Genomic DNA, 144,179 nt, shown 5'->3' on the forward strand with positions numbered 1-144,179 from the left:
CAAGTCAATTGGATGAAAATTGAGGATTTTAGAAATTTGGCCTATGTTGACCATTTGGCCTATGTTGACCTCAAAAATACTTGGTCGTTGAATTCAGTGACCAGATATGCAAGTGGTCTTCAAATTTCAAGTCAATTGGATGAAAATTGAGGATTTTAGAAATTTGGCCTCTGTTGACCTTTTGGCCTAAGTTGACCAAGAATACTTGGTGGTTGAATTCAGTGACCAGATATGCAAGTCCTCTTCAAATTTCAAGTCAATTGGATGAAAATTGAGGATTTTAGAAATTTGGCCTGTGTTGACCTTTTGGCCTATGTTCACCTAAAATATAATTAGTGGTTGAATTCAGTGACGAGATATGCAAGTCCTTTTCAAATTTCAAGTCAATTGGATGAAATTTGAGGATTTTAGAAATTTGGCCTATGTTGACCATTTGGCCGATGTTGACCTCAAGAATACTTGGTGGTTGAATGCAGTGACCAGATGTGCAAGTCCTCTCCAAATTTCAAGTCAATTGGATGAAAATTGAGGATTTTAGAAATTTGGCCTATGTTGACCATTTGGCCTATGTTGACCTCAAAAATTCTTGGTGGTTGAATTCAATGACCAGATATGCAAGTGGTCTTCAAATTTCAAGTCAATCGGATGAAAATTGAGGATTTTAGAAATTTAGCAAAGTTGGTGACCTTTGGCCTATGTTGACCTTTTGACCTATTGACCCCAAAAACAATAGGCTTCTGGCATTTGACCAACTCTACCACTTGGTGAAGTTTGGTGAAGATCGGTTGAAAATTGTGACCTGTAGGCCGGTGACAAACAAACAAACAAACAAGAAAACGTCATGCGTAGCACGATACTTGCAAAATCCACCCTCCCCCAAAAGTTTTCCAATGATACATGATGGCCTATGTTGACCTTTTGGGCTATGGTGACCTCAAAAATACTTGGTGGTTGAATTCAGTAACCAGATATGCAAGTCCTCTTCAAATTTCACATGAATTAGATGAAAATTTAGGATTTTAGAAATGTGGCCTATGTTGACCTTCCGATGTTGACCTCAAATATACTACGTGGTTGAATTCAGTGACGAGATATGCAAGTCCTCTTCAAATTTCAAGTCAATCGGATGAAAATTGAGGATTTTAGAAATTTGGCCTATGTTGACCATTTGGCCTATGTTGACCTTTTGAGTTATGTTGACATCAAATATAGTTTGTGGTTGAATTCAGTGACCAGATATGCAAGTCCTCTTCAAATTTCAAGTCAATTGGATGAAAATTGAGGATTTAAAAAATTTGGCCTATGTTGACCTTTTGGCCTATGTTGACCTCAAAGGTACTTGGTGGTTGAATTCAGTGACCATTTATGCAAGTCCTCTTCAAATTTCAAGTCAATTGGATGAAAAATTGAGGATTTTAGAAATTTGGCCTATGTTGACCTTTTGGCCTATGTTCACCTAAAATATAATTTGTGGTTGAATTCAGTGACGAGATATGCAAGTCCTCTTCAAATTTCAAGTCAATTGGATGAAAATTGAGGATTTTAGAAATTTGGCCTATGTTGACCTTTTGACCGATGTTCACCTAAAATATAATTTGTGGTTGAATTCAGTGACGAGATATGCAAGTCCTTTTCAAATTTCAAGTCAATTGGATGGAAATTGAGGATTTTAGAAATTTGGCCTATGTTGACCATTTGGCCTATGTTGACCTCAATAATACTTGGTGGTTGAATTCAATGCAAGTCCTCTCCAAATTTCAAGTCAATTGGATGAAAATTGAGGATTTTAGAAATTTGGCCTATGTTGACCATTTGGCCTATGTTGACCTCAAACATTCTTGGTGGTTGAATTCAATGACCAGATATGCAAGTGATCTTCAAATTTCAAGTCAATCGGATGAAAATTGAGGATTTTAGAAATTTAGCAAAGTTGGTGACCTTTGGCCTATGTTGACCTTTTGACCTATTGACCCCAAAAACAATAGGCTTCTGGCATTTGACTAACTCTACCACTTGGTGAAGTTTGGTGAAGATCGGTTGAAAATTGTGACCTGTAGGCCGGTGACAAACAAACAAACAAACAAGAAAACGTCATGCGTAGCACGATACTTGCAAAATACGCCCTCCCCCAAAAGTTTTCAATGTGACATGATGGCCTATGGTGACCTCAAAAATACTTGGTGGTTGAATTCAGTGACCAGATATGCAAGTCCTCTTCAAATTTCATGTCAATTGGATGAAAATTGAGGATTTTAGAAATTTGGCCTATGTTGACCTTTTGGCCGATGTTGACCTCAAAGATACTTGGTGGTTGAATTCACTGACCAGATATGCAAGTCCTCTTCAAATTTCAAGTCAATTGGATGAAAATTGAGGATTTTAGAAATTTGGCCTATGTTGACCTTTTGATCTATGTTCACCTAAAATATAATTTGTGGTTAAATTCAGTGACGAGATATGCAAGTCCTTTTCAAATTTCAAGTCAATTGGATGGAAATTGAGGATTTTAGAAATTTGGCCTATGTTGACCATTTGGCCTATGTTGACCTCAATAATACTTGGTGGTTGAATTCAATGCAAGTCCTCTCCAAATTTCAAGTCAATTGGATGAAAATTGAGGATTTTAGAAATTTGGCCTATGTTGACCATTTGGCCTATGTTGACCTCAAACATTATTGGTGGTTGAATTCAATGACCAGATATGCAAGTGGTCTTCAAATTTCAAGTCAATCGGATGAAAATTGAGGATTTTAGAAATTTAGCAAAGTTGGTGACCTTTGGCCTATGTTGACCTTTTGACCTATTGACCCCAAAAACAATAGGCTTCTGGCATTTGACCAACTCTACCACTTGGTGAAGTTTGGTGAAGATCGGTTGAAAATTCTGACCTGTAGGCCGGTGACAAACAAACAAACAAACAAGAAAACGTCATGCGTAGCACGATACTTGCAAAATACGCCCTCCCCCAAAAGTTTACCATTGATACAGCAAATTGTCCATTTCATGAAGTTTAAAATTTACAATCTTGATCAAAGCTCGGGTCAACAGGATGAAAAGTGACGATTTTTCAGATGAAAAATGATGATTTTGGAAGGTTGACCTTCAGTTGACCTTTGACCTTTTGACCTCAAAAATAGTTAGTTTCCCTATTTAGTGACTCAATGTGCAAATGCTGTTCAATTTTCAAGTCAATTCGATGAAAATAGAGGATTTTAGAAATTTGGCCTATGTTGACCTTTTGGCCTATGTTGACCTCAAGAATACTTGGTGGTTGAATTCAGTGACAAGATATGCAAGTACTTTTCAAATTTCAAGTCAATTGGATGAAAATTGAGGATTTTAGAAATTTGGCCTATGTTGACCATTTGGCCTATGTTGACCTCAAGAGTACTTGGTGGTTGAATTCAATGCAAGTCCTCTCCAAATTTCAAGTCAATTGGATGAAAATTTAGGATTTTAGAAATTTGGCCTATGTTGACCATTTGGCCTATGTTGACCTCAAAAATGCTTGGTGGTTGAATTCAGTGACCAGATATGCAGGTGGTCTTCAAATTTCAAGTCAATTGGATGAAAATTTAGGATTTTAGAAATTTGGCCTATGTTGACCATTTGGCCTATGTTGACCTCAAAAATTCTTGGTGGTTGAATTCAATGACCAGATATGCAAGTGGTCTTCAAATTTCAAGTCAATCGGATGAAAATTTAGGATTTTAGAAATTTAGCAAAGTTGGTGACCTTTGGCCTATGTTGACCTTTTGACCTATTGACCCCAAAACCAATAGGCTTCTGGCATTTGACCAACTCTACCACTTGGTGAAGTTTGGTGAAGATCGGTTGAAAATTGTGACCTGTAGGCCGGTGACAAACAAACAAACAAGAAAACGTCATGCGTAGCACGATACTTGCAAAATACGCCCTCCTCCAAAAGTTTACCATTGATACAGCAAATTGTCCATTTCATGAAGATTTAAATTTACAATCTTGATCAAAGCTCGGGTCAACAGGATGAAAAGTGACGATTTTAGAAATTTGGCCCATGTTGACCTTTTGGCCTATGTTGACCTCAAGAACACTTGGTGGTTGAAGTCAGTGACCAGATATGCAAGTCCTCTTCACATTTCAAGTCAATTGGATGAAAATTGAGGATTTTAGAAATTTGGCCTATGTTGACCATTTGGCCTATGTTGACCTCAAAAATACTTGGTCGTTGAATTCAGTGACCAGATATGCAAGTGGTCTTCAAATTTCAAGTCAATTGGATGAAAATTGAGGATTTTAGAAATTTGGCCTCTGTTGACCTTTTGGCCTAAGTTGACGAAGAATACTTGGTGGTTGAATTCATTGACCAGATATGCAAGTCCTCTTCAAATTTCAAGTCAATTGGATGAAAATTGAGGATTTTAGAAATTTGGCCTGTGTTGACCTTTTGGCCTATGTTCACCTAAAATATAATTAGTGGTTGAATTCAGTGACGAGATATGCAAGTCCTTTTCAAATTTCAAGTCAATTGGATGAAATTTGAGGATTTTAGAAATTTGGCCTATGTTGACCATTTGGCCTATGTTGACCTCAAGAATACTTGGTGGTTGAATGCAGTGACCAGATGTGCAAGTCCTCTCCAAATTTCAAGTCAATTGGATGAAAATTGAGGATTTTAGAAATTTGGCTTATGTTGACCATTTGGCCTATGTTGACCTCAAAAATTCTTGGTGGTTGAATTCAATGACCAGATATGCAAGTGGTCTTCAAATTTCAAGTCAATTGGATGAAAATTGAGGATTTTAGAAATTTAGCAAAGTTGGTGACCTTTGGCCTATGTTGACCTTTTGACCTATTGACCCCAACAACAATAGACTTCTGGCATTTGACCAACTCTACCACTTGGTGAAGTTTGGTGAAGATCGGTTGAAAATTGTGACCTGTAGGCCGGTGACAAACAAACAAACAAGCAAACAAACAAACAGACAGACAGTCACAAACACAACCGACCAATATACTTGAAAAATCTTCGATTTTGCAAGTAACAAGAAAACGTCATGCGTAGCACGATACTTGCAAAATACGCCCTCCCCCAAAAGTTTTCAATGTGACATGATGGCCTATGGTGACCTCAAAAATACTTGGTGGTTGAATTCAGTGACCAGATATGCAAGTCCTCTTCAAATTTCATGTCAATTGGATGAAAATTGAGGATTTTAGAAATTTGGCCTATGTTGACCTTTTGGCCTATGTTGACCTCAAAGATACTTGGTGGTTGAATTCACTGACCAGATATGCAAGTCCTCTTCAAATTTCAAGTCAATTGGATGAAAATTGAGGATTTTAGAAATTTGGCCTATGTTGACCTTTTGACCGATGTTCACCTAAAATATAATTTGTGGTTGAATTCAGTGACGAGATATGCAAGTCCTTTTCAAATTTCAAGTCAATTGGATGAAAATTGAGGATTTTAGAAATTTGGCCTATGTTGACCATTTGGCCTATGTTGACCTCAAGAATACTTGGTGGTTGAATTCAATGCAAGTCCTCTCCAAATTTCAAGTCAATTGGATGAAAATTGAGGATTTTAGAAATTTGGCCTATGTTGACCATTTGGCCTATGTTGACCTCAAAAATTCTTGGTGGTTGAATTCAATGACCAGATATGCAAGTGGTCTTAAAATTTCAAGTCAATCGGATGAAAATTGAGGATTTTAGAAATTTAGCAAAGTTGGTGACCTTTGGCCTATGTTGACCTTTTGACCTATTGACCCCAAAAACAATAGGCTTCTGGCATTTGACCAACTCTACCACTTGGTGAAGTTTGGTGAAGATCGGTTGAAAATTGTGACCTGTAGGCCAGTGACAAACAAACAAACAAACAAGAAAACGTCATGCGTAGCACGATACTTGCAAAATCCACCCTCCCCCAAAAGTTTTCCAATGATACATGATGGCCTATGTTGACCTTTTGGGCTATGGTGACCTCAAAAATACTTGGTGGTTGAATTCAGTAACCAGATATGCAAGTCCTCTTCAAATTTCACATGAATTAGATGAAAATTTAGGATTTTAGAAATGTGGCCTATGTTGACCTTCCGATGTTGACCTCAAATATACTAGGTGGTTGAATTCAGTGACGAGATATGCAAGTCCTCTTCAAATTTCAAGTCAATCGGATGAAAATTGAGGATTTTAGGAATTTGGCCTATGTTGACCATTTGGCCTATGTTGACCTTTTGACCTATGTTGACATCAAATATAGTTTGTGGTTGAATTCAGTGACCAGATATGCAAGTCCTCTTCAAATTTCAAGTCAATTGGATGAAAATTGAGGATTTAAAAAATTTGGCCTATGTTGACCTTTTGGCCTATGTTGACCTCAAAGGCACTTGGTGGTTGAATTCAGTGACCATTTATGCAAGTCCTCTTCAAATTTCAAGTCAATTGGATGAAAAATTGAGGATTTTAGAAATTTGGCCTATGTTGACCTTTTGGCCTATGTTCACCTAAAATATAATTTGTGGTTGAATTCAGTGACGAGATATGCAAGTCCTTTTCAAATTTCAAGTCAATTGGATGAAATTTGAGGATTTTAGAAATTTGGCCTATGTTGACCATTTGGCCTATGTTGACCTCAAGAATACTTGGTGGTTGAATTCAGTGACCAGATGTGCAAGTCCTCTCCAAATTTCAAGTCAATTGGATGAAAATTGAGGATTTTAGAAATTTGGCCTATGTTGACCATTTGGCCTATGTTGACCTCAAAAATTCTTGGTGGTTGAATTCAATGACCAGATATGCAAGTCCTCTTCAAATTTCAAGTCAATTGGATGAAAATTGAGGATTTTAGAAATTTGGCCTATGTTGACCTTTTGACCTATGTTCACCTAAAATATAATTTGTGGTTGAATTCAGTGACGAGATATGCAAGTCCTTTTCAAATTTCAAGTCAATTGGATGAAAATTGAGGATTTTAGAAATTTGGCCTATGTTGACCATTTGGCCTATGTTGACCTCAAAAATTCTTGGTGGTTGAATTCAATGCAAGTCCTCTCCAAATTTCAAGTCAATTGGATGAAAATTGAGGATTTTAGAAATTTGGCCTATGTTGACCATTTGGCCTATGTTGACCTCAAAAATTCTTGGTGGTTGAATTCAATGACCAGATATGCAAGTGGTCTTCAAATTTCAAGTCAATCGGATGAAAATTGAGGATTTTAGAAATTTAGCAAAGTTGGTGACCTTTGGCCTATGTTGACCTTTTGACCTATTGACCCCAAAAACAATAGGCTTCTGGCATTTGACCAACTCTACCACTTGGTGAAGTTTGGTGAAGATCGGTTGAAAATTGTGACCTGTAGGCCGGTGACAAACAAACAAACAAACAAGAAAACGTCATGCGTAGCACGATACTTGCAAAATCCACCCTCCCCCAAAAGTTTTCCAATGATACATGATGGCCTATGTTGACCTTTTGGGCTATGGTGACCTCAAAAATACTTGGTGGTTGAATTCAGTAACCAGATATGCAAGTCCTCTTCAAATTTCACATGAATTAGATGAAAATTTAGGATTTTAGAAATGTGGCCTATGTTGACCTTCCGATGTTGACCTCAAATATACTAGGTGGTTGAATTCAGTGACGAGATATGCAAATCCTCTTCAAATTTCAAGTCAATCGGATGAAAATTGAGGATTTTAGAAATTTGGCCTATGTTGACCATTTGGCCTATGTTGACCTTTTGACCTATGTTGACATCAAATATAGTTTGTGGTTGAATTCAGTGACGAGATATGCAAGTCCTTTTCAAATTTCAAGTCAATTGGATGAAATTTGAGGATTTTAGAAATTTGGCCTATGTTGACCATTTGGCCTATGTTGACCTCAAGAATACTTGGTGGTTGAATTCAGTTACCAGATGTGCAAGTCCTCTCCAAATTTCAAGTCAATTGGATGAAAATTGAGGATTTTAGAAATTTGGCCTATGTTGACCATTTGGCCTATGTTGACCTCAAAAATTCTTGGTGGTTGAATTCAATGACCAGATATGCAAGTGGTCTTCAAATTTCAAGTCAATCGGATGAAAATTGAGGATTTTAGAAATTTGGCCTATGTTGACCTTTTGGCCTATGTTGACCTCAAAGGTACTTGGTGGTTGAATTCAGTGACCATTTATGCAAGTCCTCTTCAAATTTCAAGTCAATTGGATGAAACATTGAGGATTTTAGAAATTTGGCCTATGTTGACCTTTGGGCCTATGTTCACCTAAAATATAATTTGTGGTTGAATTCAGTGACGAGATATGCAAGTGCTTTTCAAATTTCAAGTCAATTGGATGAAATTTGAGGATTTTAGAAATTTGGCCTATGTTGACCATTTGGCCTATGTTGACCTCAAGAATACTTGGTGGTTGAATTCAGTGACCAGATGTGCAAGTCCTCTCCAAATTTCAAGTCAATTGGATGAAAATTGAGGATTTTAGAAATTTGGCCTATGTTGACCTTTTGACCTATTTACCCCAGAAACAATAGGCTTCTGGCATTTGACCAACTCTACCACTTGGTGAAGTTTGGTGAAGATCGGTTGAAAATTGTGACCTGTAGGCCGGTGACAAACAAACAAACAAACAAGAAAACGTCATGCGTAGCACGATACTTGCAAAATACGCCCTCCCCCAAAAGTTTTCAATGTGACATGATGGCCTATGGTGACCTCAAAAATACTTGGTGGTTGAATTCAGTGACCAGATATGCAAGTCCTCTTCAAATTTCATGTCAATTGGATGAAAATTGAGGATTTTAGAAATTTGGCCTATGTTGACCTTTTGGCCTATGTTGACCTCAAAGATACTTGGTGGTTGAATTCACTGACCAGATATGCAAGTCCTCTTCAAATTTCAAGTCAATTGGATGAAAATTGAGGATTTTAGAAATTTGGCCTATGTTGACCTTTTGACCTATGTTCACCTAAAATATAATTTGTGGTTGAATTCAGTGACGAGATATGCAAGTCCTTTTCAAATTTCAAGTCAATTGGATGAAAATTGAGGATTTTAGAAATTTGGCCTATGTTGACCATTTGGCCTATGTTGACCTCAAGAATACTTGGTGGTTGAATTCAATGCAAGTCCTCTCCAAATTTCAAGTCAATTGGATGAAAATTGAGGATTTTAGAAATTTGGCCTATGTTGACCTCAAAAATTCTTGGTGGTTGAATTCAATGACCAGATATGCAAGGGGTCTTCAAATTTCAAGTCAATCGGATGAAAATTGAGGATTTTAGAAATTTAGCAAAGTTGGTGACCTTTGGCCTATGTTGACCTTTTGACCTATTGACCCCAAAAACAATAGGCTTCTGGCATTTGACCAACTCTACCACTTGGTGAAGTTTGGTGAAGATCGGTTGAAAATTGTGACCTGTAGGCCGGTGACAAACAAACAAACAAGCAAACAAACAAACAGACAGACAGAGTCACAAACACAACCGACCAATATACTTGTAAAATCTTCGATTTTGCAAGTAACAAACAACCAGAGTGAAAACTGAGTACTCCCTTTCAGCGTGTGTCATTGCCGAGCCCCCTTCAGTGCCCGGCAATGACGTTTTGCTGTTCCTGGAGATGGCATAGGAAAGGAGCGGTGTACAACAAGTACAGATGCATTCAAAGTACACCCCCCCCCCCCCCCATGCCAAATAATTAAATATCCTCCAGCGCGGCATTGCCGGGGCGCCTCTGGCATCCGGCAATACCGCCGTGCAGCTCATAGAGGCTGTATTTGGAGGGAGAGGTGTGCAATAATTGTTTGATGAATTGCTTAATTAAAATCAAGAAAAGATTATCATAAAATATTTTCTTTATCAATTGGCTAATAGCATAACTAAACCACTAGTGCTTCACCTGAAGATGTATCTTTTAGAGAATTAATTAAATAATGCATTAATAAAAATTTTAAAAAAAACCAATTGATTAATCAATAAATAATGAATTGATTAAGTCATTAATCAATAAATCAAAAATATCCTTTGTAGCTACATCACTTGGTCACTGTCCTGTACAAATATTAGCTTCCTAGCTCAAACAGTGCCTGTGATATTGCCCAGATGAGAAAGAAAATAAATAAATGATTAATAATTAAAATAAATAAATAATAATGATAAAAAATGAAATAATTAATCAATTCGCTAATATAACACATAAACCACCACCATTTCATCAGAATCTGTAACTAAAAAAAAAAAAGAATTGTCATTAATCGAATAATTAAATAATTAATCGATTAATTGATTAATTAATAAATCAAAAATAGCCTTTGCAGCCAAATCACCGTGTCATTGGCATGTCCAAATATCAGCTTCCTAACTCAAAAGGTGCCTGAGTTGATGGTCAGAAGAGAAAGGAAATTTGATTAATTAAATAAGTACTTAATTAATCGCTAATAATTAAATAACTCCTCAATTAATTGATGAATCAAAAAACAAAAAACAAAGTTTTTGACAAAGGACTTGCTCACTATTGTGCCGAAATTTCAGCTTCCTAGCTCAAAGGATGGCTGAGATATCGTCCGGACAAACAAACAAACAAGAAAGAAAACAAGAAGGAAAACAAGAAAGAAAACAACCAGAGTGAAAACTGAGTACTCCCTTCCAGCGTGCGTCACTGCCGAGCCCGCTTCGGTGCCCGGCAATGACGGTATGCAGCGCCTGGAGATGGCAAAGCAAAGGAGCAGTGTACAACATATCCTCCAGCGCACAGCATTGTCGGAGCGTCTTAGGTGCCCGGCGTTGCCACCCTCTAGCACAGAGACGGTATTGGTAGGGAGAGATGTACAACAATTGATTGATTAATTGAGTAATTAAAATAAAGAAATAATAATCGTAAAATAATTTATTTCTTAATCAATTTGGTAATAGCATACCTAAACCACCAGTGTTTTATCCGAAGCTTTCGCTTTGTGGAAATGAATTAAATAAATAATTAATCGAAATAAATAAATAATCGATTAATTGAATGATCAATAAATAATACATTAATTTATTAATCAAATTATCGAATAATTGATTAATCAATAAATCAAAAATACCCTTTACAGCCAAATCACTTGGTCATTGTCATGTCCAAATATCAGCTTCCGAACTGAAAAGGTGCTTGAAATATTGCCCAGATGATAAAGAAAAACATAGGGGCAATACCCCTCGCGCTCACCTGGTGGAATAAACAATATACTGCACTGACTAAAGGTATTGTTGCAGATCGCGGTTAGGATGTTATAGACCGAGCGGTGGTTTAAAACCGCGACCTAACAAAACTCACCCGATTCCACCCGAACGTTGGTTGTATCGCACCCTAGCTGCTCAATGAGGGAAAAGACAAAAGCGACGCAACGCAAGAGGAAAACGGAGACAAAAAAAAGGTTTGAAATACTACTACATTTATTCCTACTATTTACACACAAGCAAAAAGACAGATGTCACGTTTATTTACAAGCACAAGACGCAGGTGACACAGTGCAAATTTAGCTTACCTACAGACTTAACTTATATCCCAGGACAGAACAAACAGAACGCTGACTCACGCGGGGAATGCCAGGGATGGCAGAAGGTGGATGGCTGGCGGGAGAGGAAAGGTCCAAGGGGGGGTCTTGCAGCTCAATCGTGCGTTTGGCAGCCGCCGTTCCTTTTTGTTGGCCCTGCTCCAAACCGCCGTTCAGGCCCCCTTTGGCGGTTGCCGGGTGTCGCTGCTGCGGCGGCCTCCGTCCGCTGCGTTCCCAGGACTTGTCTCACTGGTCTGGTCCCTCAACCCTCAACCCTCAACTCTTTCTTGCTTCTCTCACTTCTCACCACCGACTCCTCTCTCTGGCAACCGACTGTGACCAACTCCTTGCAACCAACTCCTCCTCTCTTCACAACCCTTCTTTTTCCAACCCAGAGTGCATCTCTCTTTCTTCTTCTTTTCCTCCACTTCCGGTTGCGCCCTTTTATAGCGCCCCCAGCGATCACGCCCCCGGCGCTTTGGACACGCCCATCGGGGCGCTCACCTCGGCCCTGGCTGGTCGCACGACCCTCGGGCTCCGCCCCGGACGACGACGGGTGGGCGCGCCCCTCCCCTCCTCTGACGAGGTGGAGACACGCCTTTCTTCCCTGACTCGAGCCTCGTGGTCAATGGCGGTTATTGGAGGGGAGGTGATTGGGAATCGAGGGCTCAGCAATGACGAGAGGGGATGTAATATGGCAATCGAGGGCCGGCAATCACGAAAGGGGGATGTGAAGGAAATGGGGATTTTTGGGGATGGGAATGAAAGGGGATCTATTCTCTTTCACTGGTGCAATGGAGTACTTCAATTAATGGGAGACACAGCCTTATCCTAAAACACAGAATAAGATATAACTGTCAAAAGAAAAGATATATCGTGTCCTGCATGTATGTTTTTATGGACTAACTACGGGAACGCCCTTTGACCTTTATACAACCACAACGGAGGGAGGAGGGGTGATATTTACAACAACCTTTTACAACAACCTTTTACAACATTTTACCACCACCACAAAATAAAAAAACATTCTCATATTCACAACACTGCACCCTCCTCCCCTTAGGCACGTCCCGGGCCTATTACTTTTACCTTAGTGTGGCATGTAGGTGTAGTTCCCTCTACTTTTAACCTGACCCTGAGTGCGACAGTTTTAAAACATAAATAAATGTGTCCCGCTGCTCCATTGCACCCTGCCTAACAGACTTACGCCCACAGTTAACCGAATTGCGGAATGGTCTTCAAACTAAACACTGACGGTGGGGAGCATTATTTACACTGACGCTATTTTTATTCAGAAAACTAACCCAGGACCTGTAATTGTTCTTTCTGGGGGGGAGACAGTCTGCTCTGCATCAATGCACCATGAGAGCACCTATAACGCACCAACACACCCTCAAGCACCAATCAGTGCAGTCACCACTGTTCATCAATAAAGTAAATCCAACAAACCCAAACCCTGCAGGTGATCTCTTGCTCTTCGGCTCCCCCTGCTGGTTATTATTATTTGTCTTCCAGATGTTGTCATTTTCATTTTGCTTTGCTTACTGGCGGCCTATTTGCAATAAAGTGTGCCCCATGTGTCCCTTTTTTATTTGATTTTATTTATGGCCCACAGGGCCGACTAGTGTGGTTCACCTGTGGGGCATCGGTGCCCTGTGGCCAAGGTCCGCCAGCAAGATTTCGGGCCCTCATGGCCGGTTCCAGCAGAGGGGCCATGCCCCAACCCATGGGGTCCATAAGTGGTGCTCGGCCACAGACATGTGGTCCATAATGTGGTGCATCGATGCAGACAGCTGGTTCTGGGAATTTCGGGCGCACAATGGCCGACCCACGCACGCTCCCCTCGGCGCCCAACGGCGCACAGGTCATGTGGGAGACAAAAGAAAGACAATTGAGCGAGGGGTAAGGTCACAAGGGTACACGTCAAAAAGGCAATGCAAGGCGAAATGCGTACGGAGGGCGAAGTGAGAAAGCTCGTCCCTACCGTACGTCACCCCCCTGTTACCTAGCCCACCCTTGCCCTTACCCCATATGTACAAAACCTACACATTACCAATTCGTCACTACTGTCACGTCTTCCCCATATTTCCCCTATACCAAATTCGTCTCCACAATCCCTCTACTTCAAAATTTACCATCACCAAATTCATCATCAATCCTCATAAGGAGGCAGAGATGGAACATCAAAGCACAATGTCACACCCACGTCATGATGCGTCTCACAATCCAAACATTTGCATCATAAAAATAATTAAACCATGGCATGGTGTGGAGTACCTGTCACCTCAGGTGAGTGGGTGCAGATGGTGCAAGGAGATCCTTCATCCTAACTATCCTCTAAATGACTTTAACACACTTTACACTACCCGGGGTCTTTCTCCGGCCAAACCATTGGCCCTCTTACACTATGGGTTCTAAAAACCAATTCCCATTGGCCAAACTGTGGTGCTTTTCAATTTGGGGTCTCACTCCCCCGATTCATCTCCCGGTGCCCTCGCACAATTTCTGGGCCGCGACGTGTAGCTCTCCCAACAGGTCTACCCACCTGCACACCTCCACCACTGTAGTTGCCACCCGAGCTTACCTAGCTCCTCACCCTAACCTATCTAACTGGGGGCAGCCCCTCTCCTGGCTCTGTCACCCCATGGTGCCCTCTGGCACTGGGCTACCCGGGTCCGTCCTCCGGATCCTCGGGCCCCATCCACAACAACTACTACCGGCTCCCAGAGCCCACCTGCGGCCTCACCTGGCCGACATCCTTACAGTGGTGGAGTGCCCAAACCAACTACACACACTAACAGGCTACACGCCCAGCCATTTCCACAACACTAATGCACCCATCCAAACATCATTCTTCCAACCGCACCACAGATGCCAATATCCAACCACAATTTACCTGTACCCTCTACCTAACTCTTACACTACCCGCCCCGGGTATCCGTGATGGGGGGTCCACTCTTCCCCCATTCACACCTTCGCACCATCCACTCCACTCCACAATTTCCACCATACCCACTCCACGACCATCCATTCCACTACTCCATACCATTTATTCCATACAACCATTTATTCCACACACCTGTCCTCCATTCACTTGTCGTTGCACACCTGTGCAATCATACCTGGTGCCACCTGCACCCTCCTTTCTTCCTGGACCATTTGGTCAACACAACACGCAATCACCGCTACTCCCTCATACACTGCTCCACACACCTGTTCAGTTGCACACCTGTGCAATCACACCTGTTCCATTCTCACCTGTTCAATCCTCACACACACGGCATCATCTCAGCTAACTACTCCCCTATGAAACTTGCGCTTCCCAGTCGTCCCTTTAAACTATTGCGCTCCCACGTCATTATAATCCACACTAATCTACCTGCGTCCCCACTACAGGTATCAGTCACTAACTAAACTTAACGTTACCTAATGTCATCTTCTAGGGCCCTATCCATATAACCTAACCCACCCGGGCTAGTTTTCACTGCCATACACCCCATAAACTATAGCTCCTTTGCCCCCACGTCTGTGAGGGATGGTGGATTTGCCATCCCACCACATCGGGGGTCTCTCACTATCAATTTTGTACACCTAAATTCCAACCAATCAAAAATTTGCCAATCACTACTCATCATCTGCCAATCATTACTGCCAATCCTTTGCCAATCATCAAATTTTGTTTTTCTCTAATTTTGGGTCCAAAACACTATCACTATCACGATCACCATCATCACAGTCCGCTATATCCTAGCCTCGGTGCGTCATGACATCATTAAACTCGGCTTCGTAAAGCCGAGCAATGAATTCGGGTGGTTTGGTTGCCTGCAGGTTGAATCCGTCCGGCTTTCGGTTCAAGGGAGGTGGTTTGGTTGGACCGAGATTCCACGCACCATCTCGGCGCGGCACCTTGCGGTCCCGGGCCCGATGGCTCCATCTCCCCCGGTCGGAACCCCGTCCCCACGAGGGGGCACCGTTCCGCCTCCTCCCACTCGCCCTTGAACCGGACCGGTCGCCTCGCCCGACAAAGCCCGGACTCGACCGTGCGGGGCGGGGCCAAGCCCGAATCGGCAACGACGCTTCGAAGAGAAGCGACGCAGCATCGACCCGCGCCGGGCCTCGCACCCAACAAAGCACCCCCCCCTCGCACCGAGTGCTCGCATCGGCTATCCGTCGCTCTAACCACTAAACCGGTTACCATCGATGCTTCACTTGCATGCTTACAAGCATACGCTACCCCTTTCACCCTCACAAAACCTGGCGTTCCAACGCCGTCCGTACATTCCACCAACGCTCTCTCTGTTACACACCACACCTCTTGCGCACACTTCGGTCCACACCTCTCCTCCGTTACGTCCTCCGTAACACTCACCATGGGCGTGCACTCCGCATTGCTCTCACTCCCTGTGTCACACCCCGTACACACCGACGTGCATTCTCGCTCGCACTCGGTTTCACTCCCACACTTTATAACACACCCACTCGCCGACGCACACTTTTTCCTCCCACGCGTGCCATTTCCACTCACTCGGGACCCTTCACCAACGCCCGGGTGCTTCCTCGATCCCAAGCGCGCGAAAATTCTTTTGTCGCTAAACATCCTCTTACAAAATCTCCCAGCACAATACACAGCACGTCTCACCTTCGGGGTTCTTCTTCCTCCCTGCACCAAAACCTGCAAACTTCCATTTGGATTAGCGAGTACAGCATCAGGATGTGCATTTAGACTTTGAGCAATTTCCATTCCTTCCTCCGATTGTTGCTCTTTTAACTTTAAGTCCCCGGTCTCTCCAATTTCAACTATACCCATAATTTCTTTGTTCACCTCGACGACCGTTGGCTTTAATAAAACACCCTCCTCTACCTCATCGGTCGCCGGCTTTTCCAAACCCCGGGTCGCGATTTCTACCCCCGTCATTGTACCCGTGCTTTCCTCCGCTTCGCTCAACCAGCGCTTTTCGACTCGCGTTACCTCCTCGTGCACCCCTGGGACCCTTTCGCCCACCATGCGATCCATGGTCTCCCCACATTTTTGCATGCGGTCATCCATTCTGTTGGTTATTGCTTCAATTTGGTTTCCCAATCCGTTCGTTATTGCTTCCATTTGGTTTAACCATCGCTCCCTGTTCCGGTTCAAAAGGGCCTCCATTTCAGCCATAAATAATTGCATGTCTTCCACCGTTGGTACAAAGGGCGCGGCAAAATTTGGTGCCGCTGTAACCACGTGCGCGATAGCGCCATTTAGTGCACCTGATACCTCCTCAACCACACCTTCTTTACTCTCCTCCACCATTTTCTCCACATACATTTCCCCGAGGTCCTGGGTTACCCCTAACCCGTCTATCTCTCCCACCGGCATCCCGTCGCCTTGAACAGCCATGGCGCGATTTCAAAATTCGGGTTTTATAAAACAAAACAAATTTCGGCCGCTCCAAATTTTGACCAAATTATTATTATTTTTTTCCTCTATTCGTTTTTTTTTTTTTTTATTTGGTCGGGCCTCGAATCCCACTCCTGACACCAATTGTTGCAGATCGCGGTTAGGATGTTATAGACCGAGCGGTGGTTTAAAACCGCGACCTAACAAAACTCACCCGATTCCACCCGAACGTTGGTTGTATCGCACCCTAGCTGCTCAATGAGGGAAAAGACAAAAGCGACGCAACGCAAGAGGAAAACGGAGACAAAAAAAAGGTTTGAAATACTACTACATTTATTCCTACTATTTACACACAAGCAAAAAGACAGATGTCACGTTTATTTACAAGCACAAGACGCAGGTGACACAGTGCAAATTTAGCTTACCTACAGACTTAACTTATATCCCAGGACAGAACAAACAGAACGCTGACTCACGCGGGGAATGCCAGGGATGGCAGAAGGTGGATGGCTGGCGGGAGAGGAAAGGTCCAAGGGGGGGTCTTGCAGCTCAATCGTGCGTTTGGCAGCCGCCGTTCCTTTTTGTTGGCCCTGCTCCAAACCGCCGTTCAGGCCCCCTTTGGCGGTTGCCGGGTGTCGCTGCTGCGGCGGCCTCCGTCCGCTGCGTTCCCAGGACTTGTCTCACTGGTCTGGTCCCTCAACCCTCAACCCTCAACTCTTTCTTGCTTCACTTCTCACCACCGACTCCTCTCTCTGGCAACCGACTGTGACCAACTCCTTGCAACCAACTCCTCCTCTCTTCACAACCCTTCTTTTTCCAACCCAGAGTGCATCTCTCTTTCTTCTTCTTTTCCTCCACTTCCGGTTGCGCCCTTTTATAGCGCCCCCAGCGATCACGCCCCCGGCGCTTTGGACACGCCCATCGGGGCGCTCACCTCGGCCCTGGCTGGTCGCACGACCCTCGGGCTCCGCCCCGGACGACGACGGGCGGGCGCGCCCCTCCCCTCCTCTGACGAGGTGGAGACACGCCTTTCTTCCCTGACTCGAGCCTCGTGGTCAATGGCGGTTATTGGAGGGGAGGTGATTGGGAATCGAGGGCTCAGCAATGACGAGAGGGGATGTAATATGGCAATCGAGGGTCGGCAATCACGAAAGGGGGATGTGAAGGAAATGGGGATTTTTGGGGATGGGAATGAAAGGGGATCTATTCTCTTTCACTGGTGCAATGGAGTACTTCAATTAATGGGAGACACAGCCTTATCCTAAAACACAGAATAAGATATAACTGTCAAAAGAAAAGATATATCGTGTCCTGCATGTATGTTTTTATGGACTAACTACGGGAACGCCCTTTGACCTTTATACAACCACAACGGAGGGAGGAGGGGTGATATTTACAACAACCTTTTACAACAACCTTTTACAACATTTTACCACCACCACAAAATAAAAAAACATTCTCATATTCACAACAGTATTTTAAACAAATGGCAATGCTTGCTAGAAGACAGGGCAGCATGTAGAATCATACTACCATAATAATAAAACTTCAAACAAACAAACAAACGAAAAGAATACCTATTTTGGGGGTAAGCCCTCCCCCCACCCCCCCCCCCCCCAATATACCACCTTAGACCTCGATTTTTTAAATGCTAGGAACAAACTTTCGTACAACATGGGTGATTAAGGTTGTGGTGAATTTTCATCAGAATTGCATGTGTAGTTTCTGAGAAGAAAACAAACACCTATTTTTGGGGTCAAACCTGGACTCAATTTGACTCCTCATAGATCTCCTCAGACTTCGATTTTCTTGGTGTCGTGAACAATCTTTAGTACATCACGGGTGATGAAGGTTGTGATGAAGTTTCATCGAAGTATTGTGTGTAGCTTCAGGGGAAATAGCAAATTCCAATTTTGTGGAGTCAAACCTGGATCCACTTTGACCCCCGTAACCGCCTTCGCCCCCAATTTTTTTTAATGCCGTGAACAAACTTTAGTCACAACACAGCAAATATCATTTGTGACTAATTTGGTCGCAATCCCATCAGCGGTTTCGGAGAAGAAATTTCAAGTGTTTACAGACGGATTGACGGACTGACGGACGACGCTCCATCGCATAAGCTTCCCTGAACTTCGTTCCCGCTAAGCTAATTATTATTATTTTTTTGGTATACAATATCAAGGCTCGTGAAAGAGCTAACATTAATCACACAAAAAGTCAAACCGACACATAAAACACAAAAATAAGGGGAGCGGCAGACAAGATGGGGAGAGAGGGGGAAGGACACAAACACAACATTTGAGAGCAGGTACATCGAGAGAACTGTGGGAGGGAGAGGGCTTGGGGGAAGGTGGGAGAGGTATAAAACATATTGTTACGGTTCTCTGCCGCCCTTCTTACCCTTACCAATGGGGGATTAATCCCCTTGTTCTTTTTGGGCTTGGCGGAACCGAGAGACTTGAAACGCCTCTTCCGGACAAACGCAAGGTAGGGTTTCGGGACCAAGTCTCACTCGTACCTAAATCCCTGCGCCGCCACGGCTGCGGGGAAGCAAGCCTCGCACGAGCCACGTGTGATTTGGGTACACCGAGCGGATTGAGTACCACGTGGTCCGTGCAGTTACCGTTAAATATTGGACCCCGATTAGAGCGGTTCTTTTCGTACCACGCTAGGCAATGAGGAAACCACAGGAACGATCGAATGGAAAGGAAGAACACAGGTTCAATTATTATTCCCACACGTATGTACAATGTTCGGTGGACGCAGAGACACAGAGCAGCACTTAAACAGTCTTATCCTTAACCCCCAAATGCGGGCCAGTCACACTCACACAGGGAATTATTGCAAGTAGGTTGATGTCCAGGCCAAACGCGTCGACGTGGTCGTCCAGGAACGGACCCCTTCCGTCTCTCCACGGTCCAAGCACGTCCCGCGAAGAAGGCAAGCAGGCGGTGGAAGGATCCTCGTAGTGCGTCTCCCGAACAAAAGGCAGCCGATGAGGTAGGACAGAAAATACGTGTCTCTCAGCGCGGCTGGCGGTTACACAGCATGTTATCACTCGCGTAACTTAATGCACTGTACGCGGCTCGGCTTCAAGCTCAACCGAACGTTGCTTTATATTAGCGCGTATCCTGGTTCATGCGCGTCTTTCTCCACTCAATGCCACCCAGTCATCGTACCTCTCTTCAATCCAGCTGCTCGCGAGTCCTGCTTACTCACGCGCTCTTCACTTGCGAGTCCTCTCGAGTCCAACTGCTCACGCGCTCTTTCAACTCTCGAGTCCTTCTCGTCAGTCCTCTTGGGGGCTTTGCACAACGGCTTATATTGATACACCCCGAACCTTCTCAAACTCTCTCGAACCTTTCAACAATGCCCTGTGTAACTTTCATAAATTAATCGTAACTTAAAAAAAAAAATGTAGCCATTAATCGAATAATTAAATAATTAATCGATTAATCGATTAATTGATTAATCAATAAATAAAAAATAGCCTTTGCAGCCAAATCACTTCGTCATTGGCATGTCCAAATATCAGCTTCCTAACTCAAAAGGTGCCTGAGATAATGGCCAGAAGAGAAAGGAAATGTATTAGTACTTAATTAATCGCTTATAATTAAATAAGTCATCAATTAATTGATTAATCAAAAAACAAAAAATAACGTTTTAGACAAAGTACTTGCTCACTATTGTGCCGAAATTTCAGCTTCCTAGCTCAAAGGATGGCTGAGATATCGCCCTGACAACCAAGACAACAACCAAGAAAACAACCAAGAAATAAACGAACAAACAACCAGAATGAAAACTGAGTACTCCCTTTCAGCGTGCGTCACTGCTGAGCCCCCTTCAGTGCCCGGCAATGACGTTTTGCAATGCCTGGAGATGGCATAGGAAAGGAGCGGTGTACAACATGAAAACAACCAAGAAAACAAACAAACAAATAACCAGAGTGAAAACTGAGTACTCCCTTTCATCGTGCGTCACTGCCGAGCCCCCTTCGGTGTCCAGCAATGACGTTATGCAGCACCTGGGGATGGCATAGGAAAGGTGCTGTGTACAACAACCAGAGTGAAAACTGAGTACTCCCTTTTATCGTGCGTCACTGCCGAGCCCCCTTCGGTGTCCAGCAATGACGTTATGCAGCGCCTGGAAATGGCATAGGAAAGGTGCGGTGCACAAAAAAGAAAAAAAAATCCGGAGTGAAAACTGAGTACTCCCTTTGAGCGTGCGTCATTGCCGAGCCCCCTTTGGTGCCCCGCAATGACGTTTTGCAGTGCCTGGAGATGGTGTAGGAAAGGAGCGGTGTACAATATTATCGATTTATTAAATACTTATTTATTAAATCGAGAGCTCGCGAGATCTTGGAGATGACGTCACGGATTTTCGAAGCTGTACACGGTCTCCACGTTTTCAAAGTTAAGTCATTGTTCACAATTGTATTTTGTCGAAACTGTATTTATCTTTCGTTGTGTGAACCTATAGTGTGCCCCTTGGAAGTTTCCCAGTGTTTATCTTTCATAAATTAATCGTTTCTGTTTGCCACGTGTGTGCGGCCTTGCCTCAGGCTTCCCCCGTCGAAGCTTGTTCCTTCCTTCGCTGTTTTTGCTACAGTTTTTAGATTTTCCCTTCTCCCCCAAACTTCCCCGAACATCTACGCTTTGTCTAACGTTGTAACCCCCACCCCCTTCACCCCCAAAACAACAAAAAAAATTATTTCCCTTTCTCCTCGTGTGCTTTTGTCCCATCGTGCGCCTCTGTCCATGTGTGCTGTCCCACCCCGCCCGCCCCCATTATCGCCTTGCCTTCCACCTTTTGCAAGGTTCAGGTGACTCGTCGTTGTCCCTCAAGGCCCTCTCCCCGTTGGTATCTTTGTGAATGTAAGACTGTTCTTCAGGGTTCTGTTTAAATATGTTTAAATTTTCCCCTGCAGTGTTTTATTCAGTGGTTTATTACAACACGCTGTTTTTCTTCCTATTTAAAAGGCTCCTTTCAATTTCCTCTTCAACACATTCCATTTCAAAAAAATATTCAATCTCTTATAATTCTTTTTCACAACATGCTCCAAATTCTCATTCATTCCACCCCTCCTCCATCGTTCTTAAACGGTCGCGAACTTGAAAATCACAATAAACCCAATTTGTTATAAATGCTCATCTTTCATCAATCATCCACTTTCTAAACTCCCCCCTTGCCCCTCCCCTCCAAATCTCCCCCCTTGCCCCTCCCCTCCAAATCTCCCCCCTTGCCCCTCCTCTCCTAAACTCCCCCCTTGCCCCTCCCCTCCCAAACTCCCCCCTTGCCCTTCCCCTCCAAAACTCCCCCCTTGCCCTTCCCATTCAAAACTCCCCCCCAACCCCTCCCTTTCAAATCTCCCCCCCAACCATCCCTCCCAAATTCTCCCTCCTCTCACCTCCTTCTCAAAGCTGCCTCCTCCCCACTTCGTCTCCCTTCTCTCTCGTACCTCCACCTCCCCCAACCTTCTACTTTCCTCTGCCCCCCTCCTCCCCCCTCAAACAAACCCTCACTGTGCCTCATCCCATCACCATCAAACCTTTCGTCCTCCTCATCTTTCCCTTTCTTGCAACTCTTCTGTAATCTTTGACACACTATCAACTGCTCTCCCTACCTCCCTCTCTCATCCTTCATCTGACCCTACCCCTCCCCTCCCCTGTCCTGCACCCGATGTTCCCTCTCTTTCCTCATTAACGGTATGGACCTCAAACATCCGGGGCCTTCGCTCCAACCTGATTGATCTCTCCATTCAGGTTGCTTCTGACAATCCAGACTTGATCTGCTTAACAGAAACTTTCCTCCTTCAAGATGTCTCTGATGTCTCTTCCTAGTTACTCCCTCATCCGGTATGATAGACCTGAGCCTTGTCCTGGTGGTGGGGTGGCTATCTTTATCAAAAACTCTCTTCCTAACTCTCCTTGCACTGCCCTCTCTCCACCCCACCCCCAGGAGTACCTTTGGCTACGGCTTCCTTTCCGCTCCCACCTTTTGTTCATATGTGTTCTGCACCGTCCTACAAACAGTGATGACTCCATTTACATTTCGCTGTCGGACAACATGGACCAACTTCTATCAACTCATCCAAACTCTCTCTTCCTCATATGTGGCGACTTCAACTGTCATCATGCCAGCTGGCTGGGTGTGGGTTCCTCTCTCACCAGCCATGGCACCTCAGCAAAGGACTTCTGTGACTCATTGGGACTGACACAATCTGGCAATTTCCCAACCGGATCGCAGTCAATGGAGTGTCTTCTCTCCTGGACTTGGTTATGACAAACTTCCCTGCAAATGTCTGCTGCTCTTCTTCTGCTCCAATCGGTTCTTCTGATCATGTGCTTCTTAAAGTGGACATCTCTCTGGCCATTCTCAGAGAGCCTCCTCAGCGCCGACGAGTCTGGCATTTCACTCAGGCTGACTGGCATGGTCTGCAAGCAGCCATCAATCATCTGGAATGGTCTCCCATCTCTACTGCCTCTGACATCAATTCTTCCTGGGAATTCGTCCAAAGCAAACTACTCTCTCTCTCATGCACAGATTTATCCCATCTCGTCTTAAGTTGTCTTACCCTTCCTCCCGTCCATGGTACAATGAATCTTGTGGTGAGGCAGTTGCCCTGAATCAAATTGCCTTTGCCTCTTCGAAGGCAAATCCAACTGAAGGCAATCTCAGTTCCTTCCACTAAGCTCGGAACAAGTGTGTGTCTACCCTCAGGAGTGCCAGGAAGCACTTTCTCTCCACACTCAAGATTGAACTCTCAAACCTGTCTCCTTCCTCCAAATCCTGGTGGCGTCTGGTCAAATCCGTTTCTGGTGTTTGTTTCCCCCTCCATCCCCTCCCTTACCTCAAATGGCTACACAGTTGACACCGCACGTGACAAAGCCGAATGCCTCAACTCTGTGTTTGCCTCAAAATATTGTGCCGCAAACCCATCTCTCTCTGTTCCCACCTTACCCAGTCGAACCCAACTGCTCCTGGACTCTGTGTCCTTCTCTCCTGACAAGGTGGAGAAGTTTTTGTCAAACCTCGACTCTGATTCTGCAACTGGACCAGACGGCATCAGCCCACAGGTCCTAAAATCCTGCTCTGCCGCTCTATCTCACCCTCTCTTTGTTCTTTTCACCCTCTCTTTTGCTCAAGGTCATCTGCCAGCATCTTGGAAATCAACAAACATTACTGCTTTACACAAAATATGTGCAAAAACAGATCCTTGCAACTACAGACCAATCAGCCTGCCTCCAATTATCAGCAAAGTCATGGAATCCATCATTGCTTCGGATATCAAATCCTTCCTCTTCTCCAATGGCTTGGTCTCTGATCATCAATTTGGATTCAGACCAGGTCATTCTATTCTGGACATGTTGCTTCTGCTGTCTCAACAATGGATGGAGGTCCTCAATGCCAAACAGGAAATCAGAGCTGTCTCACTTGACATATCACGTGCCTTCGATACGGTCTGGCACCCAGCTCTGCTCACCAAACTCTCCTCATATGGTATCCATAGAAATCTCCACTCATAGCTTGCGGACTTCCTCTCTGGTCATAGGCAACGTGTGGCCCTGAATGGATTTCTCTCATCTCCCCCTCCCTGTTCTGGCTGGAGTTCCCCAAGGTAGTGTTCTGGGCCCTGTGCTATTTCTGGTCTTCATCAATGATCTCTCCGACTCTCTGTAAAATCCTCTCTATCTCTTTGCTGATGACTCCACTATCTGCCGCTCCATTCCTCATCCCTCGGATCGGCAGTCTGCAGCCTCCTCGCTCTCTGCAGACCTGGACAAAATCACAGACTGGTCAAACAAGTGGAATATGTCTTTCAATCCTGACAAATCTCACACTCTTACGATGTCTCTCCGAAAAGACCGACTGGAAAACCCTCCCATCTACTTTCTCAACAATCCTCTCCAAGAAGTTCTGTCGCTCAAGCTTTTGGGTCTCACTATCTGCCATGATCTTTCTTAGGAAAACCACATTTCCAAGCTGGCCTCCAAAGCCAGTCGCCGACTGGGCATCCTCCATCATGCGAAGTCCTTCCTTGGCACAGCTGAGCTCCTCACCACATACAAGGCTTTCAGCCGCAACTCAATGGAACACTGTTCCCCCCTCTGGGCCGGTGCTCCTGCCTCACATCTAGCTCGGCTTCACGCTGTTGAAGCCAAAGCTTTCAGAATCATTGGAATCTCCTGCGATGAAGCTAACTCCGAGGGCCTTTCACTCACTCACCGCAGGCAGGTTGGTGGTCTTTCTGTCTTCTACCGACTCCTCTCCGGCCTTGCTCCCCCAGCTCTCTCTGTGCTCTGTCCCCCCAATATTCCTTCAGGTCGCACAAGATCTGCCTGCAACCCTCTTATGGATAAATTGCCAAAATCTAGGCTCTCTGCTCACCTTCACTCTTTCATTCCCCTTTGTTCCCGCCTCTGGAACAAACTCCCCCACTCCCTTCAATCCCACTCCTTCCTCCAGGTCTTTAAAACAGCTTTTCACCACCATCTCTTATCTTCCCCCATCCAAAACCTTGATCTTTTCTACCCCCGCGAATTCACCCCAGATACACTTTTTTTGAAATTCCAACTTCTCTCCTGGAAGTCCTTGCAGTGTTTATATTGTTGCAGTTTTGAGTTTTCGTAACAGTTTGTATAATAAAGGTTAAATTTCCCCCTCATAGTTGGTCACACAAGCAACATGTAGCCTCGCGATAGTGTAGTTATCTCTTTGTATTTGTGAGCTTAGTCCTTTTCCTATGTTCGTTCTGCGTTGAGTTGAGTAAGGATAGGTTCTACTCCTACTTCAATTGACTGATCCCGCCGCCCGAGCCTCATGCCTCTTTGTGCTGCCTTTGGTTCTTCTGGCACGAAATAACACGAGGCAGGCCTAGGAGGGTCTGGGTGGGACCGAATGAGGGCAGCAGAGGAGCTGACGGTAAGCGTGAGCCGCCAATCAGGGCTCAGAGGGTGTGGCGGCAGGACTGCGTCACAGGGCGTTGTTGAAAGGTTCGAGAGGGTTTGAGAAGGTTCGGGGTGTATCAATATAAGCCGTTGCGCAAAGCCCCCAAGAGGACTGACGAGAAGGACTCGAGAGTTGAAAGAGCGCGTGAGCAGTTGGACTCGAGAGGACTCGCAAGTGAAGAGCGCGTGAGTAAGCAGGACTCACGAGCAGCTGGATTGAAGAGAGGTACGATGACTGGGTGGCATTGAGTGGAGAAAGACGCGCATGAACCAGGATACGCGCTAATATAAAGCAACGTTCGGTTGAGCTTGAAGCCGAGCCGCGTACAGTGCATTAAGTTACGCGAGTGATAACATGCTGCGTAACCGCCAGCCGCGCTGAGAGACACGTATTTTCTGTCCTACCTCATCGGCTGCCTTTTGTTCGGGAGACGCACTACGAGGATCCTTCCACCGCCTGCTTGCCTTCTTCGCGGGACGTGCTGTGACCGTGGAGAGCCGGACGGGGCCGTTCCTGGACGACCACGTCGACGCGTTTGGCCTGGACATCAACCTACTTGCAATTCCCTGTGTGAGTGTGATGGGCCCACATCTGGGGGTTAAGGATAAGACTGTTTAAGTGCTGCTCTGTGTCTCTGTGTCCACCGAACATTGTACATACGTGTGGGAATAATAATTGAACCTGTGTTCTTCCTTTCCATTCGATCGTTCCTGTGGTTTCCTCATTGACTAAGCGTGGTACGAATAGAACCGCTCTAATTGGGGTCCAATATTTAACGGTAACTGCACGGACCACGTGGTACTCAATCCGCTCGGTGTACCCAAATCACACGTGGCTCGTGCGAGGCTTGCTTCCCCGCATCCGTGGCGGTGCAGGGATTTAGGTACGAGCTAGACTTGGTCCCGAAACCCTACCTTGCGTTTGTCCGGAAGAGGCGTTTCAAGTCTCTTGGTTCCGCCAAGCCCAGAAAGAACAGGGGGATTAATCCCCCATTGGTAAGGGTAAGAAGGGCGGCCGAGAACCGTAACAATATGTTTTATACCTCTCCCACCTACCCCCAAGCCCTCTCCCTCCCACAGTTCTCTCGATGTCCCTGCTCTCAAATGTTGTGTTTGTGTCCTTCCCCCTCTCTCCCCATCTTGTCTGCCGCTCCCCTTATTTTTGTGTTTTATGTGTCGGTTTGACTTTTTGTGTGATTAATGTTTGCTCTTTCACGAGCCTTGATATTGTATACCAAAAAAAAAAAAAAAATTAGCTTAGCGGGAACGAAGTTCAGGGAAGCTGAACGATAAATATATATAATACCATACCAAAAAATATATATAATACCATCTCTTACAGTTCCTCCTTTCTACATTCCCTAAACTATCCAGAACTCCACCCCTCCTTCAGTGTCCTCAAACGTATTTTTGACTCGAAGGTCTCAAACTCATTTTGCAAAAAATGTTCGTTTCCCATGAATCGTATACTTTTCAAAATCCAATCTCACCCCTCCCCTCCAAATCCTCCCCATCACCCATCCCTTTCAAATCTCCCCCCTTGCCCCTTCCCTCCCCTCCCTCCTAAACTCCCCCCACACCCCTCCCCTCCGAGGCTCTCCCTCGCTCCTCCCCTCCTAGACTCCCCTCTCACCCCTCCTCCTCAAAGCATCCTCCCTGCTTCTTCCCCCTTCCAACTTTCACCTTCATCTCCCCCAACCTTCTGCCTCGCTCTTCCCCCTCCTCAAATAACACCTCACTGTGCCTCACCCAATCTCCATCAAACCTTTTGTCCACCCCATTCTTCCCTTTCTCCAAGCTATTCTGAAATCTCTGAAATCTCTGACACACCTTCAACAGCTCTCCATACCTCTTCCTCCTCTTCCACATCTTACCCTACCCCTCCCCCCTCTGTTCTGGACCCGATGCTCCCCCTTCCTCTTCATTAACGGTATGGACCTCAAACATCCGGGGCCTTCGCTCAAACTTGACTGATCTCTCCATACAGGTTGCTTCTGACAAACCAGATGTGATCTGCTTAACAGAAACTTTCCTCCTTCATGATGTCTCTGATGCCTTGGTATCTCTCCCAGGTTACTCCCTCCTCCGGTATGATAGACCTGAGCCTCGTCCTGGAGGTGGGGTTGCTATCTTTATAAAAAACTCTCTTCCTCACTCGCCCTCCACTGCCCTCTCTCCACCTCACCCCCAGGAATACCTTTGGCTACGGCTTCCCCTTCGCTCCCACCTTTTGTTCATATGTGTGTTGTACCGTCCACCAAACAGCGATGACTCCATCTACATCTCGCTGTCTGATAATATGGACCAACTTCTATCTACCCATCCCAACTCTCTCTTCCTCATATGTGGTGATTTCAATTGTCACCATGCCAGTTGGCTGGGTGTGGGTAACTCTCTCACCAGCCATGGCTCTTCAGCAAAGGACTTCTGCGACTCTCTGGGACTGACACAATCTGTCAATTTCCCGACCCGGATCTCAGTCAATGGAGCATCTTCTCTTCTGGATTTGGTTATGACAAACTTCCCTGAAAATGTCTGCTGCTCTTCTTCTGCTCCAATCGGCTCATCTGATCATGTGCTTGTCAAAGTGGACATCTCTCTGACCATTCTCAGAGAGCCTCCTCAGCGTCGACGAGTCTGGCATTTCACTCAGGCCAACTGGCACGGTCTTCAAGCAGCCATCAATCATCTGGACTGGTCTCCCATCTCTACCGCCTCTGACATCAACTCATCCTGGGAATTCTTTCAAAGTAAATTGCTCTCTCTCATGCACAGATTTATCCCATCTCGTCTTCAGTTGTCATACCCTTCCTCCCGTCCATGGTACACGGAATCTTGTGGTGAGGCTGTTGCCCTGAAACAACTTGCTTTCGTCTCCTGGAAAGCAAATCCAACGGAAGGAAATCTATTTTCCTTTCACAAAGCCCGAAACAAGTGTGTGTCCACCCTCAGGAGAGCCAGGAAACAATATCTCACCGTTCTCAAGACCGAACTCTCTTATCTGTCTCCATAGGGCTTACCCCCAATATAGGTATTCTTTTCGTTTGTTTGTTTGTTTGAAGTTTTATGATTATGTTAGTATGATTCTACATGCTGCCCTGTCTTCTAGCAAGCATTGCCATTAGTTTAAAATACCTTTAGTCAGTGCAGTATATTGTTTATTCCACCAGGTGAGCGCGAGGGGTATTGCCCCTATGTTTTTCTTTATCATCTGGGCAATATTTCAAGCACCTTTTCAGTTCGGAAGCTGATATTTGGACATGACAATGACCAAGTGATTTGGCTGTAAAGGGTATTTTTGATTTATTGATTAATCAATTATTCGATAATTTGATTAATAAATTAATCTATTATTTATTGATCATTCAATTAATCGATTATTTATTTATTTCGATTAATTATTTATTTAATTCATTTCCACAAAGCGAAAGCTTCGGATAAAACACTGGTGGTTTCGGTATGCTATTACCAAATTGATTAAGAAATAAATTATTTTACGATTATTATTTCTTTATTTTAATTACGCAATTAATCAATCAATTGTTGTACATCTCTCCATACCAATACCGTCTCTGTGCTAGAGGGTGGCAACGCCGGGCACCTAAGACGCTCCGACAATGCTGTGCGCTGGAGGATATGTTGTACACTGCTCCTTTGCTTTGCCATCTCCAGGCGCTGCATAACGTCATTGCCGGGCACGGAAGGGGGCTCGGCAAAGACGCACGCTGAAAGGGAGTACTCAGTTTTCACTCCGGTTTTTTTTTCTTTTTTGTACACCGCACCTTTCCTATGCCATCTCCAGGCGCTGCATACCGTCATTGCCGGGCACCGAAGGGGGCTCAGCAAAGACGCACGCTGAAAGGGAGTACTCAGTTTTCACTCTGGTTGTTTTCTTTCTTGTTTTCTTTCTTGTTTTCTTTCTTGTTTGTTTGTTTGTCCGGGCGATATCTCAGCCATCCTTTGACCTAGGAAGCTGAAATTTCGGCACAATAGTGAGCAAGTCCTTTGTCAAAAACTTTATTTTTTGTTTTTTGATTCATCAATTAATTGAGGAGTTATTTAATTATTAGCGATTAATTAAGTACTTATTTAATTAATCAAATTTCCTTTCTCTTCTGACCATCAACTCAGGCACCTTTTGAGTTAGGAAGCTGATATTTGGACATGCCAATGACCAGGTGATTTGGCTGCAAAGGCTATTTTTGATTTATTAATTAATCAATTAATCGATTAATTATTTAATTATTCGATTAATGCCAATTTTTTTTTTTTTTTAAGTTACAGATTCTGATGAAATGGTGGTGGTTTATGTGTTCTCTGACTGAATTGATTAATAATTTAATTTTTTATGATTATTATTTGTTTCTTTTCATTTATTAATCATTTATTTATTTTCTTTCTCATTTGGCCAATATCTCAGGCACCTTTTGAGCTCGGAAGCTAATATTTGGACATGAGTGACCAAGTGATGTGGCTATCAAGGATATTTTTGATTTATTGATTAATCAATTAATCAATTAATCGATTAATTATTTAATTATTCGATTATTTACTAAAAATGTTTTGTTTTTTTTCAGTTACAGATTCTGATGAAATGGTGGTGGTTTATGTGTTCTCTGACCGAATTGATTAATAATTTAATTATTTAATGACTATTATTTATTTATTTTCATTATTAATCATTTATTTATTTTCTTTCTCATTTGGCCAATATCTCAGGCACCTTTTGAGCTGGGAAGCTAATATTTGGACATGACAGTGACCAAGTGATGTGGCTATCAACGATATTTTTGAATTATTGATTAATCATTTAATCGATTAATTATTTATTGATTAATCAATTAATTATTTAATTTTTTCTTAATGACTTATTTAATTACATTTCTAAAAGATATATCTTCGGATGAAGCACAAGTGGTTTAGTTATGCTATTAGCCAATTGATTAAGAAAATATTTTATGATAACCTTTTATTGATTTTAATTATACAATTAATCACTCAATTATTGTACACCTCTCCCTCCCAATGCAGTCTCTACGAGCTGCACTGCGGCATTGCCGGGCGCCGGAGGCGCCCCGCCAATGCCGCACTGTAGGATTTTTAATTAATTATTTGGCATGGGGGCGGTGTACTTTGAATGTATCTGTACTTGTTTGTTGTATACCACACCTTTCCTATGCCATCTCCAGGCACTGCATATCGTCATTGCCGGGCGCCGAATGGGGCTCGGCAATGACGCACGCTGAAAGGGAGTACTCAGTTTTCACTTTAGTTGTTTGTTTGTTTCTTTGTTTGTTTTTCTTGCTTTCTTGTTTGTCTGGGCTATATCTCAGCCAGACGGAAGCGTCTCCTCAGTGAAAGACACATGAAAGCCCACAGAATCTTGTTTCTCACAGTCAGAGAATCCTTTAGGTGCTTTTTTGCAAACTCCAAGCGGGCTTTAATGTGTCTTTCACTGAGGAGAGGCTTCTGTCTGGCCACTCTGCCATAAAGCCCAGATCGGTGGAGTGTTGCAGTGATGGTTGTCCTTCTGGAAGTTTCTCCCATCTCCACACAGGATCTCTGGAGCTCAGCCAGAGTGACCATCGGGTTCTTGGTCACCTCTATTACCAAGGCACTTCTCCTCCGATTGCTCAGTTTGGCTGGGCGGCCAGCTCGAGGAAGAGTCCTGGTTGTTCCAAACTTCTTTCATTTAAGAATTAGGGAGGCCACTGTGCTCTTGGGAACCTTCAATGCAGCAGACATTTTTTGTAAGGCTTCCCCAGATCTGTGCCTCGACACAATCCTGTCTCTGAGCTCTGCAGGCAGTTCCTTTGACCTCATGGCTTGGTTTTTGCTCTGATGTGCATTGTCAGCTGTGAGACCTTATATAGACAGGTGTGTGCCTTTGCAAATCATGTCCAATTAATTGAATTTACCACAGGTGGACTCCAATCAAGGTGTAGAAACATCGCAAAGATGATCAAGAAAAATGGGAGGCACATGAGCTAAATTTCAATTGACATAGCAAAGGGCCTGAATACTTACATAAATGTGATATTTCAGTTTTTTATTTTTAATAAATTTGCAAAATTTTCTAAAATCCTATTTTCTCTTTGTCATTATGGGGCATTGAGTGTCGATTGATGAGGGAAAAAAATGAATTTAGACGATTTTAGCAGAAGGCTGCAACATAACAAAATGTGAAAAAAGTGAAGGGGTCTGAATACTTTCTGAATGCACTGTGTATATATATATATACATATATATATATATATATACATATATATATATATATATATATATATATATATATATATATATATATATATATATATACATATATATATATATATATATATATATATATATATATATATATATATATACATATATATATATATATATATATATATCGTTACGGACCACGGATAAGGATGTTGGTTTGCCGAGCGGATGGCACCGCGGCCGAACAGTTACCCCGACTAACCCGATTCCCGAACGTTGGCCGGATCGCGCCACAGATATTCAATATGGAAAAGACAAAAGTGACACGGATGTGAAGGAGAAGAAGACAGAAGTAGGGAATACGAATATCATTTATTTACTATTTACAACCAAAAGTAACCAAGGAAGAAGGAAAGATAAGAAAATAATTTACAGACGATATTAGAGACACAGTGCAACGCTAGCTTACCTACAGTCTTAATTAACCCAGGGACAGAACAAACAAGGACAGACTCACGCGGGGAATGATGATAGGACTGGCAGGAGGTGAATGGCTGGAGGGAGAGGAAGGTCCACGGGTACTGCAGCATGATCGGCGCGTTTAGCAGCCGCCGCTCCTTCGCGGCCCTGCTCAAGAACTGCCGTCAAGGCCCCAAGCTGCTGTTGTTGCTGCTGTGGCTGCTGCTGTTGTTGCTGCTGTGGCTGCTGCTGCTGCTGCTGTGTGGACATCGCGTGCTTTTTCCAGGACTCATCTGAGGTGGGGGCGTCTTCTGCGGGTTATATATGCCATGCCCCTGAACCTTCGCGAACCTCCTTGATGTTTCTCTCCACACCCTCTCCAAGTCCAACCCCTTGTTCGTGGTTGGTTGAGTGGGGCTGACTCACTCCTCCCCTCTATGACGAGGTGGGGACACGCCTTTCTTCCCCGACCCGAGCACATGTTCAATGGTGGTTTTGGGGCGAAATCAACAACCCACAGCTGTAGCAAACCTGGCAAACTGCCCAGTGCAGTTGGCAATGGAGGCTTGGAGGGGATGTAATTGGCAATTGAGGCTTGGCAATGGAAGTTTTGGGAGTGGGAATGGGGAATGAAAGGGGATCTACTCTATTTGAATTCGGTGCAATGGAGTATTAATTAATGGAAGACAAAGCCTTAACCTAATACACAGAATAAGGAAATAACTACCAACAAGCAGGAAATCTATGATTGGCTAACGCAATTGTATATGACCTAACTAAGGGACGCCCTTTGACCTTTATACACAACTGGAGGAAGGAGGGTGATATTTTTCCAACAATAAAAAAACACAATTCTCATTTCCACAACACTGCACCCTCCTCCTCTTAGGTACGTCCCGGGCCTATTACTTTTACTTTTAGTGTGGCACGTAGGTGTAGTTCCCTCTACATTTAACCTGACCGTGAGTGTGACAGTTTTAAAACACAAATAAATATGTCCCGCTGCTCTATTGCACCCTGCCTAACAGATTCACGCCCACAGCTAACCGAATTGCGGAATGGTCTTCAAACTATACATTAACGGTGGGGGCGCATTATTTACAATGACTCTACTTTTATTTACAAAACGCAACCCAGGACCTGTGATTGTTCTTTCTGGGGGGGGGGGGGGGGGGGGAGACAGTCTGCTCTGCATTGACGCACCATGAAAGCACCCAAAACGCACGAATACACCCTCAAGCACCAATCGGTGCACAGTCATCACTGTTCATCAATAAAAATAAAAACAACAACCCCTAACCCTGCTGGTGGTCTCTTGCTCTTCGGCTCCCTCTGCTGGCTATTACTATCTTGTTGTTGTCATCTTCTTTGCTGGTGGCCTATTTGCAATAAAAAATGCACCCAATGTGTCCATTTTTATTTATTTATGGCCCACAGGGCCGACTAGTGTGGTTCACCTGTGGGGCATCAGTGCCTGTGACCAAGGTCTGCCAGCAAGATTTCGGGCCTTCACAGCCGGTTCCAGCAGAGGGGCCATGCCCCAACCCATGGGGTCCATAAGTGGTGCTCAGCCACTGACATGTGGTCCATAAGGTGGTGCATCGATGCAGACAGCTGTGGTTGCGAGAGGTTCGGGCGCACAATGGCCGACTCACGCACGCTCCCCTCGGCGCCCAGTGGCGCACAGGTCCCCATGTGGGAGACAAAAGGGGGAAAAGACAGATGAGTGAGTGGCAAGGTCACAAGGGTACACATCAATAAGGCAATGCAAGGCGAAGTGCGTACGGAGAGCGAAGTGAGAAAGCTCGTCCCTACCGTACGTCACCCCCCCTGTCACCTACTCTACCCTTGCCCTTACCCCATATTTACAAAATCTACACATTTACAAATCCGTCGCTACTGTCACGTCTTCCCCATATTTCCCCTATACCAAATTCGTTCCCACAATCCCTCTATCCAAAATTTGCCATCTCCCAATTCATCATCAATCCTCATAAGGAGGAAGAGATGGAACACAAAGCACAATGTCACACCCACGTCATGATGCGTCTCACAATCCAAACATCTGCACAATAAAAATAATAAAACATGGCATGGTGTGGAGGTACGTCATCCCAGGTGAGTGGATGTAGATGGTGCGAGGAGATTCCTAATCCTAACTATCCTCTAAATGACATTAACACACTTTACACTACCCGGGGTCTTTCCCTGCCAATCCATTGGCCAACTTACACTATGGGTTCTAAAAACCAATTCCCATTGACCAAACTGTGGTGCTTCTCAATTTGGGGTCTCACTCCCCCGATTCAACTCCCTGTGCCCTTGCACAATTTCAGGACTGGGGCGTGTAGCTCTCCCAGCAGGTCTACCCACCTGCACCCATCCACCACTGCAGTTGCCACCCGAGCTTACCTAGCTCTTCACCCTAACCTATCTAATTGGGGAAGGCCCCTCCTGGCTCTGTCACCCCTCAGTGCCCTCTGGCAATGGGCTACCCGGGTCCGTCCTCCGGATCCTCGGGCCCCATCCACAACAACTCTACCGGCTCCCAGAGCCCACCTGCGGCCTCACCTGGCCGACATCCTCACAGTGGTGGAGTGCCCAAACCAACTACACACACTAACAGGCTACACGCCCAGCCATTTCCACATCACTAATGCACCCGTCCAAATACCATTCTTTCACCACGCACCACAGATGCCAATATCCAACCACAATTTACCTGTACCCTCTACCTAACACTTACACTACCCTCCCCGGGTATTCGTGATGGGGTTCCATTCTTCCCCCCATTCACACCTTCACACCATCCACTCCACTCCATAGTTTCCACCATACTCACTCCACGACCATCCATTCCAATACTCCATATCTTCCACACTCCATGTATTCCACACTCCATGTATTTCACACTCCATGTATTTCACACGACCATTCTCCATACACCTGTTGTTGCACACCTGTGCAATCACACCTGATGCCACCTGCACCCTCCTTCCTTCCTGGACCATTTGGTCAGCACAACTCACATCACTATCACTCACTCATACACTGCTCCATACACCTGTTCAGTTGCACACCTGTGCAATCACACTTGTTCCTCACAATCACAATCATTTACTCATACCCTGCTCAATACACTTTCGATCCTCACACACACGGCATCATCTGAACTACCTGTTGCCCTGCTAACTTAGTGCTCCCCGTCTTCCCTTTAAACTAAGCACATACCACGTCATTATCATCCACTCTAATCTACCTGCCTCCCCACTACAGGTATCATTGTCACTACCTAACCTTAATGTTACCTAAGGTCATCTTCTCTAGATCCCTATCATTATATCCTAACCCTCCAGGGCTAGTTTTCACTGCCATAAACCCCATAAGACTAGTGCTCCTTTGCCCCCGCTGTGAGAGATGGCAGAGTTGCCATCCCGTCACATCGGGCATCTCTCACTACCAATTTTGCACATCCAAATTCAACAAATCAAAAATTTGCCAATCACTACCAATCCTCTGCCAATCCTTTGCCAATCATCAAATTTTGCTTTTTCTAATTTCGGGGCCAAAACACTATCCTCATCATCACAGTCTACTCACTAGTACCTCTCGGTGCGCCAATTCACTTCTACAGCCCGGCTTCGCACGGCCGAGCAATGAATGCGGGTTGCTTGGTGCTGGCGGCTGGATGCGTCCGGCATTCGGTGCAGGGACGGGGGCTTACCCGGGCCGAGATCCCACGCACCATCCCGGCACAGAGCCGTCCAATGGCCCGATCTCGACCTGCCGGAACGCCTCAACAAAAAGGGGTCGCCATGACGACCCTTCCTATCGGGCTGCCCGCTCCGCCTAGTGGAGCACGGACGCGGCCGTTCCGAGCGAGGCCCAGCGTGGATCGCATACGGCGGTTCTTTCGAAACCGCCGTGGTTCGGATCCCCGCTGGTCCTCGCGGCACGCGAAGCCGGGCATGCACCGAAGGCCCGATTCGGCTATACATCGCTCTAACCGCTAACCCGGTTACCGTCGATGCTTCACCTGCATGCTCACACGCATACCCGACCCCTTTCACCCTCACCGAGCTCGGTGCTCCAACGCCGCCCGTACACCCTGCATACTTCGTTATTGCACTCGTTCTTTCGCTCACAGACTTGGTCACACACCTGACCACCGCACACCTTTGCACACACTCGTCGTTCGCACACCTCACCAACACACCTCTTCACGCCCCTCCTCGGTCACCTCCTCTGTGACAACCACAGGTGTGCTCTCACTTGCACAGCCAACCACGTGCCTCACTACTAACTCAAGTGTGCATTCCCACACACGCTCTACCATTCCAGGTGTGCATCCTTCCATTCCAGGTGTACATCCTCTCTCACCTGCCACAACCAACTCACGCTCCGTATCACTCTCACTACTTTTATGACCACACTCGGTCGCGCACTCACCCTTACTCTTGCCAGCGCACTCTTTACTCATGCACCCATCTGTTACACACCTTTCTCGCGCACACTCTCCCTTTACACCCTCCGTAACACTCACCACAGGCGTGCATGCTTCCGTTACATCCTCTGTAACACTCCCCACTCCGCGCTTCCATGTGCCCCCTCGCACACGCGCTACGACCAACTCACTCTCGACAGCACACTCACTCCTCGGTGCGCACTTTTTCCTCACACACCTCAGAGTCGGACATTCTCGCACACCTCCTCTTTCGCACACCGTACCCGTCACACACTTCACCAGTGGCCTCTCACGAACACCCGGATCCAAATCAACCCCCAAGCCGACTGAAGCTCCCCTCACATCATATACATTTCCGAATATATCGCCACTCACCTTGGCACCTCGTCTCCGCACCTCCTTCACCACCTGCAAACTCTTTATCTGGTTAGCAAGCACAACATCACGATTTGAGCACCGACCTTGCACATATTCCATTACTTCCTCCTGTATTTCTCTCTTAGTTTCCCTCCGTCTCTTCTTAATTTCACTCACCCCCTCTTCCACTTCCTCTAACTTTTGCTTCACCTCTTTTATTTCCCGGTGCATCTCCTCAATTTCGTCCTCTAAGGCCACCTTGACCGTTTCTATGTGCGTCCTCACCTCCCGGTCCTTTGTCTCCATTGCCTCCATCACCTCGTCCAACCTTGTTGTCAGTCCCTCACGTACCATCTGACATTGCCTCTTCGTCGCTATCAAGTCGTCCTTGATGTCTCTTTGTGTCGCTTTTAACCCTCCTAGTACCGCAGTGTTCTTTTGTACCTGCTCCACTAACTCCGTCTGTCCCACCGTCAGCTGTTCCACCTCCTGCGTCAGGTCCTCTATGCCCCCTTGTAACCTTGCCGTATTATTCCTCACCTCTTTCTCCATACGCTTCTCACCTCGCTTTACCTCCTCGCGTACCCCCGAGACCTCCTCGCTTACACCTCGTCGTATCTCCTCCTTCATCTCCTCCATCTCTTTTGTAGATGCCACCCTCATCTGTCCCAATTCATCCCTCTGAGCATCCAATTTGGTTTCTACCCCGATTTTCACCTCCTCTATCTGCTCTCCCATTTGTTTAATTTCTCGGGCGGATTGCTCCCCTATTTCCCGCAATTTGTTTTCCATCTTGTTTTCTAACCCCTCTAACCCATTTTTCACCCCCTCTATCTGATTCTCCTGGGCCGCCATTCTATTTTCCACCCCCGTTAACCCATTTTAACCCCTTCTATCCCATTGTCTAACCCCTCAAATTTCTTGTCTAACCCCTCAAATTTACTCTCAAATTTAGCTTCTAGCCCCCCGATTTGATTTTCTAGTCGCTCCCCCATTCTGTTTTCCAAACCTTCAATTTGGTTTCCCACACTCATCTGCACAGCTGCTTGCAGCTGCGCAATGAGGGCCTGCATGTCAATCCCTCCCACTTGTGCAGCGGGCGTGGCCGCCGTAGCCATGTGCGAGGCGCCATTTTGCGCGCCCGCAACCTCGTACGCGAGGGCGCCATCTTGCACGCCTGAAACCTCCTCAACCACCTCATTGCTCTCCTCTATTTCTTCCCTCTGATCCTGGGTTACTCCTAACCCCTCTTCTAGTTCCCCCACCGGCATCCGATCGCCTTGACGAGCCATGGCGCAATTTCAACATTCGGGGTTTTTTTTTTTTAAACAAAACAAATTTCGGCCACTCCAAATTTTGACCAAATTTTTTCTTGATGTTTTAAAAATTTGGTTCGGGCCTCGTATCCCATTCCTGACACCAATTGTTACGGACCGCGGATAAGGATGTTGGTTTGCCGAGCGGATGGCACCGCGGCCGAACAGTTACCCTGACTAACCCGATTCCCGAACGTTGGCCGGATCGCGCCACAGATATTCAATATGGAAAAGACAAAAGCAACACGGATGTGAAGGAGAAGAAGACAGAAGTAGGGAATACGAATATAATGTATTTACTATTTACAACCAAAAGTAACCAAGGAAGAAGGAAAGATAAGAAAATAATTTACAGAAGATATTAGAGACACAGTGCAACGCTAGCTTACCTACAGTCTTAATTAACCCAGGGACAGAACAAACAAGGACAGACTCACGTGGGGAATGATGATAGGACTGGCAGGAGGTGAATGGCTGGAGGGAGAGGAAGGTCCACGGGTACTGCAGCACGATCGGCGTGTTTAGCAGCCGCCGTTCCTTCGCGGCCCTGCTCAAGAACTGCCGTCAAGGCCCCAAGCTGCTGTTGTTGCTGCTGTGGCTGCTGCTGTTGTTGCTGATGTGGCTGCTGCTGCTGCTGCTGTGTGGACGTCGCATGCTTTTTCCAGGACTCATCTGAGGTTGGGGCGTCTTCTGCGGGTTATATATGCCACGCCCCTGAACCTTCGCGAACCTCCTTGATGTTTCTCTCCACACCCTCTCCAAGTCCAACCCCTTGTTCGTGGTTGGTTGAGTGGGGCTGACTCACTCTTCCCCTCTATGACGAGGTGGGGACACGCCTTTCTTCCCCGACCCGAGCACATGTTCAATGGTGGTTTTGGGGCGAAATCAACAACCCACAGCTGTAGCAAACCTGGCAAACTGCCCAGTGCAGTTGGCAATGGAGGCTTGGAGGGGATGTAATTGGCAATTGAGGCTTGGCAATGGAAGTTTTGGGAGTGGGAATGGGGAATGAAAGGGAATCTATCTTATTTCACTTGGTGCAATGGAGTGTCATCTTAATGGAAGACAAGGCCTTACCCTAATACACATAATAAAGATATAACTATTGAACAAGGGGGGAAATCTATGATTGGCTAACGTGTGGTGTTTATGAACTAGTTACGGGACGCACTTTGACCTTTATACATAACTGGAGAGAGGAGGGCGATATTTTACAACAATTTACTATACAATAAAAAAAACAACACAATAAAAAAACACAATCCTCATATTCACAACAATATATATATATATATATATATATATATATATATATATATATATATATACATATATATATATATATATATATATATATATATATTGTAACGGTTTTGAGAAGTGTAACGAATTTGAGAAGTGTAACGGTTTTTTAGAAGTGTAACAATTTTGGAGGAAGTGTAACGAATGTAGAAAAGTATGGTTTTGTTATGTGTAACACCCTCGTAATGTAAATAATGGTCGCAGCCGTCCTCCTAGTTAATTCCATGAAACTTACATGCAGGCCACGATATATCTTTTTAAATAGTGTATTTCCTTATTCTATGTAGGCTAAATATGTGTTTCCCACTAGATTGACTTTGCATTGTATCAAACAAAATAAGCGTAGGCCCTTTCAATTTCCACAAACATCTCCGCTCTCCAAAGTTCCTTTCAAAAGGGGTGCGAGTGGTGTTCAATCCCGCAAGCCGCCATTGCCCATGTGCTAATCTCGGAGAAGAAAGGCGTGTCTCCACCTCGTCATAGAGGGGAGGAGTGAGCCAACCCCACTTGGCCAACCAGCACCGCGGTTAGCGACCCGGTAGGCGTGCCCTCGCAGCCGGTGGCTTGATTCCGCTGCGAGTAATAAAAGCGACTGTAAGGGACTGCTTCACCAGATGACCTGGGAGATGAGCGAAGAGGTGACATACGAAAGGGGCGGTGAGCGGTGAGATGCGAGACGCTCCAAGCCAAAGAGGAGAGGTACTCGGAGAGGAAACCAGCTAAGGAGAGACGCGCTGAAAGGAGGGAGACGGCTCCACCAGAAGGAGAGGAGCAGGTGTGCCCGAGCCAGCGTGTGACGTCTAGAGCATCGGCAGCGGATACGCGACGGAGGGTTTTCCCACCAAAAACGCGAGGAATTGAGAGCTGCTGCCTCCGACCTGCCTCCCTCTCCAGCAATCCACCTCAAGCCCTACCTGCCTGCAATATCCCCCGTGTAAGTGTGAACGTCGTCTGTCCTAATCGTTGTCTTGGGGTTAAGTAAATTGAATAGAATAAGCTAACGATGCACTGTGTGACTGCTTCTTCCATCCATTGCTGTAAATAATTTTGGTCGCGCTTTCTTTTTGCTTGTGTGTGTATAATAAATCTGTTCTTCCTCCGTACTCTGTCTTCTTCTCTTTTCCTTCTCTTTCGGTCGCTTTAGAGGTTTCCCGATTGAATATCTGTGGGGCGATCTGGTCAACGTCGGGTGGAATCGGGTTCTAATCGGGGAGTAACTGTTCGGACGCGGTAATACCAACCGCTCGGTAAAATAACATCAAAACCGCGTCTGTAACAATTGGTTGTCAGGAGTTGGATTCGGACCTGGGACTAAATTTGTTAGGCCCAAATTTTGGAACACCAATTGTACTATTAGAGTAACAATTGGTGTCGAGGAGTGAGATCGGACCCGAAGCGCGCTTAACGCGCTCAAAATTACAAGCTGCCGAAATTTATTTTGTTTTATAAAACCCGAATTTTGAGATCGCGCCATGGACAATCAAGGCGATCGGATGTCGGTGGGGGAGATAGACGGGTTAGGGGTAACCCAGGACTTAGGGGAAGAAAGGGAGGAGGAGAGCAATGAGGAGGCGGTTGAGGGGGTATCAGGCGCACAAAATGGCGCTCTTGCGCACGAGGTTGGGGCAGCTGCGGCCGCACCCTTGGTACTACCAACGGTGGCCCAAATGCAAGCCTTCATGGCCCAATTCATGGTGGAAATGCAGAAAGAAAACGACATTATGGTACAAATGCAGGCGTCCCTCAACCTGCAGAGTGAGCAAATGAGGGCTCAGAGTGAGCAAATGGGGGTAATGGGAAACCAAATGGGGGTAATGGGGAACCGGATGGATGCTCAGGGTGAGCGATTGGAGGGCCAAATGGGGGTAATGGGAAACCAAATGGGGGTAATGAGGGACGAAGCGAGGGGTACCGGTGAGAAGTTAGACAATAATTTTGAGGGGTTAGACAACGGGATAAAAGAGGTGAAAAATGGGTTAATGGGGTTAGAAAATAGGATGGAGGACAAATTGCGGGAAATAGGGGAACAATCTGCCAGGGAAATCAAACGAATGGGAGAGCAGATAGAGGAGGTAAAAATCGGGGTAGAAACCATATTGGATGCTCAGAGGGATGAATTGGGACAGATGAGGGTGGCATCTACAAAGGGGATGGAGGAGATACGACGAGGTGTAAGTGAGGAGGTTTCGGGGCTACGCGAGGAGGTAAAGCGAGGTGAGAAGCGTATGGAGAAAGAGGTGAGAAATAATACGGCAAAGTTACAAGGGGGAATAGAAGATCTGACGGAGGAGGTGGAACAGCTGACGGAGGGACAAAAAGAACTAGTGGAGCAGGTTCAAAAGAACACTGCGGTACTAGGAGGGTTAAAGGCGACACAAAAAGAAATTAAAAACGAATTAATAGCGACACAGAGGCAATGTCAGATGGTACGTGAGGAACTGACAATGAGGGTGGACGAGGTGACGGAGATAATGGAGACGAAGGACCGAGAGGTGAGGATGCACATAGAGACGGTCATGGTAGCCTTAGAGGACGAACTTGAGGAGACGCACCGGGGAATAAAAGAGGTGAAGCGAAAATTAGAGGAAGTGGAAGAAGAGGTGAGTGAAATTAAGAAGGGACGGACAGAAACTAAAAGAGAAATAAAGGAGGTGATGGAATATGTGCAAGGTCAGTGCTCAACTCATAATGTGATGCTCACTAACCAAATAAAGAGTTTGCAGGTGGCAGAGGAGGTGCGACGACGAGGTACGGAGGTGAGTGGCAATGTACATGATGTGAGGAAAGCTTCAGTTGGCTTGGGGATTGGTTTGGATCCGGGTGTTCGTGAAAGGCCGTTGGTGAAGTGTGCGACAGGTCTGGTGTGCGAAAAAAGAGGTGTGCGAGAATGTCCGACCATGGGGTGTGTGAGGAAAAAGTGCACGCCAAGGAGTGAGTGTGCCGTCAAGAGTGAGTTGGTCGAAGCGCGTGTGCGAGGGGGTACATGGAAGCGCGGTGTGGTGAGTGTTACGGAGGAAGTAACGAGAGAGTGTACACCTGTGGTGAGTGTTACAGAGGATGTATCGAGAAAGTGTACGCCTGTGGTGAGTGTTACAGAGGGTGTAACGGGAGAGTGTGCGCAAGAGTGTGCGCGAGAAAGGTGTGTAACGGACAGGTGCATGAGGAAAGAGTGCGCTGTCGAGAGGAAGGGTGAGTGCGTTGTCAAGAGTGGTGGTGAGAGTAGTGAGAGTGACACGGAGCGTGAGTTGGTTATGACAGTTGAGCGAGGATGCACACCTGGAAAGGTAGAGCGTGTGTGGGAATGCACACTTGAGTTGGTCGTGAGGCACGTGGTTGGGTGTGCGGGTGAGAGCACACCTGTGGTTGTCACAGAGGAGGTGACCGAGGAGGGGGCGCGAAGAGGTGTGTTGGTGAGGTGTGCGAGCGACGAATGTGTGCCAAGGTGTTCGGTGGTCAGGTGTGTGACCAAGTCGGTGAGCGGAATGAGTGTACCGAGGTGTGTAAGGAAAGGTATGAGGAGCATGGGAACAGCTGGAGGTATGAGCAAGAAAGGGGTAGCGTATGCATGTAAGCATGCAGGTGAAGCATCGACGGTAACCGGGTTAAAGGTTAGAATGACTTATAGCCGAATCGGGCCCTCGGTGCGCGTCGGGCAGCTTCGCGTGCCGCGAGGACCAGCGGGGATCCGAACCACGGCGGTTTCGAAAGAACCGCCGTACGCGATCCACGCTGTGCCTCGCTTGGAACGGCCGCGTCCGGGCTCCACTAGGCGGAGCGGGCAGCCCGATAGGAAGGGTCGTCATGGCGAACACTTTCTATTGAGACGTGCCGGCAGGTCGAGATCGGGACATTGGATGGCTCCACGCCGAGGTGGTGCATGGGATCTCGGCCCGGGTAAGCCCCCGTCCCTGCCCCGAATGCGGGACGTATCCAGCCGCTGGCACAAAACGACCCGCGTTCATTGCTCGGCTGTACGAAGCCGGGCTGTAGACGTGAATTGGCGCACCGAGAGGATGTAATAAGTAGACGGGTGATGAGGATAGTGTTTTGGCCCCGAAATTAGAAAAAAAAAAAAAAAGGAAAATTTGATGATGGTACGGTGATTAGCAGTAAATGACAAATTTTTGATTTGTTGGAATTTGGGAAGCAAAATTTATAGTAAGAGATGCCCCATGTGATGGGATGGCCAATCCACCATCCCTCACAAGTGGGGCAAATGCGCACTAGATTATGGGGTGTGTGGCAGTGAAAACTAGCCCGGGTGGGTTAGGATATATCGTGTGTAGGGATCTAGCGAAGATGACATTAGGTAATGTTAAGATTAGTTAGTGACTGATACCTGTAGTGGGGACGCAGGTAGTTTAGTGTGGATGATAATGACGTGGGAGCGCAATAGTTTAAAGGGACGACTGGGAAGCGCAAGTTTCAGAGGGGAGTAGTTAGATGAGATGATGCCGTGTGTTTGAGGATTGAACAGGTGTGATTGCACAGGTGTGCAACTAAACAGGTGAATGGAGCAGTGTATGAGGGAGTAGTGGTGATTGCGTGTTGTGTTGACCAAATGGTCCAGGAAGAAAGGAGGGTGCAGGTGGCACCAGGTTTGGGGGCACAGGTGTGCAACAGCAGGTATGGAGAATGGTAGTGTGGAATAAATGGAGTATTGGAATGGATGGTCGTGGAGTGAGTATGGTGGAAATTGTGGAGTGGAGTGGATGGTGCGAAGGTGTGAATGGGGGAAGAGTGGACCCCCATCACGGATACCCGGGGCGGGTAGTGTAAGTGTTAGGTAGAGGGTACAGGTAAATTGTGGTTGGATATTGGCATCTGTGGTGCGGGTGAAAGAATGGTCTTTGGATGGGTGCATTAGTGTTGTGGAAATGGCTGGGCGTGTAGCCTGTTAGTGTGAGTAGTTGGTTGGGCACTCCACCACTGTGAGGATGTCGGCCAGGTGAGGCCGCAGGTGGGCTCTGGGAGCCGGTAGTAGTTGTTGTGGATGGGGCCCGAGGATCCGGAGGACGGACCCGGGTAGCCCAGTGCCAGAGGGCACCAAGGGGTGACAGAGCCAGGAGAGGGCCTTCCCCAGTTAGTTAGGTTAGGGTGAGGAGCTAGGTAGGCTCAGGTGGCAACTGCAGTGGTGGAGGTGTGCAGGTGGGTAGACCTGCTGGGAGAGCTACACGTCGCAGCCCAGAAATTGTGCGAGGGCACCGGGAGATGAATCGGGGGAGTGAGACCCCAAATTGAGAAGCACCACAGTTTGGTCAATGGGAATTGGTTTTTAGAACCCATAGTGTAAGTTGGCCAATGGATTGGCAGGGAGAGACCCTGGGTAGTGTAAAGTGTGTTAAAGTCATTTAGAGGATAGTTAGGAAGAAGGATCTCCTCGCACCATCTGCATCCACTCACCTGAGGTGACAGGAACTCCACACCATGCCATGTTTTATTATTTTTCATTGATGCAAATGTTTGGATTGTGAGACGCATCATGACGTGGGTGTGACATTGTGCGTAATTCCATCTCTTCCTCCTTATGAGGAGTGATGATGAAATGGTGATGGCAAATTTTGAAGTCGAGGGATTGTGGAGACGAATTTGGTATAGGGGAAATATGGGGAGGACGTGACAGTAGTGACGAATTTGTAAATGGGTAGATTTTGTAAATATGGCGTAAGGGCAAGGGTAGTGTAGGTGACAGGGGGGTGACATACGGTAGGGACGAGCTTTCTCACTTCACCCTCCGTACGCATTTCGCCTTGCATTGCCTTATTGATGTGTACCCTTGTGACCTTACCCCTCGCTCAATTGTCTCTTTTGTCTCCCACATGACCTGTGCGCCATTGGGTGCCGAGGGGAGCGTGCGTGAGGTGGCCATTGTGCGCACGAGATTCCCAGAACCAGCATGCATTGCGTTGATGTACCACTTTATGGACCGCTGTTCTGCGGCCAAGCACCACTTGATGGACCCCAGGTTCTGGGGCAGGGCACCTCTGTTGGAGACCGGCCATAGTGGCCAGGGAATCTTGCTTGCGGACCTCGGTAAGGTGGCACCTATGCCAAACAGGTGGACCACCCTTAGTTGGCCCCTGTTGCCCTAAATAAAAATGGACACGGTTGTGCTTTTTATATTTCCAAGTAGGCCGCATGAAGCCAGAAGACGTCGGGAAGAACATCGGCCCAGCAGAGAAAGAGAAGACCACCACCAGTTGTTTTGTTGTGTTTATTAAGAACCATGGTGACTGTGCACCGAGTGGTGCACCGAGTGGTGCTTTGTGGTGCTTTGTGGTGCTTTTGGTGCTTTTGGGTGCTTTGGTGGTATTGGTACTGGTGCATCGATGCAATGCGTGCTGTCTCCTCCCTCCCAACAGGAATTTCTTTTTCTTGTTCCCTAAAAAGAAAAAGAAAAAACACAGGTCCTGGGTTGCGTTGTAAATAAGAAATAACGTCATTGTAAATAATGCTCCCCACCGTGAATGTATAGTTTGAGAATAATTCCGTAATTCGGTTAGCTGTGGGCTTGAGTCTGTTAGACAGGGTGCAATGCAATAGGGGGACATACTTATTTGTGTTTTAAGATTGTCACACTCAGGGTCAGGTTAAAAGTAGAGGGAATTACACCTACGTGTCACACTAAGTTAAAGTTTTGTAGGCCCGAGTCTGGGCCTGAAGAAAGGAGGGTGCAGTGTAACGGTTTTGAGAAGTGTAACGAATTTGAGAAGTGTAACGGTTTTTTAGAAGTGTAACAATTTTGGAGGAAGTGTAACGAATGTAGAAAAGTATGGTTTTGTTATGTGTAACACCCTCGTAATGTAAATAATGGTCGCAGCCGTCCTCCTAGTTATTTCCATGAAACTTACACGCAGGCCACGATATATCTTTTTAAATAGTGTATTTCCTTATTCTATGTAGGCTAAATATGTGTTTCCCACTAGATTGACTTTGCATTGTATCAAACAAAATAAGCGTAGGCCCTTTCAATTTCCACAAACATCTCCGCTCTCCAAAGTTCCTTTCAAAAGGGGTGCGAGTGGTGTTCAATCCCGCAAGCCGCCATTGCCCATGTGCTAATCTCGGAGAAGAAAGGCGTGTCTCCACCTCGTCATAGAGGGGAGGAGTGAGCCAACCCCACTTGGCCAACCAGCACCGCGGTTAGCGACCCGGTAGGCGTGCCCTCGCAGCCGGTGGCTTGATTCCGCTGCGAGTAATAAAAGCGACTGTAAGGGACTGCTTCACCAGATGACCTGGGAGATTAGCGAAGAGGTGACATACGAAAGGAGCGGTGAGCGGTGAGATGCGAGACGCTCCAAGCCAAAGAGGAGAGGTACTCGGAGAGGAAACCAGCTAAGGAGAGACGCGCTGAAAGGAGGGAGACGGCTCCACCAGAAGGAGAGGAGCAGGTGTGCCCGAGCCAGCGTGTGACGTCTAGAGCATCGGCAGCGGATACGCGACGGAGGGTTTTCCCGCCAAAAACGCGAGGAATTGAGAGCTGCTGCCTCCGACCCTGCCTCCCTCTCCAGCAATCCACCTCAAGCCCTACCTGCCTGCAATATCCCCCGTGTAAGTGTGAACGTCGTCTGTCCTAATCGTTGTCTTGGGGTTAAGTAAATTGAATAGAATAAGCTAACGATGCACTGTGTGACTGCTTCTTCCATCCATTGCTGTAAATAATTTTGGTCGCTCTTCCTTTTTGCTTGTGTGTGTATAATAAATCTTTTCTTCCTCCGTACTCTGTCTTCTTCTCTTTTCCTTCTCTTTCGGTCGCTTTAGAGGTTTCCCGATTGAATATCTGTGGGGCGATCTGGTCAACGTCGGGTGGAATCGGGCCAATTGGGGATCCTGTAACGGTCACGGTTGGACCATCCGCTCGGCCCATCGTAACATCTAAACCGCGATCTGTAACAATATATATATATATATATATATATATATATATATATATATATATATATATATATATATATATATATATTGTTACAGACGCGGTTGTGGATGTTAGTTTACCGAGCGGTTTGGTATGACCGCGTCTGCACAGTTTACCCGATTATACTCGAACGTTGACTAAGTCGCGCTATGCTAAATCAATGATGGAAAGGACACAACGGCTGGATTAAATGAAACGACACAAGGGGTACAGTTCTCAAGACCTCCGGAGGAGGTTATAATATGTCGGAACGTTAGATTACACTGACAAGAGGTACAGCATAGAAAGGTGGGCACTTAAACACGGTCTTATCTTAGCCCCGACAGACGACAGATAAACGGGACAAGACTGACTCACACGGGGATTGATGGCAAGGAAAGGCGGGTAGTCGATGGCTCAAGGTGCCCTCTTGGCTCAGGGACAGAATCGACCCGGTCCGGTCCAGAGATGCGGGAGGTCTCACAGCGCTCGGAGGTGGCGTCTGGTTCTCTTTCGTGGCTGAGGCGCATCTGACGTCACGTCCGGTCAGTCACTGCGTATATCCGGCGGGGAGTGACACGCCCTCGCCTCGTTAGCGCCGACCCAGATGGAATCGGCCCGTTGCTTCTTATTGGGTGCGGGGGGGTTACCGGGCTCCGCCCTTGACGAGGAGCTGACAGTGAGCCCCTTCGTGGTAACCCCGTCGGAGCGCATGGTCATTGGCGGCTAACCAAGCCGGAGTGAGGACGTGCACTCCCCGCGCGCTGTTGTTGTAGTTGTTGTTGTTTCATGGGGAAGATGGGAGGAGGTATGGGGAGGTCCTAAACTCACTACTGGTGCCATACAATCACATTCTGGTGCAACGAAGAGTCAGAATTAATGGAAACGAGTCCTTAACTGACATAGACTAAGAATAACTCGCAAGAGGTCCGAAAGTTGTCTACGTGAGATGCGGTGGACCTGGGCACGACATTTAATGGGGGAAGAAGGGGAAGGTCGGTTCTACAGAGTGTTGTTTACAGACAATGGGACTAGGGAATGGGGGATTGGGGATAGTTGGGGAGTATTGGGGAAATAGGGGAATATTTACAAGCGGATATGGAGGCCAAGTCCCATATCCGCAACATTGCACCCTTCTCTACCCTCGGGGCGTCCCGACCCGATAAATTTTTACCTATTTTAGTGTGGCACTCAGATGTAGTTCCCTCTACTATTAACTCTACCCTGAGTGCGACAGTTTTACAGATATTCACAAATGAGTAAATATGTCCCCCTGCGACGTTGCACCCTTCTCCTCTCAGAAACACACCCACAGGATAACCGAATCGCGGAAAGAATTCGCAAACTAAACATACAGCCGGTAGGGAGCATTATTTACAAGACTACGCTGCTATTTACACTACGATCCAGGTCCTGTTTTTGGAGGAACACATGCAGATGTTATGCATAGAGAGAGCACGCATGCCAGCATCGATACACCAACCCACGAGTGCTCTGTGGCCTTACGGCCTTCAATAATGTGCAGAGCACCCCATCCAAGCACCAAAAGCACCACCCCATCATGTACAGTCAGCACCATCCGGTGCACCAATAAAGTGTCTATAAATCACGGTGTGGTGTCGCAGCCGGCCGATGGTCTGCCGCTGGTCTTGCCTTCGTGTGGTGCACTTGGCCTTCTTACTGCTTTCAAAAATAAAGAAAGGCGCCAACCGCGTCCATTTCTTTATTGTGGCCGTCAGGGGGCCAACTATTAGTGGTTCACCTGTATGGCATAGGTGCCACGTTGACCCAGAGGTCCATCCACGGGTGGTGCTTGGCCGCAAAAGAACTGCGGTCCATGGTGGGCGGCCACAAACATTGCGGTCCATATGGTGTATCGATCCAGGCAGCAAGCAGCGAAAGTGCAGGCCCACAACTGCGGAGCCAGCACCTCTCTCTCCTCTCTCTCTGCCCCAAAGCCAGATCCTCGGAGGTGGGAGACAAAAGAAAAGACAAGTGAGTAAGGTGGTAAGGGCGCAAAAGTGCACGCAATGTAAGGTAATGCACACTGGGGGCACATGGGAACCAGGTGAGACAGGTACGTTCCTACCGTATGCCCCCCCCCCCCAACCAGGTAACCTACATTGCCCCTCCCTTACCCCTTACTGTATCCACAAAACACCACACTACCCATAAACATCTACTTTACTAATCAACAAACGTCCCTACTGTCTTCCCCGTTCCTCCCATATACCAAATTCGTCTTCTCTCCCTCCTAACCAATCAAATTTGCCATTTTCAACTCTCATCAAAATTTGCCATCTCCAACTGAACATCAAAATTTGCCATTACCAATTCATCATCAGTCCCTCCTAAGGAGGGAGAGATGGAATCACCCCAATGTCTCATCCACGTCGTGCTGCGTCTCACCAATCCACACAGCAATTCTCATTTCCTGCACACAGAACAAAGAAAACACAGGTGTGGAGTCATCATCACCACAGGTAAGTGGCTGCGTATGGTGCGACAGGTTCATCAATCCTAACTATTTCCTAAATGACTTTAACAACTTTACATTACCCGGGGTCTTTCTCCTGCCAAACCCTTGGCCCTCTTACACTATGGGTTCTAAAAACCAATTCCCATTGCCCAAACTGTGGTGCTTTTCAATTTGGGGTCTCACTCCCCCGATTCATCTCCCGGTGCCCTCGCACAATTTCTGGGCCACGACGTGTAGCTCTCCCAGCGGGTCTACCCACCTGCACACCCCCACCACTGCAGTTGCCTCCGAGCTTACCTGCTCCTTACCCTAACCTAACTACCTGGGGAAAGCCCTCTGGCGCTCTCCCCACTCGGTGCCCTCTCTGGCACTGGGCTGCCCGATCCACACCCGGGATCCTCAGGCACCCACTCACAACTACCGGCTCCCAGAGCCCACCTGCGGCCTCACCTGGCCGACATCCTCACAGTGGTGGAGTGCCCAACCAACTACACACACTAACAGGCTACACGCCCAGCCATTTCCACAACACTAATGCGCCCATCCACAATACCATTCTGCAACCGCACCACAAATGCCAATATCCAACCACAATTTACCTATACCCTCTACCTAACACTTACACTACCCGCCCCGGGTATCCGTGATGGGGGTCCACTCTTCCCCCATTCACACCTTCGCACCATGCACACCACTCCGTACCACTTACTCCAACTCTCTCCACACACCTGTACTTGCACACCTGTGCTCTCACACCTGGTGCCACCTGCACCCTTCTCTCCCCAAGCGCATTCGCACTGATCCACAACACTCACTACTCATACACTGCTCCACACACCTGTCCAGTTCTCACACCTGTGCAATCACACCTGTTCAATTCTCACACACACGGCATCATCTCAGCTAACTACTCCCTTCTGAAACTTGCGCTTCCCAGTCGTCCCTTTAAACTATTGCGCTCCCTCGTCATTATCATCCACACTAATCTACCTGCGTCCCCACTACAGGTATCAGTCACTAACTAACCTTAACGTTACCAAATGTCATCTTCGCTAGATCCCTATCAATATAACCTAACCCACCCGGGCTAGTTTTCACTGCCATACACCCCATAAACTATAGCTCCTTTGCCCCACTATGGGAAGGGTGGCAGGGATGCCATCCCACCACATCGGGCATCTCCCACTACCAATTTTGCACATCAAATTTCAACAAATCAAAAATTTGCCAATCACTACCCATCATCTGCCAATCATTACTGCCACTCCTTTGCCAATCATCAAATTTTGTTTTTCTCTAATTTTGTGTCCAAAACACTAACCTCATCACACAGTCTACTCACTAATGCCTCTCGGTGCGCCAATTCCTGTCCAAAGCCCGGCTTCGTAAAGCCGAGCAATGAATGCGGGTTGTTTGGTGCCAGCGGCTGGATGCGTCCGGCACTCGGTGCAGGGACGGGGGCTTACCCGGGCCGAGATCCCACGCACCATCTCGGCGTGGAGCCATCCAATGTCCCGATCTCGACCTGCCGGAATGCCTCAACAAAAAGTGGTCGCCATGACGACCCTTCCTATCCAGCCGCCCGCTCCGCCTAGTGGAGCATGGACGCGGCCGTTCAAAGCGAGGCCCAGCACGCACCGAGGGCCCGATTCGGCTAAAAGTCGCTCTAACCTCTAACCCGGTTACCTTCGATGCCTCACCTGCACGCTTACACCCCGCAGCCCGTTCCTTGCTCACACATCCAGCCGTTTCCATGCTCCTCGTACCTTTCCTTACACACCCAGGTACCCTCATTCCACTCACAGCCTTGGTCACACACCTGACCACCGAACACTTTGGCACACATTCGTTGGTCGCACACCTCACCAACACACCTCTTCGCGCCCCCTCCTCTGTCACTTCCTCTGTGACAATCACAGGTGTGCTCTCATTCGCACACCCAACCACGTGCCTCACTACCAACTCAAATGTGCCTTCCCACACACGCTCTACCATTCCAGGTGTGCATCCTTCCATTCCAGGTGTACATCCTCGCTCACCTGTCACAACCAACTCATGCTCCTTGTCACTCTCACTACTCTCACCCTTCCTCTTGACAGCGCACTCTTTCCTCATGCACCTGTCCGTCACACACCTTTCTCGCGCACACTCTTGCGCACACTCTTCCGTCACACCCTCTGTAACACTCACCACAGGCGTGCATTCTTCCTTGCCTTTGACAGCGCACTCCTTCCCCATGCACCTGTCCGTCACACACCTTTCTCACGCACACTCTTGCGCACACTCTCCCGTCACACCCTCTGTAACACTTACCACACCGCGCTTCCATGTGCTCCCTCGCACACGCGCTACGACCGACTCACTCTTGACGGCACCCTCACTCCTTGGCACGCACTTTTTCCTCACACACCCCAGAGTCGGACTTTCTCGCACACCTCCTCTTTCGCACACCAGACCTGTCGCACACTTCACCAACGGCCTCTCACGAACATCCGGGTCTATCTCGACCCCCAAGCTTATTAAATCACCTGGCGCATCATACGCACGACCATACTGGTCACCACTTACACCGGGTCCTCTTTCTCTTCGCTTCTCCTCCATCACCTGCGAACCCCTCATCCGGTTAATGAGCACATCATCACGATCCGAACACAGACTTTGGACCAATTCTTTTACCTCCTCTTTTATCTCTTTCTTATCCTCTCTCCGTCGCTTCTTAATTTCGCTCACCCCTTCTTCCACTTCTTCTAATTTCTGTTTCACCTCCTTCATCTCCTCGTGCGCCCCTTTAAGTTCTTCCTCTAACTCCACTTTATTTTTTTCTATGTGCTCCCGCACCTCCCGCTCTTTAACCTCCATCACCTCTACCACCTTGTTCATTTTTCTCGTCAAGTCCTCATGTACCGTCTGGCACTCTTTTTTAATTACCCCTACGTCCTTTTTCATCTCCTTCTGTGTCGATTTTAAACCCTCTATTACCGCTGTGTTCTTCTTTACCAGGTCCCCCAACTCCTTTTGTCCCACTGTCAGTTGTTCTACTCCCAGCGTCAACTCCTCTATACCCCCTTGCAATTTTACAGTCCCCTTTCTCACCTCCTTCTCCATGCGCTCCTTACAGTGCCTCACCTCCTCGCGCACTCCTCCGACCTCCTCACTCACTCCTCTCCTGATCTCCTCTCCCATCACTTGCATCTCCTGCCCAGATGCCACCCTCATCTGCTCCATTTCCTCCCTGTGAGCATCCAGTTTGGTTTCTACCCCCATTCTGACCCCCTCTATCCGCTGCTCCATTTGTTTAACTTCCCTTTCCGCTTGGTCCCTCATGTCCCTTAATTTGCCTTCCATACTGTTTTCTAACCCCTCTAACCCCTTTTGCATCCCTTCCATTTGATTCTCTTGAGCGGCCATTCTGTTTTCTACCCCCATTAACCCATTTCTCACCTCTTTTATCCCGTTGTCTAACCCCTCAAAATTATTGTCTAACTTCCCAAATTTCTTGTCTAACTCCTCAAAATTATTGTCTAACTTCCCAAATTTCTTGTCTAACTCCTCAAAATTATTGTCTAACTTCCCAAATTTCTTGTCTAACCCCTCACCAGTACCCCTCGCTTCGTCCCTCATTACCCCCATTTGGCCCTCTAATCGCTCACCCTGAGCATCCATCCGGTTCCCCATTACCCCCATTTGGCCCTCCAATCGCTCACCCTGAGCATCCATCCGGTTCCCCATTACCCCCATTTGGCCCTCCAATCGCTCACCCATTTGTTCCATAAGGGCCCTCATTTGCAACATAAAAAGGTTCGAATCCACCAGGGGCGCTGCCACGGTCGCGGGCGCGGTCGCCGTGACCAGCGAGGCGCCATTTTGTGCGTCTGCTACCCTCGCTGCTTCGCTCTCCTCACGTCCCTCAATTTGGTCCTGGACCGACCCTGCCTCACTCTCCTCTACCGGAACCCAGCCGACTTGGTCTGCCATAGCGCGACTTTCAAAATTCGGGTTTTTATTTTCGTAAAACAAAATCAAATTTCGCCGTTATAATTTCGAGCGCGGGAAACGCGCTCCGGATCGAATTCCCCTTCCCAACACCAAAATGTTACCCTAATGGTACAATTGGTGTTCCAAAATTTGGGCCTAATAAATTTAGTCCCAGGTCCGAATTCCACTCCTCGACACCAAATGTTACAGACGCGGCTTTGGATGTTAGTTTACCGAGCGGTTTGGTATGACCGCGTCTGCACAGTTTACCCGATTATACTCGAACCTTGGCCGAGTCGCGCTACGCTAAATCAATTGAGGAAAGGACACAGCGGCTGGGTTAAAATGACACGACACCAGGGGTACAGTTCTCAAGACCTCCGGAGGAGGTTATAATATGTCGGAACGTTAGATTACACTGACAAGAGGTACAGCATAGAAAGGTGGGCACTTAAACACGGTCTTATCTTAGCCCCGACAGACGACAGATAAACGGGACAAGACTGACTCACACGGGGATTGATGGCAAGGAAAGGCGGGTAGTCGATGGCTCAAGGTGCACTCTTGGCTCAGGGACAGAATCGACCCGGTCCGGTCCAGAGATGCGGGAGGTCTCACAGCGCTCGGAGGTGGCGTCTGGTTCTCTTTCGTGGCTGAGGCGCATCTGACGTCACGTCCGGTCAGTCGCTGCGTATATCCGGCGGGGAGTGACACGCCCTCGGCTCGTTAGCGCCGCCCCAGATGGAATCGGCCCGTTGCTTCTTATTGGGTGCGGGGGGGTTACCGGGCTCCGCCCTTGACGAGGAGCTGACAGTGAGCCCCTTCGTGGTAACCCCGTCGGAGCGCATGGTCAATGGCGGCTAACCAAGCCGGAGTGAGGACGTGCACTCCCCGCGCGCTGTTGTTGTAGTTGTTGTTGTTTCATGGGGAAGATGGGAGGAGGTATGGGGAGGTCCTAAACTCACTACTGGTGCCATACAATCACATTCTGGTGCAACGAAGAGTCAGAATTAATGGAAACGAGTCCTTAACTGACATAGACTAAGAATAACTAGCAAGAGGTCCGAAAGTTGTCTACGTGAGATGCGGTGGACCTGGGCACGACATTTAATGGGGGAAGAAGGGGAAGGTCGGTTCTACAGAGTGTTGTTTACAGACAATGGGACTAGGGAATGGGGGATTGGGGATAGTTGGGGAGTATTGGGGAAATAGGGGAATATTTACAAGCGGATATGGAGGCCAAGTCCCATATCCGCAACAATATATATATATATATATTTTACAGACTTGGCATTTAATATGGCATATTTTTTTTTTCTTGACTTGGGTTTACTTTCTTAACTCAGTATGTCAATCTGGTGAGTTTCTATTACACTTTGGTGATTTATTTGTTAAAAGAACCATGTCACTGATTGTCTGTCACAGCAAGAAGTCAACAACAGGATTATATCACAGGTGGCGTGGCAAAATGTACGGACAGGTGAATTTGACGATTGGCTTCACAGTCGGGTATACAAGGGTTGTTGCGTTCTGTATTCGTGGAAAACAACTGCTGCACGTCTCCAAAAGTTATTGCCGCTTCCTCTGGAGATGGTCCGTCAACTCGACAATGCTGTTTGTCATGGAGTGGTGGCTTTACGAAATTACGGCATGAAAGAGCGTGCTATTGCTCGACAGTATGGCATCACTCAAGGTCAGGTGTCAAAGATCCTGAAACGAAATATTCAGAGGGGTGTCCCTACTCCAATACCGAGGCCAGGACATCCCCGCAGAACCACAAGGAGGGATGATCGCCAGCTGCACAGGTTAGTCCGCAATGGCCGTACCAAGGCAGCTAATCGGCTTAGGGCTGAGTGGCAGCAACTGACAAATGTGCCTGTATCCAGAAGGCTAGTCAACAAACGACTGGTTCAAGCAGGCTATCGTGCCAGGCATCCCCTGAGAAAGCCACGACTGACCAGACGACACCGCCAGCGCCGATTGCAGTGGGCCAGAGAGCACAGTCAATGGCAGCCAGGACACTGGAATCACGTGATCTTCAGTGACGAGTCTAGATTTCTGGTCTATCGTCAAGATGGCCGCGTCCGAGTGCACAGACAAGTGCATGAAGCCTACAACAAAGATTGTATAGTGCCAAGAGTCCAAGCTGGAGGTGGTGGGGTGCCCGTTTGGGCTGCTTTTCATGCAGGGGGCAAAACTGACCTGGTTGTTCTGAATGGAAACCTGAACCAGTTCAAGTACAGGGCCATTCTGGAAGAAACATTGCTTCCATTTGCTCGTGCAGCCTTTCGAGGAAACTTTGTCTTCCAAGATGACAATGCACGGCCTCATCGTGCTCGCATGATCCAACACTTTCTTGCTGACCGTGGTGTAGAGCATATGGAGTGGCCTGCCATGTCCCCGGATATGAATCTGATAGAGAACTTGTGGGCAGAATTAACGCATCACATCGACCACTTGGACCAGGAGCCGACCTCTGTGCGTGAATTGCAGCAGGCTATTGTCACTGCATGGCAAGCTATTCCTGTCCAAACCTTGGCAAATCTCGTGAACAGCATGCCTCAACGTTTACGTGCTCTCCTGAATGCTCGTGGGGGTTACACGAAGTACTGAACTGTAATTTTACTGTCCGTAATCCCAGTCGTAATTTAACTTTTGTTTTTGTTTAAAAAAATATTTGGCTAATGTGCAAAATAAAGAGATACTTCTGGAAAACGTACAGAGGTTTAACACAGTACTGTCCATGAATTGAGTTCGATATCAGTTTACATCACTTTCAAGGATCAATTTAATTGTTTCGAAATGTCAAATGTGGTTTTTGTTTCTTTTAAAGGTCACATTAACAAAATCTAGAATAATTTCAACATAATTCCAATGAACTTTTGGTTCTAAGACATCTTGAAAAGTAAGTTCACCCCCACAAAAAAGATATTCCATATTAAATGCCAAGTCTGTATATATACAACACAGTTTGTTTGTGTGTGTGTGTGTGTGTGTGTGTGTGTGTGTGTGTGTGTGTGTGTGTGTGTGTGTGTGTGTGTGTGTAATGTTACCGATAGACTCCGAAACGGAGAGGCTCACGTGCTTGATATTTGGCATAGACATGGCCATTGAGCCTGGGACGAACATGGCCGAGACCATATTTGACGAGATCCATATTTTTTATTCATATTTACCTCAGCGCATTTCAGCGAAGTACCCGCTAATCTCAGCCAGTGCGAGCAGCTCGCTGATTCGCTCAGAGCGATCACGTGATGTTCCATCCCATCACACGTCACACGTTTGCACGTAATTCAGGGCGAAAAGCCATTGCGTTTTTTCACCTTCATGCGATCGTGTTTTGTGTCGATTTTGTGCGATATGAATTAAATTTTAATTCATATTTCGTGTTTACGAATTCGAATACGAAGGATTTCCCCTTTCCCCTTTCGATTTCGAATACGAATCGAATACAAGCTTGAGTCGCGAGTGCGAATGTACGGGTTGGGAATGTACGGGTCTCCCTTCCCCCGCCTGGCAACGCCGGTACTGGAGGGCGTGGGTCACAGGATCGGTGAGTCTCCAAAATCCGCTTCGTGCTCTTCCGAAGATGCAGGACGATGTCGCGATTGTTGTGCTGCTCTCCGACCATGAGAACTGCAACGTCATTGTTGACTGGCCCTCCCCTTCCCTCCCCCTTCCCCCTCCCCCATCCGTCCTCCCCCTCCCCCATCCGTCCTCCCCCTCCCTTCCCCCTCCCCCTCCCCCTCCCTCCTCCCCCTCCCTCCCTCCCCCTCCCCCTCCCACCCCCTCACCCTCCCATCCCTCACCCTCCCCCCCTCCCACCCCTCCCCTCCCATCCCTTACCCTCCCCATCCCCCCTCTTCTCCCCTCTCCCTCTCCCCCTCCCCCTCTTCTCCACCTCTCCCCCTCCCCCTCCCCCTCTTCTCCCCTCCCCCCCCCTTCTCCCCTCCCCCCCCTTCTCCCCTCCCCCCCGTTCCCCTCCCCTCCCCTCCCCACTCCCCTCCACTCCCCCGCCCGGCAATGCCGGGTACTTCTGCTAGTATATATATATATATATATATATATATATATATATATATATATATATATATATATATATATATAATTACAGTATATATATATATAATTATATATATGTATATCAATTTCAGAAAATTCTCGCAATTTCAGTAAATTTATGAAAAATACAAAACTAGAAAATCTTGCTTGGATTAGTGTCCTGCCCCGCACAACTTTATCCCGAAGGTATTTTGAAAGCTCCTTGGTGGTCATGGCTGAGTCTTTGCTGTGAAATGCACCACGCATCAGAGGAAACTGATTTTATTCTGAAATAATCAGTATCATCACAATTTAATACGGGTGGCGGCCAATTAACTTGGTCTGTGATTTTGAAGGTGATTGGTTACACCTGAGCTAATTTACAATTGCTAATATAAGGGGGGTGAACACCAATCCAACCAAGATATGCTAGTTTTGTATTTTTAATTAATTTCCTGAAATTTGTAGAATTTGTTTATTCACTAGGAAGTTGTGGGCTACGATGTGTAAATAAAGGTGGAAAAAGTCTGATTTAATGTATTTTAATTCCAGACTATAAGGCAACAAAAGGTGAGAATTTTGAAAGGGGGTGTAGACTTTCTGTAGGCACTGTATATACACATATATTCTTTTGTAAGAAACTTCAACGCCTGAAAGGAGCCATTATGCCCATCAAAGTCTGCAGCATTATCAAGTGTACATCATGTAGAGTCTCCAACATTATCGATTTCCAACTTACGGTTGTTTGTCAGTGCTGCATCCTTTTTAAATGCTGAGCGTCAAGCAAGGAAGCAGCTCGTACCATTTTAAGTGGTTCGTACATGAGTTTTCCAGGGTTCGAACTGCCAATCTCTCAGACTCAGAGCAGACACTCTAACCATTGGACGACCAAGTCTGGTCACATGAATGAATAATGATATAAAACTGCAAGTTAATCCTTTTTCAAACTCGGTATGTCTTTCAGGGTATAAGTTATGTGCCTTTTACAGTAAAGGCAAACAATATAAGGTGATTTCCCCCTTCTTCAGCACCCTAAAGATGCTCCACTCGGCTCAGTTCAAAACGAACGGAATTCCATTGCAGATTCGGTTCGAACAAAAGACAAAGTGGAGTTTTTTATTCACCGCACAATTTTTTCCCCAAATACATTAATAATTCAAAATGCCACTCAATGATTACTGACACTGCACGAATAGCATAAGCAAACCTAATTGTTATACAAAACAAGAACCCGTCAACATTTATCAGGATGCTGCAGATGCAGTGAGTACGTCTACCTCTGAGTTGTCCAGTCTGGGTTTGATTCCCATCCGAGCTGTTTGCAAGGCGTTGCATCACAAAGAGCACATCCTTCGGATGGACGTCATGCTGGGTATACCATCTGAGAGAATTCGGTGGTAGACATTAAAGATCCAACATTGTCTTTGAAAGAAAACGTTCGGATCTCGGCTCAACTATAAACTATCGTCCTGGTGGGTCGCAGGTAGGGCGATTCATCAACGTGTGATGTGTCCCTCGAATGGACGTTATTCGTTAACCTGGACATCCTGTTAAGCAGCATTCGTTGATGGACACTAAAGATCCCGTACGGTGTCCTTCGTAAAGAGAAGGTGAAATATCGCCGGCACTCCGGCCATATTCCAAATTCTATCCTTCAAGGGGCACTGCATTACCTGTACAGATTCGCTCCCTTCCGGCAGTGTGTGAGTATGAGTTTACCCATTGGTTGGACAGTTCGCTTGACTCCACCCACAATTTCGATACTACCGCCGCCGTATTTGTAAACTAATAAAACTATGTATAGGTCTGAGGTTTCATAGGCCTCTTCTTGTAATACTCGCATTTTCTGACTCTCTCACAGGTTTATCTAAACTCTAATTCGACATCTGATTTCATTTTTCGTACTCGCTAAAATGGTTTAAGACTGTTCTGCAAAAACGGGAGAAAATTAAACGGAAATTGGCGTTTTTAAACAAAAATGCATTTTAAGTGAAATTCGGCCTATTTTAAATTTCAGGGTTGGAAATGAGTCCATTCGGACTCCCTCACGGCTTCATCTTAACTCTAATTTGATCTCGATTTTCATAGTTGAAAAGATGGTTTAAGACTCAGTTGCAAAAAATCGGCAATAATATCGGACGAATATTGACGTTTTAAAAGGCCAAACGTATTTTATTAATTGTTTCTGGTCGGGAAGAGGGGGGGGGGGAGAGAGGAGTGGGGGGGGGGGAGGGGAGACGGAGAAGAGGAGAGAGCAGGGAGAGGAGGTGTGTGTGTGTGTGTGTGTGTGTGTGTGTGTGTGTGTGTGTGTGTGTGTGTGTGTGTGTGTGTGTGTGTGTGTGTGTGTTATAAATGACAATTTGAACATTCTAAGTGTATAATATAATATAATATTACAGTACAATATAATACAAGTACAGTACAATATAATATTATTCATGAGATCTTTATGTAAATACAGTACAATATAATAATTAAATATACTACAAATTAATGTTGCTAGGGATCAGTGGTTGCTAGGATACGGCAGCATGCCAAAAATCGTTATAAATGACAGTTTGAACATTCGAAATAGAGTTTGATCGAGAGGTAGGTGGTGTGGTCATGCTGTTTGGTCGATTGATGTGTTTAAGGGTAAGATGTGAATGATTTAATGATATTATCATATTATCGAGTGTGTAAGGAAAGTTATAAATATATGATAACACATTAAATCCTATTGCAAGTAAAGTTGAAATAAGTGATGTTGCATTGATGGGTTGACTGACTGCCTGGACGCAACTGAGGTGGTGGATCCACTGATTTACCATCAATTGATGTGGATCCATGACCGGGGTTGTTGATCCACCGTTTGGAGAGGTCCTGGGCTGAAAGGATTGAAACCTCGAGGAAGAACGGTGCCCAGCTGATGATCCATGCAGTCGGGAAACTAGTCAGTTGCTTACGGGTTCAGGTTCTTGCTTTAGGTGGAGAAACTATGTTTGAGGTTTACAATTTAAATAAAGTTGAATATGAGATGTTGTAAAATTAACATCATTTACAACAATCCTTTAAATTATTTAAGTTTAGGAACAACCGATACTGTACAATTAATTAAGTGTGTGTGTGTGTGTGTGTGTGTGTGTGTGTGTGTGTGTGTGTGTGTGTGTGTGTGTGTGTGTGTGTGTGTGTGTGTGTGTGTGTGTGTGTGAAAGAGAGGGATAGAATTGTAAGGAACAGAAATGAAAAAACGAGATGTGTTTGTGTGTGTGTGTGTGTGTGTGTGTCAGTCACTGTAGAGGGTGGAGGGGGAGGTGAAGCGATCACTGCATGGGTGATGTGCAAGTGAGTCAAAATGTGGTGAATAGCCTTATGGTTCAGCGCATCATCACCGAAGGATTCCCTCCCTGAAATTGTCCATTTTGTCCTGTTCATGAGGCCATTCTGCATTGGACTTGTAACAATCCCTGCGACCATTTGCAATATTGTTTTGACCAGAAACACCTGCAAGTCATCTGTTTGTGATTGATTTAATTGATATATTAATTACTTAAGACTTTCTTCACCATTGAGAGATGGGGCCAAAAACGATATATAGCACGATATTTAAAAAACTTGTGCACGAGTTATGACAAAACGAGGGAGATGAGTTGGGTAAGTGACAAGAAAAAGCAGGTTAGATATGGTTCATTTCAGGATGCGAATCCGACCAATCAGTGGGAGACAAAATGTGACCTGTTCAGCCTGGCGGAGGTATGTGCGCCACGAAGTCCCGTACGAGTTTTCAATAATAAATTTTCACATCTACATACATACAGTCGTGGTTAAAAATATTGGCACCCGTGCACATTTTTTCAAATAACCCACAATTTTCTCGAAAAATAAGTTCAAATTGACGAAAGTATATGGTCTCCACGGTTCTTTATTTCACTGTTAATATTACAGAACCTTTGCTTTTGATTCAGAACTTAATATTCATCCTTTTAAATCAGAGAATAAAAAGAAATGGCATTGACAAAATTATTGTCACCCGAGACTCAATATTTGGTAGCACAGACTTTGGACAAAATAACTGCAGTCAAGCGCTTCCTATAGCCATGAATGAGCTTCCCACACCTCTCTACTGGTAGTTTGGCCCACTCTTCTTGTGCAAACTGCTCCAGTTCTCCCAGATTTGAAAGGTGCCTTCTCCCAACTGCTGTTTTCAGATCTCCCCACAGGTGTTCAATTGGGATTTAGATCTGGACTCATTGCTGGCCACTTCAGAACAGTCCAGCGTTTTGTCTTCAACCATTCCTGGGTGCTTTTTGAAGTGTGTTTGGGGTCGTTGTTCTGGAACAAGACCCATGACCTTCGACGGAGACCCAGCTTTCTGACACTGGGTTGAACATTGCGCTCCAAAATGCCTTGGTAATCTCCTGATTTCATGATGCCATGCACACATTCAAGGCACCCATTGCCAGAGGCAGCACAGCAACCCCAAAACATCACTGAACCTCCTCCATGTTTGATTGTAGGGAAGGTGTTATTTTCTTTGAAGGCTTCATTTTGTTTTCTGTAAACATAGAGATGATGTGCTTTACCAAAAAGCTCTAATTTGGTCTCATCTGTCCACAGGACATTCTCCCAGAAGGAATTTGGCTTGTTCAGGCGTGATTTCGAAAAAACTCTATTCGGGCATTCTTATGTCTCCCTCTCAGCAGTGGGGTCCTCCTGGGTCTCCTACCATAGAACCCCCTTTCATTGAGTTGGTGAAGGATGGTGCGAGTTGAAACTGTCGTACCTTGTGTCTGAAGTTCAGCTTGAATCTGTTTAGCTGTTGATCGAGGTGCTTTCTAAACAATCCTTCGCTGCAAATTCTTGCAATCAATCCTTCAATCCTTCAAATTCAATCCTTCACTGCAAATTCAATCCTTGTTTCAAACAATCCTTCGCTGCAATCTTCGATCAAGTTTTCTCTTGCGGCCACATTCAGGGAGGTTTGCTACAGTGCGATGGGCCTGAAATTTCCTGATAACATTGCGTACAGTGAATACAGGAACATCAATGTCTCTGGAGAGAGCCTTGAGATTGTCCATGCTTGGCTACAATCTTGTGTCTGACCTCCTCAGACAATTCTCTGGTTTTCTTTCTTTTCTCCATGCTCATTGCGGTACACACAGTGACACAAAACAGCAGAATGAATCCTTTTCTCCATTCAAACTGGTTGAATGAGTGATTTTTATATTGCAGGCACCTGCAACCCACCACAGGTGAGTTCAATTCCAAAGTAAAGGAGAATCACCTGCTTGAGATCGAATTATTTCTAACATCTTCTGAAAGGTGCCAATAATATTGTCCGGGCCATTTTCGGATTTCTGTGTGGAATAAGCTAAGATTTAGTAATTTTTTCACCTTTTTTGTTTTGTTCCACGACAAACCAAAGAAATACATTTGTGGATACCAAAATATTTTTTTATTTCACAAATTTTCTGGTACAAATGGTGCATTATATGAAAAAGTGCAAGGGTGCCAATATTTTTGGCCACGACTGTACATACATACACATACATACATTCATACATACATACATACATACATACATACATACATACATACATACATACATACATACATACACACGTACAGAGAATTGTCCTATTTAATATAGAAGGACGACACCCTTCCTGGCATTTGCGCAATCCTCAAAGGTTTGATCATATATCCCTTCAGCGCCTGGAAGCAATTTTGTGATCGCATCTCAAAGATCATCTCAGCCTTGCTCTGTGCTCTGTCTGTAGGTATGCTTACAGGATAATTGTTCGACTGTAATGTGTTGTTTTGGTCCAGAGATGTTATTAATGTTTTAATCCATTTCGACATGTATCAAGTCTGTTGCACTCGAGTGAGTCTGCTGTGGATTATTTCTGACTCTAAACCAGATTCAAATAATCATTTAATGAACCAGAGACTCAAACCTTAAACATGCTAATCAAACCGACAACAGTTGAGTGGTTAAAATAATATTTGCACAGATGAGCATTTTGCCCTTCTACTCGATGGTCCGCAAGTTCGCTCGGTCTTAGATTTTTAGATTTTGCATCATGGGGGGCTCCCAGAGTATTAAGGGGGGCTCTCGTGGGATTAGGGAGCTCCCAAGGGATTAGGGGGCTCCCAAAGGATTAGGGGGGCTCTCAAGGGATTAGGAACGCTCCCAGGGGATTAGGGGGCTCTCAAAGGATTAGTGGGGTCCCATGGGATTAGGGGGCCCCCAAGGGAATATAGGGGCTCCCCGGGGATTAGGGGTATCCCAGGGGATTAGGGGGGTTTCAAGTGATGAGGGGGCTCCCAAGGGATAAGGGGGGCTCCCAAGGAATTGGGGGCTTCCAGAGGATTAGGGGGCTCCAAGGGGATTAGGGTGGCTTCAAGGGGATCAGGGGGGCGAGTGTCGAATGTACATCATGTAGTGTCTGCAACATTATCGAGGGTATATCGTGTCGTGTCTGCAACATTATCAAGGGTATATCGTGTAGTTTCTGCAACATTATCGAGGGTACATCGTGTAGTGTCTGCAACATTATCAAGGGTACATCGTGTAGTTTCTGCAACATTATCAAGGGTACATCGTGTAGTGTCTGCAACATTATCGAGGGTACATCGTGTAGTGTCTGCAACATTATCGAGGGTACATCGTGTTTCAGTAAAGCTTGGGTTTAGGGTTATTTTTTAATTTTGAAAGTTTTGCAATGTTGCATTGTGGGGTAGATCTTGTCTTTAGTCTGCTCATGCCAGTGTTTTGTTGTCGATTCATCCTTTGAGTAAGTTGAGGCCAACTTACTTGTACACATACCAGGCTGGCGTTATTACATCTGCATGTACAAATGATGCAATCTAGAAGATGTATTCCATCCATCTTCGAGAGGAGGCAATACTGAGATAGTATAAAGTAAAGCATTAGTCTGTCTGAGATTGATCTAAGGGGAAGATTCACCAGTTTGCATCGAGGATCACATCCTCATGGCTAAAAGGAGAGATTTGGTTGTCCAAAAGAGTACGTTTTGTTGTTCGTAGTATGTATGTATGTACGTATGTGTATGTGTGTGTGTGTTTATGCAGAATGGTGACAGCAGGCTAGGGTAGTAGGTCCAGCAGATCCGCCCGGGCAGCACATGTGATTGATGACCAGAACATCCCAAACTGATCAAGATGGTGCTAACTCTGCCAGGCTGGCAGCAGTTGAGAAGCGAGGTCCCGCTAGGTAGTTTGACTGTAGGATGAATGGAAGGGAGGTGAGTCGAGGTGGTGGAGATGGTGCAGAGGAGGTTGGAAGTGTTGTGCATTCAGGAGACCAAATGGAAGGAGACATGGCGAGTAGGTTGATAGGAGGATAAAAGCTGTTGCCTGTGGAAGGGGGTGGAAGGAGTAATGGCATGGGAATAATAGTATCCGGAGAGATCAGCAAGCAGGTAGTCAAGAGTGGAAAGATGGGAGGGACAGATCGTTATTGCATGTTGCAAAGGTGTGTTATGTCGATATATGGGCCACAAACGGGAAGGACTGGGGGCAGAGAAGTAGGAATTTAGTGGCACTCTGTGGAGGATAATGCAAATGGTTGAGCTGGAGGTGATGCTGTGCAATGCGGGGGACTTCATTGCGCATGTGGGAGTAGCGGAGCCAGGTAAAGAGGAATGTGTTGGTAAATTTGGTTGGGAAATTAGGAATATTGAGGGTCAAGAGATGGTGGAGCTGGTGGCAAGGAATGCGATAGCCATAGCTGGTTCATTCTTTCAAGCCTGGTGTTGGCTTAGCGGTTAGGGTGCCGGCTTGGGATCCTAGGATCCTGGGTTCGAATCCCGGTCGATCGCTGAAATAACGCCAGGGGGGTTGACTCAGCCTGTCATCCTTCCGAGGTCGGCAAATTGAGTACCAGTTCACTGGTAATTCCCTGTGTGTCGCAAAAGGCGACTAACCGGGTTGGCGGCAGGATGGGCATCCGGCTGTAAAACATTGCTGCAAAAAGGGGACCACAGTGCCTGAAAAAGGCCAACCTCTGCTCTGCAGGGAAAAATGGCCTCGAAAGGTGGTTAGTCAGTCAGTCATAGCTGGTTCATTCTTTCAGAAGCACAATGGCCACCAAGGAGTGGACAGCATAAAACGGAACTGGATTTGTTGGTATTGAGGAAGCAACAGTTGCGTAGGATCAAGGATTGTAAAGCAGTGGCGGGAGACCAGGTCAGCACCCAGCATAAGCCGGTGGTGTTTGTTATACGCATGAAGAAAAGGAGGGAAGTTTGGAGAAGAGGTCGAAAGATGATTAGGTGGGGGAAGTGCAGGGACAACGTTCTCATAGAGGGCAAGGAAAGAGCGAGGGCCAGGTATGAGGAACTTAGTGAAGAAGCCTAAGGTTTGGAGGTTTGGAGGAGTGGAGGTACAGAGGAGGCGTTTAGGGAAATTGCAGAAGTTTTGTGTGGAAGGACATCAGGAAAGAGTGCATCGTCAATTTGGGGCAGAATCCAGGTATGGTGGATGGAGGAAGTAGTGAAGGCAGTTCGTGAAAAGGAGGTTTGGAAGAGGGTAGGGAAGATCAAAGATAGAGGGGGACAACAAGATGTAGGATTGCTGCACCTGTATTGGCAAAATAAGAAAACAGCAAGGAGAGCTGTGGATAAGGCAGGGAATGATATGGAAGAGGAGATGTACAAGTTGGAAGAAGATGATTTATAAATTGGCTCGTGACAAGAATACGGTCTCAAAATGGTGGCACTGACAGAGAGACATCAACAAAGGCTGCAGGTCTGCGAGAACAACTGAGTCAGGAGGATTGCGGCAGTGAAGAGGGTGGATAAGAGGAGAATGGATGAACTGAGGAAGGAGATTGGTGTTCAGATGAGTTTGATGGGGGAGATTGGTGAAATGCCGGCTGAGATGGGCTAGACACTTGGTGTGGATGGCGGAAGAGAGAATGGCAAAGAGAGCGGATAGGTTTAGGGAGCAAGGTAGGAGGAAAAGAGGGAGACCACGGTTGAGATGGGAGGAATGTGTGAAGAGGGATATCATTAAGGTGGGGTGGAGGGTGGAGAGAGTTGGCTGAGGACAGGGGGAAGTGGAGAAGTTTAATGGGCAAAGCAGGCTGGAAGCTTGGTGCCATTGGAACTCACCCCTTGTAAAGGGAAAATAAGGAATAATAATAATAAGTTTGCTGTCATATCCATATACAGTGCATTCAGAAAGTATTCAGACCCCTTCACTTTTTTCACATTTTGTTACGTTGCAGCCTTATGCTGAAATCGTTTAAATTCATTTTTTCCCTTATCAATCTACACTCAATGCCCCATAATGACAAAGAGAAAACAGTATTTTAGAAAGTTAGCAAATTTATTAAAAAGAAAAAACTGAAATATCACATTGACATAAGTATTCAGACCCTTTGCTATGAGCCTATGACACTTGAAATTTAGCTCAGGTGCCTCCCATTTCTCTTGATCATCTTTGAGATGCTTCTACACCTTGATTGGAGTCCACCTGTGGTAAATTCAATTGATTGGACATGATTTGGAAAGGGACACACCTGTCTACATAAGGTCTCACAGCTGACAATGCATATCAGAGCAAAAACCAAGCCATGAGGTCGAAGGAACTGCCTGCAGAGCTCAGAGACAGATTGTGTCGAGGCACAGATCTGGGGAAGCCTACAAAAAAATTTCTGCTGCATTGAAGATTCCCAAGAGCACAGTGGCCTCCATAATTCTTAAATGGAAGAAGTTTGGAACAACCAGGACTCTTCCTAGAGCTGGCCGCATGGCCAAACTGAGCAATCGGGGGAGAAGGGCCTTGGTAAGAGAGGTGACCAAGAACCCGATGGTCACTCTGGCTGAGCTCCAGAGATCCTGTGTGGAGATGGGAGAAACTTCCAGAAGGACAACCATCACTGCAACACTCCACCGATCTGGGATTTATGGCAGAGTGGCCAGACGGAAGCCAAAGAGTTCAATCTTGGTTTCATCAGACCACAGAATCTTCTTTCTCACAGTCTGAGAGTCCTTTTGGTGTTTTTTTTGCAAACTCCAAGCGTGCTTTCATGTGTCTTTCACCGAGGAGAGGCTTCAAGTGTCAAGTCTGAGGAGTCAAGTGTCATAGTAAAGGGTATGAATACTTATGTCGATGTGATATTTCAGTTTTTTCTTTTTAATAAATTTGCAAAAGTTTCTAAATTCATGTTTTCTCTTTGTCATTATGGGGTATTGAGTGTAGATTGATAAGGGAAAAAATGAATTTAAACGATTTCAGCATAAGGCTGCAACATAACAAAATGTGAAAAAAGTGAAGGGGTCTGAATACTTTCTGAATGCACTGTATATATATATATATATATATATATATATATATATATATATATATATATATATATATATATATATATATATATATATATATATATATATATGTGTGTGTGCGTGTGCGTGTGTGTGTGTGTGTGATGCACATACAATGACAAGTGCTCTGACATTGCATGCTTAAAATGATATTGAATAGTAATGAAATCAAAATTTTAGTAGGCTTAAAAATAACGATGTATAAGAAATAGATTCATTGTGTTGATTGCAGAGAGCCCTAAAACAACATTTCGTGTTGAAAACAGTGGCATGGTTTAAAATATCCATATATATTCTTCCAATGCACAAACAAAAAGTTTTAGACATAGATTCATTCATCTATTTGCATGATGCTTCATTGTATCGCTCTTGGATAGTTGTATCTCGGTCGATTTTTATGATGTCTGTTTTTGTTGGTTTCCCTTATTCGAATGTGCACTTGGCACACTTATCTATTCCAAATTCAATTTGAATGTCCTCGGAAAACCGTTTCACCAATTTCAGTTGTCTACCAATTTTTGTCGTTTGGCAAGAAGACTTTAAAGTCATTCATGTACGGTCGATGTGTCACCTTTCCTGGTTCAATGGATGTTCTCTTATTGGATGTTAGGGTGTATCCGTGTCCTTGCTCATTAATGAGGTTGCCTAGGCCCTAGTGGGTCCAGAGCCAGACAAAACAGGAGGGGTGAAAGGTTGCCTCCCTGGAAGATCCCACGATGTATCTTCACATCTGGTATTTCAATATTTCCTTCTGAGTGCTGTAATATAATATCAATGTGGTATTGCAAAGTTCCATTGCTTTCTCTAGCAGTTTGATTATTTGGGAGATTGATCTTGTACACTTGCATGCATTTTATCATCCATGAATGTGGGACACGATCAAAATATTTTTTATAGTACGAGTATATCCATGCTGTGGACAATTTGTTACTCCCGCCAGGGAGTAATGCATTCGATCGTGTTTGTCTGTGTGTGTGTGTGTGTGTGTGTGTGTGTGTGTGTGTGTGTGTGTGTGTGTGTGTGTGTGTGTGTGTGTTCGTGTGTTTGTGAACATGATATCTGGGAAAGTTCTGACCGGATTTGGATGAAAGTTGGGGGGATGATTGCCCTTGGGATAAGGAAGAATTGATTAGTTTTTGGTGAAGCTCAGGATATTATTCCGGATCCAAGAATTTTTTGAAGGATTGTTTACCATTGGAAGATAGGGCTCATTTTTTTTAACATTATCTTCTATATATTCTATATTTAACATTGTGATATGAAAATAGTTTTCATATTTGTTGTAAATGTAGTTTAAACTCGTGGTTATGCGTTAGAGCGGTGTATTGTGTTAACAGCGTCGTCTTCAATGTTAATTGTTTTTTTTCCTAATAAAGACATATTCTGTCATTTTAAAACCACCAGTGTGTAATAGGTTTCCCCGTTTCATAAAATGTATCGTTTGATACGTATAATGCTTTAAAACTGTTTTGTTTTTTTTAACCTCAGAAGAGATATCAACATTTACCTCAGCGAATGTCAATCGCGGTGTCAGTATTTGATGAACTTATAAAGACTTAGGTGACTTTTAAGTGTGACCAGCATGTGCACGGGATTCTTCCCAGAAGAATGAGTGGTCGCATTTAGCTTGTATGACTTAAAATGAGTCAGACAAGCTTACATACATTAGCATACATACATTACATACATTAGGTTGCAGCGTGGTGCTACGCACGCAACTTGTTTACCAAAGAAGGTAAGCCACAACGCGTAGGGTCAAAAGAGTCTTTATTGTAAAGCTCAAACTGTAGCACTGACTTGCTCGGGGATCCGAGCCCCGTGTATATCCCGAGGCCACGCCTACCCCTCGGGCGTGGCCGACACCCTCTTGGTGTGCGGAATGATGTCACCGCACCAGCGAGCCATCGTGTCTGCAACACGCCCCCCCCCCCCCCCCCCAGAATTCCCGCGCACCTGAAGGGTCAGTTTGCGAGGCAAACGGATGACCCGGCCGAAGCGCCCTCTGGCGGCTGGCGGCATCTGGGATGCCGGGATGCCGACTGGGATGGCGCTGGCGGCATCTGGGATGCCGGGATGCCGACTGGGATGCCGCTGGCGGCATCTGGGATGGGTGCAGGAAGGGTGGTGGCGTGCCGGCGGGGCTGGGCGGTGCCGGGGGTCCGCCCGCCGGGGGGCGGCCCCGACGCGGGGGCCGAGCCACTGGCGGGGGGGGGGGGTGGTCCACGTCGAGGTGGGCTGGCTTGAGGCGGTCCACGGAAACGTGGTCAGGAGTACTGCCGATGTCCAGGGTGAAGTGTTTCGCCCTGGTCTCCAGCACGCGGAAGGGCCCGTCGTATGGGGGCCGCAGCGGTATCCGGTGGGCGTCGTGGCGGACGAACATGTACTCCGCCGTGCGAAGCTCCGGGGCGACGTACGTTGGCAGGCACCCGTGGTGCGCCGTCGGCACCGGGGCGAACATCTGGGCGGTCTCCTGCAGTGCGGAGCGCTGCTGCGCCGCAGACCATGGTGCCGTGGAGTCGGGGAGGAACTCGCCCGGCACCCGCAGCGGTTGTCCGAAGACCAACTCCGCCACGGATGCGCGCAGGTCGTCCTTGGGCGCCGTCCTGAGGCCCAGCAGGACCCAGGGGAGCCTGTCGACCCAGCCGCCATCGTGGAGGGTGGCCCGGAGCACGACCTTTAAGGAGCGATGGAAGTGCTCGCACAGGCCGTTGGCCTTGGGGTGGTAGGCCGTGGTGTGGTGCAGCTGGACGCCAAGCCCCCGCGCGACCGCCCCCAGAGCTCCGAGGTGAACTGGGGGCCGCGGTCGGACGAGATGTCCGAGGGGGCGCCGAACCGGGCAACCCAGGTGGCGATGAACGCCTGCGCGATGTCCGCCGCCGTCGTCGCCACCAAAGGCACGGCCTCCAGCCACCGGGTGGTGCGGTCCACCATGGTGAGGACGTGGGTGAAACCCCGCGAGGGGGGCAGAGGTCCCACCAAGTCCACGTGAACTTGGTCGAACCGACGTTCGGGCACAGTAAACGGGGCCAACGGGGCCTGGGTGTGGTGGTGCACCTTCGCACGCTGGCACGCGAGGCACGTCCTGGTCCAATCGCAGACGGTCTTCCGGAGGCCATGCCAGACGAACTTGTCGGCGACCAGCCTCTGGGAGGCCTTCGTGCCCGGGTGGGACAGGCCGTGGATGGCGTCAAAAACCTGGCGCTGCCAGCCCGCGGGCACGATGGGGCGAGGCCGCCCGAGGGAGACGTCGCACAAGAGGGCCATGCCCGCGCCGTCGAATGGCACCTCAGTGACGCGGAGGCCCGTGACGGTGGTCCGCAAGGCCTAGACGTCGGGGTCGGCGGTCTGGTCCGCCGCCATCCGGGCATAGTCGCTCCCGAGGTGGACCGCGTGGGCGATGGACCGGGAAAGGCAATCCGCCACCGGGTTGTCCTTCCACGCGACATGCCGGATGTCCGTCGTGTACTCGGACACGGCTGAGAGGTGACACTGCTGCCGGGCCGACCACGGCTCGGCGACCTTGGCCATCGTGAAGACCAGGGGCTTGTGGTCGACGAAGGCAGTGAACGAACGGCCCTCGAGCAAATGGCGGAAATGCCGGACCGCCAGGTGAAGCCCGAGGAGCTTGCGGTCGAAGGTACTGTACCGCCGTTCGTGCGGGCGGAGCTGCCGGCTGAAAAACGCCAGCGGCTGCCAAGCTCCCTTCACCCATTGCTCGTGCACCGCACCCACTGCGTAGTCTGACGCGTCGGTGGTGAGGGCGATCGGTGCATCGGGCGCCGGGTGCGCGAGCATGGTGGCGTTAGTCAAGGCGAGCTTTGCACCCGCGAATGCCGCGTCCATCGGCTCGGTCCAAGCAACGTCACCTTTGCCCGGCTTCCCCCGGAGGGCCTCGTGCAGGGGGCGCAGGAGCTGGGCGATGCGGGGCAGGAACCGGTGATAAAAGTTCACCATGCCCAGGAACTCCTGGAGCCCCTTGATCATGCGGGGGCGCGGAAACCCCCTGGCCGCCTCCACCTTGGTCGGTAAGGGGATGGCCCCGTGCCTGGTGACGCGGTGCCCCAAAAAGTCAATTTCGGCGACGCCGAACCGGCACTTGGCGGGGTTGATGATCAGGCCATGCTGGCCCAAGCGTTCGAAGAGCGTGCGAAGATGGCGGAGGTGCTCCTCATGGGACGCGCTTGCGATGAGGATGTCGTCCAGGTTGACGTAAACGAAATGCAAGTTGCGCAAGATGCTGTCCATCAGCCGCTGGAACGCCTGAGCCGCATTCTTCAACCCGAAGGGCATCCGCAGAAACTTGAAGAGGCCAAATGGTGTAATGACGGCCGTCTTCGGTATGTCCTCTGGCCTGACGGGGACCTGGTGGTAGCCGCGGATGAGGTCCACCTTGGAAAAGAGGGGCATTTTTGCCAACCGGGCGGAAAAGTCCTGGATGTGAGGGACCGGGTAGCGGTCGGGGGCGGTAGCATCGTTGAGGCGGCGGTAGTCCCCGCAAGGCCGCCATCCCCCGCCTTCGGCACAATGTGCAGCGGCGATGCCCAAGCGCTCTTGGAGCGCCGCACGATGCCCAGCCGCTCCAGCATAGCGAACCCCGCTTTCGCCACCGTGAGCTTCGTCGGCTCTAGGCGGCGTGCCTCGGCATAGACCAGTGGCCCGATGGTGGGGATGTGATGCTCCACCCCGTGCTTGACGGCCACCGCCGAGAAGGTGGGCTGCGTGAGGGCCGGGAAACTGGCGAGGAGGCGGGTAAAGTCATCCGCTGCCGGAAGCGTACAAACCAAACTCGCTGGGACGGAACCGTTTAGCAAGCCGCTTGGTGAGCCGCTCTGTGAGCCGCTCAGTGAGCCGCTCAACGAGCTGCTCAGCGAACAAGCGAGCGAGCTAAAAGTTTCGGCCTGGACGAGCCTTCTGTGCTTCACGTCCACCAACAACCCATTTGCACATAGGAAGTCCGCACCGAGCAATGCCATGGGCATGCTGGCGGTTATGAACGACCATTGAAAGCGCTGCCTTCCGAACCGCAGGAGGAGGCAGCGCTTCCCGAATGTGCATATGGGTGTACCGTTGGCTGCAAGCAACGCGAGGCCCCGGCCCGCGGTTCACTTGTCGGACGCGTGGGCTGGGATGACGCTTACCTGCGCTCCTGTGTCGGAGAGGAAGCGGCGCCCGGACAAGGTGTCCGTAATGAATAAGAGGCTGCCGGAATTGCCGACGCTCAGGGCCACTACCGAGCGTCGGCTCGGTCGTTTCCCGACTTGCCAAACGAGCACGGCGGGCAACACTTCATAGCCTTGTGGCCGAACCTGGCGTGGAAATGGCACCAGGCTTGCGGCGGGAGCGGCGGAGGCCGCGGCTTTCGCCGCTGCAGTAGTGGTGGGCGGGGCGTGGCGGCGGCTACGAGGTGTGCATGCGCATCAGCCTCGGGATCCACGAGGTGTGCATGCGCATCAGCCTCGGGATCCACGAGGTGTGCATGCGCATCAGCCTCGGTATCCGCGACGGCCGCACCGAAGCTCGCCCGCGTGTCACAAGCCGCGAAAAACTTGTCGGCCTCGACGGCCAGACCGCGGGGTACCCCTATTTTGGAACCGGCCAATGCGAGGCATACCTGTGGTGGTAGCTGGCGTCGAAAAAGCGCCCGGAATAAAAAATCCGGGGCTTTGTCACCCAGCAACGACAGCATGTAGTCCATCCGTACCGATGGTCGTGTGTCGCCGAGTTCGGGAAGGTCCAGGAGGCGGTCCGCCCGTTCGAGCTCCGTGAGGCCGAACGTGGCGATGAGGAGACGTTTGAGCGCCGCATACTTGTGCTCCGCCGGTGGGTGCCGCAGGATGGACATGACTCGGGCGGCCATGCAGGGCCCGAGGGCGGCGATCACGTGATAGTAACACGTCTCGTCCACCGTTATTCCTCGAAGCTGGAACTGTGCTTCGGCCTGCACGAACCATACCTCGGCCTGTGCTTCCCAAAACACAGGGAGCTTTACCGCGACCGCGTTGCTGGCCATGGCACGTTCTGTGGTCAGCAACGGCTGAACCAAAAGCGGTCACCAGTGTAGCGTGGTGCTACGCACGCAACTTGTTTGCCAAAGAAGGTAAGCCACAACGCGTAGGGTCAAAAGAGTCTTTATTGTAAAGCTCAAACTGTCGCACTGACTTGCTCGGGGCTGCGAGCCCCGTGTATATCCCGAGGCCACGCCTACCCCTCGGGCGTGGCCGACACCCTCTTGGTGCGCGGAATGATGTCACCGCACCAGCGAGCCATCGTGTCCGCCACAAGGTCATACATACAAGTCATACATACAAGAATGAATCATACATACATTAGCTTGTATGACTTAAAATGAGCGAGTTTTGTTTTCACGTTTGGGCAAGTTTTACGTGTTGTATCCCTAAGGTATGAAACGAACGTTTTTCCTGGCTTACAATTTCATTTGAAGTCACACATGCCTCAAAATACACTCACCGATATGGAATTGAACGCTGAATCCGAAAATGTTAGTGAAATTGCCTTCTTTTTTAACATTACCGTTTTTTCTTTATATTCTAAATATACTTATATCTGTGCAGTGTCTGTCTTGTGTTGTCACTGAACTACTCCCTCAAACTTTTGTGAAATCGTACTATTCCAACTTGACCCACGGCGGGAGTATGCGCTCTACTGAGTGGCGTTCTAGTTTCTTCTGTTTTACCCTTTTCGAGTATGGCTTTGTTTATTAGGTGGTCTATTCTTTGATAGCATCCTTTCTTACATCCCTTCTGTTACGTTTGTAGGCCTCCTTGTTGTGTTAGATGATGGCACATAATTTCTGTGGCGATTCCCGTTGGCCATTAGAAGTTTGGATGATGATGCTAGTCATATTGATTGTGAGGTCGTTGAGTTTATTAAGATTTTGGGATGAGGAAGGTGTTACCCTCTGTGAGTCATTCATCCATTACCTCCTCCTCTTGGATAATTTTGTTGAATGCTCTGGGGTAGTGATTGTGGAGATTGCGGAAAGCATCCAGTTGTTTTAACCAGAAGGTTGGAATTACATGTGGGCCAGGGCTTTCAAAGCATGTTTGTTCGTGTGTGCCCCCCTCTCTTTTTCCCCTTTTGTTCATGCTTCATCTAAGGTTTGTGTTTTAAAACAAAATTATTGCCTTAGAAACGTGGTTAAAAACGAAGCTTAGCTGTTTTGCCTCGGCGAAAATAATAACAACAAGCGTTACGCCTAGGTCCCCCGTCGGGGAAGTGATGTGAGTTGACAAAGTGGAACACGCAGAAAACATGCTATGATATGATATTTCGCTCACAAGGGTCAGACATACATGGAGGCGGCCATCTTGGATTTTGACGTGGCGACCCAATTTTCAATAGCGTTCTTCCTTATGCCTAGATACACCTACACACCAGAAGGTACTTCGCTTATTTTTCAAGATATTTCGCTCACAAGGTTCAGACATATATATGGTGGCGGCCGTCCTGGATTTTGACGTGGCGACCCACTTTACAATTGCGGTCTTCCTTATGCCGAGATACACCCACACACCAAATTAGAAGTTGGTACTTTGCTTATCTTTCAAGATATTCTTCTCACAAGATTCAGACATACATGGCGGCGGCCATCTTGGATTTTGACGTGGCGACCCAATTTTAAACAGCGTTCTTCCGTGTGCCGAGATACACCCACACACCAAATTAGAAGTTGGTACTTCGCTTATTTTTCAAGATATTCATCTCACAAGGTTCGGACATACATGGCGGCGGCCATCTTGGATTTTGACATAGCGACCCAATTTTCAATAGCGTTCTTCCTTATGCCTAGATACACCCACACACCAGATTAGAAGTTGGTACTTCGCTTATTTTTCAAGATATTTCGCTCACAAGGTTCAGACATATATATGGTGGCGGCCATCTTGGATTTTGACGTGGCGACCCAATTTTCAATAGCCTTCTTCCTTATGGCGAGATATACCCACACACCAAATTAGAAGTTGGTACTTCGCTTATTTTTCAAGATATTCATCTCACAAGGTTCGGACATACATCGCGGTGGCCATCTTGGATTTTGACGTGGCGACCCAATACATACACCCACACACCAGATTAGACGTTGGTACTTCGCTTATTGTTCGAGATATTTCGCTCACAAGTTTCAGGAATATATATGGTGGCGGCCATCTTGGATTTTGACGTGGCGCCCCAATTTTCATTAGCGGTCTTCCTTATGCCGAGATACACCCACACACCAGATTAGACGTTAGTACTTCGCTTATTTTTCAAGATATTCATCTCACAAGGTTCAGACATACATGGCGGCGGCCATCTTTGATTTTGACGTGGCGACCCAATTTTCAATAGCGTTCTTCCTTATGCCTAGATACACCCACACACCAGATTAGAAGTTGGTACTTCGCTTATTTTTCAAGATATGCAGGTTACAAGGTTCAGACATACATGGCATCAGACATACATGGCGGCGGCCATCTTGGATTTTGACGTGGGTTGCACCCACACACCAAATTCGAATGCGGTCCTTCGCTTACGCACGCACGCATGCACGCACACACGCACGCCCGCACGCACACACGGACGGACGGACGGACGGACGGACGGACACACGGATGGAGGGGAAAGCCATAGTCCCCCTTTCGCTCCGCTGAGCGACGGGGGACAATTAACCGAGGTGTTTAAAACTTGTTTTATGATATACCATGATTTTGAATGTAGTTTATATATCTGATTGTCACGATGCCTCAAATGTCAATTTGGTTTCACTGGTAGACCCGTTTACTACGGGGAGCGGCAGGCGTTGTCATGTTATTATCCTTATTATTATTGACAATTATCATTATTATTACTATTACTTCTTATGTGAGATCAGGTCATTGAAAAGATCAAACCATGCCTCACCATTTTAAATTCCCGATAATACAATTTTCTTCCATGAGGGTGTCGGGACTTTGTTATAATGTCATGTCGTCATTAATGATGGGTTGGAACAGTTTATTCAACGGCGCAGCCTCATGAGCATGCCAAAGTCTGAAGCCTCGGCCTAGTGTCAGGTGTGCTTATATCTTCTTTATTTATTAGACATCCTATGGATGTAAATGAACACTCGTTTTGCTCTGCACACGTTGCACATCACGTGCAGCTAATTTCAACCTCCATGCGCCCTGTATTTATTGTTATTAAAAAACGCTTTTGTACACCGCCAATGAGGCTCGGTTTGCAAGCCACCGTCTACAATTCCAATAGAGGAGACACAATTACTCTTTAATGGAAAATGGTTTTCAGTTTGTTTTATCCTCAAAAAAATAGACCGTATTGAACACACATTCATGTTAAAAGGTTGGTCCATAGAACCTACCTTCATGAAGGGGGGCAGACATCTATAAAAACTCACAAACACACAAACGGACATTGTGTTTTATATGGTAAATGTTAGATCAGGTCATTGAAATGTTCAGAACATGCATGACATTATGACATGTTAGATCAGGTCATTGAAAGCATCAAAACATGCATGACATTATGACATGTTAGGTCAGGTAATTGAAAGCATCAAAATATGCATGATAAAAAACATGTTAGATCAGGTCATTGGAAGGACCAGAACATGTATGATATTATAATGTTGGATCAGGTCATTGAAAGGATCAGAACATGCATGATATCATAACATGTTAGATCAGGTCATTGAAAGCATCGAAACATGCATGATATTATAATGTCTTAGATCAGGTAATTGAAAGTATCAAAATATGCATGATATAAAACATGTTAGATCAGGTCATCGAAAGCATCAAAACATGCATGATATTATAATATCTTAGATCAGGTCATTGAAAGCATCAAAATATGCATGATATAAAACATTTTAGATGGGGTCATTGAAAGGACCAGAACATGTATGATATTATAACATGTTAGATCAGGTCATTGAAAGCATCAAAACATGCATGATATTATAATATCTTAGATCAGGTCAGTGAAAGCATCAAAACATGCATGATATTATAACATGTTAGATCAGGTCAATGAAAGCATCAAAACATGCATGATATAATACATGCCCGCTTGGAGTTTGCAAAAAAGCACCTAAAGGACTCTCAGACTGTGAGAAACAAGATTCTGTGGTCTGATGAAATCAAGATTGAACTGTTTGGCTTCCGTATGGCCACTCTGCCATTAAGCCCAGATCGGTGGAGTGTTGCAGTGATGGTTGTCCTTCTGGAAGTTTCTCCCATCTCCACACAGGATATCTGGAGCTCAGCCAGAGTGACCATCGTGTTCTTGGTCACCTCTATTACCAATGCCCTTCTCCCCCGATTGGTCAGTTTGTCTGGGCGGCCAGCTCCAGGAGGAGTCCTGGTTGTTCCAAACTTCTTCCATTTAAGAATTATGGAGGCCACTGTGCTCTTGGGAACTTTCAATGCAGCAGAGATTTTTTTGTAGGCTTCCCCAGATCTGTGCTTCGACACAATTCTGTCTGAGCTCTGCAGGCAGTTCCTTCGACCTCATGGCTTGGTTTTTGCTCTGATATGCATTGTCAGCTGTGAGACCTTATATAGACAGGTGTGTGCCTTTCCAAATCATGTCCAATCAATTGAATTTACCACTGGTGGACTCCAATCAATGTGTGGAAACATCTCAAAGATGATCAAGAGAAATGGGAGGCCCCTGAGCTAAATTTCAAGTGTCATAGCAAAGGGTCTGAATACTTACGTAAATGTGATATTTCAGTTGTTTCTTTTAATAAATTTGCAAAACTTTGTAAAATCCTGTTTTCTCTTTGTCATTATGGGGTATTGAGTGTAGATTGATGAGGGAAAAAATGAATTTAAACGATTTCAGCATAAGGCTGCAACATAACAAAATGTGAAAAAAGCGAAGGGGTCTGAATACTTTCTGAATGCACTGTATGTTGGTTGGTTGGTTTGTCTGTCTGGCTGTTATGTTACTTGCCGGAAAAGATTCCGGCAAGTATGTTGGTTTGTCTGCCTGTCTGTCTGTCTGTCTGTGCGCCGTACTACGTCTACACCGTTGCACATAGAATCGCCAAACTTTACACACATATTTGTCTTACACTGGTATACTGGTATAGTCTGTGCCCAATTTTTAACTCTCTCGGCCCAAGGCCTCCATTATGACGTCATAATTCGATAATTCGACAAGTACAAAACTTCATCCGATCAAGATGATTTTCTTGAGCATAATCTAGGAATAAATTAGTTTAGAAAACAAATAATGATGACGTCATCGGTCACGTGGTTCGTCCGCCATATATTTTTTTAACACAAAAGCCTTAAAAAGCACTGAAAACACCCTGGCGAGGGTTTGCAATCACTGATTGCTCTTTTTCTTGTTACCTTTGTAATGAGAAGCGACTTTGGAAAAACACCACAAAAAATGCCTTGGAAGAACTCGACGGTTGTAGCAGGAAGGGTCGTGTGGGGTATATAGAATACAGTAGATCTACGATCAGGTGCCTTCGGTGACGTGATAAGCATCGAGTAACGTCGATTCCTCCAACTTTCGTTGTTTCGTGTTACAAACAGCATTAGCGACTGTTTAAAAAGCTAATCATACGTGTTTGTGGTTTATAATATTTTTACTTCTTGTAGAGGCCGTTGGGCCGTTGCTCCCACTAAAACGCCATAATAACCTATTTATAAACGTTGACACGACGTTTGTTCAAGGAGGCAAAACACATTGGGGAGGTGGGATATTAATATTGTTTTGTAATAACATTAATATTATGCTATTATCGTTAGTTTTGTTATTCGAAGCGGCCTTGAAAAACGCCACGTTAAAGCTAACTTAACGCGGATATACACCTCAACATGCAACCCCTTTGGCAGGGAAACCGCTTGGGAAAGAAAACCTCCTTGAAACCTCTGATTACCTCCACTGATTACCAATAGTTGTGGATAAATTCGGACGAAACTTGGTACAGGTTGGGTGTTTGATAAGGAAGAATTGATTCTATTTTGGTGAAGATTCGATTCCGGATCGGGATCAGATAATTGTTTAAGTGATTCTTCACCATTGAGTGATAAGGCCAAAACAAAAATTTAGCACGATATGTCAAAATGTTATGGACGGATTCGGGAGAAACTTGGTGGACAGGTTGGGTGTGTGACAAGGACAAATCAATTCGATTTTGGTGAAGATCCGATTCCGTATCCGGATACGAGAATTATAAAAAATTACAAGTGATTCTTCACCACTGAGTGATTTGGCCAACACGATATGTAGCATGATATTTCAAAACGTTGTGGATGACTTTTGACAAGACTTGGTGGATGAGTTGGTTTGGTGACGGTTCGATTTGATTCGATTTATGGTAAGCCAGTTCGATTTGATTCAGGTCCTGATCCAGATCCGGCCTATCAGTGGGATACAAATCGTAAACTGTTCAGCCTGGGGAAGGTATGCTCTCCACCGAGTGCCATTTTAGTTTCTCATGAGATGTGATAGAATTCTGATGAGAATTTCAACAGATCTCATGAGAAAATTATATAAGGGTGAGAACTGTCTGGAGACTCAATTCCATAAATTGGTTATGCAGTAGAAGAAGATAAAGAAGAAGGACAAGAATCTTGCACTCAAGACAGAGTTTTCATTCATGCACTCCATTGGAGTTTACTATGTATGCATGCAAAGTTTGGGGACGCTAAGTTTCATGGTTTTTGGAGTTATGGAGGCAACACACACACTATGGCTGATCTCATGATATGATGATACTGTTACGTTTGTGGGGGGTAGACAATGATTACCTTAGTCCAGGTAGAAGTGTATAGATTACCATTCCCCGTATGTCACGATGATGAAGAAGAAGAAGAAACCCCAAGTACATAAGTAGGGATCCGGTAGACCGTTTGTCGTGGAAGAGCGTATCTTCATTCCCATCACGAGGGGTGGGTTATGTTAATTAGTTGGAGATTAATGGTAAATCCCCTGTATGTAATTGCCTCTGTTATTTACCCTCTGTTCTTTATGACAATGCAGCATACACACACAAAGCCAGCAATCGTGCATTAATAACACTAAATAAAAACTAACCAGAAACAGGACATTCAACCACCGCTGATACCACTGACGGTTGATCACAAGAACAGGTAGGTCAGTGAGGCCACGCCCCGGATTGCAGTGATTGGTTAGGATTGTCGAGCAACGAAGAGAGGGCCTGGCTGATAGGAGCAGGCACGGGCGGCGTCGGATGACGTCAGAGCCTTGAGTACAAAGGAGTTGGAGGGCCGACATTTTCGCTCTCGGTTCCTGGATCTGGAAGTGAACGGTCGCCGATAAGCTCTTGCGGTGGGACAGTCTCAACGAACGGTCGAAGTTTACGAGCTCTTGGCTGTGGGGATTGGTTGCAAACGGTCGTTTCCGACATCATCATCGTGATCATGAGGAGGAGCGAACTGCAGACTGAGGTCTGCAGTTTCCCGCGCACGGACTGTTGACCAAAGCCTGCATTTCCCACGAGCGAACTGTGCTCGGAGGAGTGTGCTGTTCCCGCCAAGGACGCAGGGGTTTTGACGATTCCCGAGGGGGTTCAGGAGATGCTCAGAGCTAAGTACCTAAAAACACACACATATTTATTTTCACCAGTTAGTTTTCCCCTTTGTGTGGTATACGGGTCTATATGGGGACGTCCCTTTTATGAATCTTAGTTTTGCCGTGTGTTATTTTGTTACCGGCATTTCTTCAATAAAGCTGATATTTTTGTACATTTAAAATCCTGTATCAGCTTGAATTAATCATCGCAGGTTCAAAGACCCGTGAAGGTAAGCTCTTCGCCCTCTCCCACGTGTGTATTCTCCGCTTTATTTTTGACTGAACGCGTCGGAGTGTGAGCTTGATCAGCAATCCGTCCGAGACCGGTCTTTATCGGCACGGACAGGACAATACACACACTATGATATCGTCCAGGCTTTCAATGACATATTGGATGCTGCTGTCTTGTCTGTGCCTGTTTGTAGTGAAGATGTTGAGGCCACGAAGAGATTCACTTACCTTGGCAGTGTTATTCATGTCTCCGCATGTTGTAACCCAGAGGTTGATAGACGTCTGGGTCGGGCCTGGGGAGTTATGGATTCACTGGACACATGGGGTGTGGCGCTGTTGGTATATATGCAGGAGGACGACAGTCAGAGTCTTTAAGTCCTTGGTGCTTCCAGTCTTGCTCTACGGATGTGAGACTTGGATCCTTACCAAGGGCCAGAGAATGAGACTTAAATCCTTTGGAACCAAGTCTCTTCAGAGAATCCTTGGCTATCACTGGTCGGACTTTGTGTCCAACGAGCGGTTGCTGAGAGAGACTCAGATGAGATGTGTTTCCTGTATGGTCTGTGAGCATCAGCTGTGGCTGTATGGACATGTGGCTCGTTTTCCAGATGCTGATCCAGCTCACCAGGTACTCTCAGCAAGGGAGCCTCGTGAGTGGAGGAGGCCAAAGGGCTGACCGCGTGCATCGTGGTTGCAGCAGGTTGATCAGCCTCTCAAGGAGATAGGGATGGGCCAGGCATGAGGCTGGGGGATGGCCAGACGGAGGCCTCTGGAGTACCGTCGGAAAATGGATGTGGTGTTGCGCTGCTCCGGCGCATGCCCCCATACCTGACCTGACACACACTAACTAACTAACAGACAAACATTGCCTCTTATTATTATAAATTGTTTACCTTACCATTAGCCAAAGAGCCCTCTGCTGCACATTTTACATTATGACATCACATGCTATACAATGCAGTTGCAAAAGCAATCCCATGTTAATACACCTTGGAAGAGGAGGGATGGGGTGGATAAATATCCCTGTCTCATCATTTAAAAGAAATGCCCTCTTGTCATTAACTGGATGTAGAATGCTGGAGTTATTGGACCTCGAGGGTAACGAATGGTTTCGTCTTGTTTACGATTCAGAGCAATAGTGCTTTTAAGGCCAGCATCAAGGCCTGCCTTTTTATAATAAAAAAGGTAGAAAATCAAACATTTAAACAGCCTTGGACGTGCACCTTGACCCCATGGCCAAGGCACACCGTCTATCAAGGCTGTCCCATTAGCATACACATGCACCTCAACCCCAAGGCTGAAGCACATGGTCATTCAAAACATGCATTCTGACCCCGAAGGGCCAGAGCGCATGGTCATAGAATACGGACCCCTTCTCTGTAACTCTATGTTCTTATGCTGTATAGGATCGGTCCTAAAGGATGATTGCATTACCTTCATGTTCTATGGTGGTCATCACTGACATGGTGACATGGTTCAGGGATGACCCATTTTATGTGCAGTAGTCAAAAGGTCTTTGCACAGCACCATTTATATAGTTCTACTGAGATTATTCCAGAATGTTGGAACTCGCATGCCAAATAATGGCTTTCCTAACCCCAAACTTCGGATAAACATAATTTCTACCCATTCGAGGGCATAAAATCAGAAAGTGCAAGACCGTTAACGTGAGACAGGATCTTGAACGTGCTTTGCTCGAGGCCATTGCTCTCATCAAAGAGAGTTGTAGACCATTTAAGCCCTGAGGCTGGTGTTTGTTGTCTTCACCTGTGACGAATGGTCAACTAGGGTTTTACTTTAGTCTGGTCTGTTAGGGGAAAAATTGTGCAGATTTGTCTACAAGCATGACATTTGGCACACTTGTAGTTTTTGACATGCTGAATTCAAATCTGCCGGTAGCCAAAGCCAATTCTCAATGGGAGCGCCATATTTGACACTTCAAAATGGCCGCCACTCAAAAACTGACTTTTCCGTTACTAGCCAACCAAAAGTCACATAATTACAATTAAAAGCACTTTTCTAGAGTTTTGGTCCTCACTGATTCTAAATCTGATGTCTGTTTGACAGTAGCATTGACAGGAAATTTTACATATTTTTTTTATTTATGTTTGACAATTTTTTTAAATTTAAATTTTTTTTTTTAAATTTTATTTTTTAAATTTTATTTCAGGTGCCTGTCGTTCTGCTGTGGGAATAGAAGAATAGAATAGAAGAATAGAGAATAGAAGTCCTAGCTGTACTGGTGGTGGATGGCAAGGATGGATGCCATCAACTGGGAGCTTTGCTGTGTCTGCCAAGAAGAAAAGGATGAACGGTTGCAGACGCCAACGGAAGAGGGCCTTGCTTCAATTGAGAAAGATCTGAATGGTTTTAAAGCCATTGGTGTCATGCCTTCTTGTTTGAAAGTGTCATGGGCTCAGCTTGATGAGGGCCAGGGCATTGCTAAGACGCTTCAGACACACAATGCCAAATATCACAAAGTTTGCAGAACCTACTGCAGTAACTCTCGCCTGAGAAGGTTCACTGAAAAAGAGGATTCTAGTGACCAAAACTCACCTAAGAAACTACGGTCCAGTTTTGCAGTGTCTTCTGCTCCTCAGAAGTCTCCTTGTTGCATAATATGTGAGGGACAGGACCAAAAGAATCTACGTAAAGTTGAAACATTTAATGTAGACACAAACTTAAAGACCTGGGCTCAGAGCACCAGCAATTTCAATCTTCTGGGCAAACTGATTGCCCACGCAGCTGATGCCCACGCTGGTGACACTTACTATCATGTACAGTGTTACTTGCACCTGAGAGACTCAGCTCGTGCTGAGGATCGCAGATCATCTGCAGGTCCTCCTGCCCCTCACTTCAATTCAGTTGCCATTGCGCAAATTGTTGCTTTAGTCGAGGACTCTGACTCAGTCTTCAAACTGTCTGCTTTGCGACAGTTATATAGAACACTTGTGGAGCAACAGGGAATTCCCTGTTCTGATACCAGGGAACCACATGCCACACGGTTCAAGGAGTATCTTCTGAAGCTGCTTCCTGAGTCGACAGAGTTCTCTCAGGGCAAGGAAGTCTATATCTCTAGCAACCAGAACGTTGGAGATCTAATAGCTGAAGCCCATAAGTCCCAGATAGGTCAGGATGATGCTTTGTTGTTGATGCGAGCAGCAGTAATACTTAGAAAATGCTGTCTCCAGAGGCAAGAACCATTTACTGGTTCTTTTGCCTCTGATTCCCTGACATCTCCCATCCCTGGACAGCTGAGAAGCTTCCTCAACATCCTGCTCCAGGGCCCCTCAATCTTGCGTGAACAGAGCAATGAGGAGTTGCAGGCGCAGGTACAAGGCAGGGCAAGAGTTGCAAGCGCCATTGCCCAGCAGATTATTTATAATACCTGCAGTGGTTCACATCATGCCACAAAGTCCAGCAACATCCGTCACAACAAAGAACATGAGACCCCTTTCCCTTTGTACCAGGGCCTCAAGCTGCATGGTGAGGGTAGGCGGAAGAAAGAGATCAATAATGCCAATGCCTTTGGGGTTTCTGTGTCTTACAGTCGTGTCTTGGAGAACAGGCGATCCATGGCACGAGCACACATCAAACAGTTTGTCCAGGATGGAGTTGTGCTGCCCACAAACATCCGTAGTGGGGTCTTCGTGACCTTTGATGTAGACAACTTGGATAGCAGCAACCAAGGTAACTTCTCCCATGATGAGTTCCATGGGACAGCAATCAGCATGACAAACCACCTGTCTTGGGACAACCAAGGAGTACAGCGACCCTCTATCGAGCTGGATCCTACAGACACTACTGTACCACAACTTCCTGAATCCTACACAGTGGTTCAGCCAGCTGAATTCTCAAGCAATGATTTGCATGTACCATGTACTCCAGATCTCAATTCTCGGCCATCTCATAATCTGCTACATGGAGCCAAATTCAAGGATGAGTCCTGGATGGCACATGTGTCCACAGTGCTGAAACAGGACACATTGCCAGAAGGTGAAGTCATCACCTGGTCAGGCTACAACTCCCGACTCATGAGTGATGACTCTGTGAAGCCTAAGGCATTGATAGGGGTTCTACCTCTGTTCCCTGACAAAGCAGCCACACCTTCTATGATGAAACATGCAATGCATCTCACAATGCAAGGCACAGAGGCCCTCAACCCTGGTCAAACTCCTGTGCTTGGTGGTGACCAGCCTCTGTATGCCATCGCTAAGCAGCTGCAGTGGTCATTCCCTGACACAATGGGGGAAGATAAGCTGGTCCTGATGATGGGCGCTCTACACATAGAGGACAAAATGCACCAGATGATTGGTAAGTTGCTGCGGGACTCTGGGTGGAGCAACATTCTTACTCAGGCCCAGGTCCTCACATCTGGCCGTGCCCAGTCTGTGCTTCATGAGCATCATATAAAGCGCACTCGCTATGCTCACCAGGTCTCTGTCATGGGTCTGTATCTCCTCAGACAGAAGTCATACTCCAATTACTGCTCTGGTGTTGAGGGACCACCTGAGTCTCTAGAGATCTGGGCTCAAAGGTCCAGAACTCACAATCCCATGTTCATGAAATAAAATAAATAAAATAAAATTTAAATAAAAAAATTAAAATTTAAAAAAATTGTCAAACATCAAAAAAAAAAAAATGTAAAATTTCCTGTCAAGGCTACTGTCAAACAGACATCAGATTTAGAATCAGTGAGGTCCAAAACCCTAGAAAAGTGCTTTTAATTGTAATTATGTGACTTTTGGTTGGCTAGTAACGGAAAAGTCAGTTTTTGAGTGGCGGCCATTTTTAAGTGTCAAATATGGCGCTCCCATTGAGAATTGGCTTTGGCTCCCGGCAGATTTGAATTCAGCAGGTCACAAACTACAAGTATGCCAAGTTTCATGCTTGTAGACAAATTTGCACAATCCCCCCTTAAAATTCCCCCAACAGACCAGACTACTTATCCTCGTGTTAAAACTGGCACTGTAAATACGAAGATCAATTTGCATTTTAGAACCTTTCCACCAAGGTGTCCTGACATGAAAAGTATTAACAACCTCTTCGGTCCTTTTGTTCAATATACTGGATATTTGTGTCCCCTGCCCCTCCTACATTAAAATGAGCACTGCCCACCGACCGATCAGCAGTCCATGTACTTTTGTGTACGCGATATTTCTAAAAACCGTTTTAGCTTTTATATTACACAGATCTATTCCTCATAACACCCAAAAAGCAGGGGGCTTAAGAATATGAGCTCCTTGTTTTTTCTAAAACAAGCAAAGGTGGAGATGAGTGGGAGAAGGGTGAGTGGGAATCAGAGGAGGGGTGAGCAGAGAGCAGGAGGAAAGTGAGAGGGGAGCAGGAGGAGCACTAGACTCGCAAATGTGCATTGCCAGGTGTGATGAGCGGTTTGTACACTACAACCCGACTATGGTACCTGCTCTGTGGAGTTCTCAGGAGACCGTTATTTATGAAACTGTCTGCTCGCGCCCAGGTTGAAATTTACAGTCAATTGATCTGCAGTTGCTTGCCTTCTTTGCTTTACATTCAAACTGGAACGGCACTCGGTTAGAGAGCATACCTCCGCCAGGCTGAACAGCTTACATTTTGTATCCACTGAGAGGCCAGATTGGGATTCGGACCTGAACCAAAATCGAATCAGCTTGTTCTTGTCGCCTAACCAACTCATCCACCTAATTTTCTCATTAGTTGTCCACAACTTTTTGAAATACTGTGGAACCCTGACATTTGCGGGGTATATGTTGCTGGAAAATTCCGCAAATGTCGAATTCGCGAATGTGGGGGCATTGGTTCAATGGCAAAAGGGGGAATAGGTTCCCAGTGTTTCCAGGATTCATAAGGGGAAATAAAAAAACCTGTGAAAAAACATGAATACGCCGGTGAAAAGAATGTTGAATGGCATGGTGGGGTATGGTTTATGTGTGGCTGGCAGTGGTTTATGCGTGATGCATGGAAATGCTTTTAGAACTGTTATGTGCACAGCTTTTGGGAAATGGTTTATGCGTAGCGGGAAGTGGTTTATGCGTAGCTGGAAGTGGTTTTAGGCGTGATGTGGAAGATGCTTTAAAAAATGTCATGTGTGCGGCTGGTAGGAGATGTTTGTTTTTTGCACCCTCGAAAAACCGTGAATACTCGAAGAGCAAGGCCACGAATGTAGAAGCAGGTCGCATTCTATCAACCACAAATATGCCGTGTGCACGAATGTTTGGACCGCGAATGTTGAGGTCCGACAGTATCATGCTTTAAATCGTTTTTGGCCCTAACATTCAATGGTGATGAATGACTTAAAATTCCCGTATCCGGATCCGTATATGGATCTTCATCAAAATCAAATTGGTTCGTCCTTGTCACACACACAACTCATCCGCCACGTTTCGCCCAACTCATCCACCAAGTCCATAACTTTTTGAGATATAGTGCTATATATCAGCTTTAGCCCTATCACTCTATGGTGAAGAATCACTTTTTAAATTATTTGATCCGGATCCACATCTTCACCAAAATCTAATCATTTTATCCTCGTAACATACCCAACCTCTCACCAAATTTCATCTGAATACGTCCACAACTTTTTGAGATATCCTGTACACAAACACACAAACAAACAGATAAACAGGGGTGAAATCATACACCATCCACATTCGTTGGCAGAGGTAATTAATGCACGGATATCACGATCCTGGAGTATATGTACGCTTCCACCTACTGTTGCCCTTTGCTGATGACATCCTTCCCTCAGAGTTCCATACCGACATCACCTTAGACCCCCTTGCTTGTGAAACATCAGCAAGTTGAGCTGTCATTGTCATTGAAGCTCCTGCCAAACACGTCGAACCAATCATCCCTCTTTCAAAGTCACTAAGGTTTTATTGGCTTAAGGCATTTTTATTATAAAACAAAAAGAAAGGTAAAAAACCATCAAAACGTCAAACTGGAAATCAAAGCCATAATCAAAAACAAAGGAATAACAATAAATCTAAAACAACAATCAAACAAGTAATTAACAAAAAAAGTAAACAGATTCCGGCTATTAAATTAATTCCATCCAACGAGTAAAAAAGAAATCCCAAAGCTCACCCCTTCCCATGTTTATCCCCTTTGCTTCTGCCACCTCCAGGAGGAGGAGGGGCACGAATGAGGAGCAGGGGGCCTCCTCACAGGGAGCGAGAGCTGGAACTTGAGTGGACAGGGGAGAGGGAGTCTGAAGGTATCTGGTCAGGAGTACAGTTCCACCTCTGAATTTCTTCCCTTATAGTCATTCTAGATGCCGTGCAGCCCTTTATTGCTTCCTTCATGCTCTACCCCTTTATAGCCATTCATTTTTTAAAATATAAATAAGCCCGGGGCCTCGGTTCAGGGGGGCTTTCACTTTATCCCAGACCCTCTGGCGTTTCATTGTGATCCATGCACTTGCATCATGGTCAGTGTTCTCTTAGCCGGAGGAGCCATTACCCTCCTCCCCTATCCCCTCAGCGGGCCCAGCAGCCAACGCGACCGAGTCAACATCCCACACCATGGTCTCCTCCTCTCCCCCCCCCCCCCCCCTCCTTTTGATCTCTTGTGAGGGGAGATAACAATGGCAGCACTGACTCCAAACTCTGGTCCAATGCTGCTTGGGGCAAAAGGGACTTCAGTCTCCACTCTGCTCTCCACTCCTTTTTCTCCCTCCTCCTTCTTCCCTCCCTATGTCCTCCTCTCATCCTCCTTTACTGCGTAGGTGGAGGAGGGAGTCGCAACACCCCCACCACCAATCACAGCCATGCATCTTGCCCGCTTTGCTCTGCGGGCAGGAGCGGAAGGTTTGCCCCGGTTGCACCACACAGGTTATATTGCACCTAAGAGGTGCAGTGCTCCCTCAAATGTCCCAACTGGCCACACTGGGAGCAAAACAGTTTTTTACATGCAGACACAAAGTGGTCCAATTGCCTGCACCTATGGCATAATTTTGGCTGACCCGCATAATAAACCTGCCCAGGGTCGATCCCAAGTACTTTCCCATTAGGGGTGTGATTAACCTGCCATCATCCTTGACCCTGAACTTGATGCGATACTACAGAGCTCCAGTCCATATACCCAAACCATTTCAGATAAACTGTGGTGGGGTCTTCACTTCAACATAACGAGGCAACTAGTACTGAACATCATAAATGAAACGCTCTCATTGTAGAGGCGGACCGTCACAACCCTCTCATGGTCAGAGAGGGCCTCGACCACCCAGTCAGTCAAACACCCAGCTGACCGGGTGGCAGTCCACCACACCCAAAAATTGACAGGTCCCCCAGCGGACTGGAAAGACATGTCAAATCCAACAGCCAAGGAGATGAGGCTGTAAAAATCCTCAGCATTAAACTCCAGCACACCCAGCAATACTGTCCATCCAAATACCGAATTTGGCGGAATGGGTCACTCCTTCACAAACTTGAAACGGATACAGTTATGGTGCCTGCTCGTCATGCCGGAGTCCTGAGAATGGGTGAGGGACAATACTAGGAATGAGGGGGGAAAGGCAGAGAGGTGGTACCTGTGAGGTGCGAGGCTAACCTACCTGCCTGAAGGGCGAGGTCCTCCAGACAGGGGAAAGACCGGGGAAAAGCAGGAAGGGAGGGGGGGGGGGGGGGGGGAGACTAATGAACATGCTGGACTAACAGGCCAACAAGTACAAGACAAGCAAATAGACGAGATGGGGAAATAAAAAGCACGCAGGATGAAAACAACAAGCTACCAAGCTGCTCAAGGAGAGAATTGAGGCCCCACTTCTCTTGCAGCCATGCTAGCCATAATTAGAGGCAACCAGGCCAGTGCAGCATTTTTATGCTTCCGCCGACAAAGTCGCCGGAGGCATTATGTTTTAATGTTTTATGTTTCATGTTTCATTTATGGTGAAAATCATCTATATTATAATAGCCGTAGGTGATCCTGTCGGGCGTCTGTCCAGGGGTGTGGCTTACTCCGTTGAGAGAGTAGCTCCACCCATTCTGGGAGGGGCTTCAAAAACAAATATTCACCATTTTGTTTCCTCGCATAGCTTTGAGGCCTGTTTTGTTCAGCCCATGGTGCCTTGCTCTCTCACAGTTTTATCTCAACTCAAATTCGACATCTTATTTCATTTTTCACTGTCGCTAACATGGTTTTAGACTCAGTTGAAAAAAAAACGGGAATAAAATCCGATGAAAGTTACCGTTTACAGAACGAAATGAATTTTCAAAGGCCTGTAAAATAAAGCCCATTCATTGAGTCACCGTCACGATTTTATCTCGAATTCACCATCTGATTTCATTTATATCGATGGTTTTAGACTCGGTGTCAGAAATAATTGAGAACATTCACGCACACACGGGAAAATGCCGAGATATATATTAAAATAAAAATCGCATCACGATGTATCATACACCACCCAAAAATAACAGAAGGGGGAAATGTCGACATATATTAAAAAATTCGCTTTTTCTTTTCCGTTAAGATACATTACTTTTCCGTTTGATGACAGTCGTCACAAAAACGTCAACAATGATGCCGACATATATTTATTCGTTCTTATTTCATTCAACATTATTATCCGGAAGTAAAGGTTCACGTGGTCATTTCACGTGTGCAAAAACAAACTGCATTTCACGTGTGCATGGACGTGTAATTCACATATGTAAAATAAATAAATTAACAGACGGGAAATTGCAGAGAGATATTTCGTTCGGAGCGATTATACACCGCCCAAAGGAAAAATTTCACCGAGAAACCGAGTTAATTCACCGAGCGAATGTCATTGAATTTCACCGAGTTTCAGGAAATTACCGAGAGATATTTCTTCGTTTTTATTTTATTAGTTATGTGCACGTACACTTTAAACTTGTATATACATGTGGGATGTGGGATATATACATGTGGGACATGTGGGATGTGTGTTTGTGTGTGTGTGTGTGTGTGTGTTTGGGTATGTATGTGTGTACGTGTATATATATGTGTGTGTCTGCATGTGTGTGTGTATGTGTGTGTGTGTGTGTGTGTGTTTATGTATGTATGTATGTGTGTGTATACATGTGTGTGTGTGTGTGTGTGTGTGTGTGTGTGTGTGTGTGTGTGTGTGTGTGTTTGTGTATATGTGTGCAGGTGTATGTGTATATGTGTGTGTATGTGTATGTGTGTGCATGTGTGTGTGTGTGTGTATATATATATTGTGTGTGTGTGTGTGTGTGTGTGTGTGTGTGTGTGTGTGTGTGTGTGTGTGTGTGTGTGTGTGTGTGTGTGTGTGTGTGTGACCCACTCTCCACCGTGTACAGGATGTGGGAGGGAGAGGATTTGAGCTCTTAAAGTCACATTTTACATGAGATGTAATAACACATTTCAAACTGCATTTCCCATGTGCACGCACATGCATTCACATGTTATCAGAAGTAAATACATTGTGTAGATTACATTATTTGTGGATGTGATCAGTTGCCAGTAACCATTTTGTGAAACTGAATGTGCAGGTGCAGTATCTAACTCAATATGTCGAAATATCACACACGTCCATGCCCGTGGGATTCCCGCGGGTGACCCCACTAGTAAATTTATATTCTCTAATATAATTGTTGCATAAATCACGCTCAATACATTTCAAACTGATCAGACGAAGCGTTGTACCTGTCGAATTATGACGTCATAATTATGGCATCAATGACGTCATCGTTAACAACACCTATTCCCCATATGGAGTTATTTACAATGAGCCATGTTTAAATTTTTTCCATGCAGCGGTTTTGGAGATACAGAGGTGCAACATTTTTCGGTTTTTCCAAGATGGCGCCTGTACCGTATGACCTATGACGTCATGATTATCATTGAGATATTCCATAAGAGGAGCCGCTCCTATGGTGAAAATTTCATGTCAATCGGACGAACAGTTGCTGAGAAAATGGATTTTTAAAATGCCGTGCTCTTAAATGCCATGCATTAAAATGCCGTGCCGTGCCGACACGGCACACATACGTACGTCACACGGCACACGTACTTACGTGAATGCTTAACCCCACTTTTCGCTTCGCGAGCGCAGGGTAAAAAGGTGCAAAAACAGATCCTTTCAATGAGAGACCAATCGCCCTGCTCTCAATCATCAGCAACGTCATGGAATCAATGATAATCGCTTCTGATATCAAATCCTTCCTCCTCTCCAATGGCTTGATCTCAGATGATCAATTTATATTCAGACCAGGTCACTCTACTCTGGACATGCTGCTTTGGCTTTCTCAACAATAGATGGAGGTCCTAAATGCCAGACAGGAGATAAGAACCGCCTCCCTTGGCATATCTCGTGCCTTCAATACAGTCTGGTAACCCGCCCTGCTCAACAAACTCTCCTCTTATGGTATACAGGGCAATCTCCACGCATGACTCGTGGATTTCCTCTCCTGTCATAGTCAACATGTGGCTCTCAATGGAATTCTTTCATCTTCTCTTCCTGTCCTGGCTGGAATTCCTAGGCAGTGTTCTGGGCCCTGTGCTTTTTCTAATCTTCATCAATGATCTCTCTGACTCTCTGGAAAATACTCTTTATATATTTGCCGATGACTCCACCCTCTGCCGTTCCATCTCTCATCCCTCACAGCAGCAGGCCTCTTCACTCTCTGCAGACCTGGATGAAATCACAAGCCGGTCAAACACTTGGAACATGTCTTTCACTCCTGACAAATCTTACACTCCCACGAGGTCTCCCCGAAAGGACCATCTGGAAGACCCTCCGATCTACTTTAACAACAATCTTCTCGAATAAGTTCTGTCACTCAAGCTTTTGGGTCTCACTATCTGCCATGATCTTTCCTGGGAAACCACATTTCCAAGCTGGCCTGCAAAGCCAGTTGCCGACTGGGCATCCTCCGTCATGCGTCGTGCTTACTTCGCACACCTGAGCTCCTCACCACATACAAGACTTTCATCCGCATTTTAATGGAATACTGTTCTCCCCTCTGGGCCGGTGCTCCTGCCTCACACCTAGTTTGGCTTCACGCTGTAGAATTCCAAGATTTCAGAATCATTGGAATCTCCCACGATGAAGCTGATTCTGAGGGCGTTTCACTCACTCACCGCAGGCAGGTTGGTGGTTTGTCTTCTACCGACTCCTCTCCAACATTGCACCCCTGCTCTGTCTGTGCTCTGTGTTACGTGGTCCCCTCGGTGAATACCTGGTCTCGGTGACCCCCGGACCGTGAGAGGAACTCCGCCAGCAAGCGGTACTATATATGCGCTTTCGCCACGCAATCCATATGAATTTCACCCAGGAGACAACTGATGTTCAAGGATATATTTCCAATGGTAATGATACCATACAATTTCAATGACACAACCACGGAGATTTTCCCCGAGCAATCAACAATACACAATCATCACCAATTCCCAATTCACAATCAATTCCCTAGGATTAAGATGGCCATCTTATACATGTGTGTCCCGGTGAGTACTCACGACACCCTTTTGGTCTCGGTCCCGCACAATGTCTCTGGGCCCCTCCTGACCAAGATGATGGTCGCCGTCGCCGCACTCGGGCGGTTGAACGAACCCCGGGTGGACGTGTTTCCACCGGGCAGGTATCGTACCAGGCACCGTGGCTGCAGCCCCTCGTGGCCACGCGAAGCGGATACGGTAGAGCAAGCCAAACCCCACGCCGCTTGCAAGGCGCGTTAGGCCCCAACGTGCGACCCGCACGCGTCTGTTTAGACGGTGCCGCGAACGATACCAGACGCGGGGTCGATGCACGGCCCCACGTCAACTTGACGTCTCCACCGGGCCGGTACACGTCCCGGTGATTCCTCTCGCCAGACAGGCTTCGGAACGCCGCTTTTCCACGCAGCGCAAGGTCGATCCCACCTTTTGGTCGGAGCGGGGCGAGGAAGAATAATACTCGTCCTTTTTTCCTCGTGTCTTTTCCTCTTCCGTTTCCGGTCACTTCCGTTTCCGGCCACTCCCTCAGAAGGGCTCCTGACCCTCCAACCACAACAACTACACAACAACTTAATATACTACACACGGATAAGCAAAGACCTGAATGGTAATTCACATACATTCACATAAATATGTAACACTCCCCCCCTTCAAGAAAGAAAGTTTGAACCCAGCGAAACTTTCTTTGCCGGCCAATTTGGAGAAACAAACCAGATAACTCAACCCCCCCCCCCCCCCCACATTATCCGTTCCCCCCGGGCACAGTTATCACTTAAAAATAAAGCAACCAAAATTTCACCACAACCCCTCCAGATTACTCCCTCTGGACTAAGTACCAACAACGACATTGTCCCTGCCAAATCAAACTCCATCTCATGACCCTCTGACTTTGACCGTCAGTTTCTTGGGAATGAAGGTTAAGGGGTTGATCAAAGATCCAAAGTTAAGCAACTCGATAGCACTTTTTCCGGGAGGCCAAGCCGAGTATTCACTACATGGATGCCTTTAGGAACGCGGAGTTCACGGTTAGTCCGTGCAGGAAAGTTCTCTACATGGGCGCCTTGAGGAACGTGGAGTTCACGGTTAGTCCGTGCATGAAAGTTCACTACATGGACGCCTTTAGGAACAGCGTTCACGGTTAATTCGTGTAGGAATCTTGGCTCGGCGGCTCCGCCGCCTTCAGTGCTTCAACTTCTCAGAACTTCCCTAATAATTAGGGTGGGACCACTGGTCCCTGTAGTCCCATGAATAGCGGTCTCCTTCTCGGCCACTACCAAAACTACCGCCCAGTTGTCCTCTCCTGTAGACCTCTCGACGCCTACGAAATGCCTTCCCTACTGTTATGGTCCGACCCTCCAAATCCTTGCCATTCCAATTCTTCTCTGCCTCTCTGGCGTCTTTTGTGCTGGCAAACGTGACAAAGCCGAACCCTCTTGACTGTTGCGTTTCCCAGTCTCTTACCAACCGCACTTCCACCAGCGGCCCATATCTGTTGAAGACAGAGGTCAGAACTTCTTCCTCTGTTTTGAAGTTCAGTCCCCCTACAAATAACTTGGCACTTTGGTCGCCATCCCGAGCTGGTGTGATGTTATTTTCCCTGCTGGGCTCTTTACCAACCCTCAGGTTACCATAAACTTGACCCCCGGCCAAATCATTCCCGATAACCACAGATACACCCTCTACAGGAAGCGTGGCTTGTAAACCGACGGTGACCGGTCCTGACACCAAATCGGACTCCAACTGGATGACCTGAAGGGGAGCACTAACACCGCCCCCGATCCCCTGTAAACGAACACTATCCCCCGTTGCCGTCTCCTCGGACCATGGCAAAATGCCTTCAAGCATTAAAGATTGATGGGCCCCTGTGTCCCTCAATATCCTAACCGGTCTCCGGTTAGTCGAGGCTCCATCCAGTGACACAAACCCCTCTGAAATAAATGGTTGGTAACCCTTTTGATGGCGATTTCTTACGCTAGCCATCGCATTCGGAGTTGTAATAGTCGGACTCCGCTCTGGGTTGTCCCTTTTCATGAGGTAACAACTGGACATCAAGTGTCCAGGTTTCTTGCAAAACGCGCAAGTAGGCCCGGAGGAAAAACTCGGGGTCTGCCTCGGGCCCCCCGAACTATAAGTTTGTCTTGGGCCCGCATCCCTCTGATTTCGAACTGGTGGGGTATCATAGTTGTCCCCATAATCATCTCGAGGCCGCCGCCATGTATGGTCGTTCTCCGCACCTGCTGTTCCCCACCTCCCCTGCGGAGATCTAGGTGAGGAGTTAGGTTCGTGGACCCCTATTCGGTGGGTTAAGGCATAATCATCTGCCATGGTGGCTGCGTCCCACAACTTTGGTACCTTCTTTTCCTGCAGGTACACTTTGATGTCCTCGTGGACACACTGCTGGAATTCCTCCACCAGGATCAAGTCCCGCAATGTCTCGAAGTCTTTCCCGACTCCTTTTGACTCACACCACCGATCAAACATGTTTTCTTTCACTCTGGCAAACTCCACATGGGTCTCACTCTCCCTCTTCCTGGCATTCCTGAATTTTTGCCTGCAAGCTTCCGGAACCAACTCATAGGCCTTGAGGATGTGCTTCTTCAGTACCTCATAATCTGTACATTGGTCCATTGGTAGCGCCGAATAAATTTCCTGAGCTTTCCCCACCAGCACACTTTGCACGAGTATGGTCCAGGCCTCCTCCGGCCAGTTTAATTGTCGAGCCACTTTCTCAAAGTGTGGGAAAAATTTCGCGACTTCTTTTTCACTGAACGGTGGAACCAGCCTCACATGTCTGCCCACATCCCAGGTTTTCTGGTTAGGTGTCGACCCCGTCAGCAAGGGTGGTGCCTCTCCCCGTTCTCTCATTAACTCCAGCTCCTTGAATTTGATTTCTTGCTGAAGCTCCATGTCACGTTCCTTTAATTCCCTTTCCGCTTTTCTCTCCTCTGCTTCGAGGTCCCTTGCAGCTCTCCTCTCCTCTGCTTTTCTCCCTTCTAACCTTTCCTGGAGTTCTCGTTCCACTCTCCTTTCCTCTGCTTGTTTCTCTTCTCTCCTCGCTTCTGCTTTCCTTTCTTCTTCTGCTCTTTCCTTTTCTGCTTTCCTTTCTTCTTCTGCTAACCTTTCCTGGAGTTCTCGTTCCACTCTCCTTTCCTCTGCTTGTTTCTCTTCTCTCCTCGCTTCTGCTTTCCTTTCTTCTTCTGCTCTTTCCTTTTCTGCTTTCCTTTCTTCTTCTTTTAACCTTTCCTGGAGTTCTCGTTCCACTCTCCTTTCCTCTGCTTGCTTCTCTTCTCTCCTCTCTTCTGCTTTCCTTTCTTCTTCTGCTCTTTCCTTTTCTGCTTTCGTTTCTTCTTCTGCTCTTTCCTTTTCTGCTTTCCTTTCTTCTTCTGCTCTTTCCTTTTCTGCTTTCCTTTCTTCTTCTTTAATCCGTTCCTGGCTCCGTAATTGCAACTCCAGTTTCCGGAGCTCAACGTCTTCTGGTTCTTCGGGTAGCCACTCCCAGGCTAACTCGTCCCATGTTCCTAATCCCACCATAGATTGTATCACCGTGGCCTGCAACTCTGCCTTCCTCAAATTAGTTCGGACCTCCAAGTTAAAATGTTTGGCCAATTTCAAGAGGTCCGACTTTAGCAACGCTCGGAACTGTGCCTCACTCGGGGTTACCCCAAAGTTCTGTGCCACAAACGCCATGGTGCCTATCGTTAACACCTGTTAACCTTCACCCAAGACTTTACCCCAATTTCTCAAATTTTTTTTTACCAATTAATAATTAATTAATAAATTTTAATTAATAAAAAATATTATTATTTTATTATTTTATACAATTTTAAATCCCGGACGTAGACCCAATTGCGAAACCGCAAATCGTAATTTGGACGAGCCCCCAATTCTGTTACGTGGTCCCCTCGGTGAATACCTGGTCTCGGTGACCCCCGGACCGTGAGAGGAACTCCGCCAGCAAGCGGTACTATATATGCGCTTTCGCCACGCAATCCATATGAATTTCACCCAGGAGACAACTGATGTTCAAGGATATATTTCCAATGGTAATGATACCATACAATTTCAATGACACAACCACGGAGATTTTCCCCGAGCAATCAACAATACACAATCATCACCAATTCCCAATTCACAATCAATTCCCTAGGATTAAGATGGCCATCTTATACATGTGTGTCCCGGTGAGTACTCACGACACCCTTTTGGTCTCGGTCCCGCACAATGTCTCTGGGCCCCTCCTGACCAAGATGATGGTCGCCGTCGCCGCACTCGGGCGGTTTAACGAACCCCGGGTGGACGTGTTTCCACCGGGCAGGTATCGTACCAGGCACCGTGGCTGCAGCCCCTCGTGGCCACGCGAAGCGGATACGGTAGAGCAAGCCAAACCCCACGCCGCTTGCAAGGCGCGTTAGGCCCCAACGTGCGACCCGCACGCGTCTGTTTAGACGGTGCCGCGAACGATACCAGACGCGGGGTCGATGCACGGCCCCACGTCAACTTGACGTCTCCACCGGGCCGGTACACGTCCCGGTGATTCCTCTCGCCAGACAGGCTTCGGAACGCCGCTTTTCCACGCAGCGCAAGGTCGATCCCATCTTTTGGTCGGAGCGGGGCGAGGAAGAATAATACTCGTCCTTTTTTCCTCGTGTCTTTTCCTCTTCCGTTTCCGGTCACTTCCGTTTCCGGCCACTCCCTCAGAAGGGCTCCTGACCCTCCAACCACAACAACTACACAACAACTTAATATACTACACACGGATAAGCAAAGACCTGAATGGTAATTCACATACATTCACATAAATATGTAACATCTGTTTCCCCAATATTTCTGCAGGACGCACAAGGTCTGCCAGCAAAGCACTTCTGGTGAAACTTCCAAAATCAAGACTCTCTGCTCACTTTCATTATTTTGATTCCTCTTTCCTCTTGTGCAACCTCGCACACACTCTTAAATTGCATTATTCGCTCCAGGTCTTTTAAACATCGGTTCACCACCATCTCATATGTTCCCCCATCCAAAACCATGATATTTTCTACCCTTGTTAATCCACCCCAAACCCACCACTTTCAAATTGCCTGTTTTCTTTCCTGATTGTCCCTGTAGTGTCCATCTTATTTATCCCATGTACCCCGCCCCAACCCTCTCTCTTCCACAGATCTGCTGATGTCCCTGTTCCCTACTGTTGTTGTGCTTCCCTCTCACACACACACATTCAGACATCTCCTTCTTCTTATATACAAAAATAAAATAAAATAAAATAAAATAGAAAGCATCTGAAAATGCAAAGCCTGTCTGCATCCACTTGTATTCAGACATCTTCTTCTTCTTCCATATGCTCAAAATAACGAAAACAGTTTAACAAAACATACAAAATGAAAGTTGATGATTTTATGCAGCCTTGACCATTCAACTTAAGATCTAAAAAAAAAAAATCAGTTTCTCGCTTTTGATTGTTGAACCAAATATGTGACCCAATATACAAATTCTTAAAATTTCAGGTCAATCAGATGAAAATTGACTATGTGACGCTGACCTTTGACCTTTTGACAAAATTCTTAATTTTCCTGCTCTGTGGTATCATAATAAAGCTTTGGTGAAAATTTGATGACAATAGCTCAAATGGTAAAAAGTTACGTCACGGACGGACGGACACACACACACACACACACACACACACACACACACACACACACACACACACACACACACACACACACACACACACACACACACACGCCTCGTTTTTTCATTTCTATTTCTGTTCTTCACAATTCTGACTCTCTCTTATTGACAGACACACACACACACACACACACACACACACACACACACACACACATACACACACACACACACACACACACACACATACACATACACACATATATACACACACACACACATATGTACACACACACACACACACACACACACACACACACACATCCACCCACAGACACACACATGCACACCCACACACATGCACACACATACACACACACACACACACACACACACACACACACAAGTCATTACAAAACCCCGTCTCCTGCTGTGCAATAAAAAACTCATTCTCAAAATGGAAGGCCAGCCAAAGCGGGGAAAGTGAAATCAATGGAGAGCGGGGAAAGTGTGTGTTCCTTCTTATGTGAGCAAGAACTGAACACCCAGTTTCACCTGTCATTACATCTCTCGATCTGCCCGATTCCTCGAAAAATGCATCGTCGGAATTCATTGGAATGAACGATGGATCCATCATCCATCGGAGTACATCAAACGATCCATCGTCCATCGGAGTGAACGATGGACACCGCACCAGGTGGAGTAGAACGAGGTACTGTGATTTACGTTCGTGGAAATTTTTAATAAAATCCACCCCCATTTCGTATCGACATTTCTGGAACGCACGTTTGCTCATCCCGCCCCTTACAAAAAGACCATTTGTGTGCTTATTGTTCAAACAGCAATTGTCACTGTAACGTATACGTGAAAAAAACTTCCAATAACAAAGGCGTGCAATTCAATATTTAGGTCTTTTGACTGGTAAATGATGGCAAGGACCTGATTTCGACAGGTGTAGATAATCCAGAATGTATCAAAGATTCACTTTAATATGCCAGTGAGATCACGTGTGAGTTTGCACCAAGAATGTGCTGTACTGTATTTCAAAATGTAGTAGCTGATTCCAAAACGTTGGCTTCACCCCTCGGTAAAACAAATCCGTTTACCATCATTTGAAGGTCACTGTAATCAGTGAAACGAGGCCATTCCCTAGAAAACAAAACGTTTAGTTGTGCAGTTTATGCCAAAGAGCATCCTTTACATGCGTTTATTCTGTAGGTAACTTAATGTGTGAAGCTTCATGCAAAGGCCTTGCTCTGGGGGCAATTGCACAAAGATGACTTTACCTGTTGTCACATCGATCGACTCGTTCGTTGCACATCACCCGGTGAACGGGGCTGGCTGGATGGCCTAGATGTTTGAACACTCAACTCTGAGCCATATAGTCTGGGTTTGAATGTCGGCCCAGCTAGGAACTGTCGTCCTGGTGTTTCGCAGGCAGCCAGGTAGGTTGATTGATTCATCAATGCGTGTGCCATCCCTCGGTTCGATGTTAAACTGAGCTTGGAATTCCCTGGAGTTAGGAAGGCAAAATAAATTAAATATCGAATTAAAAGAACTAGCAACTGTACCTGCCCTATGGGCAGGGCTTCAATTGGGAGGCCCAAATGAAAAGGCAAAATATCAGAAATTGAAGCCTTTTTTTATTTTAAACGATTTATATAAACATCCGTTCAATCATATCACACGCAAATCATCAAAATCTAAACAGTATTTGTAGAATTTCAATAAAAGCCACATCACTGTTCATATTGGTAAATATTATTCCATCGTGTTTGGAAAAACTGTGAAATTGGAAAAATTGGAAAAAGTGGAAAATTGGGAAAATAATATAGCCTATTTTACTCCAGGTGTCCCAGGATTACCCACCCAAAATTTCGTTGCGATCGGTTCAGCTGTTTTTGTGGTACCTGGGAACGGACGGACAGGCAGACAGACAGACATTTGGTGAATTATAGTAAGATGATTACCATAATAGGAGGATTAGAAAGAGTAAAGAAACGGGAAAAATAAACTATGAGTTCGAGAATAGAAAAATGTTTTCAATTGCTACAAAGCAATGCTTGATGAAACTAGAACGACACACTTCGATGTCACGACATCAACCAATATGCCTCCACCCACATTATTACATCATTATAATACTTGTACCAAGTTTGATGTTAATCCATTCATTTGTTTTCAAGTATTACATTTTTACCTGACATGACCTCTGACCTTTGATCTGTTGATGCCATAATCCAATCAGTTCATCTTTGCATCACATACACTTATACCAAGTTTGTTCAAAATTCCATCACTTGTTCACAATTGGCACTACAACATCATTTTTAGCCGCGTCGCAGACGCTGGTCATAGAGTGCCCTCTGCTGTTGTTGTTGTTGTTCTTCTTGTTCTTCTTCTTCTTGTTCTTGCAGAGAAGACAAAACCTCAAAGCTCCACCCATTCTGGGAACCATAGCTCCACCCATTGTGGGAGAGGCTTCATATAAACAAATATCCACCATTTTATTAACTCGCATAGCTTTGAGGCCTGTTTTGTAGGCCCGTGGTGTCTTCCTCTCTCACACAGTTTTATTTCAAATCAAATTCGATATATCATTTCATTTTTCACAGTCGCTAACATAGTTTTAGACTCGGTTGAAAAAAAACGGGAAGAAAATCCGATGAAAGTTGCCCTTTATAGAACGAAATGAATTCTCAAAGGCCTGTAACTTCAAGTCCATTGAGATTATTTTTTTTTAAATCGCGGCATGGTCAGTCATACACCGCCTGAAATAAGAGATGGGAAAATGCCAAGATATATATATATTTTGTTTAAATTGCGGCATGGTCAGTCATACACCGCCCGAAATAACAGACGGGAAAATGCCGAGATATATTAAAAATTCGTCCATTTGATGACAATCGTCACGATGAAATATTTAATTTATACATCGTCACAATAATGTGGAGAGAGGAGCATAGCTTCGTTCACGTGTCGCCACACACGGGAAATTGCCGAGATATATATTTTTTAAATCGCGGCATGGTCAGTCATACACTGCCTGAAATAACAGACGGGAAAATGCCGAGATATATTAAAAATTCGTCGCCACACACGGGAAATTGCCGAGATATATTTTCACTTTGCACAAAAATAACATCAAGTAATCGAATCAATAGGAATGTCCTGTGCCTATAACATCGACATTATAGGCACAGCTGCATCTAGGCATTGTGTAACATCGACGCAGCTTTTGTTTTAATTAAAACTTTTTGTACTTGTTTTACTTAACATGACCTCTGACCTTTGACCTCTTCACCCCAAAATTTAATCAGTTCATGTTTACATCATTTTACATACCTGTACCAAGTTTGATTAAGATCCCTTCAGCTGTTCTTAAGTTATCGTGGTAACAAAATAATTGTAACTTAACATGACCTCTGACCTTTGACCTCTTGAGCCCAAAATCTAATCAGTTTATCTTTGCGTCATAATATATAATTATACAAAGTTTGGTGAAAATCCCAAGACTGGTTCACAAGATAGCTCGGAAACAGAATTTTTACCTGACTGGACGTCTGGCATTTGACCTTTGATCTCTTGACCTACAAATCTAATCAATTCATCTTTACATCATTATACGTACCTGTACCAAGTTTGAATTAGATGCCTCCAGCTGTTCTCAAGTTATAAACCTATTACAGACTTTGACCTTTGACCTCTTACCCCCAAATCAAATAAGTTCATCTTTGCATCATTATACATACTTCTACGAACTTTGGTCAGAATCCCAATACTGCGTTCACAAGTTATCGTGGTAACAGGATTTTTACCTAACACTACCTCTGACCTTTGGCCTTTGACCTCGTGACCCTAAAATCGAATCAGTTCATCTTTACCTCATTGTACAAATCTGTAGTTTGACGAGGATCCCTTCAGCCATTCTCAAGTTATCGCGGCAACGAAAACCTACACGGACGGATGGACGGACAACCAGAAAACATCATGTCCCCTGCGACTTCGTCGGTGGAGGCATAAAAAAAAAGGAAGAAAGCAGTGTGGAAGACTCTCTTTAGCTTCTTCCAGAAGGTTGAAAAGCCTCGAGCTGATGAACCCTCAGCATCAACATCCTGAACTTCTTTTACAGCATCAACACCAATTCCATCACCAAGAAAAAGTGCAAAGAAAAAGCCAGCATGTCCTCTTGTGGAGTTGTCAGACATGGAGGAAGGGGCAGACAACCCTGAGCCTCTGTCTGACTAATTATATCAACGACATGTATGCCCTCAGCACAGGAGGATTGCCGAAGAGGTACGCACAGTCGCTCTAGGCTGTGTAGCCTGGGTTCAAATCCCGACCGAGCAATACACTGTCATCCCGGTGTTTCACAGACTGGGAGATTAATCAATGTGCCGCCCCTCAGATGGATGTTAAACTGGGTGTTACATCTGCTGGAGTTAGTTGGTAGACATTAAAGATCCCTTTGTGGTGTCTTTCGTGAAGAGTAGGGGAGCTATCCCCAGAGTCAGATGCCAAAATCAAGGATCTCTGCTCACCTTCACTCCTTCATTCCTCTTTTCTCCCGCATCTGGAACAAACTCCCACACTCTCTTCAATCCCACTCCTCCCTCCAGGTCTTTAAAACAGCTGTTCACCACCATCTCTTATCTTCCCCCATCCAAAACCTTGATCTTTTAAAACACCCCAAATCCGCCTCTTTGAATCCCCAACTTCTTTCCTGAAATTCCTGGAAGTGTTCATTTGCTTTGTACCGTGTACACCCTCCCTCCTCCCCTAGCCCTCCCCCTTCCACAGATCTACCGACGTCCTTGTTCTCTTCTGTTGTTGTGCTTGGGTGCTTCCCTCTCTCCCCCTCTTGTCCCCAGCTCCCCTCATTGCATGTTTAATGTGTCTGTGCATGTTTTCATGTTGAATGTGTTAGCTCTTACACGAGCCTCGATTCTGAATCCCCCCCCAAAAAAAAAGAAAAAAAAAAGTCCTGACCAGATTCCGAATACCTGTTCTAACCGACAGGGACACTGCATCAGCAGCACTTCCACTCCCTCAGTCAACGATGCTACTCACAGCCTTGTGCTGCACAGAAAAAAGAAGACGACACCCTTATGTATGTGGTATTTTATCTTACTATAATTCACCAAATGTCCGTCTGTTCGTTCCCAGGTACCGCAAAAACAGCTGAACCGATCGCAACGATATTTTGGGTGGGTATTCCTGGGACCCCCCTGGAGTAAAATAGGCTATATTGTTTTTCCAATTTTCCAGTTTTTCCAAACACGATGGAATAATATTTACCGATATGAACAGTGATGTGGCTTTTATTGAAATTCTACAAATACTGTTTAGATTTTGATGAGAATTACAAACCTGCCGCGAATGCGGAATGGACGGATTACGTCAATGCGCGGGTTTGATAATATCCCAATACAACCGTCATTAAAAACAGTATTTTGTTAAAGTATCAATTGATGATTGGAATTGAGTGAATACAAGTACGAATTTGAATTCGTAATTGTATTCACCCAACTGTATGGAACTTCACATCAGGATTTAAATATTTGTTTATGTCACGAATGTTGTTAAAAGTTAATTTTTTTATATTAATGCTATTTAATTTGTGATTGGAGTTATGCTGTTTGGAATGAAAAAAGAGATATCGAGTTCAAGTGAATGACGAAATGCCGTGACGGTTTCTACTTTCTAAACGTGAAATTCGCGGATCGCCATATGCAGATTCGCCATTGACTGGGTATGGAACAAACGTACCCGTTTGTTTGCGAACGGGTATGTTTTGCATGGAAGTCCTTCACGAACTTGCTGTCCATGTCTGACGTGCAACTGAAGGTGCTACAGCAATGTGGAATTTATTGGTTTCATGCTTTAGCATTCGCCATCTCTGCATTGTCTATTTGCTTCTGGCCTCTCACCTGTGCATAGCACGGGTACCTCACTAGTTGTAATAATTACATTTTCATTCATTTACTCCCCTCCCACACTCCTCTCTCACCCTCTCTCACCCTCTCTCTCTTTTTTTCCTTTTCTTTTTCTTTCTTTTTTTCTTTCTTTTTCTTTCTTTTCTTTTTCCTTTCTTTTCCTTTCTCACTCCCACCCTCCTCCATGCACTCATCCCTCCCAGAGTGCATAGCGGCATGTTGTGAGAAATCGCTCTCCCTCGCCCTTCCTGGCTCTGCCCCTTCCTCGCCCCCCTTTCCACACTCCCCCTTTACAGTACCCCCCAACTCGCTCCTCCACTCCACCTCGCTCCTCCTCCCCTTCTCCCCCGCTCCCCCTCCCCTTCTCCCCCCCCTCCCCCTCCCTCTCTCTCCCTCTCCGTCCCCCTCCCATATTAATCCCTTTAGCGAAGCGAACGGTGATATTATGCTATTTTACCATAAATGTAAGAAGTTCTGTCGTATTTCCAATCAATGAACAATGTTCCCCTTATAATGACGAAACACCATCCGTCGCTTAATGATCACAGAATGCTCGCTGCTCCATCTGAAAGCTCTAACTCGCCCAAGAAACAAGCCAGGGAGGTCAATTACAATTTCCTTTAAGAGTTACCGCATAAATCATGGAGATTTGGTTGTCTCGGCTAAACTTAAATACAGATTTGATCTTTATTCTTGAGGCTATCCATCCACCATTCTTAGACGTTGTTCGCTTGCGTGAAAATTCATTCATTCAATTCACCAAACCTGACCAACCTGGTTGGTTACCTGCAGCGGTGCCGATAACAAAGCTTGCACACCAACCATTGAATGCTTGCACACCAATTCTCATTAATGCTTGCACACCAACCCTCTTGAATGCTTGCACACCAACCCTCTTGAATGCTTGCACACCAACCCTCTTGAATGCTTGCACACCAACCCTCTTGAATACTTGCACACCAACCCTCTTGAATGCTTGCACACCAACCCTCTTGAATACTTGCACACCAACCCTCTTGAATACTTGCACACCAACCCTCTTGAATGCTTGCACACCAACCCTCTTGAATACTTGCACACCAACCCTCTCGAGTGCTTGCACACCAACCCCTCTCGAATGCTTGCAACCCAACCCTTTAGAATGCTTGCACACCAACCCTCTCGAATGCTTGCACACCAACCCTCTCGAGAGCTTGCACACCAACCCTCTCGAATGCTTGCACACCAACCCTTTCGAATGCTTGCACACCAACCCTCTCGAATGCTTGCACACCAACCCTCTCGACAGCCTGCACACCAACCCTCGAGAATGCTTGAACACCAACCCTCTCAAATGCTTGCACACCAATTCTCATTAATGCTTGCACACCAACCCTCTCAAATGCTTGCACACCAACCCTCTCAAATGCTTGCACACCAACCCTCTCAAATGCTTGCACACCAACCCTCTCAAATGCTTGCACACCAACCCTCTCAAATGCTTGCACACCAACTCTTGAATGCTTGCACACCAACCCTTGAATGCTTGCACACCAACCCTCTAGAATGCTTGCACACCAACCCTCTAGAATGCTTGCACACCAACCCTCTCAAATGCTTGCACACCAACCCTCTCAAATGCTTTCACACCAACCCTCTCAAAGGCTTGCACACCAACCCTTGAGTGCTTGCACACCAACCCTTGAGTGCTTGCACACCAACCCTCTCAAATGCTTACACACCAACCCTCTCCAATGCTTGCACACCAACCCTCTCAAATGCTTGCACACCAACCCTCTCAAAGGCTTGCACACCAACCCTTGAGTGCTTGCACACCAACCCTTGAGTGCTTGCACATCAACCCTCTCAAATGCTTGCACACCAACCCTCTCCAATGCTTGCACACCAACCCTCTCAAATGCTTGCATACCAACCCTTGAATGCTTGCACACCAACCCTTGAATGCTTGCACACCAACCCTCTAGAATGCTTGCACACCAACCCTCTCAAATGCTTGCACACCAACCCTCTCAAATGCTTGCACGCCAACCCTTGAATGCTTGCACACCAACCCTTGAATGCTTGCACACCAACCCTCTAGAATACTTGCACACCAACCCTCTCAAATGCTTGCACACCAACCCTCTAGAATGCTTGCACACCAACCCTCTCAAATGCTTGCACACCAACCCTCTCAAATGCTTGCACACCAACCCTCTCAAATTCTTGCACACCAACCCTCTCAAATTCTTGCACACCAACCCTCTCAAATGCTTGCACACCAACCCTTGAGTGCTTGCACACCATCCCTTGAATGCTTGCACACCAACCCCTACCACGCCATCACCCTCACAGCTGAATGCCTTTTGAGCATGACGTATGCTGAGAGACCCAGTTGATCGATATCCTGTTCAAACATAGCCACGTCATAAAAACAATTTGAGGAATGGAATCTATCGGATCTTCTGGAACGAGGTTTTTTATTTGCAAAAATAACGTTCATTTGTTTAACAGATCTTAACGTCTGAAACCCAATAGCAGTGGCAAAGACATTTCACATTTAAACAGAGTCATCAGCTCGGTGTAGTCCTTTGGGTAAGTAAGCTACCAAGTCAATTTGGCCATTGTTTCATCATGTCCTTATCCATGTGAAACATATGCATAAGCTCCATGAGGAGTCTTCGGTAGTGTGAAGCAAGCACGTGGTCATCTGAACAATGGATACATCCATCAATACCCTCCGATTTGCCAGGAGCCTAAAGAAAGAATAAAACGCGCCGTACATGGCTTTCTGGAGGAAAAGCCAATGCCCACCCCCTACTGTCTACATCCAAACATTTAACCCTTATATACTCACACCATCAGACAAACCAAACACTCGGTTTTGGGGAACAGTTGATGCCTCTGCGAAGATAATGAACAACTTTACAAAATGTTCAAATCAGGGAGTCCAAACGTTCAGAAAAATGGAATTGTTAGGCAACTTTTTATGCAGATACATCCAGAAAGTATTAGCCATAACTCCCACAAGACAATGAACACAGTCTGCATTATGGTGATGTTGCTTCTCCACCGAAGCAAGCATGATGAGCGAGCAGTCTCTCCAAAAAGGAGGGCACTGAACCCTGGAATACAGACATTTCTTAATACGACCTTGGAGTTGCAGCCACAGAACCACAACTCTTGGCATCAGAACCACACGCGCCACATCCTCATGGAATAGAGAGACTGGCGAACAGGAAGGAGCAGTGCTGATCTTGGCGTCAAATACTCCTATGTTTGGTGGTTTGCCATTTGGCTTTCCAGGATCTTTACATTGGGTTTTTAGTCCCCTAACGGTTTCACAGGAGGGTTTAAGGTTTGATTGTTTAAGGTTTTAAGGTTTTTAACCCTTGGATGCAGTGATTGGGCCTCGGAGGCCCACAAGGTTTTTTTTGTTGCAAAAATTATGCTGTATAATTGTATTTTGGAATGAGCCTCAGTTTCACCGACTTTCATGTTGTTACACAAAATTCAGTGACATTAAAAAAAAAATTCATTCAGGGTCGTGGGAAAATCTTCATTCTCCACGTACAACCCAAAAATCCGACACAAATGCAGGCCTGGGGCCTTCGTGGCCCTGCATAAATGTTGTTGTACTACTATGTTATATCATTATTTTCTTGATATGAGCCTCATTAAATGCTCCTATAACTTGGTTAAAAATAATTCAGTGACAAAAATATGAAAATTTAAAAACTTTACATGAATACATTTGTGAGGCCTCCGAGGCCCAATGGCTGCATAGGTGTAGGGTTTTTTTCTTTTTTTTTTTTTTTTTTTTTGTATACAAGATCGAGGCTCGTGAACGAGCGAACATTAATCACACAGAAAGACAAACAGACACATAAAACAAATAACATCGGGAGCGGTAGACAAGATGGGGAGAGAGGGGGAAGGACACAAACACAACATTTGAGAGCAGGGACCAAGAGATATGGAGACATCGAGAGATCTGTGGGAGGGAGAGGGCTTTGGGGGGAGGCATGTGAAGGGGGGGGGGGGGTGGGAGAGGTATAAACATATGGACACTGCCAGGATTTCCAGGAAATAAGTTGGAATTTCAAACAAGGTGGATCTGGGGTGAATTAGTGTGGGTAGAAAAGATCAAGGTTATGGATGGGGGAAGATAAGAGATGGTGGTGAACAGCTGTTTTAAAGACCTGGAGGGAGGAGAGGGATTGAAGGGAGTGTGGGAGTTTGTTCCACAGGCGGGAGAAAAGAGGAATGAAAGAGTGAAGGTGAGCAGAGAGCCGAGATTTCGGCAGTTTAACCATCAGAGGGTTGCTGGCAGATCTTGTGCGACCTGTAGGAATATTTGGGGGACAGAGCACAGAGAGAGCTGGGGGAGCAAGGCCGGAGAGGAGTCGGTAGAAGACAGAAAGACCACCTACCTGCCTGCGGTGAGTGAGTGAAAGGCCCTCAGAGATAGCTTCATCGCGGGAGATTCCAACGATTTTGAAAGCTTTGGATTCAACAGCGTGAAGCCGAGTTAGGTGTGAGGCAGGAGCACCAGCCCATAGGGGAGAACAGTATTCCATTGAGCTGCGGATGAAAGCCTTGTATGTGGTGAGGAGCTCAGGTGTGCCGAGGAAGGACTTCGCACGACGGAGGATGCCCAGTCGGCGACTGGCTTTGGAGGCCAGCTTGGAAATGTGGTTTTCCCAAGAAAGATCATGGCAGATAGTGAGACCCAAAAGCTTGAGCGACAGAACTTCTTGGAGAGGATTGTTGAGAAAGTAGATGGGAGGGTTGTCCAGTCCATCTTTTCGGAGAGACATCGTAAGAGAGTGAGATTTTTTGACAGTTGTGGTGTTAAGAGAGTGAGTGAGAGTGAGTAAGAATAGTAAGAGAGGGTTTTTGACAGTTGTGGACATATACATTCTAAATAAAAGGATAAGTGAATCATATTTTTTGAGCAAATACTCCTCCATGAGCCTCAACATTTTAGAGAGAAAAAAGTTGAAAAACCAAGAACAAAATTTTTTTTTTGCAAAAAAAACAAAAAACGATTCATTACTTCTATGGGAATCTTCCAACTAATAGGATCAATGATTCACATTTTCTGAGCAAATATACATCCATGAGCATCGACTTGGATTGAAAAAGGTTATGAGAGAAAAAAATATATCTAAAAACAAAACAAAAACATTACACGAATACTGTTTCACAATGGAATACTGTTCCCCCCTCTGGGCCGGTGCTCCTGCTTCACACCTCGCTCGTCTTCATGCTGTTGAAACCAAAGCTTTCAGAATCATTGGAATCTCCTGCGATGAAGCTAACTCCGAGGGCCTCTCACTTACTCACCGCAGGCAGGTTGGTGGTCTTTCTGTCTTCTACTGACTACTCTCCAGCCTTGCTCCCCCAGCTCTCTCTGGGCTCTGTCCCCCAAATATTCCTACAGATCACACAAGATCTGCCTGCAACCCTCTTATGGTTAAACTGTCAAAATCAAGACTCTCTGCTCACCTTCACTCCTTCATTCCTCTTTTCTCCCGCCTCTGGGACAAACTCCCTCACTCTCTTCAATCCCACTCCTCCCTCCAGGTCTTTAAAACAGCTGTTCACCACCATCTCTTATCTTCCCCCATCCAAAACCTTGATCTTTTCTACCCCCACTAATTTCACCCCAGATCCACTTTTTTGAAATACCAACTTCTTTCCTGGAAGTCCTTGGTGTCCTTGTGTTTTATACTTCTCCCCCCCACCCCCCTTCCCAAGCCTCCTCCCCCGAAGCCCTCTCCCTCCCACACATCTCCCGATGTCCCTGCTCTCAAATGTTGTGTTTGTGCTTCCCCGTCTCTCCCCATCTTGTCTACCGCTCCCCTTATTATATACTTTGTGTCTTTTGATTTGTTTTTTTGTATGACAAATGTTAGTTCTTTCACGAGCCTCGATTCTGTATACAAAAAAGAGAAAATACACCCGTTGGGCCTCCGAGGCCCAATGGCTGCGTTTTTGTAGGATTTTGACGCCTGCATCTAAGAGTTAATAGGTTTGCTCTGCATTCGTCCGTCCGTCCGTCCAACCTGTGGTTTTAAAGACTTTATTCCATACCCTTTAACATATTCAACTGAAAATTCGGTAAATGGCTTTATTATGGTACATTCAACTTCAGAGTTATGCCCTTTTTGGACTTCGAAAATTTCAACTTTTGATTCAGCTTTTGGTACGGGACAGGCATTGCAAAGCAATTCTCCCTCTTGTTGTGATTGCCATTTTCCCCCCAATATTTACCATCGACACCAAGGTGGACGGAGTTATTTTTCATCCCTGTCTGTTTGTCTGTCTGTGAGCAGGATATCCCAAAATGTTATGGACGGATTCAGACGAAATTTTGTGGACAGGTTGGGTGTGTGACAAGGACGAATCGATTAGATTTGAAGATCCAGATCCGGATACAAGACATTTTTCTGGAAAATGCATCAAACAAATTTGCTACGCAAAATATTCAATCATGGAAAACACTTGTTGGGTCATATTTTCGAGATTCCCAAATTGCTGTTTCCATGGCAACTATTGTCTATTTGGATTTTGCAAGTATCGTGCGACACCTTTCTTGTTTGTCTGTCTGTGAGCAAGATATCTCAAAACGTTCTGGACGAATTCAGATGAAACGTGGTAGACAGGTTGGGTATGTGACAAGGACGAATTGCTTCGATTTTTTTGAAGATCCAGATCCGGATAATGTATTGGAATTTTAAGCGATTCTTCACCATTGAGAGACAGGGCCAAAAACGATATATAGCACGATATCTCAAAAAGTTGCGGATGACATGACAAAATTAGGAGGATGAGTTGGTTAGGTGACAAGAGCAAGCCGATTCGATTTTGTTTCAGGTCCGAATCCAGATCTGACCCGTCAGTGGATAGAAAATGTAAATTGCTCAGCCTGGCAGAGGTATGCTCTCTATAAAGTGCTGTTGTAGTTTGCAACTGTGACCTTTCATCTACAGTATATATATATATATATATATATATATATATATATATATATATATATATATATATATATATATATATATATATATATATATACATATATATACATATATACATATATATATATATATATATATATATACATATATATATATATATATTGTTACGGATCTCAGAGACGGCACTCCCCTTAGCAAGGGGGGGTTAATCCCCTTGGCCTGTTAAGCTGGCCGTCTCTGGTCCTGGTACTTATAACGCTCTTTTGTGGGGTGAAATTGGTCAGGGTTATTGGTCAAGGTGTTCTCCCGAATACCTTTACCAATCCCCCCCCAAAACAGGGAGACAAGTACCGCTCGAACGACGGACAAGATGGTATTTGCCGAGCAGTTTAGCAATCCGCGATTCGAGCCGTTAACAAAGGACTAAACCCGACTATTGCGGTAGGCCGAATTGTGCCACAGGTACTCAATCGAAAGAAGGGACTAAAGCGATCGGGGGAAAGAAGAAACCAAAGGTAAGAAATAACAGACATTTATTAGTTATTTACAAAACCAAAGAACCAAAGAAGAAACGAAAGTAATATACAGAAGAAGAAGAAGACACAGGGCAGCCTTAAGCAGTCTTATATTATTCCCCAGGACAACAAACAGGACAGACAAACAGACTTACACAAAAGGGGAAGAGGAGGCAGGAATGACAGGAAGAAGGGATGAGAAGGCCCAGGCAGATGGTAGGCGTCGAGGTCCGGCTCCAGGAGTCGACTCGCGTCGTGGCGGGAAAACCCGGGCAGGCAGCGAGCGTGTATCATTCACCGCGAGCGGACGTTGCATATAGCAATGGGACTGGGATGCACCGTCTATAACAAATGGCTCGTGTCAACGCTCTCTCCCTTGAAGAAGATGCCAGTTCGTCGCGCACTCCAGGTCCTTCCCCTCTCGTCGGTACCTTCTCACGCGTCTCTCTCTTGCAACTCTTGAACCCTCTCACTCAACTGGTACCTTCCTCATCTGCCGGATCACGTCTCTCTCTCAAAAGGCTTCGCGCCCGCCCTTATATTATGTGTGTTGGAATCAATGCGCGCTTCATAGAGCCATGCCCGCGATGGTCTTTTGTCAGCCCTGGTTGTCTGGTGGGGGCTCGCTGCCCCCGCCTCGGGTGGTGCGTCGGCGTGCCACACCCGTGATCTTGCGGCTCCGCCCCCTTCTTCCTCGGCTTGACCGCATGGCTAATGGCGGCTTGGGGCAATCAAACGAACCAAGATAAGGGGCAGCAAACGCTGCCCGACTGTTACTTTGCGGAGACGTTGGTGAGGCGATTGGGGGCTCGACCGTTACTTTGCGGAGACGTGGGTGAGGCGATTGGGGAAATTGAAAGGGGCCTATCTTATTTGATAAACGCAACGCAGATTCAACTACTGGGAACAGATCCTTAACTGAAACACATAATAATGAAATAACTACGGAGAGGTCCTATGGTTCGCTATGTGTTGTACATGGACTAACTAGGGTGCGATCTTCAACAAACCAATTGATGGGGATATTTACAGGGGAACATTTATAAGGGAAACATTTACTAAAATTTACTAGTGAAGGTTCTAAAAACCAACAATATATATATATATATATGTGTGTGTGGGTGTGTGTGTGTGTGTGTGTGTGTGTGAGAGTGTGTGTGTTTATATACATATATATATATATACACACACATATATAACTACCTAATTCTCACGGAGAAGTTTATAATAATGGTTGATTTTGGTAATTTGGAAATCTTATACCACGTTTTTAAATCCCCCATACAAAACCCCTGGTCGTATCATTGCTGAGAGCGTGGATGTGCCACTGATGCAGTTCCCCCTGGAGTTTAGAGCTGGAATTTGGGACGTGGCCAGGGTGCAGGCGATAACTCATTGTAAACGACACGGTGGGATCTTTCACGTTCACCAACTAATGCCAGCACATGATACGCAGAGTTTAACGTCCATCCGAGGGACGGCACACACATTGATGCCTTACCCTGTCTGCGAGACACCGGGATGACAGGTTACAGCTAGATGACTCAGAGGTGTGTGTTCACCTCTATGCCATCCTGTCAGCCCAAACAGTCTTTTGAGTGTGTATATAATAAAGTTAGCTCTATGCAACGATGGCTCCCAAAACCTCGGCAGTGCAAGGATGCCTTTTAATATTAATTAAATAATTTTAATCAAGTGTTCCTCTACTTGGAATTGTTTTGGAGTTTGTAGTTGCATTGCAGTTGGAGTGTTTTTGGTTTGAAAAAAATTTTGGTTTAGAATTTTTTTTTTGAAAGGTAGATAGATGTGGTAAAGTTGATTTTAAAACTCTTGCATTACAGTTTTTTTTTTAACTGAATGACACTCAGTCGAGAGCATACCTCCGCCAGGTGAGCAGTTTACGTTTTGTACCCCAGAGTAGACCAGAAAATCACAATACAGAATCATATTTAATCAAAATCATCCGTCCATAACTTTTTGAGATATCCTGTCATGTATGTATAAATATACATATATATATATTGTTGCGGTTCTGAGAATGTACATATTGATTAATAAAGGTTAAAGGTTTGCCCCCATATTTAGTCCACAAGCAACACGTAGGCCACCTTAGAACATTAGTTATGTCATAGTATATGTGAGAATAAGGCCATTTCCAATAGTGATACCTGCGTTGTGTAAAATAAATAAGAGTAGGCCCCGTTCATTTTGCCTCCACCCTCAAAATCGACCTCGTTGGGCAGCATCCATCCCACACCCTGATTCGGCTAATCCACCTCCTTTGCCAGCAGCGTTCGCTGCTGGCAAGGGTTTTCGCTCGAAACCAGCCAAATGCCATGAGGTAGGCCTGGAAAGGGGGAGGAGCGCGAGGTCGGGGTGTGGCCACGTCAAGCAGCACGTCAAATGCGGAGCCGATAGGAGCCAACAACCAACCAGGGCTCGGGTGGAATGGCGTGAGGGGCATGGTAGAGCGCGGCTGGCAAATTCCAGAGGGTTCGCTGGGCGGCGCTATATAAACGCGCACACAAAGCCCTTGGACAGGACTCTTTGGAAGGTTGGATTATTGAGGACTGTGCGGAGAGGACTCGCATGTTTGGGCTTGCGCATTGTGAAGAGGACTGAAGGAATCAAGCTTGGTAAAGAGGACTAGATTGTGCAAAGAGGCCTCGTGAGGGAAACGCATTAAGAAGCGCGTTCGATCTGCCGATTATTACGTACGCCGTTGAGCCGCGAGTGTAACCGCCAAGCCAGCCTACCTTTCGGCCGCATTCCGCCCTGTAATTGTCCGCTCCGCGTAAACGACACGAGGAGCGTTCCTGGCCGCTGCCGCCTGACCATCTGCTTCGCGGTACGAGTCGAGGACCGGAGTGAGCTGCCTGGACGCCATCATCCCGGGACCATCAACCTGACTACCTACATCCCCGTGTGAGTGTGTCTGTGTGTGACGGGCCCGTTTGTCCAGGGATAAGTTAAGACTGTATAAGCTTCACTGTGTGTACTTCTCCTCTTTCCTGTACAAATTGTAATAAACCAATCTGTTCCTCCTGTTTTTCCTGATTCGACCGTATCAGTCTTTTCCTCCATTGGGTAAGCGTGGCACGATTCGGAACCGCTCAAATCGGGTTTAGTTCCTGTTAACAGCTCGGATCACGGCTCGCTATCGCTCGGCGTTTCCACTACAACCGTGGTTCGGGCGGGGTTATTTCCTTGCTTCCCGGGAGGCGTTGGTAATTAGGTATTAGGAATTCGCCCTACGACCCTACCCAACGCTGACCGGAAGGAACGTCATAGTCCCGGATCACGTCGGCTAGAAAAAGACAAGGGGATTAATCCCCCCTTGGTAAGGGGAAAGGCCGACGTTGAGATCCGCAACATTTGGTGGTCAGGAGTGGGGATTTGGAACCTGGGACTAAATTGGTTAGACAACATTTTGGACACCAAATTTGCATATTGGCTGCAACATTTGATGTCAGGGAAGTGGGATTGGACCCGAAGTGTGCCTAACGCACTCAAAATTACGAGCGGCCGAAATTTATTATTAAAAACCAAATTATAATCGTGCCATGGCTAGTCAAGACGGTCGGATGCCGGTGGGGGTAAATGAGGAAGATGAGGAGGTAGAATCAACACAGGACCCCCGGGAAGAAGTAGAAGAAATGGAGGATGCAGTTAATGAGGGTGCAGCAGTAGAGGTAGTGGGGGAAGAAAATGGCGGCGCCTCGCACATGGTGACGAGGGCTGCGGCCGCTGCGCAAGTGGGGGAAGGGGGGATAGACATACAAACCCTCATGGCGAAAATGAAAGCGTGCTTCGCAGTGCAGAGTAATGAATTAAGAGGAATGGGGGGGGGGGGCAATTGAAGGACATGGGTGGCCAAATGAAAGAGATGAAAGAAGGGTTAGTGGGGTTGGGAAAAAGGATGGCCACCCGAGAGAATCAAATGAAGGAAATGGGTGGCCAGATGAAAGACGGGTTAACGGGGTTTGGAAACAGAGTGGGTGGCCAAATAAAACAGATGGGGAAAGACATAGATCGCAGGTCGGGCAGGAAGGTCGCATTGGTACGCGACGAGGTAACGCGAGTTGAGGAACACGGGAAAAGCGAGCCTGAGCGAGGCATAGTTACGTGGACTGGTATAGAAATCGCGACACGGGGTGTGGAAAAGCCGACGGCCGCCGAATTAGAAAATTTTATTTTATTAGCACCGGCGGTCGTCGAGGAAAAAGAAATAAGTATAATCGAAATTTGCGCCGAAGAGACGGCAGACTTAGCAAATATATGGGAGGAAAAAATGGAATGTACTCAAAGTCTGCATTCGCATTGTGATCCAGGGATAAGTTAAGACTGTATAAGCTTCACTGTGTGTACTTCTCCTCCTTCCTGTACAAATTTTAATAAACCAATCTGTTTTTCCTGTTTTTCCTGATTCGACCCTATCAGTCTTTTCCTCCATTGGGTAAGCGTGGCACGATTCGGAACCGCTCAAATCGGGTTTAGTCCCTGTTAACAGCTCAGATCACGGCTCACTATCGCTCGGCGTCTCCACTGCCACCGTGGTTCGGGCGGGGTTATTTCCTTGCTTCCCGGGAGGCGTTGGTAATTAGGTATTAGGAATTCTTCCTACGACCCTACCCAAGTGCTGACCGGATGGAACGTCATAGCCCCGGATCAGGTCGGCTAGAAAAAGACAAGGGGATTAATCCCCCCTTGGTAAGGGGAAAGGCCGACATTGAGATCCGCAACAATATATATATATATATATATATATATAAATAAATAAATAAATAAATAAATAAATAAATATATATATATATATATATATATATATATATATATATATATGTATCGTTTTTGGCCCTATCTCCTAATGGTGAAGAATAACTTTAAAAATTCTAGTAGCCGGATCCGAATCCGGATCTTCACCAAAATCTAATCATTTCGTCTTTGTCACATACGCTACATCTCTGCCAAATTTTGTCCGAATCCATCCACAACGTTTTGAGATATTTTGTTCACAAACTGGCAGACAGACAGACAAATGGACAAATTGACAAACAGACAGACAGGGGTGAAAACATAACCTCCATCCACCTTTGGTGGCGGAGGTAATAAACGGATGGTCTGTTGGCCTGTGCACACGTCACTCTCCAGAACCTATATTGCTGTGTACACAACACAATCACTACGAGATGAATGGCTTGTTTTCCCCTTTTTTCCCCCATTGTTTGTCCTTGTCATATGACGTTACAGCTGGGGTGTAATATATAAAACTGCTCGAGCTTGAAGGTTGGTGTGCGCTTATGGTGAATATCCTCACGTAATGCTGCTGGCTTGCTGAAAATGTAAATATGAAGAACATTAATTACCGTAACAACTTAATAAATCATCAACATCACCTTAAGTTTTATAGCTTATAAAACCTCAGTGACATTATAACATATCACATGACGTTATAACATATAGCCCATCCGTAGCTAAATGACTTATGGTGATGCACCTGGTGCTACTGTATAACCATTTTCAAGGGCTTTGTTATTGGATATAAAAAATAATTGATGATTGAAGCAGGCCTGCATTCACCATGAGTCATATCTTGGTTCTCACGTTTGGACCATCTACATATTACGTTTGCTCTTGGGAAGGGAGGTGGGTTGCGGAGAACGTACGTTATAGCAGGCGTACAAATTGTGATGGTCATGCGTTTAGTAAAATAATTGTCGACTTTGGCTAGTTATCAATTTGTAAAACCATTCTATGTATTGTCATAGGCTATCCAAGTTCAGTTTTCCAAATTGGAAGTGTGTGTGGGTGGAGGTGGAGGGATGATGAGGTCAGCATGCCTAGAAATAGTCTAAATTGACTTCTTGTAATGAAACAGTAGGAATGTGGGATATTTTCAAAAGCTCGTTTTTCCAAAGAAGCATTCTTGCAATAGCAATACATATTTCATACTCAGGTCCTTCTTTACAGTGTAGGCCTATTTAAAGTTCACTAGGACGTGCCCGTACGTGGGTGCCCGTTCCTTGCCAAAAAAAAAAAAAAAATGTCTTCGCCCATGCATGCATGGGCGTGCCCGTAAGTGCGTGATGTGACCGTACAATGAATGTATCGTCCCGACGCCGCAGCTCGGATGGCGCTGCAGTTAATCGGGCCTGTATCGGCAGAGTTATTATAAACGTGTACTACAATCGATCGTACCTTACAGCGTCTGCTCGCCACGTTCAGCATCAGTACGTCGTCACTATGACTATCCGTAAGTCCGGAAGTGACGTCCTCATTTGACTGTCCGGAAGGTCGCATATCGCAGTTACGATGAATCGCAAATTAGTTTTAATTAGTTTTAAAACATAGTTTAACGCCAACATAGCGCCAACATAGTTTGCCAACGTGAAATAAATGAATACGCTCTCAAATGTGCCGTCCGAGGCAGAGTCTGTTCGCCACGTTCGGCACACGTGATAGCTCGCTGCTCTCTGATTGGTTGAATCGTTTTTTGGACATAGCTCGGTAACTACTTCTCCGATTAATATGAAACCTTGAAAAGGCACATCCTCAGGTCCCCAGCAATATACCTGGCAAGTGTAAAGTATATCGGACCCGTGGTTGTCGAGAAACAGCGGTCACAGACACACAGACATACACACAGACATACAGAGATTACTGGAATTATAGATAGACTAGGACGTGCCCGTACATGGGTGCCCGTTCCTTGCCAAAAAAAAAAAAAAAATGTCTTCGCCCATGCATGCATGGGCGTGCCCATGGGCCCATGGCCGTGCCGGTAAGTGCGTGATGTGACCGTACAATGAATGTATCGTCCCGACGCCGCAGCTCGGATGGCGCTGCAGTTAATCGGGCCTGTATCGGCAGAGTTATTATAAACGTGTACTACAATCGATCGTACCTTACAGCGTCTGCTCGCCACGTTCACGTCGTCACTATGACTATCCGTAAGTCCGGAAGTGACGTCCTCATTTGACTGTCCGGAAGGTCGCATATCGCAGTTACGATGAATCGCAAATTAGTTTTAATTAGTTTTAAAACATAGTTTAACACCAACATAGTTTGCCAACGTGAAATAAATGAATACGCTCTCAAATGTGCCGTCCGAGGCAGAGTCTGTTCGCCACGTTCGGCACACGTGATAGCTCGCTGCTCTCTGATTGGTTGAATCGTTTTTTGGACATAGCTCGGTAACTACTTCTCCGATTAATATGAAACCTTGAAAAGGCACATCCTCGGGTCCCCAGCAATATACCTGGCAAGTTTAAAGTATATCGGACCCGTGGTTGTCGAGAAACAGCGGTCACAGACACACAGACATACACACAGACATACAGAGATTACTGGAATTATAGATAGATGGAGAAGCACGTACAAATAAAGGACAATAGGAGACTATATATGAATGAACATGACATGTGGGATTATGGTGTCATGAGCTGTCTGCTCAGATAGGAATACCAAAGCAAGTCTCTATTACCGAGTAAGATTATGAAGCAGAAGCGGACACCAAGCGGATATACTTGGGCATTCAAAAAGTTCTACGAACGAGATACAATAGTCCAAGAAATGCAAAAGATTTTTTTCATTTTCAATCCATGGACGCGTTTCTGGCTCACTGGAATTCATCGGCATGGAGTCGACTCTTAAATGCCGAATAGTTTATATTTGGAATTTTTTTCAAAGTTCCTGATTCTTAGACTATTTTCAATCAAATTACTTTTTCAACACCCATCACATACGGACTGAATTAACAGCTTAATATGCCAGAGACACAATTATGGCAACAGACAGACAGTGAACCAATAATTGCATAACTCCACTTTTCGGTTTGCATTTGTGGGGTAACAATGTTGTAATAAAGCAAATTTTATTGAGTGCATCCATGTTCCCTTCATTTTAAAGAAAGTAGCGTGATCCCATCAGTAACTTGACTGCGTGGAACGAATAGAGACGAAGCGACAAGAAGGAATCTGGCGTTAGTAGTTGTTCAAATGAAAGAAGCGAGAACAACAATGCCAACCTGCATCTGTTACCAAGAGAAGAGCAAACACTATGATTTAAATTCCGAACGGCTTACAATCTAGCTGTCTCCCTTTACTGTGCCAACAAATTTTAATTCAACTCATTTGTATCCAAAGCACAAAGCTCCCTTTAACCATAGAGATGCACCAGACAAGAAAGTGAGAGAGAAACACAAGTAAAGCAGCTGAGTTAACAACACCGGATGTGCACGCTGAGTGGTAGTGCAGCTGCACGCAATGGCGTTGGCGCCTTTGGGATAAAACAACAGCAAAAGAAAAGAGAAAAGACATCAGGCAGAAGAAATAAATAAATACAAATAAACAGAAAGAGGAGTGAGCGAAAGCGAAGCAGGTGCACATGTGAGGATCCGCCGCTGTGCCGGCCGAGCCTAGCATGAGGTCGTGTTTGAGAAGAGCGATGCAGATTTTAATGCATTGTGGAAAGAGGAAGGCCATCCTATATATTGTTGCAGTTTTAGAAAATGTACCCCTGGGGAGCGCATTCATGCACACCATAGGAATCCCCAGAAAGTTATCTCTATAGTTTGTGTAAAGATAGACCTTTGCCGATTGTCTAAGGGTTCAGGATTGGGAACATGTGTTGTTGGTAGTATAGTCTGTGTGTTCCCGGTGTGATGTCTCCCCGTTTCTTTATTTCTTTATTCATTTCTCTCAACTATCTTTATTTCAATCCACAATCGGTCCATTCCAGCAATATTTCTCTCAATCCACCCTTGGTCCGTTTCACCAACCCTCAATTCACACAACCTCAATTCACCAAGCCCTCCTTTACTTTCAATCCATTCGTTCAACTCCATGATCGGTTTATTTTCCTTCCGTCCAACTGCTCGTCTGACTATTCACTCTATTATTTTTGACAAATCACCCCCAAAGCAAACATGGTGTTGGCCTAATGGTTAGGGTGGTGGGCTTGGGATCCTAAGGTCCTGAGTTCGAATCCAGTTGAATTAACAACAGGTGGGGTTGACTCAGCCTGTTACCATCCTTCTGAGTTTGGCAAAATGAATACCAGATACTGGTTATGGAGAGGTATTGCATCAGCGGCAGATGCGCCAACTGAAAATTATGCAACCAGCAGCAGGGTGGCTGCACACCAACCACCCACCCACCCCAAACCTCCGTCCAAATCCATATTAGTAACAATTAATCATATTAGTAATAATCCTCCATATCGGCCGTCTTACCTCGCTGCACCTCAACCGTCGTCACCCAGAAAAACACCTTTCAAACAGGCCAAGTTTTAGAAGAATGAACGTCGGATAGTCAGATAATTTGGCCTAGGTACTGTCTATGAAGCTTTGATATGCGTACTGTACAAAGGAATGTTCGCGTGCAAGGGGAGGGCCGGGGGCTCTCCCTCACTGCTGAGCTTGTGAGAGATGGGAGCAGGGGGCTAAGTTGAGGGCTTCGACAAAGCGACATGGGGGTTTCCACAGATGCATCACGAGAACCACCCTTTGTTGGACGAGCACCAATGGGAAAAGTCTGCATGGATCTGGAAGATGCCCACGAGTGCAGCACTCACTTCTAAGTCACGCCCTGCGTGGTAAGTATAAAGCCCAGGACGCGGCTTGGTTAGTGGCCGTTGTGTGTGCTCCAGAGACGCCTCATTACAAGACTACATGGTTGAAGCTTCGCCTGCCAGAACGAACTATGCTGGGTTGTACTGGGTCCAGGACAAGCTACACTGGGTCTGGAGAGAGGTGAGGGGAACATGAGGTGAGGGCACAGTGATGCCATGGAGACCCTGGTGTACCACAGGGCACCACCACACTTACACAACATACTCCTGACACCACATTAACACTCCATTGCCCTCTTCCCCATCATTTACTCCCTGCCCCCCACCCCCGCTTATACGAGTAGTATTATTTGGCCCGACACAACCATGCCTGATTGTGTAAGGAGTCGTGCCTATACTCCAAACTGCCTCTTTCATTGTTATTCTTTCTTTTCTTCTTCTTCGTGGAATGAATGAAGGTACATTCTCTCTCTCTATGTGTATGTTAAGATTACATAAGAATACATGCTAGGATAAGTCTGATATTCTGTGCCTTTTTACTTTACTTTCTGCTGTAAACATATGACCTTTTGCTTGGTAATTTTGCTTTTGATATTTCCCTCCCCGATTGTGACTACCACTTTGATCGTCGTGGGGAGGCCTGCGTGCTCCTGTGACCCTTTGATCTATACTGGCAGAAGCTTTGCACTTGGTAGGTCTTACCTAGCCAGGCAGGTCAACAGGTAGGAGCCAGACTGAGTAGTCACACATTTTCTTGGGGGTAGGAAAAAGTTGTTTTTTTCTGCCTGACCTAGTCGCCCCTTGGGGGTGTTTGGATATGGACACCTCACAGGGCTAAAACAAGACCTGTCAAAGGGCGGAGGAGCTCCCTTTGAGCCAACAAAGATCCATATCCGGTGCCCAACTGTGTCTGCGTACATCCTCCTGCAGTCGGGTTACCTTTTCCTAGGAGGTTGGTGGCAGGATTTGCACTCTGGCCACCATAAAACATGTCATTCCGCAAGACGCACAAATAACACAACTTTAAAAAACCCCCACTCCGTGGGAGTACCTCCTGTGCAACTGCCCTTCACAGGACAGCTCACCGGATGACGGGATTGGGGCAAAGCATTCGGGACCGCCATTCTTTGATAATTATAGGAGGAAAAGCATGGGGTAACTTTCCTTGGTTGGGTTGTGGAGGTGTGTGTCGGGGTGGTGCTGTGGCATCGTCCACCAGACGATGGTCTCCTTGGGTTAACCTGAGGCAGTCCCTTCGGGTGGGTGCCTGGAACGTTCTTACTCTAAGAGAGGATGATCATCTGTCTCCGATATCATCTGAGCTCCAGCGTTTGAACATCAGTGTTGCAGCACTTTCTGAAGTTTGGAGGCTGGATAGTGGTGAGATCATGATGGGTGGTTACACCTACTACTGGTCTGGTCGCTTTGACGGTTACCATGACCAAGGAGTTGCTATAGCTGTGTCCAATAAGCTGACTCCCATGATAGTCGAAGTAACACCGGTCAATGAGCGTTTTATGAGACTGAGGATTCGTAACTCTTTGTGTGTCATTTCCCTGATCTGTGTATATTCTCCGACTGAGGAAAGTGATCTCACTGTGAAGGAGGCATTCTACTCCACGCTCGAGTCTGTGATTGATCAGTGCCCCAGGAGAGATACTCTTCTAGTCTTGGGTGATTTCAATGCATTGACTGGCATTGATAGGGATGGTTATGAGGCATGTGTTGGTCCCCATGGATCCGGGACTGTGAACCAGAATAGCACTAAGTTCCTCGGCTTTGCAAGAAGTCTTGGACTTAGGGTGGCTGGCTCATGGTTTCAGCACCCACAGCCTCATCGCTGGAATTGGTATTCCAATGCTGGTGGTGTGGCGAAGGAGATTGACCATGTGCTCATTGATGGTCAATGGTGGATGCTCCAGCACTGCAGGGTCTACCCGAGTGCTCAGTTCCTCAACACTGACCACAAGCTTCTTGTAGCAACTCTGAAGCTGCAGCTCAAATCCAAGAGAATGCTATCATCCCAGCCTCGGCTGGATGTGGGCAAGCTCAAGGAGGAGAGGGTAGCTAGGGGAGTTTGCGAGCAGGTTGTGTGGGGGTATTGGATGGTCTGGATGCTTTGGGTGATCCTGAGGAGTTGTGAAGTGCCTTCAAGACCACTATCTTTGATGTTGCTGTCTTGGAACCCATCATCAGGCAAAGAAGAACTTTGTCTCTCAGGAGACGTTTGACACCATCGACCAGAGTCGCAGGGCCAGGCTCGATGGCAGAGCTGAACTGTTCCAGGAGCTGAGGCGTAAAACTGTATACTCGCTGAGGGCAGACAAGGAGGCCTTTGTGCAAGGAATCTGTGAAAGGGTAAAGCATCACTTGTGGACATGTGATTCTCATCCTGCTTACAGAGGAATCAGTGCATTGTGTTCCTCTAAGCTTGTTCCTATGTGTACTGCAGTTAGAGCAGAGGGTGGTGGCCTCTTGACATAGGAGTCTGAAGTGAAGGCCCGCTGGGCCGGTTACTTTGAGTGGCTGTACCAGGCTGACCCACTGTCTGTTGAGTTGGATGTCAGAGGTGTTACTATCCCAAATGCTGACCCCCCAATTAACTGTGAACCGCCTTCACTTGTGGAAACACAAGCAGCAGTGAACCGGCTGAAAGGGGGCAAAGCTCCTGGGATTTGTGGCAACCATGCTGAGCTTCTCAAGGCTACTGGAGTTGTTGCATGCAGTTCTGTGCTCTGTTTGGAGCAAAGGCATCATCCCAATTGACTGGAACACGGGCCTTGTTGTCCCCCTCTGGAAAAAGGAAGGGTGATCACCAGATCTGCAACAACTACCAAGGGGTGACGCTACTCTCGGTGCCGGGCAAGGTCTTTGCTTGGATCATTCTTGAGAAGGTTAGTCGCCATCTGCTCGAGCACCAGCGACCACAGCATTCATCTTTGCGGAGACGCTGGATATTCTTACGGGAGCCCCCCAGGCACTAAATGAGGAGGCTGAGCCGCTGGGATTATAGATTTCCTGGATCAAAACCAAGATCCCGGCTTTCGATGACATATTTGATGCTGAGGTCTTGTCTGTACCTGTTTATGGCGAAGATGTTGAGGTCACGAAGAGATTCACTTACCTTGGCAGTGTTATTCATGGCTCCGCATGTTGTGAGCCAGAGGTTGATAGACGTCTGGGTCGGGCTTGGGGAATCATGGATTCACTGGGTCATGGGGTGTGGCGCTCTCTGTATCTATGCAGGAGGACGAAAGTTAGTCTTTAAGTCCTTGGTGTTTCCAGTCTTGCTCCAAGGATGTGAGACTTGGACATTTACCAAGGGCCAGATAATGAAACTTACCTCCTTTGGAACGAAGTCTCTTCGAAGAATCCTTGGCTATCACTGGTCGGACTTTGTGTACAACAAGCGGTTGCTGAGAGAGACTCAGATGAGATTTATTTCCTGTATGGTCCGTGAGCATCAGCTGCGGCTGTATGGCCATGCGGCTCGTTTTCTGGACGCTGATTCAGCTCACCAGATACTCCCAGCATGGGAGCCTCGTGAGTGGAGGAGGCCAACGGGCCGACCATGTGCCTCATGGTTGCAGCAGGTTGATCGGTATTTCAAGGAGATAGGGATGGGCCAGGCATTGGTCTGGGGGATGGCCAGACGAAGGCCCCTGGAGTACCGTCGGAAAGTGGATGCGGTGACGCGCTGCTCCGGCGCATCCTCCCATACCTAACCTGACCTTGGTGAATAAAGACTTGTGAATAATGTGCTTTACACCATTACTTTGTATAAAACAATAGTTGTGCATTTTCCATTTTCTCCATTCTCGTCCTTTCTTTCATTGATCCAACACAGTGTACGTAGTGGATACCTGGGAGTTCTACCCCACTGTTTCGCTTCAGTAGTGTTTAGCCAGTGCTCACTCATGGTTCGCTCGGCCATAGTAGTAGTAGTAGTAGTAGTAATAGTATTGGAAAGACGGGTCATTTGGTCACCAACAGGTAACACAACATAAAGGCGTAGGACCGTGCTAGGCCTAATTATTTGAAAAGACGTCCACAGTTGCTTAACAACCTATCGGGCCACTGAGTTGTCTATGCCCTGGTGGCCTAAGGTCAGAGGAACTCCTTCGTGGTAATCCCTGACCCCCAGTTCCGTACCAATATCTGTAACCAAAACATGATTTGTGATACAAAATAAACCAGTGGGTGTCTATGTCCGTGATGGGCCAATACTATGATACATGCTGGCCTTGACTTTCACTTGGTAGTGCCATCCCCATTCTGATTACACTTGCTTGTCAAGCCCAGGTCCACTTGCTCTCCATTGCCCCTCTTTCCTGGTGTCAATGCATCATTCCTGTCATTCCACGCTCTTCCATGGGGCTTGACATCCGCATTTTAAAAATTGTAATCCCCCCCCCATCTCTCGTACATCTGATTTAAGGACTTAAATGAACGCCAAGAAATGTGCATCTCAGAGGAGCTCTGAAAATTATAATAAGGGATCCAATCGGTACATTGGGCCAGTGGAGAGATGGTGAAATCTAAAAGCCACGCCTCCACCTCATCGGTCACAAGCACAAGGTCGGGATCAATGGTGCACGGGCAGACAGGTCTGTGATGACCTTTCCTTGAATGGAGCTGTGTTCGCAGGTGTTTGGTGCAAGCTAAATATAAGCAGGCTTTCAAACTACTTCTTTAACGGCCACAATTATTCCCTTTATTCTGAAATCGAACCCAAACCAGAAAGCTGCCTCTGCTCCCATCCTCTTGGAGCATTTACGGAGTGCTTGAAAGACTCCTTGTATATAAAGTACAATGGGAATAATATAATACAAGATGAGAGAGAGAGGAGGATGAGGTGGAGTAAAAGGTGCAAAAAGATAAAGGGGATATTTCAAAGGCAAAGCAAAAAAGGTCTTAAAGGTTATCCGGTGCACGTGGATCGACTCGGACGCATTGGAGCCGAGTCAGGTCTTGGAGCCGTGGAGACGCGGGAGATCCAAGCGAAGGGGGATTGATTTTCCAATTCAAAAACCATTAGCGAGGCCCAACCATTCCGCTATAAAACATGCAGGCGAATACGTCAACATGAAGGTTTTTCCAAAGTTTGCAGTGAAGTGTGACAGCGAAGGGTCGGGATTATCCGGCACTTTGCTGAAATTGCATTATACTGGGTTAATATGCTTATTTCCAGCTCGGGTCACACAAATATGTTGCGCATCCTCCGCGGCGTTGTACCAGTATACTGCGCGTCCATTGTGACGTCACAAATCATTTGCGTTATTCGTTCTCATGCTTCATGTGCAGCTTTGGCATTCCTATCTGCGATTATAATTCAGATTACTTTTCGGTCCACCTGGAATACTTATATTGATCAAGAAAACCTAGAAATAAAATTACCTACCACCCGAATGCTGGGCAGCGTTGCTAGGAGACAATACATGCAGTGGAACCTGATGAAAGTGCATCATTAACTCCATCATCATTTGATAATTATTTACCTATTGATTTTTGTCTTTTTGCACTTGTTTTTTGTACTCTGTCAAAGCGTCTTTGGGCTTCTTGAAAAGCGCTATATAAAATAAATGTATTATTATTATTATTATTATTATTATCATACTCCCAGTGTACACGTTTATTGCAAACTTCGTACAACACGTTTGATTCCCCCACACCCGCTCATCGCCTCCTCAAACCTATGTGCGAGTTTGCCTGAACACCTTCCAATCACTTTGTGCCCCATATTGAACCCGTGACTGCACCTGCTCAAGTCCAATCAACGTTTATAATTATCTCTCAATCTCATTAATGCGACTTCAATTCCCTCTTATCGATGCAAAAGGCATGAAGTATTGGTCTATTCACTGGTAAACCCATAATCAATATCGTGTGAGCTGATGTCACAGCCTCAAATGTCACATTAAACCTTGCCTTACAAGTCGAGTGGGTAGTTAAACGTACTATAGGTATTCAAATGGGATTCTAAAGTGTCCACAAGATAGAGCATTGTTCCAAGTCCATAAGATTTGTCTGGAGGATAAGAATCAGACTATAGGACGAATGGAATAAGGATGATGATGAAAGAGAGAAAAAAATTTTTTTACTCTCCAGTCCTGGTGGTGCACGGGATAAGTTGGAAATGGTCAGAGGCCATTGAGAGCCACACCACGGGTACTTCGATAGTAACCAAGACGTCTAAAGCCCGAGCATCGGAGGAAGCAGCACTGCTTGAGTAAGAAGCTCATCCATTAGAACAAGCACCGATTCATGGGTTTCTCGAATGCATTTCCACCTGCTGCGCTTTGCTCGTCAAGCCGAACCGGCACCGGCTCGACTCACTTTAGCCATCCGTAAATGCGCGGCGTCCTGCGCCAAGATCGCGCAAACAGACCCGTGAGGCGCTGCCCACTGAGAGACGGATGTTTTAGCCACGAATTGTGCAAGAAGTCCCCAGGCCCTGTCCGGCGGCCCCATCCCTCCAGGGGAGCGCGCGTTTCCGGGATCAGAACCCGAGCGACGCCAGATGGCGGGGCTGGGTGCCTGGGTCGATGTGTGCGTGCACAAAGTGCGTGGACGTGCGGTTTTGAACCTGCCCTGTTACAGGCCTGGATCGCGGCCAGCATCTTATATTAGAGAAATCGTTTTCCTTTCATGCTGAACGAGGTATTTGAAAAAGCTCACCGATGTATTTCAGCTCTGGTAATTGTACAATGACGTTGATGTGTGTGTGTGTGTGTGTGTCTGTGTGTGTGTGTGTGTGTGTGTGTGTGTGTGTGTGTGTGTGTGTGTGTGTGTGTGTGTGTGTGTGTACATACATACATACATATATATATATATATATATATATATATATATATATACATATATATATATATATACATATATATAAAGATGTAAATATATATATATATATATATATATATATATATATATATATATATATATATAAAGATATAAATATATATATATATGTATATATATATATATATATATATATATATATATACGTATATATATATATATATATATATATATATATATATATATATATATTACTATAATTCACCAAATGTCCATCCATCTGTCTGTCTGTCCGTCCGTCTGTCTGTCTGTCCGTCCATCCGTTCGAAGGTACCGCAAAAACGGCTGAACCGATCGCAACGATATTTTGGGTGGGTAATCCTGGGATCTCCTGGAGTAAAATAGCGTATATTGTTTTTCCAATTTCAGCTTTGGCCGCCAGCATTTTCAGGTTTGGATTCTCACATAACGTTATTTTCCCGGGTGCCGCACAAACGGCTGCACCGATCGGGCTCGGTGAGCTCGGCCAAAGACCTTTTATAAGGACATGGGTTGAATCCCTGCTTGAGAGAATTCCAACCCCCCCCCCCCCCCCCCCCACCCCACCATCACGGTCGTCTCTCCATCTCACATTCTCACAATCCCACGAGATATATGGAAAGGACGACTCAAAACCAATTATCTTCTTTTTGATTCGTATATAAACATCATTAAAAGTAAATAATGACCTCAGCCAAAGTTCAAATGACGTGAGTTTAATCTCGGCATGAGGGAATTCCACATAGCTATGTGGGTGGTGTATAAGCCAACAGATAGCTGTCTCCATCGATCTTGCCAAGGCCATAACACCTATCGGCCCCGAATCCTTTTAACTGTTGACTTGGTAGTTTTTACAATGAAGGAAACATTAACAATGTTGTTAAAAGTTTATTTTGTGATTAATTTGTGATTGGAGTTATGTTGTTTGGAATGAAAAAAGAGATATCGTGTTCAAGTAAATGACGACATGCCGTGATGGTTTCTACTTTCTAAATGTGAACTTTGCGGATCGCCATATGCAGATTTGCCACGGACTCACGATCGATGTTTCTATACGTTTTTCATGGAAGTCCTTCACGAACTTGCTGTCCATGTTTGACGTGCGACTGAGGGTGCTATAGGAATGTGGAATTTATTGGTTTCATACTTTAGCATTCGCCGTATCTGCATTGCCTGTTTGCATCCAGCCTCCCACCCGTGTGTAGCACGGGTATCTCACTAGTATATATATCATCAACCATATGTAGCGTGACGAGTGCTACCCCGATCTCCTGTGGATGTAAGTCTGACCAAAGCATCACCTCCGACCGGAGGCTTCAGCGACAGATTTTTTTTTTGTCATGATTGGTCAAACATCAAACGGAGCTGCTGATCCAGATTTCGAGCTTATTTGCTTCTTGGGGAAGCACCTTTTTGTCCAAAAAAATGGTTTTAAAAAATCAAAACATTTAACCACAACTTGGGACGTGTAGTCTAACCCCATGGCCAAAGCACACAGTCCAACAAGAATGTCTCATAAGCATAAGCAATTAAGCATGCACCTTAGCCTGAAGGCTGAAGCACATGGTCAATCAAAACACACACAGTGCCTTCAGTAAGTATTCACACACCTTCACCTTTTTCACATTTTGTTGTGTTATACCCTCAATTTAAAATGCATTAAATTTTTAATTTTGTCACTGTCACTTTTTTTTAGAAATTCGTACAAAATAATTAAAAATTAAATACAGAAATTTCCAATTTGCAAAAGTATTCAACCTTGAGTCAATACTTCATAGAACCGCCTTTGGCAGCGATTACAGCTTTGAGTCTTCTTATGTCTGTATCAGCTTTGCACATCTGCATTTGTGGAGTTTTTTCCCATTCTTCCTTCTTGGTCTGAATTCCAGTGTTGCTTTGGCTGTATGGTTGGAGTCATTGTCCTGTTGGAACATAAATCTTCACCACAGTCTAAGGTCTTTTGCACTCTGAAGCAGGTTCTCCTCAAGAATTTGCCTGTATTTAGCTCCATTCATTGTTCCCTCTAACCTTACAAGTCTCACAATCACTGCTACTGAAAAGCATCCCCATAGCATGATGCTGCCACCACCATGCTTCACGGTAGGGATGGTGCTAGATGGGTGATGAACTGTGCTCGGTTTCTGCCAGACGTAGCGCTTTGCATTTAGGCCAAAGAGTTCAATTTTTGTCTCATTAGACCAAATAATCTTTTGCCTCACGCTCTCAATCTTTCCCGTGCCTTTTTGCAAACTCCAGGCGTGCTGTCGTGTGCCTTTTTCTCAGGAGTGGCTTTTGTCTGGCCAATCTCCAATAAAGCTTAGATTTGTGAAGTATTGCAGAGACCGTTGTCTTTCTGTGAGGTTCTCCCATCTCAGCGAAGGAACTCTCCAGTTCTGTCAGAGTGGTCATTCGGTTCTTGGTCACCTCCCTGATGAAGGTCCTTCTTGTCCGGTTGCTCAGTCTGGTTGGACGGCCTGCTCCAAAAAGAGTCTGGGTAGTTCCATATTCTTTCCATTTCCAAATGATGGAGCTCACTATGCTCTTGGGAACTTTCAACACTTAGAAATTGTTTTATACCCTTCCCAGATGTAGGCCCCCTCACAATTCTATCTCGGAGTTCTACAGACAGCTCATTGGACTTAATGATAGAGTTTCTGCTCTGACATGCACTGTCAACTCTGGAACCTTATATGGAAAGGTGTGTTTCTTTCTAAGTCATGTCCAATCAATTGAATTGGCCAAAGGTGGACTCCAATCAAGTTGTGGAGAGATCTCCATGATGATAAAAGCAAATTGGATGCACCTGAGCTCAATTTGGAGTGCCATAGCAAAGGGGTTGAATACTTATTGACTCAAGACATTTCAGCTTTTCATTTTTAATTATTTTGTAAAAATTTCTAAAAATAAAATTCACTTTGACATTATGGGTTATTATGTGTACATCAGTGACAAAAAACTCAATTTAATTCATTTGTAATTCAGGCTGTAACACAACAAAACGTGAAAAAAGTCATGGGTTGTGAATACTTTCTGAAGGCAATGTACATCCTAAGGCTGAAGGGCCAGAATGAATAGTCATACAATTGGAACCCTCCACCATCGGAGTGAGTTCCCATGACTTTAACGTTGCCATCCTGATGAGGGCTTATTCGCTTCTTGTGGAAGCGCATTTTAATACAAAAACGGTTAAAAAATCAAAACATTTAAACACAACTTTGGACGTGTAGGCTAACCCCATGGCCTATGATGGCTTATTTGTTTTCGTCAGGACGGCATACCATGTAAACATCCAACCAATTCGGACCAAAACTGTCATTAAATGAAAATGGTACCTCCTGGCCATGATGGTGAGTATTAGCCACGAATTATGTCTTACACCATATGCCATCCTGATGAGAGCAAATAAGCTTGACATCCGGATTGGTGGCTCCATTTGATGATGGACCAATCATGACCAAAAAAGATCTGTCTTTTGACAAGAGTCGCCAAGCTGGACTGCCGATCCCTAAGATCATCATCATCCTAAGATAAGTGATTGCATCATCCTCGGTAGGAAGCATGAAGGTCCACATGACGATTAATGGACCGTGTACCCGACATCAATATTTCGAGGATTTCCTGACTTGCCCAGCCAAGTGCCAAGGCTTTGACGACTGTTTTTTCCACGAGAGGTTATGTTGTAGTTTGCGACAATGTGTCGCCATCAATGACAGTTTGTCTCCACGAGATACCGCTTGCTGGAGTTGCGTCAACCGTGTCGTAAGCTGCTTGGGAGTCTGGCCCACATAATAAGCCTCACCTCATAGCAGCCTTTAATGGATTGAAGAGAGATATGAATGCCCAAAATGGTGGCTCTTCCTGACCCCGAGGTACGAACTCTGGTGGAGTTGTATGACAGCGGATTTCATAGACCACATTATTTTTGTCGAGTCTATTCCCTGTCTCTGGGCCTTGACAGCTGCGCCCAGAGTGTTGCTCGTGGTTTGTGCGCGACGCGGATTCTGAATGGTTGCAACAAACGGTTGGCAATCTCCGATGCTTTGGTACGTGGATGAAACATTTACAATCATTAAGAAAGATAGCTTTGACCGGTTTTTAGCCCATATTAATTGGATCATACCTGCCATACAATTCACACATGAACTGGAACAAAATGACTACCTTGCTTTTTTGGATGTCTGCGTCAAACATGCAACAGATGGACGGTTGAGCACTCAGGTATACCGTGAACCCACACAAACAGACTGAGTGCCTAACTATAAGAGTGGCCACCCGACTATGCACAAACGTTTGTGCACAAGAACCCTGTTGACCGGGCCCTATGACACTGCAGTGATTGGGATACACGACGGACCGGAATTGAACACGTCACCCGCTTACTGCAGAACAACAACTACCCAATGGTATTTATTCGGTCCGACCGTCGTAAGAAGGTACCCAGTGTGCGAACTGAAGAACCTGATGTTACACTTTGGAGACCTCTACAAGTCCTGACCCTTCCACCTCCTACAAATATCTACTTTGCGTGATGATGTGATCGTCAAGCAGTCTCTGATGAACCAATCATAATGCAAAATACTGTTACGTTTGTGGGGGGTAGACAATGATTACCTTAGAGCCCAGGTAGAATCGAATAGGTAATATGCTCCGAAGAAGTAGAAAACTCGATGTATCATAAGTAGGAAATTCGTTTGGACCGGATGTTGTGTAAGTGTATCTTCGTCCACATGAGAGGGGTGGGGTTTGTTAATTATTAGCTAGGGATTATGGGTAAATTAATCCCCTGTATATAATGGCCTCTGTTATTTTTTCCTCTGTTCGTTATGACACTAGCAGTACACACACTTAGTAAGAAATCGCCCATTAACCACACTAATTAAAAACCAACCGAAACCAGGCATCGAACACTACCGCTTGTGCCACAGCCGCTACATCACCACCTCAACCAGGCAAGGCCATGGAGCCACGCCGCGAAGAGCAGTGATTGTTCCGGGATTGATTGGAAAAAAGACTGCTAAGATGGGACTCGCTGATAGGAGCAAACACGGAGACGTTGTGAGATGACGTCAGAGCCTTGACTATAAAGGAACGCTCAACCGACATTTTATCCTCTTGCGCAAGGAAGATTCATCACGAACAGTCGTGTCCTGACATTTTGTCACTTTTGTCTTCTCTCGCTTTCCTCGTGGCTTTCTCTTTTGTGTTGGAGCGAGGGACATTCATAAAGAACGGGGACATATAAGGTGCGCTCTTGAGCGAGGAACATTCATTGGGAACGGCCACAATTTTGTATCCCTCGGTTGCTGGATCTGGTGGTGAACTGTCGGGTTCCGACATCTTCATAGTGATCATGAGGAGGAGGAACTGCGGACTGAGAACTGCGGTTTCCCACGCAAGGACGACAAAGACGAACGCGGCTTGGCGAACGAGGGTGCGTGAGGCCTAGTTCCCGCCCACGGCAGTGCAGCCTGCAGTTTTCCCGCCAAGGACACGAGGGGGTTTTGACGATTCCTGACGAGATTCAAGAGCCGATTTGAGCTAAGTGTCACAAACCACACATACCTATTTTCCAGTTATTTTATCCCTTGTGTTGTAATCGAGTCTGTATGGGGGCGCTCCAATTAAAAATTTAGTCTTATCGTGCATCATTTGCTTACCAGCATTTCTTCAATAAAGCCGACATTTTCTTGTAAATTTTAATTCCGTGTCGGTTTGAGTTGATTTATTGCAGGGTCGAGGACGTCGGGTGGACTCGCACAGGTAAGTGCTCACGGTTTCTCCCCCACTTGCTCCCCGCGTGTATAACGATGGTCCACCATTGAATTGAACGCCTCAGAGTTAAAGCTCGTTTGGTCATCTGTGTCACCTTGCGGTGTTCACCAGAGGGCAGGCACGCGACAATACCTTCAACGTGAACACTATGATACCACGTGATGACCGCAATGTGCTCCGCACCTCAGACCATGAACCACCTACCACCTACCACATGGTCAATGTGATCCGCACGACGATCTCTTACATCGATAGCAAGTTCCCATACTCTTGGGATCGACCGAGAGCTGAATGGGCAGGATTATCAACCAATTCCTCCGTCGAATTTAATTTTCCTTTGCTGGTTTCTTTGCGCACTTGGCTGTCGACCAGAGGTGTGTTGGCAAAACACATTAATTAACATTTCATTTTCCCTGTGTCCGGTCGGCCTAACGACTGCGTGAAACCCAACATGACAGTGCGGAATATGTTTCTATTGTTCTTCAATCAATCCGCTATGTCCCCTAATGATGAATCATGCTCAAAACGATTGCACGCCTCGGCCAATCAATGGTCAGGTTGGTGAACGGAATGAGGAGAAGGGGAGAAGAATCCACCTCAAGTCGGCAACGACGTGCAGATGTCTAGTTAGAGGAGATCCTTCTCTCAAGCAAGACCTGCTGGACCATGAGACGTGACGCGAGGGTTACCTTTCAACCTAGATCCCATTTAATCGGTTTACATAAAGGAGCTGTGCTTGCTCAGCTTTCTAAGCAACCACAGAAATGAGACAAGGGAATATCTGGGAAGCAATTGGAGATAAAAGAAGACCATAGTTATGAGATTGTGGGTCTGGCATGCACACAGCTGGGCGCCATGGTGTCTCAGCAACGCAACGGGATGTGTAAAAGGAATAAGCTCTACTTGTATTCATGTCCTGTCTATTTCCATCCTCTTTTGGATGTTAATCATCCCGCAAGTATGTTTCCATTGTGAAGTAGAAATTCGAGCCAAATTGCACAAATAATCTGTGATCTGTGAATTCTGTGTGAATCTGTAACTTGAGAGTTATGCTGTTATTCCTTTTTCTCTGCAAATCTCGATTCTGTTTGAAAACATCCATGGATTGTAATGAATAAACTATGGGGGCTTCAAATGTTCGCAATTAAAGGGGAAAAGCAAAAACTGAAGATCGTGATTGGTTTGAATCAGTTAGGATAACGAGGTTTCCACTTTGGGGAATTTTTTGGAGGTCTCATTATATAATAACTGGGCCAATGGTGGCCAAACTACATTTGAATAGCTATATATACTGGCTGGTCTTAATGGTCCATCAATCTCAATTTGATGATCTTTTTAAAGTGGTGTGGACTCCAATTGCGCATGATTCTGAAATCCAAGCTTCCTCATTACATACTTTTCCATATAATGACAAATATTCTGATAAGAAAAACCAAAACCCACTTCATGACATCGTCAAGGTGCTCTGTGCATTTGCTATTATGTTATTGTTGCACATAACATGCGGTGTGGCACAAAACACGTCAGGCCCGTGTTCCACGTATGTGGCACAAGCTTTGTGTCCTACATTATAGGTGTGATGTGATCATGTAGGATGTGGGGATGTCCACGTGCTTGCCAGTCCAACACTTAGGAGGAATCCACTCCATGCTGAGGATTCCCTTCCTTGATGGTGGGCTACAGGTATTGCCAAAAAAAAAAGGTTTCAACACCTGTGTAGGCTGACTGGTAAAGCAGGTATCATTGTGCCAGCTGACTCAGCCTGCAGCAGCTAAAGCTGGAAGAGACATATACATACATGTATATTTTGGTATTATGACGTTGTTGCCTCCACACGGGCTTTTGAAATACATTTTATATATATAATCGTGAGACCGTAGATTGAACACACACACACACACACACACACACACACACACACACACACACACACACACACACACACACATAGATATATATATATACATATATATATATATATATATACATATATATATACAGTATATATATACATACTCTCCTCGAGTTATGACGTAGGCGACTGACGACGACTCGCACTTACGGCCGTCGCAGAAATCTCAGTTGCTCCTTGTGCCTCGCGCTGACAACATCCCTTACGCTCCATCGCCTATAAGTGTGTGTGTACCGTACTGCCATCATCATCTCGAGCAGGAGGAAGAGTGCATCCACTGATGGATCGGAAAAAAGAAGAGAAAGGCGATCGACCTGCCTGGAGTTAAAAATGAAAATAATCGTGCAGCTCGAGAACGTTACGTGACTTTTGGAAAAGTTACAACAATCTTCAGTGTATCAAGATTATTGCTGCAGCATGGGAGGAAGTGTCTGAAACGTTATGTTAATTCGTTCGAAGGATTCGACAAGCACGACATGATGGACAAGATTGGTGGAAAAATTGTGAAGTTAGCCAGAAGTTTAGAGCTCGAAGTTGTCGTGGAAGAATTGGTGGAGTTTGCACCGGGAGAGTTATCTCATGAAGACTTAATTGAATTAGAGGAGCGAAAAAAGAAGAGGACAAACTGGAGAAAATGTTCACTGTGAAAGGATTGGCAGAAGCATTCACCATCTTCAATAAAGGCCTACAGGTGATCGCCAGTATGAACATGAATATCGATCGTTTTGCCAGGTTCGACCGACAACTACAAAAGGCTCTTTGTTGTTAATATCGAGTAATATACGATGAGAAAAAGAAGCAAACTGTGCAATCTACTCTCGACGTTTTCTTGAAGAAAACGACTCCTGCCGCCACCACTCCCCTCCTTCTTCCCTCCCTCCTTCATCTCCCTCACTTCCTCATCTCCCTCCCTTCCTCATCTCCCTCCCTCCCTTCCTCATCTCCCTCCTTTCCTCATCTCCATCCCTCCCTCATCTCCCTCTCACTCTCCTTCCTTCCCTCATCTCCCTCCCTCCCTCATCTCCCTCATCTCCATCCCTCCTTCCCTCATCTCCCATCCTCATCTCCCTCATCTCCCACAGCTTCCACCTCTGCCTCACCACTAATGGATGACCAGCCATCTTGTTCAAAGGACTGATTTATGTGTTTATGTTACCGGGTACTTTATCACTTCTTATTACAGTGCCACATTATTTGTGTACTGTGGCGGACACGATGGCTCGCTGGCACGATGACATCATTCCGCGCACCAGGAGGGTGTCGGCCACGCCCGAGGGTAGGCGTGGCCTCGGGATATACACGGGGCACACAGCCCCGAGCACGGCAGTGCTATAGTGTGATCCTTAGAATAAACTCTTTTGATTACGTTCGTTGTTGCTTCCTTTATTGGCAAGACAAGTCGTGCGCATAGCACCACACTACATTGGTGACCTCGACGAGTTCAGCCGACGCTGATCTACAGAACGCGCCATGACCAGCAGCAACGCGGCAACGGTGAAACTCCCTGAGTTTTGGGAAGCTCAGGCGGAGATATGGTTTATGCAGGCCGAAGCCCAGTTTCAGCTTCGTGGCATAATGGCGGACGAGACGTGCTACTTCCACGTCATCGCCGCCCTCGGGCCCGGCACAGCCGCCCGCGTCGTGTCCGTCCTGCGGAACCCACCGGCCGACCACAGATATGAGGCGCTCAAGCGTCGCCTCATCGCCACGTTCGGCCTCACAGAGGACGAACGGGCCGACCGTCTCCTGGACCTTCCCGACCTCGGCGACACGTGACCATCGGTCCGAATGGACCATATGCTGTCGCTCCTGCGGGACAATGCACCGGATTTTTTTTATTCCGGGCGCTCTTTTTACGCCAGCTACCAGCCCAGGTACGCCTCGCGTTGGCCGGTTCCAAGATAAAGGAACCCCGCGCGCTGGCCGTCGAGGCCGACAAGTTTTTCGCGGCGTGTGACATGCGGGCGAGCTTCGGTGCGGCCGTTGCGGATCACGGGGCTGATGCTGATGGTGATGCACCACACCTCGTGGATCCCGAGGCTGATGCACACCGCGTGGCCGCCGCCACGCCCCGCCCACCACCACCGCAAAAACCGCGGCCTCCGCCTTCGCCGCAAACCTGGTGCCATTTCCACACCAGGTTTGGCCACAAGGCGAGGAATTGTCGCCCGCTGTGCTCGTTCGGCAAGTCGGGAAACTGCCAAGCCGGCGCTCGGTAGCGGCCCTGAGCGTCGGCCATTCCGGCAGCCTTCTTTTTATAACGGACACCTTGTCCGGGCGCCGCTTCCTATGCGACACGGGTGCACAGGTGAGCGTTATCCCTGCCTCTACATCCGACAAGCACACCGCGGGCCGGGGCCCCGCGTTGTTCGCAGCCAATGGAACACCCATACGCACGTTCGGGAAGCGCTGCATCTCCCTGCCGTTCGGAGGGCAATGCTTCACGTGGACGTTCGTAACCGCTAGTGTCCCCATGGCATTGCTCGGTGCGGACTTCCTCTGTGCAAACGGGTTGTTGGTAGATGTACAGAACAGACGCCTCGTCCAGGCCGAAATGTTCAGCTCGCTTGCTTGCGCGCTGAGCAGCTCGTTGAGCGGCTCACTGAGCGGCTCGCCAAGCAGCTTGCTGAGCGGTTCGGTCCCGGCGAGTTTGGTTTGTACCCTCCCGGCAGCGGATGAGTTCACCCGCCTCCTCGCCAGTTTCCCAGCCCTCACGCGGCCCACCTTCTCGGTGGTGGCCGTAAAGCACGGTGTGGAACATCACATACCCACCGTCGGGCCACCGGTCTACGCCCGGGCCCGCCGCCTCGAACCAACGAAGCTCGCGGTGGCGAGAGCGGAGTTCGCTACGCTGGAGCGGCTGGGCATCGTGCGGCACTCCAAGAGTGCTTGGGCGTCGCCGCTACACATCGTGCCGAAGCCTGGCGGGGGATGGTGGCCGTGCGGGGACTACCGCCGCCTCAACGATCCCACCACCCCCGACCGTTACCCGGTCCCCCACATCCAGGACTTTTCCACCCGGTTGGCGAACATGTCCTGCTTCTCCAAGGTGGACCTCATACGCGGCTACCACCAGGTCCCCATCAGGCCGGAGGACATCCCGAAGACGGCCGTCATCACGCCATTCGGCCTCTTTGAATTCCTTCGGATGCCCTTCGGTTTGAAGAATGCGGCTCAGGCGTTCCAACGTCTGATGGACAGCGTCTTGCGCAACCTGGATTTCGTCTATGTCTACCTGGACGACATCCTCGTCGCAAGCGCGTCCCGGGAAGAGCACCTCCGCCACCTCCGCACGCTCTTCGAACGCCTGGGCCAGCATGGCCTGATCGTGAACCCCGCCAAGTGCCGGTTCGGCGTCACCGAGATCGACTTTTTGGGGCACCGCGTCACCAGGCACGGGGCCATCCCCTTACCAGCAAAGTTGGAGGTGGTCAAGGGGTTGCCGCGCCCCCGCACGATCAAGGGGCTCCAGGAGTTCTTGGCAATGGTAAACTTTTACCACCGTTTCCTGCCCCGCATCGCCCCCTGCACGAGGCCCTCCGGGGGAAGCCGGGCAAAGGTGACGTCGTTTGGACTGAGCAGATGGACGCGGCGTTCGTGGGCGTGAAGCTCGCCTCGTTAACACCACCATGCTCGCGCACCCGGCGCCCGATGCTCCGATCGCCCTCACCACCGACGTGTCGGACTACGCGGTGGGCGCGGTGCACGAGCAATGGGTGCGCGGAGCTTGGCAACCGCTGGCGTTTTTCAGCCGGCAGCTCCGCCCGCACGAACGCCGTTACAGTACCTTCGACCGCGAGTTGCTCGGGCTTCACCTGGCGGTCAGGCACTTTCGACATCTGCTCGAGGGCCGTGCGTTCACGGCCTTCGTCGACCACAAGCCCCTGGTTTTCACGATGGCCAAGGTCGCCGAGCCGTGGTCGGCCCGGCAGCAACGTCACCTCGCGGCCGTGTCCGAGTACACAATGGACATCCGGCACGTCGCGGGGAAGGACAACCAGGTGGCGGATTGCCTTTCCCGGTCTGTCGCCCACGCGGTCCACCTCGGCATCGACTATGCCCGGATGGCGGCGGACCAGACCACCGACCCCGACGTCCAGGCCTTGCGGACCGCCATCACGGGCCTCCGCGTCACCGAGGTGCCGTTCGACGGCGCGGGCATGGCCCTCTTGTGCGACGTCTCCCTCGGGCGGCCTCGCCCCATCGTGCCCGCGGGCTGGGAGCGCCGGGTTTTTGACGCCATCCACGGCCTGTCCCACCCGGGCACGAAGGCCTCCCAGAGGCTGGTCACCGACAAGTTCGTCTGGCATAGCCTCCGGAAGGTCGTCCGCGATTGGACCAGGACGTGCCTCGCGTGCCAGCGCGCGAAGGTGCACCGCCACACCCAGGCCCCGTTGGCCCCGTTTACGGTGCCCGAACGTCGGTTCGACCACGTTCACATGGACTTGGTGGGACCTCTGCCCCCCTCGTGGGGTTTCACCCACGTCCTCACCATGGTGGACCGCACCACCCGGTGGCCAGAGGCCGTGCCTTTGGCAGCGATGACGGCGGCGGATGTCGCGCAGGCGTTCATCGCCACCTGGGTCGCCCGGTTCGGCACCCCCTCGAACATCTCGTCCGACTGCAGCCCCCAGTTCACCTCAGAGCTCTGGGGGGCGGTCGCGCGGGGGCTCGGTGTCCAGCTGCACCGTACCACGGCCTATCACCCCCAGGCCAATGGCCTGTGCGAGCGGTTCCACCGCTCCTTAAAGGCCGCGCTCCGGGCCACCCTCCGTGACGGCGGCTGGGTCGACAGGCTCCCCTGGGTCCTGCTGGGCCTCCATACGGCGCCCAAGGACGACCTGCGCGCATCCGCGGCGGAGTTGGTCTTCGAACAACCGCTGCGGGTGCCAGGCGAGTTCCTCCCTGACTCCACGGCACCATGGTCCGCGGCGCAGCAGCGCTCCGCACTGCAGGAGACCGCCCAGAGGTTCGCCTCGGTGCCGACGGCGCACCACGGGCACCCGCCAACGCACGTCGCCCCGGAGCTTCGCACGGCGGAGTACGTGTTCGTCCGACACGACACCCACCGGACACCGCTGCGGCCCCCGTACGACGGGCCCTTCCGCGTGCTGGAGACCGGGGCGAAGCACTTCACCCTGGACATCGGCGGTACTCCTGACCACGTTTCCGTGGACCGCCTCAAACCGGCCCACCTCGACATGGACCACCTCCCGCCAGTGGCTCAGCCCCCGCGTCGGGGCCGCCCCCCGGCGGGCGGACCCCCGGCACCGCCCAACCCCGCCGGCACGCCGCCCCCCGGCGGGCGGACCCCCGGCACCGCCCAACCCCGCCGGCACGCCGCCCCCCGGCCCCTCACCCATCCCAGGGGCAGCCGGTGGCATCCCGGTATCCCAGACGCCGCCAGCCGCCAGAGGGCGCTTCGGCCGGGTCATCCGTTTGCCCCGCAAACTGACCCTTCAGGTGCGCGGGTATTCTGGGGGGGCGCGTGTGGCGGACACGATGGCTCGCTGGTGCGATGACATCATTCCGCGCACCAGGAGGGTGTCGGCCATGCCCGAGGGGTAGGCGTGGCCTTGGGATAGACACGGGGCACACAGCCCCGAGCACGGCAGTGCTATAGTGTGATCCTAAGAATAAAGACTCTTTTGATTACGTTCGTTGTTGCTTCCTTTATTGGCAAGACAAGTCGTGTGCATAGCATCGCACTACAGTACCTTATTATGTACCTGGATTTTTGTAAGCTTTGTTTTTGTACAGTAAAACGCATTGTAATGTCATAAAGTCTTTTATTTCAACCCTTTTATTTATTTTACTTATTGTACAGTGTATGGATTGGATTGGATTATGGGATTTAGGCTGTATGACTTTTAACAAATGATACTATGGTGGAATATATATAGCCTTCTCTAACCACTGACTGACTGATATTCATGTTCGGTACCTTCCAAGTGGTATAGAAAGCTGAAATTTGGCGTGCCGATGGCATCGAAGTTGGTACACCAGGAAAAAATCACAGAACCATCAGAAAGCGTCTGTGAATGAAAATTTATGTAAAAAAAAAACTGTAAACGCATATGCTAAAAAAAATCCTCAATCAATATTGTCGTGTGGCCGCCTTTAATGAAAATGAAGCGGTCACGGAAGCCGATCGCGAAGGCCTTAGCTCTCGAGGTGAAAAGTCAA

Source organism: Myxine glutinosa, chromosome 10 (genome assembly GCF_964187855.1).
Source record: "Myxine glutinosa chromosome 10, kmMyxGlut1.1, whole genome shotgun sequence".
NCBI lineage: Eukaryota > Metazoa > Chordata > Myxini > Myxiniformes > Myxinidae > Myxine > Myxine glutinosa.